The following is a 140,218-nucleotide window of genomic DNA, read 5'->3' as shown; positions in this document are numbered from 1 at the left end:
ATGTGTATATGCATATGTATGTGGAACCTTCAATAGCACAAATCAATAACTGTCCTTCTAGCTCATTAGAGGTGAAGGCTGAGGTGGACAATCATTAAAAATCTGATTAAGACTGAATGATAAACACGGGGAACAGAGGAAGGCTCACTTTATGACCTGCATATACACTTGATCTGAATCTGGTGGAGACAATGTAAAAATATCTTTTACACATGAGAGGTGAATAATCTACTTTTTAAACCTGACAGTAAAGCAGTATATTAACCACATAGTCCTACCCTTTGCATTTGTTTTTATTTATCTTTGTCTCTTGTAAAAGTACACCCATCTTGTTTTTATTTTTAATATGCAACACGACCTGTGACTGTAGGTTGGTGGGATTCAAAAAGGACAGTCAGCAAAAGGCAAGGAAACATCTGCCATTTCGGAATGTCAAGCATAATATGTGTGGTGAAAACAGGAAGGAGAGATCCCTCTGTGTGTCCTTGAAATGATCAGATTTGTCTCTAAAGTTGACTACATTTTGTGAAATAGAGGCTACGTAAGTTAGTTTAAGCAAACAAGCAGGTTGACATAATAACTAATAGAAGGTTTGGAAGCTAACACTGCAGTTGCTTGTGTGGCCACTAGAGGCTTGCTCCAAAAGCTAGTCAATCTGCCTTAGAGCTGATTTTAAAATTCCCAATTTACAGCAGATATGCCGCCCAAGGATTACAGTGCAAGACTCCTGATGTTTGATCACTTGTTTTATTCACCAAACCTTGTTTGTAGAATAAGACACCGTGGAACTACCGAACATAGAAATCAATTTTCAGTTCGTACATTCATTCCCTCATTAACAGCTTACATGACTTGCAATATAAATTAGCTAGCTTAATACAAACAATAGCAAAAGGATAATTAACGTTACCACTTTTGCCTGCTTGCGACAACCAGACCAACTAGCACTTTTCATCTCCACCTGTGCGCTGTACATTCCTGCCTTAGTTAACGGCAATAAACAACGTTACTTCCGGCTTCAAAATAAAAGCTCAAATAAAGCACCAATTTACAAACGATGCTGACAGGGATGGCTGCTCTTACAGCACAATTAAACATGTTTACAGCCTGGTACAAAACACCATCAAGGTCTTTAAAGCTAGTTTTATATTCATGACAACAGTATGGGGGTTGAATTTTTCTATATGTAACTAACTCCTTTAATAATCCCTTTAATTTCTATTATGGTTTGAAGATATGCATAATTAGGGCGTGGCTTCTTAGAGTGACAGGTGGATTACCTCAGGTAATTCAGTCAGTTTGTGTTGGTGAATTTTAGATGTTTTTTTCATGCAAATGGACGGACAAATAATATGGCTCGCTGCGCCAGGTTCCAGAAAGTAGGCAAAGCTAAATTTAGCATGATATCTTTTGACTTTTCCTTTAGAGAGAGGCTCATAAGTTGGAGCTGTACATCAGTCAAACACGATGGTTAACTAGCTCATTCGCCAGGTAATTAATTAGCCATGTGTGTTTAGCTTTTATAACTTTAAATTACCATCCCCTCGTTTGTCCACATGTGGCATTTTAGCTCCAGAAAACCAACATGGCTACGGACAAAATGCCAAACTCAAGGTTTAAAAAGGACAGTATGCGAACCAATTGGGGACTTCATGGTGGCTACATCCATGCATACAGTCTATGATTTGACGCAAAGTCTGGGAAAACAACTCCTAATAATTAATTGCAGCGACAAAACGTGTCTCAGCAATGTTTATGAATATCTCAGTTATAGCCTCATATTAACAAATCTTACTCTGTTTGGTTTTAGATAAATATTGTCATAACTGGCTGCTTTAATTCATGATCAATAATTCATTGGATGCTTGCAGCTATGTGTTCTGCTAGAAGACATAATCTCTCCTAATCCAACAAGGGAAAACGTGTACGAGTGAGAACACTTCCCGCAGATTCTAATAGCACATGATCATGCATGAGACTGCCCGACAAATTTACAAAACACTCGCAAGAAAATAATTCATCAGCACATGTTGTGTTTTGCAGTCGCTGCTCGTGTGCTGAATGCCTCTGAACCTGTTACATGTAATCAGTGGAGAGCTGGGGAGGGGAGAGGGATGTGTGCAGTGTGTCCCCATGCAGGAAAGGGGAGTTTGGGGAAAGTCTTAGTGACACACAGTCGATCTGTGGTTTGAGCCTTCTGTAACTTCATCAGAATTCAGCACACAGCCTGCAGAAAGGAGCAAATGGGCTCTTCGTTGGAGTGACAGCTCTGGGTCCACTGCCACACAGAGCTTCAATTAGCCTGCCCGAGCAAGACAGCTCCCAGGAGCTTTCTCTTCATCCACATATTCCACGTTTCCTGTCCACCACCTTTTATTTTTCCCCCTGAATCATTCATCTGACACAGACGTCACTGTTTTCCACTCTTTGGACCCCAGCATACACCCTGCCTCACTTTCCTACAAGCATCCTCCTCCTCAGCACTCCCATGCCGCCATTCACACGTGAGACGCCTGGTGGAAAAACGGACAGTCAAAAAGGACAGTCAGCAAAAGGCAAGGAAACATCTGCCATTTCGGAATGTCAAGCATAATATGTGTGGTGAAAACAGGAAGGAGAGATCCCTCTGTGTGTCCTTGAAATGATCAGATTTGTCTCTAAAGTTGACTACATTTTGTGAAATAGAGGCTACGTAAGTTAGTTTAAGCAAACAAGCAGGTTGACATAATAACTAATAGAAGGTTTGGAAAGGTTTGGAAGCTAACACTGCAGTTGCTTGTGTGGCCACTAGAGGCTTGCCCAAAAGCTAGTCAATCTGCCTGAGATCTGATTTTAAAATTCCCAATTTACAGCAGATATGCCGCCCAAGGATTACAGTGCAAGACTCCCGATGTTTAATCACTTCTTTTATTCACCAAACCTTGTTTGTAGAATAAGACACCGTGGAACTACCGAACATAGAAATCAATTTTCAGTTCGTATATTCATTCCCTCATTAACAGCTTGCATGACTTGCACTGTAAATTAGCTAGCTTAATACAACCAATAGCAAAAGGCTAATTAACGTTACCACTTTTGCCTGCTTGTGACCGTTTGCGGGGGTAACTTGGGTCTTCTTGGAGGTCTTCAAATACTTGCTTAGACACAGTTCTTGTTGTCTTATTTTATCTTAAACTTAGTATGCACGTGACAACCAGACCAACTAGCACTTTTCATCTCCACCTGTGCGCTGTACATTCCTGCCTTAGTTAACGGCAATAAACAATGTTACTTCCGGTTTCAAAATAAAAGCTCAAATAAAGCACCAATTTACAAACGATGCTGACAGGGATGGCTGCTCTTACAGCACAATTAAACATGTTTACAGCCTGGTACAAAACACCATCAAGGTCTTTAAAGCTAGTTTTATATTCATGACAACAGTATGGGGGTTGAATTTTTCTACATGTACAAAAGCTAGTCAATCTGCCTGAGATCTAATTTTAAAATTCCCAATTTACAGCAGATATGCCGCCCAAGGATTACAGTGCAAGACGCAAGACAAAATGCCAAACTCAAGGTTTAAAAAGGACAGTATGCGAACCAATTGGGGACGTCACGGTGGCTACATCCATGCATACAGTCTATGATTTGACGCAAAGTCTGGGAAAACAACTCCTAATAATTAATTGCAGCGACAAAACGTGTCTCAGCAATGTGTATGAATATCTCAGTTATAGCCTCATATTAACAAATCTTACTCTGTTCGGTTTTAGATAAATATTGTCATAACTGGCTGCTTTAATTCATGATCAATAATTCATTGGATGCTTGCAGCTATGTGTTCTGCTAGAAGACATAATCTCTCCTAATCCAACAAGGGAAAACGTGTACGAGTGAGAACACTTCCCGCAGATTCTAATAGCACATGATCATGCATCCTTCATCTGACACAGACGTCACTGTTTTCCACTCTTTGGACCCCAGCATACGACCTGCCTTACTTTCCTAAAAGCATCCTCCTCCTCAGCACTCCCATGCTGCCATTCACACGTGAGACGCCTGGTGGAAAAACCTGTAGCGTGCTAATGGACACAGATGTCAAAGAAGCGTCAGAACAGTGAAGGCAACTGATGCAGAAAGGAGGAAAGGACGTGAGGAAAGAGGATGTAGAAGTCTACTCAGCTTGTCTCTCTGGAGCACAAGAATTCAGGCCTCTTTTGTGTCCGTGCTGCTGCTGTGAAGATCTAAATCAATAGATAATTAGATCAGGACAGAGACAATATAGCTACATAGATGAACTGATGTTTAATATTTTGGATCATTTATAATATACATATAACTCTATGTTCAGAGGTGCAGATGTGAAGAAGGACACAGTTGATTTTACACTCTGAATATGCTGGGAAGATTTCTAAAAGGGTGCTCATTAATGCTGATTGCCAGTAGAGACATGGCAATATTACATATGACAATAATCCAAGTTGTCATTGGGCGAGAGGCATGTCTACACCATTCAATCACAGGGCTGACACACAGAGACAGACAACCATTCACACTCACATCCACACCTATGGGTAATTTATGATTCACCAGGTAATCTAATAAGCATGTCTTTGGACTGTGGAAGGAAGCCGGAGTATACGCAGAGAACCCACGCATGCACGGGGAGAACCTACAAACTCCACACAGAAAGGCCCCCTAAATCAAACCGGGATTCGAACCAAAAACCTGCTAGCTGTGAGGAGGCAGCGCTAACCACTGCAACAACATGCAGCCCAACAAAAATTCAACTGAATTAAAATGATTACATGATAGGGACGGATTTCTGTCAAACTAACCTAATCTCTACAAATCTCGTCAAAAATCAACGTCAAAAACTGACTTAAAAAATGGTCATAAAAAAACTAAAAAAAACGGCCTCAAAAATTGACGTTAAAAACGCCAACACTGACGTTGAAAAGTGATGTCAAAAAACAGCTTCAAAAATTGACCTCAAAAACTGACGTCATAAATTGACCTCAAAAACGGACACTGGAAAACTGCCGGCACTGACGTCGAAAATCGATTGAACATAATTGTAATGTTAAATAATAATGGTTGAATTGGAAACGTTGGCAGAGGTCGGATTCAAACCTGGGTCTGAACATACGATTTGATACACGGTTTGGGTACTCTATTCATTTATCCATCTGATTGCCCTGTCAAACACCACCGGGAGTGAGGTCAAAAACTGTCGTCAAACACCGCCACCCTTACGTCAAAAATCAACGACAAAAACTGCTGCCACTGATGTCGAAAGTCGACCTTAAAAAACCTACGTCAAAAACTGGGTTCAAGGGGCGCTGGTTTGGCTCAGTTGGTAGAGCAGGCGCCCCATATACAGAGGCTACAGTCCTCGTTGCACTGATCGCAGGTTCGACTCCCGGTCTGCCGATCATTTGGTGCATGTCGTCCCCTGCTCTCTCCTCCCAGCATTATCTGTCTATCTTCAGCTGTCCTGTCAATTAAAGGCAAAAAAGCCCAAAAAATAATCTTTAAAAAAAAAAAAAAAAAAAACTGGGTTCAAAAATTGACGTCAAAAACTTTCAGCACTGGGGTGCTGGTTGGTAGAGCAGGTGCCCAATGTACAGAGGCTACAGTCTTCATCGCACTGATCGCAGGTTCAACTCCCGGTCTGCCGATCCATTCGGTGCATGTCATACTCCACTCTCTCCTCCCCACATTTCCTGTCTCTCTTCAGTTGTCCTATAAAATAAAGGCAAAAACATAAAAAATAATCTTAAAAAAAAAAGTCAAAAGTCAACCTCAAAAATCTACATCAAAAATGTACGTCAAAAATCGACCTCAAAAACTGTCGTCACACCCCGCTGGCACTGACGTCAAAAATTGCCATCAAACACCGGCTTCAAAAGTCGAAGTCAAAACATACGTTAAACACCTCTGGCACTGACAAACATAATAATATGTTAAATTTCTAATTGAGAAGTAATTTATTTCAATTATTCATAATAATCTTCATGTCGGCTATAAATATAATAACATTAGATTTTTCCTAATTTAATTTCACCAAATTATTGGGACTAAATGGCACCAAAAACTGTAATCACAGGGCTCCGCTTAGAAAATGATGTTGTGCTCCGTCTGTGATTACATCTGTGCCCTGTCAGCAAAATTAAATCACATCTGCAGTGAGCCGTTATGTGGGTGTAAAGGTTCTTAAAATAAGGCAATAAAGAAAGAGAGAGAGGGGGAGAGAGAGAAAGACACACACACACACACACACACACACACACACACACACACACACACACAGCGAGTAGAGAGAGGACGGTTTGAGAAGGACAGAGGTGTGTGTGTCAAGGGCAACATGACGCTTTGACTCAAGGACATGTGAGGCTGACAGCCAAAGCCCCTCCTCATGAGGTCCTCAGTGAGAACAGAGCCAAAGGATTATCAGTAAATCTACGTCTGTCAATTACCGTTATGCTGCGGTGAAACCACAGCGCTCCATAAACAAACAGGGCAAGCACGTAAAAGCAGGTCGGCCCTGAGCGTAATGAAGAGTGAGGGTGAACGAGGGCGTCCTGACATGCACAGCTCAGTGACAGTAAAGACAGTAGATAAAGATATATTTGACCTCCAGATCTGAACAAATCACACAAATTCTGAATCATCAAATTGTTGACAGTCGTATTAAATTGAATTGATCAAACTTTTTCATATATTTTATACTAACTGGGAATAGGCTGTATACTCCACTAACACTGGAAGTACCATTAATCCTCACCACAAACCAAGCTCTGATAGAACATGTGACCAAAGGTCTGATGGAGTTTTCACAGCTAAGATTCTGACATTGCAATTTGCTTTTGGTGAAGGGAGATCTCTGATCCATAATTCAAGTAAAAGTACCAAAAATAAATAAATAAATACTTGATTACATTGAAAATTCATGCATTCAGAATCCAACTTAAAGGAGCAGTGCAAAGGATTTGGGGTCAGCTAGCGTTGAGGTAGCAGATTGCAGCCAAATGATATCAATAAGTCTTACTTACTGTCTCTTGTGTAAAAGTACAGCGGTATTATCAGCTAAATTTACATGATGTTTTAAAAGGTACTAAAAAAATAGACCTGCATCAATTTGTAAGCAACATGTAACTGTAACATGTCAAGATGGAACTAATGTATACACATTACATACACATATATAATGTTAGGTCATTCTGTCCAGCGGTGCTCAAACAAGATAAGGGGAGGGGTGGGCTCATGAAATGCTAATTGGGAGAAGAAATAAGAAAAAGTTCTGCTGTACAAATTTCAATACAATTTTCATTTTGCTTTTCATTCATACTGGAATATTTTATTTTGTGGTTTAAACATAAATTATTGGGCCTTTATTTACAGGACAACTGAGAGGCAGGAAATATTGGGAATATTGTGGCAGAAGAAGATCTGGAAGCTCGGTTGGAAAACAAAACCATATATGGTGGTCTGGGAACAGTACGCTCGGGTGATAATGTTGATAAACCCTTTGAGTGTTTATCTGGAAACCGTACACTTGTGGAACGAGGTTGAAAACACATTAAGCGAGAGATCATGCCAGGATGACCTGGCACGAACTCAGTGCTTCCAGTACAGATAGTATCAATAGCCAAAAGTGTCCAATCACACGCTCACAGAAGTTGACGTCAAATGAAGGGCTATAACTAGATGAGGAAATTAAGGGTCAGTCTGATGATGCGAGAGACGTGAGGTGCTTGAACTGTGTATTGCATCTTCAATAAACCCGCAAAGGCTGCAGTTACGATCCTGTGTTAAGTCTCGTTTATCATCATTTTTCATTGAGAAAATCTTCTACACAACATGCAGTAAAATGCCAAGGACGGGAGTCAAAGCTGCGGCCGCTACGTCGAGGACTGTAGCCTCTGTATATGGTGCGCCTGCTCCACCAACTGAGCTACACCAGCGCCCCTACCTTGAAGTTTTGAGGCGCATTGTCTTTTTTTAATAAAACCGCTAACAACTGAAACGTGACAAGTCCCTTCGACACACTTTTTTTCAGGTGGCAAAACCCAAAAAGGTTCGGAGCAACTAGTTTAATCTTAAACCACGCGTTGCATTTCATCAGATTTCTTTTGTGTATTATTTTAATCTAAAAAGTAAAGTTCCCCTCTCGCTATAGGAATTAAGCAGAATACAATATATCAGACGTATGCAGCAGAACTATAGTAACAAAGTAAATTAAATACATGCACTGTAAACTGCTGGAGTAAATTAATTAGCTGCATTCTGGAGGCTGCTGAATTACATAATGTATACCATAAATGATGTTTGTTTCCTGATCCCTGATCCTCATCAAACATGCGAGACTATGACTAAGCCTGCAGGGACAGTGAAGCAATCCAGTCCCACAGGCCTGCCGACAGCAGGCTGGTCCTCACACTCAGCCGCAGCACAGCGAGTGTCGCTGACTGCTTTTCCCCGCCGGCTCAGCGTGACCTTTCCAAAATGCTATACAAGCCGAGCTAAATGACTAACACACCGACTGACATTTACAGAAGAGAAAGAAACATCAAAATGCTAATGTTGCTTGTACCCAAAAGGCACCACGAGAAGGGACAGGAAAGAAGATATGTCTGAGACAAACTACAACAAACTTTTTCAGTTGGTATTCTAAACATAGTTAGGGTTTGCCTGGTCAAAACAAACACATTTAAATGAGTGAAACATCTATGCTTCAAATTAAAGGCCTGCCTGATGTGTCTGAAGCTGTGGAAAGGCCATGAAGATTGATGAGGGAGTGGTAGGTGTGCCTCTTCTGTAATACATCATTTCTATTTTGGCAGGACTGTCAGCCGGATTGGATTTACATCAGCGGGCAGACAAGTGATGCAATGATGTCAACACCCAGCAACACACCTCTTCCCGAAAACACGGCTCTGAGGTCACACGAGTCAACTGATGTGATTACAAAGCTTCCACCCAAGATCCTGTCAGGATGCACGTACCCTGAGTCTACCTGAGAGCCATCCGCCTGCATCCTGATTATCCCTGTATGACGGAGCAGGGCAGCAGAGTAACGGCCATTAAAGAAAGGGTCAAAGGACCCGAATGATGGCCACGTAAATTGCTCCCATTTCAGTGTGTGCATTACTGAGGGGAAGACGGCTGTTCGGAGTGCTGTTTGGTTTTCATTCATCAGTCATAGCTTCTATGCAACCTTGGAAAACACCATTTATCATGTGTAGTAAGAAATTAATGGCATCAGCCAGGGGTCCATCGGAGGGTTAAAGACTTACATTAGCTTCATATCGACCGAGCTGAGCAAAGGCACGGCCGGCTAACGCGATATTGTGCATTCAAGGTACTTAATTTGCATTTCTAAAATCAGATAAGCACGCGGAATAGAGAAGTTAACCCTTGAACCCTTTTTGTGTGGGACAATGATATGATCTTTATTGACCAGGAAGTCATTCAGCAGGTTGTCATGAGCATCAGCTAGAGCTGAGCCGATACAAGACAAGCTAGACAATAGCCGACACCGCTGGAACAGCTTCATTGTGAAGCAGCGGCAGCGGCAGCATATCTTTATTCAGAGGTGATTGTGAGGTTACACGTTTAGCTGAGTTGGGAATAGCTTTAAATCTGTCGGACACGGTCTCCTCCAGCTGCAGAGTACAGATACAGGCCCCTGCACGGCACTTCAAACAGAGCAGCCCTGCCCAACCTGCACGCCAGGCGAGGGGCTGAGGCGCTCCCCGCGTCCCCACTCCGTCCTTATCAGAGAACAACAGGAGAGCGAAGTAAACAACTGAGGAATTAGCAGTAAATTAGCCGGAGAAGTGCCGTCTCGAGGATGCTAAACGTAGAATCATGGAGTGCTTCGTGCAGGGTTTAGTCAAAGCAATTCCCGGGAAATGCCTCAGAGCTAAGTTAGAAATGCTTGTCGCCAGATGATGTATTATAAATCTGATTAAAATGTTTCAGCACTGATAAACACATGCTCTGGGCTCTTCCAAACAACAGCCATCAGAACCTTGGCTCATGATGACCCTCAGTGTTCAAGGTCTCTAAAGCTAACAGCTCTTGTATTTAGACTCTGTCTGCACCGCCCACATTCATGATCTCCCCCTCCCACACTTGCTTGATTTGCTCGCTTTTCTTCCTGCTTTTGTCTGTCAAGGCCAGCCCTTCTGCCTACATTCAGTCAAAGACTTGCATATACAGAGCAGCTTCCAATGTCTGTTGGACTTGTTGATTACATTATCTACAGAATGTCTTAGGCAAACGTAAGAATGGAAAATCAATCTGTGTCTGCATTCGAGCAGAGACACAACACGGCAAGGCGTAGCATGAAGGCGTAGATGAGAAAATAGAGAAGCCAGACAGTCAAGGTTGGAGACATAATATAAGAAGAATATTTTCCACTTACAGAAAGCTTTTATACGTCTTAGTTAGAGCAGCTCAAACAGCCAGCTTCAACCTAAACTCTATTACTACTATTTTCTTGATTGGGAAACATATGTTTGAACATTAGGATGAATTTGCAACACTTGGAGAAGTCAGAATAGATGATCACAGTCCCCACCTCAGATTGACAAAACAAAGCCACTAGATGTCACTGTGGCCCCATTCCATCTCTCGTCAGCTGATCGAATAGTAACCTCTGTGTTAGTGCTGAGAGATGGCCTCTGCTGTGTCTAAAATGCACAGCTGCAATGTGTGGCAAGAGTCTGTAAAGCTATTACTATTCCGGAGCAGTTCCACATTTCCCGTCCGTTCTGTCTGCAATACTCGGAAAAACACAGGAGTGCCCGGCGGCAGGGGGCTCGGAAATTACTGTACACCGCAGCTCTGCTGGAGAGGAACTGCATACATTATGCTGCATGTGAACCCGGGGTCCTGCCTGTAGGGAGAAGCACAGACCTGCCAATAAAAAATACATAAAGCATTTCACACTTGTTTACTGTTATTACTGAATATCTGCAGCAGTGATGATGATCGGAGATCAGTTTGACAATCAAATACACGACAATGCAGCTCCAATTATGACTGTAAGGTTCATTTAAGAGATAAGATTTATAGCAGAATATTTAGACTGAAAAAACACCCACATTTTGAATACTTCCTGTCTTATCGCCTCTCTTTCCTTCCCTCCTTTATATTCCTATCTACACCATTATACATCACAAACAGGCAAGGTGGACGACAGCAGATCTACCTGACTGCTGCTATCAAGCTTCTGTTTGTTCTGACTGATGGGGGGTGAAAAAGTAATCAGATTCTTTTCAGGGCAGCCATCGCACAAAATCAATACTACGTAAGGAGGCCTGATGAATTTGAAATCTGTACTCAGAGTGGATATTGATCAGTCTCAGTCAAAAGTCTTTTGAAAGCCCATGTAGATTTACAATCGATGCGTAGTTTAAAACACATAACTCGACTATTATAAATCTAAGTGTGGGAGAGAATGCATTTGAGGAACAGGAACAGTGATGTATTCATTGTGTAGAAAGAGCAGATACAATTTGGACACATTGCTTTGATATTCTTGCAGCAGGACTTGCAGAGAGCCGGGCTGGGCGTGGTGCTCTCTCCTGCAGGACGGGGCTATCTGAGCGAAGGACCCCTCCTCCTGGTTTGCCTGAAGCAGGAGAGATCGGACAGTCACTGGGAGCAGTCAATAGAGATTCTGGATGCCTAATACCACCACACAGTCTCTACATTAACCCCTGCATTAGTGCTAACAGCATTTTCAATAATGAAGTTAGCGAAATCCAGACGTGATTAAGAAATTAAAATCCCACGTTAGTTGCAGTTTATATGTTTCCTGAGGAGGTTTGAAATGAAGCCTCACAGAGCCTGACCTGACATGGCAGGGCCTGTATCGTGTGTGATTAGAAATTATCTCCGTCCAGTCTTCCTCTGGCTCGTTAAAATAAGAGCTGTGCGATTGGAAGGTAGTCTCCAGACTCCTATCTAATATCATTAGGGGCGGATACATGTTGCATGAACTAATCCAGCTGTTCTCCACAATTACATTTTAGCCTCTTAGACATGTCCGACTTAAGTTCATTGCAATGATTTTTTCCGGGCCCGATTTTATGATTGAGTTACGGGCTGGAGAGGCTGTCCTGTAAAAATACTTATGGGCCTAATTCCCATCCGACTGATTTACAAATTGTCAACCTTTACATGGAGTGCCCGCATATGTAACAAAAATAAAAGACAATAAAAGAAGTAAAACCAGCACGAGTCAGATCAAAGTAAAAGAAAAAGGAGGCATGTCTACATTTCTTGAATCAGCTCAGCCAGCAGGATGAGGCTGCACACATCTCAGAGACAGACTCTATCCGGACTCTGCTCTGCATCTAGCAATTTGAATGTTGGCTCCCAAACGGATCCTTCATTAACCCGGCATCTGGAGGCCATCTAATAAGCAGACTTTTCCCCGAAGCACGGCTCCAATCCATCTCTCTGAAATGAGGGCGCTGAACTGCGGTGAGCACTGAGGACATGAGGTCTGTGTCTGTTTGAGGAAGAAGAGAGATGGTCGCAGAGGAAATACAAGGCGGTAAGCTATGCGCAGTCACACAGTCCTGTCTTTGTCTGCCTAACATGTATTTGTTCTGCTTGTCTGAGCCACCTGCACACTGACACATGAATTATCCTGCAGGGATGTTACTCTCTGTCCTATCAAATACTGATTTAACGGGCTATTGAACCTTTTCGATCTTTCTGGTTTGGCCGGCTCCCTCTTTCCTAACGCTGGACTGGTAATTTATGGTGTTGTTGGGTCTAACACACCAATTTTCTGCCTCAGCACAAGAGGTTAGAGAGAACAGCTGCCGAGAAGATGTGCCCCACCATCCAGCAGCAGGCAACCAGTTGCAGCGGAGCCCCCTGGCGCTGTCCATGGTGCTGGAGAGAACAAAAGCATCAAAGCTGGAGCTCTCCTCCTTCGCTGCTCTCGTACGGGGAGGGGCCGAGCAGTGAAGGGGGAGGCACCATGTGTACTTGATTCAATTAGGCAGTCTGTGAGGCCTCCCCTGGGAGAAGTGCTGCAAAGAAGAAGGGGGCTGCGGGCCTGTCTGACAAAGACGTTCAACCCAACCCTTTGCCCCGGCTGAATCCACCTCATTAGTCAGCCGAGTGAGTGCTGATCATCTCAAACAGTGTCCTCGGCACACAACAGTGTGAGGAGGAGCAGATCTGTTCTGACTCTCTGACAGGCGACGCAACATAAGAGATAAAATAACGCACCCTTGTTAGGATTTTCATTGCACTGGTGAGTATTTGCACTACAGAGGCTAACAAACCGAGGAGGAATAACAGACATTTTTGTGCATCTGTTGAAAAATACTGTACATCTTTCTGTATGTGAGCGCATACAAGTGGTTGGGAAGTTTTATATGCTTCTGTCCGTAGTATTTGCTCCACTGCAGGAATTCAGAACGAGAAAATAAACCAGCAGCAGAAATATCTGTCTAAGCTGTGTGTGCGAGAGCATCAGCAGGAATCCTATCTTTCAGCAAACATCTGTCACATCCACTATCTGACTCACACCACTGAAAGTCCTGCATCTTTCAAAGTTTCCTCTGTATCACAGAGGATGAGCCGAGCATTTATCTGCTTTGAATGTCAGACCGATAAATAGGGTCCAGCAACATTAGTATTCATTTTCCGTTCCGCCGATCCTTTCAAACGCAGCAGATGTCTGTGTTTCTGCGTTTGCACGTTGTCAGAGTCGCTTAGAAGCAACGTTGGAAAAAGAGGAAAAAATGGAAACATCTGTTTGGTCTGCTTTAATCCGAGCCACGTTCTATCTGTCAACACCAATCTGTGCTCAGGATCATTATACAGAGATGTGAATCGTGGCGAGCTGGAAAAACATGTTAACGTGAAGAATGATGGTATAGGAGCGGGTTTAGGTTGAGGCTGAAGGTGTTTAATGTGATATATCGTGTTTGATCCCTTGGGAGACTTAATGTTGATGGCTACATTAGCCACAATGCAATAAAAAAATCTTTTCTTTTAATCCAATTATTTCTGTTTACCCTTCCAGTGTGTTCTTGTCATCAAAGAAGAAGAATAAAACAACCTCAGCTCCGGTGCGTTCAGTGTCAGCCATCCCACCTGCTCATGTGCGCTCACATCCAGCGACAGGCCCACCAACCTGCAGCCTGACAGTCACACCTGCTGTGCTCTGGGACCACTCGGCAGTTTCAGCAATCATTGCCATCATAGGAACCGGAGATAATTGCGCAGCTTCCACCCACCCGGCTGGCCGGCTCCGCTAAAAACCGTATTGCTCCAGTGCAGCAATAACACTTGTCTAAATGAATGCACGGCACTTTACTGCACGACTGACAGCCCCCATTTATTCTGCCGTCCAACTGGAAAGAAAAAACAAATTAATTTGGCACTTAAGGCCCCCACCCCTGTGAATAATGTATCACTGCTCCCTCAAACGGCAACCCCCACCCCCCAAAAATCACCACCATTATTCAACCCTCTTTTTATGATTGTAGGTAACCGGACTGTTCCATCAAACCCTTTTACATTTATACAGAAAGATGAATCACTGATCGTTGATCTCATCAGCATTTATCTCGAATCAATAATACATTTCTATAAAACAAGCATTTATTCGGAGTCTCCCCATTAAACACAGCGGAAAATGTCCATCTGTCAATCTAAAGGAAATGAACACATCGCGCTGGCAGCTTAATAGATCTACACATTTCTAAAGAGTACTAAAAGCTTCATCTTCCCATTGAGTCACGATCAGGTTCATGGCGCATTTGTCTCTTTGTTCACTAGACTAGTTTATGGTCTGGGCGTCAGAATAACAGCTCTCCAACAATTATCACTCGTGCACCCAGATCTCAGTCACACCTCTCCTCCTCCCCTCGGGGAGGACAGACGTTGGGCTTTACACTCTCTTGTGCCCCATTATATTTATGCAAATGAGACTAAAATCAGGGGAAATCAGGGGCCATCCTTTCCTGTTAGTGCTAATTAGCTATGAATGCTATATTGTATACATTATGCATGAAGTCCCCCTCTATGCACATATATACATTGTGACCTTGAGCACAAGGCCAAGAACTCTTATATCCTCAAGTCTAACAAAATCAGGGGACAAATTCTGCACAGATCTGCATTTGTTTGCATTACAAAGTTGAAGTGACAGACTGAGAGACACCTTTTTGAAAATCATTGTCCAGGAACATAAAACCTACGAGCAGAACACACAAGAGAGCCATCCTGCAAAGACGTCTATTAATATCATACGGCTACAGCTTGCCAATGAATCAGGCCTCACAAAGGAGCCGCACAGCAGGACGGAGACAGACAGGCTCACAGGTGGTGAGACACATCACATCCGAGATTGCTCCTCTGCTCCCGAGGGCTGTTAAATGGTATTTTCTCAGATGCAATAAAAGAGGGCTGCATTAAGATAAAAATGTTGAAAAGCAATTATTAAAGAGCAATAAAGTATGTTTAGTACCCTCTCCAGGCATGTGGAGCACATATCTTTTTAGTAACTGAGCTGAGACGTCAGGCCTGTGGCCTCTCGACTACCAGGAGGCCGCATGTGAAAGGAGTTTAAGGAAATTGACTTTTGACATAATGTAATAGTTGTATATTTCAGAAAGCAGATCTAATTTTTAAATTGGATACGAAGTTAATGATTAGGCTAAACAGCATTGTGGATTGTAACATTAAAACACTGAAAACGGGGATAAAATGAGCCCTTAAATTGGCCAATTTGAAGTTTAACTTCTGAAGTTTTAATGTAGGAAAATAGTGTGGATTAAATCTACTTTGCCCAGATGATAAAAATCTTTATCATATCAGCAAGAAAAATGGGGTGTAAAACAATGCAGGGAAAATGAGAGGCTGCTCCCTACAGAGTGATTAGTTCAGGAGTTGCAGTATACAGTATAGTGTCTCCTCTAATCACTTTTATATAAAGTACAAACTATCAGTGACAAGCTTAAACGATATCACAGTGTTTTGACAGGTGGTGACGGCACTCAGCTGTCATCACTTTGTCTCATTAAGGCAGAGCTAAGTTGTGAAGTGTCTTGAGAGAATAATTAACAATCCACACTTCCTGCACTTATCTCTACAAGTCCAACAAGAAACACAAAGAATGGCTGTTGTCATGACAATGTATGTCGTTCCTGTTTTAACATCACATGTTGTACCATCTAATGAAATAAAGCTGTACACAAGTATAGCAAAGTAAAGCACAAGCAAAAGAGTCCCTCACTCACCCTTAGAGGGAGCTTTGCCTCTCATAACTGGAGCTCCTGGAGGAGGAGCAAAGTGATCGAATGAGTTATCTGTAAACACAACAACAACAACAACAACACAGCAGTGTAGAAACACTTGGCTTTGATGGAAAGATTCAGGGCGCATTGAAAACTGTGTAAACATTCTTGATTTAGCGAGAGTGTAGTTCCACTTTTTTTCCCCGTACATGTTTGACTTTACTAGTCCAACATCAGAGCAGCAGCTCCAGTAAACATGGCAGCGCAGCCTGGTTCAGGAAACGAATGCTGTGCTTCCACACTGGCTGCATCTCGAGGGAAACAACCTGGGAGACCTGCAGCAAACACAGAGGAGGATCACAGCAACGCACAACAAAGACTCAACGTGGCTTCAGGAAATTATCTGCATTCATCAAAAATTAAAAACAAGCTCTGAATCCATCTTTAGTCTCCGGTAAATCTATATTAAGCACAGCTTGTCCCTGGGCTTATAATGAGTCTCTGGGCGGGGGTGAGAGGACGAGATAATCAACAGTTGGCACAGCGCGGCTGATCCCAGCATGCAGTGCTGTTGTGGCATAGCTGGGGTGAGAGCGTGGCCGGCACCTGGCTGGTGCCCTGAGGGGAGCTGGCAGATGGTAGTGACGCTACAGTGTGTGTCCACATTAACTGAGTATGACTAAGCCTACAACCTGGGTGAGACGCAGAGATGGAGGGCTGCTCCAGGCGGGGACAGGAAGCAGTGCCAAAGAGCGGGGGGGATTGGGCAAAGAGACTCTGATGGACTGGGCTGGAGAGGTGCTGGAGGGGTCACAATGTGCCTCGGGCAGACAGATGTTTCAGCTCATTAGGGCTCATAAAGAGGTTTGCATACCAACAACTGAATTATGTATGCCTGCATCTTTTCCTAACCTGTCTCCCCTGCAGAAATGCATGGGCGCAGTATATGCCGCAAAAAAGAACACACTCCAGACTGCTTTCGGTGCATCTATATGTTCTGCCAGGCTGAGCACTGTTTAGAAACACAGAGGCTGCCAAGAGTGTCATTTACACACTGCCTGGTGAGTGCTCATCCATGGGGACCTTTAAGCCTAAAATGTCATTGGCTGAGGCTCCTCTGAGCGCACGCAAAGGTCACCAGTGACACCGGCTCCAGAGCGCCTTATTGATTCCCAATCTACCACCATTATGCCTGGCAATTAGAGACGGAACTGAAATTCTAATCATGGAAATACATTCAGTTTGAGGATGTATCTGGAATTGTAATGCGGTGTCAATACATGCATAATTCAACCTAAGGTGAGGGGTTGCTCTGTGTGTTTCCCACCGGTGCATCAACATATGTTTCGACTCTATGTCTCTCTCTATGTGTCTGTATGGAGAGGGTGAGTGTGTATGAAGTGGCCTGTTGCCTGCCTGAGCACAGATGGTGGCAGAGCAGGATGTACCAACCTGTACTTTTGCCCACATGCACGTGCACAGACACACACATTCACACGCATACATTCAGAGCAATCACATATGCATGGATGCATATGTAAATACTGCCCTCATACATACACACCCACACACAAGTGCCAAGTTAAGAGCTCATTCTCCGGCACAGGAAGGGACTGCTGATAGACAGACTGGCCATTTAAGAAGGTTGTCACGCTTGTTTTACAAAGATCAGGAGTCAAAGTCCGACATACTCTGAATTCTGTAATCAAAACAGTCGCTTTCCTTTTTTTTTTACGGTAACGTAGGACTTGCAGACATGTCGATCAAAGGCTGGCTGCGGCTCGCACAGAAATCCAAGGCCAAGCAGGATAATTAGTGCACTGGAACGATCAATACTCCTCGTGTGGGGGGTTGAATGCACAGGAAAAAAGCAATCTAAGGAAGAGTTGGGAGAGATCTGCAAGGGGAAGCAAAATTCAAACGTGCAGCATGCATTACAAAGTGAGACATTTACAACAGAGGGAGGGATCCCACTCAATGTATGTAAAGGGTGCAGGATGTGCAGCTTTTGGGATCCATTTTAAAACCCACTAATATTCATTATTTATATTCTAAACAGAGAGGAACACATCATATTGATTACCAACAAAAGCTATTGAGATACACATAGACAAGTGGTAAAGACTGGAGACGAATGGCAGGGCGTAAAGACAGGAAGACGGATAGATAGGTAGATGAATGAAGGCGAAGGTTCAGCAGATCGATCGAGAGAGGAAGAGGAGAAGTCCCTCGGGGAGTCGGGTCTTTTTAGCACCGTGTGAGGAGAGGAGGATGACATGTTTCCCTTTTGAGGTGCTGTGAGTGTGAGGGCGGGTTTAGCCATCACGGCCAGGATGGAAAGATGCACTAGAGGAGATTGTGTGTCCGCGGCGCTCTGTGGCGTGACAGACGGTGATAGCGAGCAACAAACAGAGCGCTCTGAGAGAGGAGAGGAAGACATACTGGTTCTCCAGATTCCAGCTCCCCGCCATGACTCTGGGATGTCAGCCATGCCCTGCCCACCCTCACTCAGTCACAGCCATCAAGAGAAAACACAGAGCTTTTCTGATTAGATCTGGAGGATTTTTTTGATACATCCTCCCGTCGTCTTCCTGGAAGTATTTCAGGGGAAAACCCAATTAAAAAAGGGCCAAAAAGAGCAGGACAAGCATACCTGAAGTCAGCCCTGTGCAGTGAGGTGTGGAGGGAGGAGGGTTGAAAATAGAGCCGATACTTCTGCTTGTGGACTGGAAGGACCACGATGTCCTTTAAAGCCAAATGACACATAAAAAACATGTTAATTACACAATTCTAAGTGGATATTTGTGAATTCAAGAATCCAAATATTTTTTTAATCAAAAAAAAAAAAAAAATCCAAAAAGCTAAGATAATGTTCAGCTGTCACTATATGTATAAAAAAAAAAGCCATTTACATTAAATTGATGGCTTCCCTGGGAATAGGAGAGAATTGCTGCCCGATCTCCAGAATAATAACAATATGTAATGGCTCCCCCCCCCCACTCACCGAAGGCATAAATGAAAACATTATGTGGGTGTCGACCGCCATCCCTGCTACAGATTAAGGTTCTGACACTCGGCTGAGAAATCCATTTGAGCGAACAAAATAAATAAAACATTGACTTGCACCATTTGCACCTCGGCAACAGCTCTACTATTATTAGAGGAGCTGAAGGTGCAGGAGAAATTGTGTCCAGACAGGCCAGACTCACACATTACCCTGTCTGTGTTTGATACTGTGATACCTGAGATTCGATACAGGACTCACACGTCATACAAAATTAGTATTATTTCAAATCAAAGATTAAACAGATTTTAATAAATTGATGTGGACTGAAGGGTCGATATTGTGATATCTGTACACTTAAAATGAAGCTACAGCTAGCAGCTTGTTAGCTTAGCCTAGCACAAAACCTGTGCGGACAGTAACAGAGTAAATTTACTTGAGTATCTGTACTTTACTTGAGTATTATTTCTTGGGGAAACTTATTTATTTTGCTCCACTACATTTGAGAGACAATTATGGTACTTCTGACTCCTCTACATTTCTATGAATGTTCTCGTTACTCGCTACTTTTGCTCTGAAGTCAGCTGATGAATTTTCTTTTCTTTTTCTAAAATCCAAAAGACAATAAACTGCGTTCATGTAGTTCACTGTGTGGTTTGTCTAAGAGGTGTTGCCGTACCTGTACCTCGCGTGTCTCCATGGTTGAACGTAGAGCAAACATCACTCAGATCAGGCGGTTCATTTAATGGTGGTAATGATGGCTACGGCAGAGAAGGATTTCATGTATTCTTGACTGCACTCATTGTAAAAATACATTTTGAGATTTTATACTTTGAATACTTAAGTATTTTTAAAAGCAAGTACTCCAGACTTTAAAGACACAATCTCAAAGATTTAAATTTTTATGCTCTTGAGCGCCTCCCACTGGCAATAATCGGTAATTATGAGAGCACTCTTCCCAATTTAACCAGACATCTACGGCTGGCTCCCTTTGTCCTTTTCCTCGCTTTCCTTTTCAGACTGTTTGCCTTCATCTGAGCGTCCAATTTGTTTCTTTTTCTTTGGATTTTCACTTATTTTTGAAGTTGTACCTGAACTCCTCAATCTTTTCTGTGTTTGTTCAGTCAAAGTAGATTACTGTTTACTCACAACACTTGCAGAGAACGGAAAAGCAGCCGCTTAGCTCCGCCTACCCTCTCTGGCAGACCAACCACTGCTGGGTGATGGAAAACGTGTCACTAACTGGGCGCTGATTGGGATTTTTTCCACGAATGTCGCCACAGACACCCAGTCTGTAATAATTCTCTATACTGCAAATGTAAAGGCTTTCATCAGTTACCTCATTCGCTGATAGATAGTGACTTAACAGACATTTATTTACATGAAAAAGTTTGAGCTTGTCACTTTAACTCAAGTAATAATTTGACTGAGCAACTTTCACTTGTATTGGCGTGATATTTGACCAGGAGTCAGTCAAATAATGAAGTTGTGTACTTTGCCCATCACTGGTTGGAAGCTAACAAAATCCACCTACAGCTAGCTCAAGTTATTTTTTCTGTTTAAAAGTTGTTATTTTATGTGGTGTTATGAACTGAATTATTTTTTGGCTGGGAGCAGTGACTTCATGGAGTCTTGTTGACTGTTAATGCTAAGCTTAGCTAAACAGCAGCAAGCTGTAGCTTATTTATTTGTAGATCATTTTTTGGGCTTTTTGCCATTTTTTTGACAGGACAGCTGAAGAGAGATAGGAAATGTGGCGAGTAGAGAGTTGGGATGACATGCGCCAAATGATCGACAGAGTGGGAGTCGAGGCTGCGATCAGTGCGTTGAGGACTGTAGCCTCTGGGCTCCTGCTCTACCAACTGAGCTAAGCAGCACCCCGAGCTGTAGCTGATTATTTAGCATACAGATATGTGGGTGGACAAGTCCGGTCATCTCCTTGTAGAAATGTTTGGATATCCAAAAATGTCACTCTATTCCTTTCAAAATGTGATGAAAAATAAAACTACAATTACAGGGTGGACCTTTGTAACAAAATATCATTTCAGCAGACGTCTAATCGGTAATGGCAGTTCCTTTCACCACGGACACGCCCACATCTGCTTCACACATTCAACCTTTTTAGCCTGCACTGCACAGGACAGTTGTCCATTGTCTCTCTTAATTGATGTCAGAGCCCTGAGGTGCATTAGTGTGTTGCAGGATGTGCCCATGCTGGTGTGCATTTGCCCTCACTGTAAGAAGCACCCTGCCTCGCCCACCAGCTGCACAACACAGCCACAGCATATTGATTATACTGCTCATGGAGGCAGAATAAAAGCATGGGGGTGATTTTTTCTGACTGACCTGTTTGAGTAGAATTAAGTGACAATAACAGGCAGAGGGCCCACTGCAGAGGCTTCTTCTTTGGGCTTTTCCACAGCCTCCAGGAGCGCCTAAAAGCAAGACTGATTTATTGAACAGGAGAGAAAAGGGAGGGAGGCGGAGAGCATGCTCACCACAAATCTCTCACACTGTCCAATCTGCAATCACGGCACATCTCCACTGGTCAGTTTAAGTTATGCAGGATCACATGCAGGCGTTTAAAGTCATGCTATTCAATACTACCTGGTGGGCAGAAGATCAATGGAGAGATTCAGCTAATATCAAACTCTCACTTTGCTTGATTGAGTTAGCATCTTCTTTCATCTCGCCGGCACAGCGCTGAGAAAAAAAGAGAAGAGAGATATCTTATCAGATATTCCAAGATCTAATTATAGCAAAATGATTTGTCGACTTTATAATTGCTTGAATCCAGAGCCTCCACCAGAGGATTTAACCCTTTACTGGCCAAATGGAGGGGGAAAAAAATATGAAGTAGCTCATGTTGGATTTGGAAAATTGGGCTCACCTTAAACTCAGCGGAGGAGCCATGAGGCTGCTGAGGTAGGTCTTTTCTGATCACAAGAGAGGTCAGCTGAAACGAAGTGGTTAAAGGAAGGAAAACGTGGCTCTTGGGCACAGCAATATAACTGCCACAGTGGGGCAGTAGTCCATTAAGCTATAATCCAACCCTGTAGTATAAAATCTCCTCACTGCATAATTCACCTGGCAAGAAATAGTGTTGCTGGTTAGTAAAGCTAGCATCTGTCGTTGGGAAAAAAAACCTAGAACCACAGGACTCCACAAACAGTGATTATAGCTCAGAGCTCTCAAGAGGGTCCTCCATTAACAGCACTGCACAAATCAATGTTTATGACCATCATAAAAAAACTGCAAACCAGAAAGCCCCCAAAGCCCGATTCATCCATAAAGTGTGTTCTTCACACGTCGTATTCAGACGGCTTCGGGCTGATTTAACCCGAGAGCAGTCGGCTACAGGCCTTCATCCGCCCGCAGTAACTGACCTTCAGTTTAATCCCAAGAACCACAATTTCCTACTGGTAATTTTTCCTACTGTGACCCTGACGTCGATTTAGATCTCAACAACTACGACTGTTGGGAGGAGGTGTATAGAGGAGAGAGGCGGAACCTGTGTGAACCAATGAACCATGTAAACAAGCGTACAGGATGATTTCTATCCTTCCTTCCATGCTGTTCATCTTTACTATAGTACAAGTATAGTATAAGTATTGTATTATATGTACACTCACCAGCCACTTCATTAGGTACACCTGCACAATCTAATGCAGTTCAATACAGCAGCACTGCCATGGATTCTGCTTTTATGAAGCTTTTGTTGACTTTTGTTTTGAGAGTCTGAAGTGTGTAAATTCAATGATGTTTATTATGAGGCCGTAGTTAAAGGTGCTGTTGTAGTGAACTCAATTTTGAGATGTATCTCTAATTTTCTGTCCTCCCTATTTACATACATGAGGGGGCCAGAGTATTAGAAACCCCTCTGAATATAATGCAGCTCATTACAGCCCCGCCACCACTTATGACTTAGAAAAAAGCCTGTACATTACAGGCAACATCAAAGCAAATCTTATGTCTGAGCTGGTGTATTGGATTACATTAGATGTTTCAGGTGTACCTAATGAAGTGGCCGGTGGGTGTTTATCCAGGTTGCATGTGTTCATGAAGTGATGAGGTGTACTATAAATATTCATACAGTTTGGTACATTATAAAGAAAGGTTTCCCACAAAAACCAGTCCTGCAGATCAACCTCAGGAAAATCATCTTATAATATAGATAATGCAATATTTTATCCTGGCTGAACGACCTTGACCTATACTTCCTTTAAATATAATTATATTTATAAAATTCATTATTTTTTCCAATAGAACGCTATTTACTGTGCAAGTCAAGAAACACTTGACTGATACGGAAAAAATATTGAACAAAAATTACATTTTTTTCTATCAGTGATATTATGTTTGATAAGATAAGCGTTATTGATCTCCTATAGGGGACATTTACTCGTTACAGCAGCTCACAAAACAGGCAAATTAATTAAAGTACTCAAGCAACAAAAAATAACAAAAAGTACAGGTGGCAGTAGAAAGATAAAAAATATGATAATATAAATAATAAAAGTAGCAAAATAATTAAAAACTATTCACAATATGTACACATGTCTCCTTGTCCAAAGTGGTGCAGGGGTTATTTTTCTGCACAGAACATTTTTAAAAATCAAAACACACATGGTGTGTAGTATTAAAACCACAAAAATATGACTGTAACATTGCACAGAATCACTGCATAGCATGATGAACTATGTATGGGAAGGAGAATACGTATAACTGTAGTATGAATGTTGGCTGATAGTTACAGTATAGTTATTACTCTATAATGAGGTGTTATAAAAAAGGGATCAGCACTAGTATTAGACTTAAATTACTCACATCTTTATATTTCTTTAACAGGCCATATATCCCAAAAGCTATAGATTAACAGATCAAATGAGATCTTAAATGAAAAATATATCAGACAGACAACATTTCTGTTTCTTTTTGTCTTTTCTTTTAAGGTTGTTAAACAAAAGATAATAAAAAAGAAATGTTTCATACAAACACGGCGGTTAGATATTTGAAGAAAAGGCAATAGAGAATGTAATGGGATACGCATAGTAAGACAGGAAAGGGTAAAGAAAGCATGGATTATTCATGTCTATTCCCACGGTGCGAGCAGCTTCTTTTTGATGGATTGTGCCCGGGGCGCTGCTCCCTGCTCAATACCAACAGTCCCAGGCAGCCCAGCTTCGTGCTGCTCCTCACAGCCGCGATGATGAGCTCCCCCAGAATCACAGACAGGCCCAGCGGCTCTCAGCTCTTCTCTACAGTCAGACATAATGATGGTGTGTGGTCTGAGGTGAACCTAAATTTAAAACTAGAGTATCAGGAGGAGGGTAGTAGAGCAGACAGAGCGCTGACGGCGTTTGACTGAGCTTATTTTGGTTTAACTGAAGGAGAGGACGTAACACGAGGGAGAACAAGGGGCTGTCAAAATAATCTAATGACAGGTGGAGGTGAGAGGTGGTGAAAGGTGTGTGGAAACAGTGTCACCTTCAGAGCAGTTCAGTAACATGTACTGAACATATTATAAAGATGCTTTGGAACGTGTTCGTGTGGACGCGTGAGCTCACCTGGACCCGCTCCAAATGGGAGCAGTGGAAAAGCTGCAGGGGTGTTAACGCAGGAAGGAGGTGTTGCTCTGACTCTCAGCCACAAGAAGCACCATCTCTGCAGATACATAGAAAGCTATATTATAAACGTGTATGATTAATAATACTTTCTTGACATTACACATCATTATATGTCAATTAAAAGGCATTTAAGTAAAGAAAACAAAGAGATGTAATAGAAGAAAAACCCCTCTTATCCTATTAGTTCTGGGAAATACAGAAATTCAGAGACTGAAAATTGAACCCACACAGACTCTAAGTGAAGACATGAGATAACCGGGCTTACAGGAAGCTCCTCTGACTCCTGCGCTCAGTGATGAGCTCAGTCTGCAGCGCTGAAATAGCTTTCCCTCTCCCCGAGCTCTGAACTGAGGGTGAACCTGAGCTTTCTATTTAAAAAAGAGGCCTATCTGTAGACAGCAGGAGCCTTTGCCAAATTTCTCTTGGCAGACGATTTAAAAAGACGTTCGATGTAAAGAAATCCAACACGGTGCGGGTCAAATCTTAGTAACAAATGTTGCCTGAAGCCACCAACACAACACCCCAGACAAGCGAGTGATAGCGCAGACTGTCTGGGCCTCTGATGAGAAACTGAGTAATCCTGAGATTTCACACTTTCAACACATTCCTCCCATCTCCCGGCATTCAGCAGGTGAAGATGGAAAGCAAAATGAACCCTTAATGGTCAAACCGTTGGAAACACCTTAGCAACAGTTAGAATCCGTCACGCTGCAGACCTGAGCGTCAACCCGTGACTCTGCGTTCCTCCAATGAGCTTGCCTCGCCGCAGAGAGGAGGAGGCAGCCGTGGGCAAATAAAGCAGGGACTCGAACAAAGGGAGGAGGCTTCAGAAACACTGCGTTGACCATCAGTATTCCCTCCACATGCACTGCCATCACTCCACATGCTCATTGAGAGCCCAATTTAGCCTGGTGTGTAATTATTCTGTCACTTAACAGGCAGACAACAGGCTCTGTGAGCGAGCAGGCTTGTGCTTTGCAATTATCAGAACTGAAGTCTTTTCCTGGACCGGTGAGCAGACCAAGGAAATTTAACACAGATACACATTATTATTGCAATATTTCCTTTTAAGCACAAAGGCGGAATATGTTGCATTAAGTTTCAGAGAGAGGTCGGTCACGTGCAACAGTTTCACAGACGCAGAAGCCAAATTTTTTAACCTCCTACTTATTGCTCTTCCTCAAAGGCAGGAAGACTTCAGAGACGTTTGAATACTTTTTATTTCTCTTCATGTCTGAACTTAAAAGGATTGCTTTACTGGAGAAGGCAGTGATGGGATTTTAAGAAGCAAATCATATCCGAAGACAAATTTGCATCCTCACACACAAACAGAACTTTGTGTTTTAGTTTGAGTCAGTTAGTGTGGCAATGAAAAATAACTCCACAAGAAGCTTTCAAGGTAGTAAATTCATGCGGTCGTGTGGTAGCTCTGCAAACGGCTAAATAATTGAACACCAGCTATGATCTCAATCAACCATGGTGTCACATATTATACACATATCACATTGGGGCGGCTGTGGCACAGCGGTACAGTCAGTTGTCGACAGTCCACATGTTGACGAGTCCTTTTGGCAAGACACTGAATCCAAACTGCTCTCTAAGGCCCGGCCCTCACTTAAAGATCTTTCAAATCTTAACAGATGTTGAAAATGTGTCACAAAACAACAGTTTTGTTCCTATAGTGTGTTGAGAGCAACAACATGACCCAAACAGCACACCACGCAGCGACAGATTCATTCACCAACAACCAGAGTCCGACTCTCAAAACTGGAAATATCGCAAATCAAGTCAAACGAGACTTTAGAGTAAACAAACACGGTGGACAACGGGCAGGAAGAAAAAAGAACAAACTGTGGATGAAGTGGTGGAGACGGCGTGAACACGGGCTGTACATGTTACTTTATGATTCACGTTCGCTTTTGTCGCCATGGCTGCGGTTGTTATGCTTCCTTCTTGAACATGTTTAATGTTCACGCTTTGAAACCGGTGCGGCTGCGACGGCCTTCCAAGCAGATCTGGGGAAATAAAATTCCTCTTAACATCTCACCTCAGGAACATCTGACAAGATAATATTTAGAACCATAAAAACATTTCGACCTTGCTTACGATTGTTGAAAGGGGGGAATCTTGTGTACCCTGCTTAAGGCACAGCCATCAGGTATGAATGTGCAAAGATGCTGATAGGAGATTAGCACTTGGACCTTTGCCATCAGTGTGTGAAGGGTGAAGTACAGTTACCTTTTACCATTTACAAATCAGATGTAAATCATCTGAAGATATAAATAAGTCATATCTTCCCTTTTTCAACATGTTTATTCTCCAGCTGCATTAACATCTTGTAGGCATGCTAACAATGCTACGCTCCAGAGGTCTCCATTTAGGAATGCATCTTTGGGTATAAACACAGTCGGCCCTCCTCCCTCATGCTTTTCTTAGATACAGAAGGATTGCCTTAAACTTTGTCTTTTAGCGTTACAAATACTTCTTTAAAAGTAAAATTAGCTGAATATCATCTTACTGAAATGAAGTGGTAAAACTTGACCCAGGCTTATCATACACTGTACTTAGTTCTTTGTACGGTAATGTACAATCTGAAGGCGATCCCACACAACATTACCCGATAACTTCATCCTATTTGGCGGTGCTGCACTCTTTGGCTCCTCAGCCTCCCTGCAGGCCTGCAGCTCCGGGATCTCAATGGAGAGTCTCTTCTCCCGGGAGAGGCTGAGTGTGGGCTGTGTGGGTGCAGCGGCTCACCTCCTGACTCCTCCACCCACCAGAATCATCCACTCCACTCTGCCTGCAAACGCAGAGATGCAAACATATGCAATATGTGGAGGAGAAAAAGCCAGTCAGTTTTTGGACTTTACGTAACACAACAGCGATTTATGTTGTTGCGCTTGTTGTGTTTGAACTTTGGGGCCACCATACATTACAGGTTATGACACATTATAACATAACATAAGGTTCTTCCAAAGAACACCTCATTTAAAGCTACTGATGTTTAAACTACCTCTATAAAAATGGATTCCCTGCTTACACCACCTACTTGCTACTTAACAAATTGTCTTACATTGTGCGCACATGCAGCAGAGCATGACCAGCTTTTTTACATTCCACAGGAGGCAGAGAGCTGGGCGGCCCTCTCCACTGAACTAACACTGTTGTCTTTCACAAGATGTTATAAAACAGACTTCCACAGAAAATCAGGAGTCCAGCTCAAAATGCCTGGCCGATCACATGACCAGGCCTCCATCCTCCCGCACCTTTGAACAGGCTAATCAAATACGCTCCCTCTCCCTTCAGAGGCCTAATCCCTCTTAGCGAGGATGTAAGAAACGTGCCACCTGCTTCCATTCATACGGCTCGAGGCCTGACTGCCCTTGTGACACCAAGCTACTCTTAATCTCATGAACAAATGCATAGCTTCATCTGGATTCCACTACTGGACGACAGCATGCATACATACAGCGTTTCCCCATCACTCACCAAACTCACAACCCTTTTAACTGGCTTTGAAGCTGGAATTGATGGACTTTAACCCAGGATATCCATTAGAAATGACTAAACACACGTGTGGTTTTCTCATTTGGGCCGAATGCTTGAGGTGAAGTAAGGATGGGTTCATAAAGTCTGTCTGTCAGATGCTCATATCATGATTTTTGCTTGCTTTAATCATCCCTCCTGTTCATACTATTTATTAAGACAGCTCTTCCTGACGCACCTCCAATGTAAGTGGTGAGAATTCAAAATGTGTGAGCTTGTGTTCGGGCTTTAACAGACCGACAGAGACGAGTCAAGTGAGCATCGTCCAAATTAAAGTTTGTTTTTTTTACTGTATAAATTCCTTCTTTGTGCTACTATCTCTCTATACAGCACAGCATGGTAACACTATCTTAGAAAACAATGGTAATGTTTAATGTTGTTTAAGGACAAACTGCCTTTACTTTACATCAGCTCTGTCGAGCAGTATTAACCCTTCACTACACTTTTTATATTTGGTCATATTTGTGTTCCAGTGGACAGAAATAACTTTGGGAGCAGTGGTGGATAAACTTGTATCTCACCAAAAAAAAAAAAAGTCCTCAACACTAGGGGTGGGACAAAATATCGATATATGGTCATCAAAAATATCGACAGGCTGGCGCCAAATATCTATATCTTAATTTACAAATATAAGGCGCACTAAACAGATTTCCCTGCGATTTTGACTTCATAACTTCGCGTGGTGGAGCTTATTTCATGATTGGCGGTCACGGAAATTAATTGGCCGAAGAAGAATTTGACATCAGGGAAGAAGAAGAAGAAGAAGAAGCGGGAAATTGTCGGACAGCGGTAAAAATAAGTTACGAGTTGTGCCAGCCACTTTCATATCCAAAGTTCCAAAAGATCCAAAAAGTACAATCTTTGTCAAGTTTGTGTCAAATTCTGTGAAACACCAAATTGCACTGAATAAATACATTAATCCTTAAACTATTTTAGAGGCATTTTGAATTCTTCCGTTAGTCAGATATCTTGATGCATCATATCAATATATATATTTATATATCAATTATCGCAGAATCGTGATATTATCTTTATCGCAGGCCACGTATCGCATCGTATCGCGAGTTAGCCTGCGCTTCTAATGCCTACTCAACACAAAAGATGTGATAGTAAAGCGTGAGGTGAAAACTGAACTGGAAACACATTCACTTGTGACAATGGCACCAAATATGTTGAGGAGACGCCTCAAGACAAAATAAAATGGGGTGATGCCTGCGAGCTAGTTCAGGCAGACAACTCGAGCTGCACTGATTTAATAATTGATATACGTCACTTCCAAATCACCTGACAAACACTTCCTCCCAATTGGCGGTCTATTTAAGCTGCAAGATTTCCTGTCTCTCCCTCTGCTCTGTCATTGCCATCGCTGCCCTGCACCATTACTGCGCTCCTACTTTCAGCCCCACCACCACCCCAGCATCCACCTGTAGGCTCCGAATAGAGGGTTTAAGATATTATCTCATCACTCCTCAATTTCTGCATGTAAAATAAATCAGCGAGGAGTGATGAGGTCGGAGCCTAGATGCCAGACAAGCTATGTTCTGCTGCAATAAACATTTCAAACTAAAACAACGTGAGTTGTCTGACTGAACTCTCTTTAGCTAGTGAAGACAATGAAAACGTCATGTGTTTCTTGTTCTTCAAACCTGAACTGTAAGTGTATCTTGCGTTTCAACAGAAGGAAAGAAATTGACTAAACCAACTAGCACACTTTGTTTTTATTGCATGTAAAAGAGAAGTCAACAGAAAGAGGTGCTGTGGCCTGCGGGCTGCTTAGACCTAGCTGGTCACGGAAACTGAGATTATGTCACTCATTGTCTACTGCTTTAGAAGAAGGCATGATAAGATGTACTGAGCATCTCGGTGTGTCACTGCTCGCAGTCGAGAAAAATGACGTGTATGTGAAATATATGAGAATGAATTTTGCATGAAGCATCAAACTACACCGAATTATACTTGACGTGTTAAATTCTCTGCAGTATCCAGAAACTGAATACATAACAACACGATTAAACATTAAATGAGCGTTAAAATCAATCCAATATTTTGTGTTAAAAGCAGCACAGTGCTCTCATCTTCCACAGACTGCCCACACATTATGTTCAAATGCAGCCAGGCTGGGATCTGAGAGTCCTGAAAAGTAGAGCAGTAGTGCTCAGTTGTAGCTTTGTATTAAAGTTGCCTTTCATTTGCTGTTGCAGTAGCCCACTCAGGATAACATGGGGTTGTTTAAACAAGGATGGAGACGTCAGGCCGCATTAGCATCCAGACAGACTCTGCACCCAGAGGACTGAGCAGTGCCGGGAAAATCAGTCATTAAATTTGCAGGCGCTCCGCGGAGCTCCCGTGTCTGCTTATGGGAAGAGGGACAGAGTTTTATGGGCAGGATGCATTTTACGACAGCCACGGTTCATATTTCTGATTCACCTTACAGATAATGAACGGCCTGTAAGGTACGACACAAAGGCCCAGGATGGTTTATGTGAAGTTTAGTTGTAAAATGTCAGAATTTTGAAAGAGAGAGTGCTATCTTTGAATGGCAGACCCTTTAAAGTGCCCATTCAATATTTACAGAATACTAATGAGACACCGGCTATGGAGACAAGTCTGCTAAAAATACACACGACCCTGAAGTTCATGCTCAGTCCATTCTTGTATATGTGTTTTATAATTGTCAAAAAGCGGGTTTTATTAAGTGGGTTTTAAGAAATGTTGAAGTGATAATCTAAAAGATTTTCATTTAAATAAACGTCTGTTAAGTAACAATCTATCGCCGAATGAGGTAACACAATGGTGATTGCGCCTATGGCCCACTGATGAAAGCCTTTGCATTTGCAGTATTATAGACTGGGTGTCTGGTGAGACTTTGGTGGAAAAAAATCACAAGCGGCGCCCAGTTAGTGACGTGTTTTCCATCAGCCAGCAGTGGTTGGTCTGCCAGAGAGGGTAGGTGGAGCTAAGTGGCTGCTTTTCCGGTCTCTGCAAGTGTTGCAAGTAAACAGTAATCTACTATGGCTGAACAAACAAAGAAAATATCGTGACTACAGATACAACTTCAAAAAAAAGTGAACATCCAAAGAAAAAGAAACAAATTCGACGCTCAGATGAAGGCAAACAGTCTAACAAGGAAAGCGACCGTCAGCGAGGAAAATCAAGACTTACACCCGGAGCCAACCGTGAACGTCACACATGCGACACTGTTTGGATATCTGGGATGTGTGCTCCTGTAATTACTGTTTATCGCCATAGGTGCCGCCAAAGAGAACAAAACTGAGACCTTCAAGATTACACTTAAACGTGCATAATATTTGCATTTCAAAATAAAAGCTGAGTACCATTGTTAGGATTACTTTTGTGAGAATTACTTAATGAATATCACTGAACTGCTTTGTCAAAATTCAGTAGTCATCTAATAATACAATACAATGCTACTCCTTTATTTTTAAAGCCTATTGTGTTTTTGTTTTCAAATATCCTGCCTCAAACGTCAATATTAAGAACCCCTCTCTTTATAATATAGTCCAGAACAACACCTTAAACAAAGACCTTACAAAAAACATGTATGTTAGAATCAGTGGCAGGGCTCTTGTATTGACTTGCATAAGATTGCATATGTGTATAAAATAAAGTGGCCATGGGCTGTATCTGACAGCGACTAATGTTATATATACCAAAGGTAAAAGCATATAATTTCAAACGTGTATTATCCCTCATAGTAAGAGCAGCGACAAAGAAAAGATGATTCCAAAACAAACTGCAACTTGCAATTAACAGATCTATTCAGGGTTGTTGTTGTGGCAGCCATTTTTGAAGGCATACAGTATTCGCAATTGTTGCTCCTCCATTATGTGTCTGATTGCTGCTGTGATGTTTGCCACTCTGCTGGCAGATTTTCTCAGCTAAACATTGACTTTGTTCAGAGCTCTTTGTTCATCTATTGTAAACAAAGGATTTTTGTTGTTTCTCATTTGGAGTGCCCTTCCCCCGTCTACCTTTTGTCTCTGAAAGCTCGGGTTTGTTGTTAGAAGCCGGCCTGCCCCCTCTCCTGCCTCAAAGCCGGCTGCAGATGAAAAATTTATGACTGTATGCCTTGAAAACCTCGCATTCCATTTGAAGTGCTGCTGCAGCTCCTCTGATGCTGCCCCCACTGATGGCGGCTGCGTCTGCCGCCTCCGTTCGACCGGCTCTTTTCCTCACAGTGGGAGTCAAATCAGGGAGAGAGGGCGGGGCCGTGTCCGCTGCTTTACACTGCTTCACTTCTATTCACTAATCAAGGACAGATTTTTCTCTGCTGTGTGCAATAATAAGACATTGATTAGCTGCTGACTGTTAACTCGCCCCCACACAGACCTCACAGAACAACATGTCTGCATTATTTCTAGCTTTTTGTCTTACTTTTGATAATATCATACAAAAGATTAATTACCAACTGTTTCTATATTTTAAGTCCTGGACAACACCTGGGATGTTGCTATGATACCCTCAGTTGTAAAGGTCATGGACACTTATTACTGATTAATTTGAGTTGGATATTATTATCACTATACAGTTGTTAAATGTGCCTAGCATACTCGATACCCTCTTTGGGATGAACTGGCATTTTATTGACGTTCCATACATTTTATACTATCACACATTATTCTGAAGGCAGAGCCCTGCCAAATGGTTATTTTTATAGGTATAAGCCACATAATGTTTCCATATATCCATGTAAATCTGACTTTAAAGCTCCTGTGAGGAACTTTTAACATTCAAACGATCACTTGCTCTGAATCTTAATCTTTATCTCTTACCCCTCGGCAGTGGTTACAGGCATCAAAAATAACTATAAAGATATAATCAGTCGTGTTGCTGATGGTCTGGTTTGCTTTTGTTGCTCATGTAGAGGCATCAGTATTAATTTCAGTCTGTTTCATAACAAGCTTAAAACTCCTCACAGGAGCTTTAAATAATGGCAGGATTTGTGCAACAGACGCACTAACTATACTTAAATCTTACATCATAAGAAAATAGACAAAATGTTTTAAAAACTCAGGTAAAGCTTTGTCTGTTTCGAGTCTCTTCTGAAGAAAGTTTCCCAACAAAATGTCGTAGCCACATTACAAAAAGCAAAACGTTGTTTAAACCTAAAAATTGCAGGCCCCATTCATTTTTTCGGAATATTCACACATCTATAAATGTTGCACTTTTTGCTCAAACTTTGCATAACTGCTGAACAAAAATGTAACTTACAAGACGAAGTAAACCCGCACTCTTCTCACACTGGCTAATGGTGGTTGGTCAGTCAGTCCATCATGTTTGCTCATACGGCTCCACAATGATGGTTGGAGCTTCTTATTGTTATCACAACAGCAGACACATTATACAGCTTCAATTGCAGGGTGAAAAACCACTTACTGAACCTTGGTCAATAACTATAGAATAAAATAACTTAATCTCTTATTGTTTCCATTAGCAGCACTTGAAGCAGTTCAGCTAACATATGTTCTTATGATTCCTGCAATTCCGGGTTTAATGTCCTACTGATAAAACGCTGTCGGACAAGTATTGTTCATTACTGGGATAGAGTTATCTTCTAATATGCATGACACTTTGGATATGACACTCATACTATGTAACATAGCTGAGAAGCATGTCTTTATGCAGCGGGGGATGATTTTATCACCACAGTGACAATGACGACCCGTTGCAGGGCGAAACATGTGGGCGTCATTTCCCGACACCTCTGCATCCCTCAGTTACCTCTATAGGATGTTTCTTTCACACATCCCAGCTGAGAAATGTAATTAGCGGAAACAATAAAAACATTATGCTAAGGAGTGAATGAGAAACACCATATACACTGATCATGGCGTTATCTTTCACAACCATCATGCAGTGTTAGAAAAACAAGAGAATGATCCTGTTTTAAGAGTTACAGAGCACTAAGGTTGTTTCAAAATGTTTAAGATGAAGATAAAAGGTTAGTTTGCTTTACACTGTAACATAAACAGATCATAGAATATATTAATATAGATTTAATTTGACTTAAAATGTGATTGTAGAAGAATTGTGGCGTTCAAAGACCTTGGCAAAACCTCCTCTCATGCATCAAGTCACATCCGTTCCTAGGCAACAGGTAATTTCACAACACTCCTGTTCATGCAGCGGCAGCAGCTTTTCATAAAAGTCACATCAGACGGCAACCTTGAGCCACTCAATACTGTTCAAGCCTCTGTTCAAAGCCGGGCCTGATGTCACACTCGTCACAGGAATAATTAGTTCAGGACAATGAGGCACAAAGAAGCTGCATTCATCTTCAGCAGCAAGGTCTCCTCCGGCACCGCATGAACCGACATTCCCCTGCACCATCTGTGGTTTCCAGGCACAGAGTCTGAAATGTTATGATGAAAACCAACACATCACAAGATCCCCAGCAGCTTTCAGAGATATTCAAATATTCAGGAAGTGGTTCGTTTCAACTGTAATATAATAAAGTGCATGTGGAGACTATTTAATGTTTGGTTTGGATGTAATAGAGTTAATATGACGTTAAGTTTGAGGAAAAAACATATTGCATGAATTTTGATGATGAGGTGAAGCCTGTCAATTTAGAATTCAATGATGAGTCATTATAAACATGATTTTTTAAGAGCATTTGCATTAAATACAGACATGAAAATAGCCTTTAAATTTGGAATTATGCTGAAGGACGAGTCTGGTGACTTTCTAAAGTGCTTTCAAAAATCATTAGATAAGGTACGGAAGCCCTAAGAGGACATAAATCCATACATTTTATTTACTCTGTTTTCCTGTGATAACGAGTCATTTCTGGTTGTTTTTCACAAGATAACAAAGCTTTCATCCTCGTGATAACGGGATAATTTTCTGGACTTCTTGAAAACAAAACAACAGACTGGTCACTGTGATATTACAGACATGCCATGCTGCCATCGCCCACACTAATGAGGTAAGTTATTAGCTATTATTAGAGTTATTAGCCTAGTTCTATGTTTGTTTCGTGCTTTTGCCACTCTGGGGATACAAGTTGTGATCATATGACGTTACGGTGATCTCGAGAAAAACAACTGGAAATTACTCGGGAAACAGAGTAAATTAAATGTATGGATGCATGTCCGCTTAAGGCTTCTGTAATAAGGTAAAAAAGATAAAAATAAACATTGTATTTCTCAGTATTTTATCTGCAGAACTCGCTGATAATCCTAATCTGTTTCCTGCAATGGATTGACCTTAAAGTGCAAGTTTTTGACACCCAAAAGTCGATCAATACTAAGAATGAGAGAAACATGAATTTGGACTGCCATTACCATCAAAGGGGCCGTGTCTTTTAAATGGATGTTCTCATATTCTGCATGTTTGGGGTGTTTATTGTTCACAGTGAAAAAGTGAAAACTGCATATTTCCGTGTTTTCATCAGAATGACACGTTTAAAAATGTAGCCTCTGAAATGGGCCGTTCAGAGCAGCTGCAGGTTTCTACGTAGAACCTTGCTTTGACTGAAATCGACCAATCGTCATTCACCGTCATTCACCTCAGGCTGCCAACTTACCTTTCCGATACCTCCTGGGGAACTCCTGGCGCTTGCTCAGGCGTATCGTCCTCCCACTCAGGGTCCGATTGTGGAACGGTCACTCCAAATACTGTCGTGGCTAATCGTGGCTAAGGTCTGACCTTTGAATGGTGAAACGGCTTGTTGGTTGCAGGAGGAAGGAGAGGCTCTGAAAAATAATTAAATAAAAATATGTTTACAATTTTCAAAACAAAACCAACTTAACCAACATTACAAACACATTAGAATAATAATTGATTGCATAGCTAAAATATGTCCCTTTAAGACATGCATCATACCCAAAATAAACACACCTGTGACTAATTACACTGATAAAGGCTTCATTCTATAGCACAGCAGTGCCACACCTAAATGAATGCAGACATCGTTAATGAAATTAGTTAGTACAATAACAATAACAATAACTTTATTGATCCCCAAAGGATCAATAAATAAATAAATAAATAATCAAGGCGAAAACATACAGATGAATCGATGTTTGCATATGAAGCAAAGCATTTTATGGAGATATTTCTTTCAGTATCCAATTCAAACACTAAAAATGTATTTATTCATACTCTATTTCCTGCCTGTCAGCACAGAATGTAGCTGTTACAAGAAGGCGGGAAGAGAAAGCTCACCTCTACCTCTACCTCACATCCTGAACAGGATAAATCTGCCATGTTTTCATTTTTCTGTGAGATTCAACTAAAAAAAAAGCGCACTGCCAAAGCTGATGGACAACAACACACCACTCACTCAGTCTCACGGGACTCCGGACTCGTCAATAATTCAGAGCAAACGAGATATTTCATAAGAAAGCAGAAAGACAGTGGACAGTAGGAGAGGAGAAAAAAAGAGTAGATATGGCGGTGTGTGAAGGCTTACTCCTGCTCGCCTCTTTCTGACCCAGAGCAATAACATGTCAGCCGAGGCTTTCAGGGATTCCAGCTGTCAGTCAACGAAACACTCAGGGAATGGTCAATACGGAGTCCAGGAAAATAACTCTTTTCTGCGGAAGAGAAATACACGTTATGTGATATAAAATGTGAGGGAATTGGGTCTGAGGAGAAAGAGGTGCAGACAATAGGCGGTGGAGCATTGATCGGTGTCAGCAGTGCAAATGCAAATCACTGCAGAGAATATTTGCATGAGTTGGCGTTGGCATGAGTGATGATGAGAGATATTAAACTGGCCAGTAGTATGTGTACTGATGACACGCAGCCTGACTAATGATTCAGATAAAGATCTACAAAAACAAATTCAACACAGCGTACAGAGACGTGTATCCGCAGAGGATTCGCTTTATGAAGTGGAAAAACCTCGGCTAAATAAAATATTATTAAATGAGGTAAATCCTTGTTCCAATTAAGATCTTATAAGTTTAGGATACATGTTTTTATTCTAACTGTTACAGGAACATTTATTGAAACACCTGGTCGATAAATCACTCTAATGTTGCTGTTATGTACCCTGTTTTTTCTGCTTGAATTCACAGCTTTAGAAACACTCAAACATCACACACGTTTCATGTCGCAGTCACAGTCTAATAACTTACAAAGCCACTACCTGATACCACAGAATAGATGTTGAATTAATGTTAGAACAAAGTGGCGTCTCTGCAGCAGAGACGGCTTTTCGACTTTAAAGCAAACAGCCAAAGGCGTGTCACGTCTTAATGTTGCTGCTGCTAAATAAAAGGCGGAGTCTCGCAGCGCCGCGCGGGCTCCGTTCTCCAGAGGAACAAACTCCCAGCAGGTGCGAGGCGGGTCTTTTGTCGGGATCAGGGAACACTTTGAAAAATAATGACGCTTTGTAGAGTTTTCTTAGCTGGTGTGCGTGTAAAAAAAAGGCACAGCGATGGTGAACAGGGTGGAATTCAAAGACTATATCGTGCAAACACATACATTACATTGGAAAAAATGTACAATGCACGACTGATAGAAAGAATATAAGACACAAAAATGTTTCCTTTTTTTCCTGCACAACAAATTTCATTTTAAAAGGAAATTAGGCTCAATAAATGCAGCATTATAATTAGCTACAATAACAGCACTTCTGAGTTGATGGTACCTTCAGGGTCTGTTAAGCAAACTGGCCCTGAAGTGCCACCATCCTCCCCCCATACAGTATGTACGCCACCTCCCATCTACTCACAGGGGCACGTACATGCAAATGACAATCTGCTGCCGTACTAATTAAGGTCTAGGTCACGTGAAAGAGAGCGCTGCGACTCCTCCAGCTCAGAGAGGCGTTTTCATGATCCGATCACACTGTGAGCAGCCTACTGAGGAAAAAGGTGGGGAGTGTGATGTTATGAAAAAAGGTGTCAGGAATCATCTTCGGAGCGACGTTTCAAAAAAAATAAAAAGAGGAAAGACGCGACATGCCCTGCCCATGCTATGCCCACAGGGGTTTCCTTACTGGCTTATCTTCAAACCTCTCCGGGAAACATGACTCAGTCCTCCACGGGGAATCAATACCATGATGTCACTGCGACAGCAGGTGGATATCAAAACCAATACCGGGAATGCATCAGGGAAACTATAATCCCAAATTCAGTAACATAATACCGAGCAGACGCCCCTAAACACGCATGCATTGTAACTGCAATATTTCAGCTTTCTGTGTGAATGATTCAGGTTGTCTTCACACTAAATGACAGCGCTCACAGTTCAAACACAGTAGCAGGAGGTGACACAAATGTTGCTTTGAAAATCAGCTCCTATCTTGCAGAATCACGGCTCTCTTTTATCATCCAAACCCGACTGTAAAACACGTCAGTTCACATTATCTAAAAGTCATGTCATTACAGGTTTGTTTCAAGTCTAACACTTCAATCGAGTACTACAAACACTCCAGTTTAAGCGTGACACAACATTGTACTTTCTACATCACACAAGCTTTTTCTTGTGTCAGACTTTGTTTACCAAATCCTTATTTATGACTTTTAGCATTCCTCCTCTAGAGTCGGATGAATACGTGTGTCTTTGTTCAGGCAGCAACACATGGAAAGCAGCCTTTTGCTAATGGAGTCTGGTGTGAGTGATCTTTGCAGGAGACCTGCCTGGAGTGACGGCTCCAACGGTCTCAGTGGGATTTCCGTCAGCTTCAAAAAACACCCAGATTCCCGGTCGCCTGGCCATTTGTGCCGAAGTGACTTTTACAAATCATCGTGCTGACCGCTTCCCGGTCTTCAAAGCGGTCTCTGCAACCCATTACCAGAAAGTAAAGTGATGAGAAACTCTACACAAAACTTAACTCTTCACTGTGGAAATCAATGTATAATCCACACGTATTATAAAGCTATTTAGACATGATGTAAGGAGGTTATGCATGTACATTGTAAGTGTAACATTCTCTTATCTCGTTAGTCCGCCTTGTTTAAGTAACCGGTTATTTATCTCACTTTCAGTAACACACCTCAAAATAGGAACGTTTTATTACTGCAGGTCAAAATCCTTCTGCTGAGGGGAGACCAGGCAGAACAAACACTTGGGTTGATAAGAAACCATCTTTTCTGTGCTGCAATATTTTTTGTTATGAAAGGGAAACAGATTGCTCTTGCGCCTCGAGGAAGGAAATTTGATCCTTAATATTGATCCAGTTCAGATAAAACTCAATCGTCCCCGACTCCAGGAAAATGGTTGTAGCAGAAAACATGATAAAGAAGTCAGTTTCGCTCATTCTGTAAGACAAAAGCTTTGATGTCATATCTCACGTTCGATCTGCTAACGAACAATATTGTGCTTTGAGACCCATGCATTTCCAGTATGTCCAATGGACTGTAAAAGTACTCAAAGAAAAAGAAATAAGTAGGATAGACCGATCGGCCGGGCCGATATTCAGAATTTTGGCGCATATCGGCCATTTTTATTTATTTATTTTTTTTATCCGACGGCCGATAAGAGTTCATTTCTTTGCAAATTTTATTTAACTTTGTTTTATTTACTTTATAAAACTTCAGGAAGTTATTTATTTATTTAAATTTTCAGTTAACTTTATAAGAGATGCTGCTGACCCTAGGAACTCCCTGCGCTTTTTGTTTGTTTGTTTAATAAACATATGCTTAAAGGCATTTAAACAAAGTTAAGTGTTGGAGTTTGTATTTTTCAAAGTTTTGACGCCAATATTTTCACTTTTACTGCAAATGAATATCGGCTCCAAAGAATATTGTGTCTTCTGTTGCATATTATACACAGCTTAATAAATATTGTCCATCTATTTGCCATGTCAATGCAAAATTCATACTATTTATTAAAATCTGGCCTTGAAAAACTATATTTAAAAGTGGGGACAAATCTAGCTATCAGCCATAGTTCGACTTGTATATGTAGGTGTTCATACAGTCTCCATATTGCTGCTTTAAGCCCTAAAAAAAACATCCAAACATTGCAGAAATGTTCTCCCTGTCTTTTTGGATAGCAGGATATTCCCCACAGCTGTTGATAACCGAGACAAGCTCTTGATTCAGCCTCATTCCAGCAGAGACGTGTGAAAGTCAAGCATCTCTGAACACACAGTGAGACGCGTCTGCAGCTTCAGACCGTGAATACATTATTCATCGAGAAAAATCTAACGCTTTGCAGACCGGGAGGCATCGTCTCTTATGAAGACTGGCCAGGCTCGGGCCCTGTGGCACGGATGATGCTCTGCTGAAAGGCATGCTGAATAACCAGACTTTACATTTACAAACCTCATAGTGGAGTCGATTAATGTAAAATTACATAAAATACATAAAGCTTAATATTTTGCTCTTTTAGAAACATATGTTAGATTAATGTTTTAACACCTGATGATTAAAAATTCAAATTCATACTGCACACATTAAGTCGGACACAGACATTCGACTGTATTTATATATATATATATATATATATATATATATAGCACTGCATGGTAATTTCATAAAAACAACCTCTAAACAGAAACACTACACACACACACACGTACGAATAACAAAACCGTGTTTGCTCAGAGACTCAAACCTAAAGCCCTCATCGGTACCTGTCTGCCCTCAATCAGCTCTTTTGGGACAATTTGGCAAATCTCCCATTTTGATAGCAATTACGTGAGGCATGCTGGGGTGAAATTTCATTTCATAATTAAAAACTCTTGAGATGTGAGAAATGCAAATCCCCCTTCAGAGTGAGACAGGACATGTTGCTTTGTGGAGGACATTCATATTCATAGCACGTTTTTCTGGGATAAATTGTGCATCATTTGGGAGCCTTTCAATTTCCTCTCCAATACGAGACATTTGTTGTTGTGTTGCCCTGATTTAAAAGCCATGTTTAAAAAGGTAAGGCTAGTCAATTGGCCTCTTCCTCACACCTGAGTGATGAAATATCATTCTTAAAGAGCAAAAAACAAATAATGCTCCTGATTCCAGGAAAGAAAACAAGAATAAAAGGTCATGAAAACACATCAATATGATTGAACTTTCTAACCTCCAGTTTCACAGGTAATGAGATAAGACTGCAACATCTGAAATTCAACAACAAACCAATAATCTAACACACACATGACCCACATCAGCAAAGCCTTCAAATGTATGCTCACACAGACCACCCAAACAACACACGCGCGCACACACACAAACACACACACAGAATGACAAAATAGAGGCCACGGCAAGGACATCATCTATCACGCTGACATGTACAACACCCCAACTAAAACAGACATCAGCACACACATACACAAAAACACACACACACCATCTCAAAGAGCAATAAACACAAGATATCAATAACAGAGAGGATCCTTCTTCTGTTTTCTTTACAAACTCATCCTTTTTTATCTCACTGGGTCAGCTCACAACACAATATATGGTAATACAGAGACCTAGTCCAATACACCAATGCAATAAATCCAACCTTTGTTGATCTAAGCCAGAGATGTAATATTTTGTGCTCTATTTTATGACCAAAAATGGACATAAAGGTGTTCCTAATAAACTGGTAGGACAGTATAAGCAGGTATATACACACGGATTTGATGTCTATATATCCTGTAAAATATTAAATGTGAACATTTTGTTAAGATAAACAGATCATGAAACTCAAATTAAATTCTTAAGTGTGCGTTGTGTGTTTGCCAAGGTGTTCTCGGGGTTATATAAAGAGGATTATTACACAGCGGCTCAGGCACCACCCTGCCGCACAGCCATAAATTCAAGGCGCTTGTCAGGCCAATCGCGGCAGGAAGGTGACAAGCTGAGCGCCGCACACCGGCACGTCTGCGGTGCAGTGATCGCGACCACTTTAATAACTATCAGGAAGATTTGTACTTGTCACAGGCTCCTTAGATATAACATCCCATCCTCAGCGCTCATAAGCAGGGAAATAAATCTCTCACTGCCGGCCTACAACAATAACAGCGATATATCAGAACAGAATGAGCTGAACGACTCAAATTGATTTTTTTCTCTCCCTCGTGGTCGTTTACGTTCAATCAACTTTAGATACTGCAATGTGTAAACTCATCTACTACAAAAGTACATTATTAAAATACATTAATCAATCAGACGAATCATATTTGTAGTAATATCACATATTTAATTTTCCCAAATTGTACCCAAAAAAGAAATCTTAAGTTAAAATAAATTTCTGCCATAATAGATCCCTCTGCATTGGGGTTCCCCACTGGTTATTAATTTTTGCTCCAAACAGATACTGTTAGATAATGTGGGTACTGATAATTTAATTACTTTAATATCTTTGTAAGCAGGCACTACAATAGTCAACAGCCATACATGGATTTAACCAGCTTGTTTCTTAGTCCAATCTGTGATTAGAGCACACCTCATATTACTCTGTCCTTAGGTACAAGTCATCCCATCACATGGTAACATAAGGACTTCTGACCATACAGGAGTACACACTGTAGTTTCGACACTGGTTTTTTGCCATAACCACAACTGGGCCCCTTAAATAGAGACAGATAATCTTAATGACTCAGCAGGTGTTCAAATAAAACAACCAAAGGTGACTATCACTGCTAACATCAGGAAGCTAGCTAACTGGCTTGCTAGCTTAACTTAAAACTTTGCAGCACACCAGGACATCCAAAATGTTGTCTGTTGTAAAGGGCTAGATGTCTCACATCTCTAACAATACATAACTAATGCTATGTTTGTTGAAAAAAGGCGGGAAATGTCTTGTTTCATTGTTTATATGCTATAGAAACCAATAACTCCGGTCAGACAGTGGAGGAATACAGAGTTCACAGAGTCCTATCTTAAGCGTCTTTTACACAGCCAAATCAAGGCAGGATTTTTACGCCTCTGTTTTATGTTAAACGCACGGGGGGCGGAATGGTGGGGTGAAGTCGTTCCATCTCTGAGCCGGCATCGGAGGTAGTAACAGAGGCGTAATGGAGTGTAAACGGCAGAGCCAGCAAGGCGGAGTAGCGTTGTGTGTGTGTATGTGAAGCTTGCACTTTTTGTGTACATGGAGCGCACCTTTTGGTCCTGCAACGGTGAAACGCAATTTAAAAACAGGCGCACACGCGCTGGGGGAAGCTTTAGGCTGCTGTTGCTTGGTTCAACGTAAAATGGCAAAGGCAGAGTAACGACGGAGCTTCGTTACAGCGCTGTGGCGGAACCGCAGTATAAAAAAGAGCTTTAGTCCACTGCTGTCATTGAAAACGTTTGGACACGCGTCACAGTAATCTCACTGGTACTGTGGTTAAAGTTTTGGGTAACCTGGATCACTAAGAATAAAAACAGAAGAACGGGACATGTTAACACCTTATCCAGGTTTCGGAACACTCTTTGTTGGTACTAAAAATAGACAATAAGATGGTGAGAAAATCAAGACAGAACTGCACACAGAATCACATCTACAGGGACATGTAGACAATAACCTAAAAAGTTTTTCATGTTCAATGTAAACAAAATTTTCCGAGTAAGAACAAATCAGGATGAGGCTCAAAAGCTGGTCAGTTTTGCCATGGTATTCCAATTAAACAATACTGTGTACAACAATGTGAACAGTACATTTGGACTTACAAATGGATCATATTAAGCCTTGGCTGTGTGCCCAGATACATGGTTAATTAAACATTACAATAGAAATCCAAGCTGTTTTAACCAAGCCGAACTAGCAGCAGCTGGGTGTGGAGTGGGAGGGGGTGTGCTGGTACGCGCTTACACTGACTGAATTTTTCTGAAATTTACAATTGGCCGACCCAATTCAACTTCATCACAGCTGTCAACACAGATAAGCAGTTCTTTCAAGTCTGCTCAAATGTACATGTTTTTCCACCTCGAACACACACAAATCCAATTACGCTCTAATTGAGTGTTACAAGGCTCATTGATTATGACAGAGGCAGTGCAGCAGACTGAGCCGCAGAAATATATCCCCAGTAATTAGCCCTGCTGCACCCAGGAGGCCTTCAGGAGGTATGATTTAATACCGAGGCAATATTTCTCAATATTACTCAATTTGAATTGACTTTGCAATAATGAAAGTTTAATATTTATGGGGCACCAAATGCGGAATTAAAGAATAACCATACAGAGTTTCAAGGTAGACACAATTTGATTTGTTTTATTCAGCTGAGGAATCTTAAATCACAGTTACAGTCCAAAGTATTGTGTTATCTTCTAATCAATTTGCTATAAATTCTAATTTACTCTGTGTACCAGGACAGCCATGTTGCCTGTTTTTCAGAGTCAGCTGGTTAATTATTATGACGGTGTGCTTTTCCTCGTTATATGATCACTTTGCTTCTTCAAGAGTGATTCTGAGTCACTTCTAACGAAACAGAGTGACCTACCGGGAAACAGTAGTCACAGATGGGGTTGTACTCACTTGCTTTTATAGAAAGGTCATTGGAAGGTCATCTTTTCTTTGTGTCCATTTAAGTTCCTTTTGTCCAAGCTAGACAAGAAAACAAATTCCAAAGAGTTTTTGAATTAAAATAATGAACAGGAATTTAACAGTTTTGAAAATCCTGAAGATAAAATACTAAAACACAAATTACATTGTGGCTACAAATATCCATATGTCTTTATAAAAAGGTCAGAATCTAATTTCTGGAGGTCAATAAAGACAATCTCTGCAAACTCATTGTGTCTGTCGCTAGCGAGTCCGTGTCACTAACGTGGCGGTGCAGTGAACGACAGCGGAGTCCCCTGGCTAAGATGCATTGTAAACGGTACCTTCACAGTCTCAATATAATGATGCTCATAGTGTGAAGAAATGTACATGTATTAATTGGTATGTACTGCCGATGTGTAAATGGGATGCATTGTAATTAAAAAATGAGACCATTTCTGTTTTTCTCAGGAGCCTGTGGACTGATTTCTTTAAAAGGGACTTAGGATAGTTTTCCCGGGAAAATCTAGAGGTTGTGACATTCCTGCGCACTCCTGAATGCTTTGCTGCTCAGCAATTCCCCTATAATGCAAGGTAGTAACACTAGCTTACGATGGCTTACAGAGCCTGCCAACATCAACAAACGACCTGCAGCAACCACAACATACAGTCCAACACAAAGAACAAAAAAATAAATAAACATTTTATCTGGTAAAGCCTTTCTGGACAAGTGAGAATGTGACCAACATCGGTGGAAAACTAGGGTCTGTGTTAGCAAGGCATTCAACTTGTGGAAGGAGCTTTGTTTTGTTAGCTACTGTAACGGTAGCTTGATTGTTAATTAATTGCAATGGTGTCATAAATAACGATTGTCTGACTGAAAACTCCTCTCTAGACTCATTTAAACTAGATGTTTAAGTGAGGCCTTTTACAAGGCCTTTTACAAATTCTGGTAAAAACAATTCTGGAAGTTTCCGTCACCAGGCTGCAGAATGAGTAGGCTACTTCACATTCACAACCTCAATTTGGCACTTCTGTATTGTGACAAGACTACTGTACAATTTGAAATGTGTCAAAATACAGAATATACATAAACTGTTTATTATTTTGCAACTATGGCATCCGATGATGATTCCCTACTGGCCTGTAATTTCGATAGAGTGAAAGAACAAAAACTACAGGCTGTGACAAAAGGTCACTGAGTAAGTATAACACTAATGTTGAACTTGACCACATTATTCACCTCTAGGTTTCACAACAACTTTGCATGCAGCAGCAATTTTATGATGTTCTCACCACAACAAGATAGAGACAGGTCAAAGTCCCAGCCAGACATCACATGTGCGCTGTCCAGGATGAAGTAAAGTTGCTCTTGAGTTTGTCGTTTTGTTTGGATAATTATTGATCCATTCTAGGTGTTAGGTGGAAAGTGATGAAAACTCGGTCATTTAGGGTTCTCCATCAAGAGACAGACAGACAGCACAAGGACAACACGAGGTAAGAGCCTGATTTCAAAATAAAGTGCATGCATTTTGAGAGCTATGACCTGGAGAATAATCGGGGAAATTAAAGTGCAAAGGTGTAATGTAAAAGCTATTAAAAATATTTGCATTAATAGCGGTTGACAAAGCGGGCTGCAGTTTTGTTTTGACATTATTACCTCCCACTCCTCCCTGGCGCTGCAACACACCTGCACGCGAACGGTAAGTAAGCTAACATCAAAACGATTGACTCAACTGATTAGCCAGTGTGGCTGACATTAACTACAATAAAACAATCGTTTGTGGCGAAAATTTAGAGTCGGTCATAAATGTTTCCCCTTACAGAAGCGCACGTGGGTCAATTAATGCATAAAATTCGTAGATAGTATTTAACATGAGGACCAGAGGCACAGGTGGCTACATTACCTGTTGCTGCTCTCAGGCTGAACGTTTCTTTGTTGTCGGAAGATCAAGCTCGACTTCAAAGGCATGAAAAGTGTCCACAAAGTCTGAGTGAAACCGAACCCAGAGGATCCGACTGCAGCTGCCTCTGCTCACAAAACGAGACTAGCATGCTCTGATGTGGGATGTAGGCCAACAATGATGCCTACTTTATTGCTGTAATGTTTCTTAAAACAGTGCAACTTTCAAAATAAAGTCAGGCCAGTTAACTGGATTCTCTAACAGTTAAATGCTCATATGTTTCGTATGAAATAATTTCCCATGAATTGCTGAAACAGAAATAAATTAAATTTAAATTTGTAACAGTGTGGAAACAGTTGGGTTAGTTTTAAAGTCAGTATGAAAAGCTTCTTCCCTAAAGGGGCAGTGTTGTAAGAGCACTTGAAGTTAGAGAGCCAAGATCAGGATGAGTCAAGCTGTCTTAAAGGTACAGTCAGCATATTTTTTTCTTGTGAAGGATTGCATGAACATATTTTGTAGTCACTTTCTGTATCATGTTGAATATTCAGTGTATGGATGCTTGAGTTGTAGCCTCTGATGCTGTCTAAATATAAATGGATAACTTAATAAGTAATTCAAATGTTTGTTTTTACAAGGCTATATTAATATTTCCAACAAAAAAGGCTTTTGGGCTGACTCCCTAAACCTAATACAAGTGAACTGTCTGTCTCAATCAAACTGCCTCTCCGTGATGTAATTAAAACTGTTCAAAGCATTCTTTGTTCAGTGACCCCTTTATTTGCCGGGCTGCTTTGTCTTCGGGAGCACATTTGATTTGGTGGCTTATATGCTTGAGAAACCATGTTTTCTCAGGAGTGTTAGGGGGGAAATTTTGTTGCTTTTTAAAGAAGTGTGACTGTAATCCCGGCATAATGAGTGTATGCTGACACGGAGGCAGTGTTGCAAAACTGACTTGTGCAGGAATGCAGACATGTTGCACAAGATATACTGTATATGTGCAGTCTTTTGAGTATAAAGAAGTGCATGTAGAAATAAAAATATGAGTGCATTTATTGTTGCTTTGTTAAACTTGTTGCAGAAAGAAATAATTGGAGCTAGGGTGCTGGCATGACCCCTGACCTTCACCTGTCTGTGTAGCACTCACATGCTTGTGCTTTACTTGCACTGAAGGCTCTTTGTGAGCATTTCGCCCTCTGTAAAATGACGCAAAAAGACGCAGAAATATATGATATAAAAGCTATGATGAAGCGTGAATTAAAAGAAAGAGCAAAAAGAGAGAGAGGGGGACTCATAGGATTTAATATGTAACAGGGATTTGTCATGACTCAGGCCTCAGGACTCCACTGAGGCCAAGATCCAGCCTCGTGGAATTAGATGAGCCATGCAGGTTTTGCAACCAACAATTTTTAACTACTTGTAACTACACTTTTAATCAACTGATAAATCGATCAATATTATAGCAGAAAATACCAAACCATCGCAATTTTTATAAACTGAGGGTGACAAAGTGTGTGGTTTTGCTCAAAGCCCAAATATATCCAACTTACAGTGTTGTAAAACCTAAAAGGGCTTTTACTAAGCATCTGAATGTTTGGCCTTTGTTTGGTAAATTGTCAATGATTACTTTTGTAAACTAATGAATTATAAATTAATAATTTTGGCACTTATACTGACAAAAAAGTAGGAGAAACATGTAAAAAAAAAAGTGTGTTTATTGACCAAAAGTTAATGTTTTGTTTGATGGACAGCTGTGATAATTCTAATCTATTTTAAAGGTAAATTTAAGTTATTCTCTTACAGCTAATTTCTGATATTCTAAAATCTACTCTCCTTTGTTAGTCCACACAAAAGAGAGTAGTTCCTGTTTACTGTTGTCGCATATTATTTGTGACTCATGAGCTCACAAAGACACCATTGTTATAAACAAGGATGTTATTCCCTTCCTCGGGCAGGTCTGACTGTATTTCATTCACATATCATGTGCTCGAGAACTTGTTTCATTATGAGAACAGATTCATCCCTCTCTCGTTACAATTGTAGGATCTTTATCAGTAGTTTACAGGATGACATGTGTCTTGGAAACTACCTGTCGTCATTTCAGATCAACAATGTTGCTTTAAGAATCTCTTCTAAACAACATACTGAAATAAACTGAGATCAGTGTTAAAAGTAAAGATGACGGCGTCTGGTTTAGAAATCTATTTCCTCATGGATATGCCCTTGGACACTTTTATCTTAATGTATCTGCTGAAGACAAAGTACTGGGTTGAATGAACTGTTCCTTGATCCTTATCAGGCTGAAGGTGCAGAGTTATGTCGTTTTATCTGACTGGCTGTCTTTCCATCCGGCTCGATTTGTCTCCGTGTTTTTTTGCTCTGGTGATTTACCTAAACCTAGTTTTGGTGACCTTTCCCAATTGTAACTGATCTATGACTAATAGGGAATTTCCCTGTTATCAGCATGGAACTCCACACTGATGGAAAAGTCTCATCCCACACAATCCCAGCTGTAGTTTTATACCTCGGCACACCTGACCCCTTCATCCACCGGCCACAGGTCCAACAACACAACCCTAAAAGTAGATGTAATCCCAGTAAGCCGCAGGTGGCCTTCCACATTGGCTGCTCGGATCTCCACATTTTTCCCTCCTTTCACACACTGCCCCCCTCTCACTCTCTCCCCAGGCTCCCAGTGCAGTGGCAACCCTCAGCTGAAAAAGGGCCTTTTGCAGGGTGGAGGCAGCACGCACGCAGCAGCCAGGACCTGTCACATTACTCTCAGCTCCACAGCGGGACCAAGGCACCTGAATACAGGCTGTGAGGGAGGGAATCGCAGTGCTGACGCCTCTGCAGCAGCAACAGAGTCCAACGACGGACTTGGGAGAAACTTTTTCCTCTTGAGTGAAGGGGATTGCAGCTGTGTGTCGATAGAGATTGTGTTTAAAAGTTCTCCGGCTCCTTTCTAAGACTTTGGATCTGTTTGAAAAAGAGACGACACAATGGATCAGGATGCTCTGGTGGACTACGAGTACCCGGACCTTGGGTCCGTGCCATCCAAAATTGAAGCAGAGTAAGTACATTCTTAAAATACATTACTTAAGATGAGTTATTTTACACTTAAACATAACTTAGTTTAGTTTTTTATAGTTGTATTATTTCTGTAAAAATCACTGGAATAAAAGTGTTGATGAATATGTTCTGTAAGTTCTCCAAACTTTATAAGTCTGAGAAATGTAGCATTCACATGCAGCCCTCATTGAGATATTCAGTGACACACTTCTATGGTGCCAGCGTTAGTGTGTGGTCTTGTGTCAGATTAATTGTCATATTACTGTAGAGGCTGTCTCATTTTCATGCCTCGAGGAAGCAGCTCGAACAGGAAGCTTGGGCGTTTTGCCCATCTAACCTGCTGCATACTTTTATTACAGTATGAGCATAACAAAAGTGCATTTACTCTTAAATAACACGCAGTTTATTTAATTTTTCCAGCCAGAAAAAGCGAAGGTGTAGCAAAGTTACGCTCCCAAACTTACCCACAATGCAACAGGGCACATGCAGTATTTACAGTTAGTTCTTAACAGGGTGTTTTCCTTCGTCTTAACTGGTTTTCCATGTAAAAATGCTTCGTATAGACACTAGTGCAGGAGAAATGTAATATTCAATAACTCAGATGATCAACTTGACAGGAATACATTGGAAGTGTAATTTGTCACCAGCGAGCATGTTTACCTAATAGACTGACTGGTTGTTAGTTAAAGTCATACACTGTGTTGAGTTGTGGTCTGTAAACCTTTTGCTTTGCTCACTATTAGTCTTAGTGTCCTGGTTTGTATACACCTTAATCTGCTGCTGCATCTCCTCTGACTGTGCAAATGTTAATTTTAACACTGCCTTAATATAATTCATGTAAAATATTAATCTAAAAACAGTGTGCTCTCTGAGTACGGGTTACAAATCCACACATTGTTTGGACAGGTAAGAGACTGCTGTGAAAAATGTCAAAGCATCCATCTGGAAGCTGCCATCTCTCATGTTAACAGACCATAAAGTAAGTGCAGCAATTTCCTAAATAAGTCTCCCAAACCTAGAGTGCCTCATGTTTAAGGCCTTCTCTGAATGTCAGAGTTATAACCCCCCCGAGCATTCCTGCTCTTCTAGTGTACTGGAACGTGAACATAGGCATTTGTTGTTTCCCTGTGTCACGCTGATACCAATCCGGTTAAATGCAAATCTCTGCTGCAGGATTTCAGCTGCGAAGTTTCCAGCGACAAATGTTCCTCACAGTGACGTGTGAACGGTTTAGTGAGGTGCAGGACCGCTCAGCGACTCAAATCCCTGTGTCTTAAGTTTAACTTTGATTGTTTTGCTCATGTGTGAATGTTTTGTTCCTTTTTTAGAATAATCCCTCCATGTGACCCTACGGCTGACGACAGGCTCTACCATATATGCATCACTGCCATATCTGTAAGTCTGATTTCCTGTTGGATTGATGTGACCAAACATTACACCGTCCTGTCATTCACTGGGTGTGTAGTGTCACACCTTGTTGTCAGGCAGAAAGCATGTTTCATGATTTGCCACGCTGAGATATGAGGGTGTTCTTTCTAATGGAAAAGCCTGGTCTAGACTTTGCTCTTTGTTATATTAATTAGAGAGACTCAACATTAATCCTCCATGAGCAAGTACTTGGCAGCAGTGGAAAGGAAAAACTTCCTTTTAACAGGCAGAAACCTCGAGCAGAACCAGACTCATTTGTGGACAGCCATCTGCCGTGACCGGATGGGCCGAGAAAGAGGGATAGAGGGAGAGACGGATGTTATTAGCAGGATGAATCTATAATTGGTAACATGTCAGTTAAACAATATAAGATTCAGTAATGGCCACTTTCACTACCATGACGATTGGCTAATACTTTAGCATATTATTTGTGGTGTCTCCTGCCATGTTAACACGTCATCTCTTCTTTTGATGTCTGATTAATATGGTCTTGGTAGCTGATCCGGACTGACCCAATTCAGAGAAAACCACCCTTCCCATCCTTGTGTTTCCTAAACGTGTCACAGGTCACGACAGGTCATTGAACTCTCACTGGTCAGTGATCCTGACTGATGACAGTTCATTCAGACCGCATCCATGGGGAGCACTAATGAGACAGCGGTGTCGGCCTTTTGTGGCATCAACTCATTTTTAATCTGAGTGAGGCCTGAACGCTGAACCCGGGGGAATCCACAGCTGCAGACGACTTGATGCTAACTTGATGTATCTTCTCTTCCTAGTTTGTCATCATGCTGATCCTCGCAGTGTTAGCCAGGCGCACAAAGGAGGGCAACGGACAGAAAGGACTGCTAGGTTTACTCAGGTGAGGCTGGATTTCAGCTGTTTTATCTTCTCTTAGACGACATAACACCACGGTTAAATGTGAAATCAGATAGCTGCTTGCTTCGATAGCACCACAGTAGACGTTTGGCATTGTCTAATCTTTTGACTTGCACATAGTACACATCATATATAACCAATGTGTCGAATGCAAACCACAGGTTTAGGGATGTTTTCCTTTTTTAGTATGCATGTATTTGCTTCAGTACATTTCAGTATGGATTATTTCTAATGCGACACTTTGGTTTGGATTTGAAAGTCCATCATAGTGAACATTCATTACAAAAGATCACTTTAACAGAGGATTGATTAATAACTTAAACATCTGATTTAAGAGAAATGGACTGTCTATTTCATACTTTGCAATTTATAAAGGAAACGTTCTGTTAATTCTTAACTCAAAGATGTCTGACGTTTTCCAAAAGCACTCGAACACACCAGCAGGTTTCTGAAGGAGTATTTACTTGCAAAGTTTATATAATACCACAAATGTTATTGGCACTAATTTAATCTTTTGATTAGCTTAGGTACCCTTGAGCAATTAGTTCCCAAATCTGTACCAGTGTAGCCCTGTGGTGCTCAGTGGCCCAGAGATAAAACTGTGGTCATACAAGGTAACATGGGGCTGTTGGAGGTGGGAACTGATTCAAGCATTCATGCTCAGTAAACCTTCCCTGGAATTTAATGGCTGAAATATGTGATGGATTTTCTTACCTTCATGGTTAATGCTACACTGACATACATGGAAGCTAAGGTGTCTGATATACTTTATTGTCATTTTTGAAGCGTTTGATATTTCTGCTCTGAAAACCGTTTCATCCGAACGTGAGGATGGTAACACGTGGGCTCTAAATACCTGCCTCTTGATTCCACAGTCCGGTCAACTTCCTGGACCATACGCAGCACAAGGGCCTGGCAGTGGCTGTGTTTGGAGTGCTCCTGTGCAAACTGTGGGGCATGGTCATATCGCCAAACCCCCTCCCCTTCACAGAAGACCCAGAGAACAAACGTAAGGACATCATCTCATCTGCACTATTATCATCTACATTTACTTTTTACTCAGAACGTAAATCATCAGCTCATACGTGTTACTGCAACTCTTATGCACAAGCCTTCAAAATAAAAGTAGGTTGCATGAAATAGATCCACGTGTCTCCAAAATGTTATTTCCCTGTTATGTAATTGGATTGTTTTGGTTCCATGTGTCTCTGTTATTTTGGACTTAGGAATGTGATTGTAATCTCTGCAAGAAGCTTTTTTTTCTCTGAAATGAACTTGCATAAGAATTTACTTTGAGGAGTCGGTTCCTGATATTTTGACACAACCTGCGAACAGTGCATGGTGCAGCAGAGTACCGAGTGTAGTGGCACATCAGGTCATCTTAAATCCCTTCATCACATTCTGGGTTACCAAGCAGAATTTCACTCTTGTGTCGCACCATTCAGTGAATCTCAAATCAGCGTATTATGTTCCTTTTGGCACTCTGGGTCTTCACACACTTTTGTTGTATTTGCAGAATATTGGCTGCTCCTGGGAGTCTTCTTCTACCCCGCGCTATACTACCCTCTCCTGGCATGTGGCACTTTACATAACAAAGTTGGCTATGTCCTCGGTAGCCTCCTGTCATGGACGCACTTTGTTGTTCTGGTCTGGCAGAAAATTGATTGTCCGAAGGCGCCTCTGGTAAGCAAACGTTGCTTATATTACCGTTATAAGCTTTATTGCATCTTTAGCTGCTTTTACGAGGCAGAAATAGAATCAGATTGTCCAGGTGGTCATTGGATTAATTGTCACTTTCTTTGAATTGTGTCACCTGTCAGAGTTATAAGGATTATTTCAAAGACAAAGCTGATTTGTTCTGGTCTGAAATCCCATTGATAACCAAACAAAGCTGGTCTGTAGTGCATGTAAGAGAGGCAATTTGAAAAGAAGAATATCAGGATTTTCATGGACAAACGGTGGAGTTTTTACGAATGGCTACAACTCAAAAACATTGGTTCCGCTGTCTGTTGGTCTTAATCAAGAGGCTTTGTCACACTTAATCACTTTAGTGTCTGAGAGAGGGACACCCAGGTTTTGGATGGATTGTCTTCTTTTTTTATCGCAGCATGAGCTGGCACACACCAAACGCTGCAGGGAGCATTTGAGCTGAACTGCAAGAATGAGCTTAATCTCATGAAGACAATAGAATACATTTCACTGAATATTACATTTAATATAGTTTTATATATAAACAGGGAAAAATGCACTTTTAAATCCCAATAGTGGACTTAAACATTTAAAATAAGTTAGCATTTTTCTAGCGCCAAACATTAAAACTTGGTCAGTGCAGGTTTTACATGTTTGTGTTGTGTTCAGGGTCCCATTTGGCCAGTCTGCCGACTCCCACCACAACACAAAAGAGCCATTTGTGTCTCTTTTTTTGTGTCATTACAATGTAGTTTTAACATGTGTCACTTCAAAACTCCCAAAATAAGTTGCTAGGAGATTTAAAGTGTCTTTTATTCCTTTTTACAGATACACAAACACTACTCCCTTTTCTCCAGCCTGCCCCAGATAGCTTGCCTGGCATTCCTTAGTTTCCAGTATCCCCTGCTTCTATTCAAGGGCTTAAAGGGCACTGAAAAGAACAACGCCACCGAGGTAAGTTTTGATCTGAGTGTAGGTGCTCTGGCATGCCTGCTTTAGGATGGCTGTACAGACCCTACAGCTCTAATTGTTCGGCCTGCTTACATAACACTACATACGAGTGTTCAAGTTGATTAGTAGTCTTTGTAAACGTTAGCCTGAACTATTAAAAAACTCTCTGTGAGACGCACATTTCTTCTGAATCCGTGCACGTGAGGAACCTTTATAAGCTGCCTGCTTATTAAGGGGCTTACATGTGCTCATGCAGTCTAGGCTGAGGGGAAAATGTGAGGTCCAAAGCAGCGTGCGAGTTGCCTAATCATTTTAAGTAGATTTGACGTAATTGGTTTATGTTATGTTCGAGATCAGATTATGAAAAGGTTGCGTTGTTTTTTTTCCACGGAGGAGAGAGACAATGCTGTGTTTATTTGATGCTAATCTCAGCGCGGGTGTGACGAAGCTGGGGTGAGGCGATCGCACCCCCTCCCTCTTCTCTTCCCCTGATACAGGAAACTATAAAGATATTGAACATTTATAAGCATAAGGAGGCTTAATTTGTGAGCTTGTAATAACAGTTACAAAAGTTCAAAGTTGAAGAGTCGCTAATGCCACATTTTCCAAAGGAGTTAAGGAAGATAAAGGCCCATTTATGACCCCAAATTCAGCTTTGTCACACTATCCTATCCACTGCTATGGTTTTGTTCCTTACATGGTTGATGTCCATGTGTCTGTCAGGATCTCAGCAGCAGCTACTACAAAGACTATGTGAAGGAAATCCTCAAGAAGAAGCCAAACAAACTCGGGTAAGAATTGTAGCCTGTTAGCAGGGACACGTCTGATTTGCTGCATTGTTACATGTTTTGTTTGACCTTTGACATCTCTTCAGCCAAAGCACAGAGACACCAAAACTCCCTCAAAGAATCATTGATGCTGTGAAGGCCTACATTTATACACCAGAGGAAGGTAAAAATGGTCTTGGGTTTCGTCATAACTTCAAATGTTATCTCCTGATAAATTTTTATAACACTTTAATTTTGTATTTTTCAAACAGCTTTCCGTTTCCCTCTGAAGTTGGCCATCTCTGGTGTCGTGTCATTTATAGCCGTGTATCAGGTAACTACCATATATACTATTAGAGTGTAATATCACTTAATTTTATATGTGTACCTGTGCTTCAAACAGTCGCTCCAGGAAGTTGGGGAAAAAGCAAATTCAGCCAATCCCTGCAACTTTTTCACGACCATGCAATTTTAGCCAAACTCTGCAACTTTTCCACAAATTTCCCCCCACGGGCGTCGATGTTTACTGCACCAAATATTGATCTTCATAGGTCTGCAATGTTGTCTAAACATCTGTATCGTTTACTGTGCCTTTAATATCTCCAGAACGCTCCAATGCTAGAGACCTACTTTTTTTTTGCTGTGAAGCAGACAGCTGCGTGTTCTAACGAGGCTCCGGTGTGATCGTCTCTCTTTCATGAGCTACCTAATCTGACCTTGAGTCTTTAAGAAGGCTCTATACAGTGAATTCATAATAACAAATCCAATAATAAGTGTCTTTTTATGATTATTTATCCATGTTGAAAACCGTTACCCATTCACATAGCCACTTCCTGGTGCCTTTAACTTTCCACCAACCAGAGGCTCTGTTAGAAATATGAGTCGGTGTTGATCTCAAAGTGTGTTTGAACAGTGAGAAAGTAATCACTGTCTCTTTTCAGTGATTTTATTCAAGCATAGCACCCGAAATAAGAAGTAGAACAGCGTAAACTTAATAAATAATGTGTAGATTCTTCTTCAGGCAAATGGATAGCTTTGAAATAGGCACGCGCAGTGCAAATTAGTTTCATTCAATGTTTTACATTTTATTTTGCATCTCGTCACAGAAATTGACTGGAAGTGATAGCTTTATAGCAATGTTTTGCTCACAGTGGATGTGTAAAGTGTTACACACTAAAAAAGCCTGAAAGGACAACGCAAATTCTTTGCAACATTTTAAAAAATCTGCTGTGAAATCAGGAAGTTTAGGCCGCAACAATCACAGAAAAAGGCTGTGAAATCCTGGAGGGACTGTTTGGATCAAACATTTAATGCCTTATTAAATCAGTGCAGTGTCTATGGTATAGACACTGCATGGTCTACTGGTCATTGGTCTATACTCAAACAACTATTGGGTGAGAAAAAAGCAGATCTGCAACTGTGTAACTTAATAAAAACCCTGACTTTTCCCTTATAACTGCAGCCAAGACTCTGAATGTCCAGAGTCTGTGGAAGGTCCTAGTACACCAATTTCAGTTTCACATCTTTAAGAGTGATTGCATTACCATGCTGGACTAAGAGTGATTCCATTAATCAATACATGTCCGGCATTGTTGTGGTTCTTTTCAGATGGGTCTTCTGCTGATCTCCGGCGTGGTGCCAACACTCCAAACTGCCCGTTGGGGAGTCAATGAAGACGTCGCCAACCTTTTGGCCGGCTTTAAGATTAATCTGTCTCCACACAAACATGAAGTGGTCAGGATAGTGGTGTATTACATGTGGTGTGTGGAAGGTGAGCTAACATGAAGGCCGGTGCAAGCAAATGCAGAATATACATGTAAATCATAATTGTCTCTATTGTTTTAAATGAATGACATCCTCCCAGCGATAAATGCTATGTTCCCCTCTTCTTGCAGTGTGCTATATTTCTGCAATGACCCTGTCCGGCTTGGTCAACCTGGCCATGCTCATGCGCTCCATGGTTCTGCATCGGTACGTGTGAGAACAAAACAGTTATTTTTTGTTCTTTTTCTATTCTCTCCCCAAAGTTTCCAAGAATCGAGAGCGTGCTTTGCATTCTGCTTCTCCCATTATAATGTGGTGGCTCACAGAGGAGTTATTATAACATAATAGAGTACTAATCATCCAGACAGACAGAGAAGCATTCACTCTGTGTTAACTGCAGCCAGAATTGAAAATGGCTATTTAGATAAGAAATGAAATACTTTGCCATTACCATAAATTAAGTCGTCTCAAAAGAAATGGGGTTCTGTGTCGAGGATTGGATTGCATTCCGGTCGTAATCCGTGCTAAATGACCTCATCAACGAACTACAATTTAGTGATAAATCAGTGTATGTATTGCATTGTGCTGCATTGTCTTCACTGTGTGTTTGTTCACGTAGGTCAAACCTGAAGGGGCTGTACAGAGGAGACATCTATAACGTTTACAACTGCCAGAGGAGCATCAGGGCGTCCCGGCCAGCGCTCGTCTGCTGGATGGGATACACCAGCTTCACCGCAGCTCACATCTGCATCGGTACAGCCACAGATAAAACACAGCAGAAGGAATATAAAGATTATCCTGATTTTCAACATGCTTTCTATTGTTAATCTTCTGTATCAGTACGGTAACAGACCCCTAAGTAAGGGATATGATGGTGGCAATAAAAGTGATGTCACTTTAGCCTGAGTCAGCCTTCCATTGGAACATTTCATGCTATCTTTTTCAATGAAAGATGCATCTCAGTAAAGAAAAGATGCCCTGAAGCTCTGATCTCTCCCCCGCAGGCATGTTGATCCAGACCTTCGTGTTCTTCCTCTGCCTCCTGGTCGCTGTCTTCCTCATCATCATACCTGTCCTGCACAGAGAGAATCTGATCCTCTTCCAGATGCTGCTGAGCATGTGGTGAGCATCATCTCATCTCTCCCTCATTAAACGCTTCGGTCCTTAAACCTTTTTTAAAATGTTATTAGTTTTAATGTCGTACTAGATGGACTCAGAAATGCATGTCTGAAGCCTGTTTTTGCTGCCTTGCCTGCACACAGTGATGGCTTTAGCTCATACATTCTTTCTTGTGTCACTGTTTTACATGTCTGACTGTTGATTTCTGTCCTTCCAGGCCCTTCTGGCTGATGATCTTCTCGGCTGTGTTGATTCAACATATCACCAGCAGATTTTGCTTCATCAAAAAAACAGGAGGCACGCGAGACCTAGACAACAGGTGATCATCTATATCCGTAGCCATGCATTGTCTCATGTGTTCAACTGCTTTATTAGACAGATAATTGCAGCATGTATGTTTGATGCATCTTTCTGTGTTGCAGGGGTAATCTGTTCCTGCTGACCTACCTGCTGTTCCCTGTCAATGTTCTGATCGGGGTGCTGCTGGCCGTGTGGCGCATGATCATCACCGCCCTGTACAACATCGTCCACATGGGACGCATGGACATCAGTCTGCTTAACCGCAGCGTGGAGGCGTTCGACCCAGGTGAGGACAGATATTCTTCACCCTGCGCGGATGGTGATCAGCAGAGTTATATTGCAACAGTCTGGTGAAGTTCAGTGTCATCTGCATTATATATGATATCTTTATATAATGGATAGCTCGTGCATTTGCGCTCTTACCTGCAAAAAATAGCTCAGGGTCAATTATATATGTGTTTACATAAAAAACCTTCCTCAATTATATTTTACATTTTCCTTTTTTTTCTTCTATGTCTCAGACACACAATGTAAATATATTCACCAGTATTAACATCATGCTTTTACCTTTGTAGATGCCTCTGTGGGTTTTTTTCACTCTCGCTGTGAAAGCTTAAAGAGGAGCAATTTTCTATGAGCAAATGCACTTCTACTGATCCCACTTAGAGGCCAGAAATGGGTATGCTATCCACTTTAGCCTGCCAGCAGCTCACTGCAGCCCCTATTAGATCTGTATTCTGTGCAGAGCACGCGACTGTAATTGCACACCGATCTCTGAAACGGTTGCAGATTTAAGACATCTGTTGTCAGGAAAAAGCAGGTGGTTTAAAAAAAAAAAGGAGTGTGATTGTATGGCCATTATGTCTGATTGCCTCAAAGCCAACATGGGGTGTGGTCCTATGTGTTTATTGCTTCTGCCCAGTCAGAGTGACCCCCCCTCTTCTCCTCCTTCCCCCTCCCTCCCCCTCTCTCTGTGTCTGTCTGCAGCCTACCGCTGCTATGCTCATTATCTGAAGATTGAGGTGAGCCAGTCCCACCCGGTGATGAAGGCCTTCTGCGGGGTGCTGCTGCAGTCTGTGGGCGAGGAGAGCGACTCTGCACAGAGGTCACGGGACGCTGAAGAGGGTCGGTAGCTCAAAACTCACCTTTATAGTCCGCACATTTCAAAAGTGCTAAGGGTTCAGCAATGACTTGTTTCTGTCTGTTTATGCTATTTTCCTTTTGTTCAACAAATCCCATGAAAAGCCCAAAACCAGCACTTGAGGCACTTTTTCCTATCAAAGACACACATCTTTAAAAACAGGTCATAAATATATGATTTTATTATTTTCTTAAAAACACTGGGATCTGTAGTTTTAAGAGAACATTACTAATACAGAAGTAATCGTGCATTTTTGGGGAGCTATTTTCAGAAGCCGATTAATACGTCACACAGTGGAACAAAGCAGCTCACGGATGTTGTCTGTCATAGTTTCTAGACAACAGTGGAGAGTTTGTTTCTACGTGTTACAACACTGGAGTTTGTTCCCTTCTGTTTTGATCGTTTCTTGTGTTGTCTTAACTCTCAGATGAACGTCGCTTTGGACAAAAGCGTCTGCTAAATGAAATTGTAAGATCTATGGCCCCTATGAGTAGGCAATGTGAGGCTTTGCTACAGGAAATGCTAAATGGGATCAATTCAGTGTTGGTTTGGGTCGTTTCATGAAAATAATAAAAAATACAGAGACTCTCCGGCCTTTTCCTCTCAATATAAACAGCAGGTTCATATCTACATTAAAGTCAGCGGGACGTTTTTAATTTCTCCAGGGAGGTTTAGCATTCAGCAGCAGGTCACTGTAACACATAATCGGATCATAACACTGTCTTGCACGCTCAGGAGAAATGCGAGCTTGGCCGTTCTGATTTAATATGTCGGGAACAAATTGAGTCACACTGCGGAATAATTTACAAGCCCTGCTGCTGGTCTCAATCAAATCTGTCACAAACCAATCAGCTGTCCTTACGGCGTGCCCACACTCGCCCGAGCCCTCGGCCTCTGTTTCCCACAGTGCAGTCCTGTAGGTCTGTCAAAGTAATGTTATTTTAATACAAAACCAACAACGTCACAATTTGAACAGGTATTTTTAGGCTGTTTCATGGTCTGCCATGATGGTATTTACTCATGCAGGAGGTGAGTGATAGTCGCCCACACGAGAACAAACATTTTAGAGAGAAATCTGTTATCTTGTCCAGTTACAAATGTGCATGTACATGTTGCTTGTTTCCACCCAGATAGGAATGCATTATCTGGAATAATCTTTTGTATTACAAAGATCATCTCTTGAGTAGCTGATTACACAGATGAGCTATGCTAATTGCCTGTTTGGTATTCATGTAGCCCAAGGGGCTTAAGCTTTCAGTGTGTTAATGGCGAGCCCAATATGCTCATACCATGCTTAGAGGATTACAATATGATTGCTTTCTATTATTACTCTTTCGGTAGCTAACTGGTCCTGGGTGGCCTTTAAAGGAGTCTTTTCTCATTCCAGTTGAGATAACAAAAAAACATACCGACAGTGTTATCATGATGTCTTTGTGTCCTCAGGGATCCAGCTGGTCCAGCAGGAGAAGAAACAGCTCAAAGTGTCCACCGCCAAGAGAGCCCGCAGGCACTGGCAGCTCCTCTACACCCTGGTCAACAACCCCTCCCTGGTGGGCACCAGGAAGCACTTCCAGTGTCAGACAGCAGAGAGCTTTCTGAATGGAAGTCTGAACCGCAGCGCCAAGGAGGCAGGGACCAAGGAGACAGAGAACTCAGCCAGCAACTGAACATGGACGCGACCCTGGTTAAGGATCGGCTGCAGAGGCTCTTTCGGTTAGGGGAAAATTCTACAGTCATATATGTGTGTCCGTACCTGCTGTAGATGTGGTGAAATAAGTGCACTTATAGGTCAGTGCCACATGTAGAGATACTAACCGAGCCTTTCCTGTCTGGAGATTGTGAGTCCGCTTTGTGCTCTTTATGTCCCCCTGGTTGTTTCTATGTTTGGGCCACAGTCTGCAGCCTGATGAAAGCTTGAGTGGCACTGACCGCCCGTCCAAACACACTCATCATGTGTCCTTTTCAACACGTTGTAGGTTAATCACACATCTCTTCCGATTTGTTGGATTCATATTTGCAGGAATTGCAAATATGTAGTTTCCCAAACTAAACACAAGGATGTGCAATTCATTTAAAAGAGGATATTACAACTATTTCACTATTTATGAGTTCACAGAATGAGCCGTATTCATAGGCTGGGTAATAAATCTCTTTTTTCAGCTGCACACATTTTGAAATTAGCAATAACCTGTGGAATATATGATCTACCAGACAATTGAAACTGTTTGTATTTTCTGTTTTATTTGTAGATGTTTAAGACACAAAACCACTTGCTGCTGCCAGCGTTTTCTTATTGTTGTCAAAACTCTTTTCTGGTTTCTGATATTCACAGACATCGTTTGTCTTTGTATTTACATTTAAGTGAAAATATGAATATATAAATTTTCCTTCTGATCACTGTGAAAATAAAAGTAAAACAGAAGCTTTCTCTTTTTTCTTTAATTTATAACATCACATTTTAATTCTAGAGTAGAAGATGCTGTTTCAAATGAGCAGTGAGATGCTGTTGAATGAATTGAACTAAACCGGAAGATGAAGGGGAAGACAAAGGGAGGCTTTGTGATCTTTAAACGCTGCAGATTCTTCCATAACAGGTGAACGTAAAAACACAATATCCCAGAGTCGCGTGTTTTTGTTGTTTGTTTTTTTGTCTTTTTTAATGAAAAACTTTAGCACATCGACACAAAAAAGGCTTAAAAAGAAGAAAAACTAAATGTGACCGGCGCTTAATTTTTAAATCTGAATCATTTTAAATTTAATTAAATTGTTTTTATTAAATAATTTACTAATTACTTTCTTTTATTAGTTTAGGAAAAGTAATGAATGACGTCGCTTCATGATGAGTTTTATTTTATTCTAAAACATCTCAATCAGCGAGGTCAATAAAAACAGAAAACCCGGCTGTATATTTGATGTTTTATTAATTCCACTTACATAAAATAATATCAAAAAATCCTGAAAAGGTCACGGGGTTTCGTTTTACAACAGTTCACAAAAAAACTCACTATATGCATCAGATTACAAGACAGTGAAGCCGGACGCTCAGACGCGCCCCGTTTGTTGCGGCTTCATAGAAACTTACCGTCGTAAAAAAAGAATATTTTTTTAATTCACATGGCTTTACATCACATGTTGACAGTAACACCTACAGTCCTCTAGACTACACTAAGAAAACCCACACAAGGAAATACGTGTGACATGCCATGGACACGTTCATTGTAAAAAGCGAGAGTAGAGCAAGCACCCGTTGATAAAGAGGTTAAAGTCGCACATTTTTAAAGCCTTACAATAAGTCGAACAACATCTTGTTGGCAAATAACCTGGAATTTCCCGTCAAGCACAACACAGCTAAAAGAGAAATCTCCTTTTGGACGCACAGGACGGCGGGCAGGTAAGGCGAAAAACACCGGAACCAAATATCTGCGTTTAGTATCATTTTTATCAAATATCATCAGCCAAATCTGCGACTGCAGGTCCGTGAACGAGTCAGTTGTACGATTTTTTCCCTTAGACTCATTCACACCCCTGAAAAGACGCACACACATTAGAAAGAACTGGTCCCTGATGTCAAGGTGTTGAAAATGGCTTTAAAACATTTGGCACTTTATGATTGTTTTTTGTTCGTCTGTGTTTGTGCTCTGCAAAACGGTGCCCAATTTTCTTTATAATCTTTTTTTTCACTACAATTACGCGGAACTCCGGAGAGCTCCGCGTCTCGCCGTTCGCACTATTTATTTGCGCCCGTGCGTGCCCATCCGCGCCTGTCCTGCAGAGAGGGAACATGTTGCTGCTCTCCGGTCACTTTTGAGGTCTGATAAACTGTATAAAGCTGTGCTTGCACTGTAAACTTTATGTTGCTTATTTTAACCTTACAGTAGACTACAAATGTCACATGAATCAAGTCACAATCTCGAGTGATTGACGGTCTGAGGTAAAAAATTAAAAGATACACTTTGTCTTTATCAGAAGCCTTCACGTGTAGTAATGGTGGGTGAGTTACCTGCTTGAATGTAGGCTACTTCAAAGTAAAATATTTTACAATCTACCCGCAGACATCCGGGGATCTCAGCGGCTCGGCTGCTTGTAGTTTCCGTTGATCTCCTCGGAGATGTTGACCGCCTCAGCGCCCAGCGGTAACCTGTCACTGTACTCCGAGCCCATCTCGAACTCCTCCGGGTTGGTTTTGGATGAAGATCCGGGGATGGACTCTGTCACCACGCTCCCTTCAGCCTCTCCCTCTTCTCCCTCTCCCTCCTCTCCATCGGCCTCCCCCTCCCCCTCGCCTAACTCGCTGGGGTTGAAGGTTTTCTCGGACTCCACAAAAGATGCCCTGTGATCAAACTCCGCCATTTGTTTCTCCATCTGATCCGGATTCTGAGCCCTCATGATGAGCTTGTAGGTCTTCCCTTGGTACTTGTAAAGCAGGTGGCAGCAGGTTGCCCCCAGTAAGGGAACAGTGGCCAGACCCAGGAGGAAAATGCTAACGACCACGATGATGAGCAGGGAGGGGATCTTCTTCCGGGTTGTGAAGACGACTTGGACTTGGCAGTCCTGCCCCCCATAGGTGAGGCAGAGGGTGTAATTGGTGCCAGGCTGCAAACCATGAAACCTGTAGGCATTAACCCCCTCCTCTATGTTGGACCACTGCACCATTGAGTGTCCATTTCCTGTATTCACACAGAGGTAGAGCATGTCTAGTGTGGTTTTACTGTTTGAGGACTGGTAAAGACCCACAGGCTCTTTAATCACTGTCTCCTGGTTTTCAGCTTGACTCAGATGAAGGTTCGATTTGCTGCTGGGCAGCTGCAGCGGATTCAGCTGCACTTTGGCCTCCGTCTCCGACACTTCTAAGGCAATAACACCAAAATCAAATGTGTACTGCTTCAGGTCGTCCAGGCTCAGGTTAAAGGCGTGATTCGAGATGTATTCACTGCTGTCTCTCACGCCACACTTGCTCGCAAACGCGGGGTCCTTTGAGGAGCCCCCGGCCTGCTCTGTGCCCTCGCTTTTGCCTGATGAGCCTTCAGGACCGCCCTTTGTCTTCTCCTCAGGCTTGGTCCTGTTGATCACATTGTTTTTGGAGTTATTTGGATCTGAATTCTTTTTAACAGAAGGGCGGATCTTGTCGATTGTTGAACCCGGCATGGAGTCGCCGCCGTGTTTCTGAGTGGCAGCCATTGATACCTTAACGCTTCTCTCAGCCTTACCTAAATCATTCACCGCAGAGCAGCTGTAGTTTCCATCCTCCTTTTTACTTAAGCGAGGGATGATGAGAGAGCCGTTTCGGAAGATGAGGAATCGATTGTTGGTTGTTTTATCATTAATTGGAGCATCGTTTATCTCTCCTCCAGAGGGCAGGGGGAACAGATAATTCTGATTTCCTGCAGTGACCTCCCAGCTGACCTGCGGTTTTGGGCTTCCTGTTGTCTCACAGTTTAAGACGACCATGAATCCCTCGTAGAGCTCTGTGCTGTCAATGTCAGGCTCATAGGTTATTGTGACAAAAGGGGCCTGACACACCAGTGTGGGAATCTTTGTAACCAGTGTGCCGTTCAGGTGTTCAGGGCTGTCGCATAAAATTGAGTTTGGCTCAGGGACAGAGATCTTAGTCGTTCCAATCCAGTCCCTCAGCCACTCCAGGCTGCAGGAGCATGAGAAGGGGTTGTTAAAGATCTGCAGGTGGGACATGGAGGAGAGGGCAGTGAACGTTCCCTGCACGATGGTGGTGAACTTGTTGTTGTTGATACGCAGCGACCTCAGATCTTTCAGCGTGGAGAAAGCATCCTTTGGAAGGTTCACCATCTCGTTGTTGTTCATTTTCAGAAGCTGCAGGGCTGTGAGGTTGTGCAGATCCTCCCAGGGGAAGTTCACTATTTTGTTGTAGCTGATGTCCAGGTTTCGGAGCTGGATCAGAGGGGCCAGGGTGTCCGTCTCGATGGTGACAATCTCATTGTGGGCCAGCCAGAGAGAGGTGACCTGCGTGATGTTTACGAAGCTTTTGCTCTTCAGTAACTTGATCTTATTGGCAGAAAGGCTCACGGTGGTCACATTGGAGGGGAGACCCACAGGAACCACCAGTAGTTCTTTGTAAGCACAGTCGGCAAACTGGTGAGCAAATTTATCCTGGCAGCTGCAGAGCTCAGGGCAGCACTGCACAATGCCGATCACAGTAGTCCACAAGGCAACGAGCAGCAGCAGGCGTCCCGCCATTTTCTGCACCTGCAAGCATCCATAACCAGACATCAGCCAAAGGTTAAATCTCTATCAGACAGTCACATTACATCCATTATGTCCATTACCGCAGCGGAAATGTACTGTGGAAGCTTTTACATCTCATATCAATTTAAATGTCTTTCACTAAGTAGCTTTTATTGTTTGGTGGTGCATCAAAGCTCTTTCTCACAACTCAGAAATGCATCAAAAACTCATCAAAACAAAGAAACTCAAACAAAAAAACAGCAACATTTGAATACTGATGCTGTCCAACAGTGTGATTTAATACAACACGTGCAATGCACCAGAGCTCTGCACAAAACACACACATTTCTGCATCTATGCACTTTTTAAAAGTATACATGCACATAAGCTGTGCGTCATATTTGCAGTAATTTCAGGGTCAGTGGGTCTCTGCTGCTCTGAGCGCGTCTCCACTGTCCTGTGCGTAAAAATAGGCGCCGTCTATAGTGCTGAAACCTTAGCAGGTAATCCAATGCAATTTACTTTTAGCAAGAGCGATATTTCCATTAATAGTGATCAAATTAGATGGAGGCTATGTTCAGGAGTGCAGAATCATAGCTTTATGCACTCCTGAACAGATGCCCTTGTCATTCAGTTGCAGTCGACCTACAGGGCGATGTTTTCCAACCTTAAATCTGATCTGGAGCCTGTTTTTTTATATTTTACCGGCAATATCAACCTCAGTAACAACTATATGGTCTTACCTGTCCAATGTTAACTTCAAATTCCTGCGTCTTTTTAATCACTCCCGGAGTTTCCAATCCTCTGAAACAAGTTTAATGGTGAAAAAAACTCGAGTCCTCGTATGTCGTTGATCCTTTCACGTGAGTTTTGCAGAGATCATTAGCAGCGGTGATGAAGGGCGGCGGAGGGAACATTTTTGTCCCGGTGAGTCGCTCCTGCAGTCCGAAGGCGCTTTTTTCCTCTCCAGCGAACGGTGTGGGATCCACTGCGCGTCCCCGCCGCCACGGTGCGAGAAAAGGAGTCGTGAACGCGCAGCCTCTCCCATCTCTCTCCTCACTATTAAAGATACAGAAGCTCCGGGTCCTCCACCCTCAAAGAAAATTCATAATTTAGGATCCGATGATTTATTTATCACCCCGACCCGAGACTAATCTTTGACCTCATTCGGTTCAACTGAAGCCTTTGTCTCGAAATAAACCACTCTGGCAGGAGTTTACACACGCGCTGGCAGATTTTAAGTTTAGTTGTGATGCCAGTAGCAGCGTACAGACAGTTTCCAACACTTTTGGATCCTAAGAATTTATCTTTAATATTAAAAAACAAAACAAAAAGACGAAGGAGGGAAAAGACCCCAAATCAGATCCAGATCATTTGATGCTTTTTAATGGCAACAATGTGTCACGCCTGAATTGATTTGTACGCGTTAGCGAATACGTTGTTACCGGAAATGCAGGCTAATAAGAAGCTAATAGAAACCAATTTTAAGATAAATCACAAATTTGTTATTTCTTAACCTTCTTAAGGAGACTGTTTTTCAATCGTGCAAACTTGCATAGATCTACTTTTTTGTGGTAAAACGCGGATTTATTTTAAATGTTTGCAGTTGTCTGTGACTCTACTCGCTTATTATTTTAAAATCAACATTATAAGTCATTAAGAGTTGCTTAAATATTTGAGTCATTTGTATCAGTGTTAGTGTTTAAGGAGCCTTCTTTCCTGCTCCAATACTGCCACCGTCTGGTGTACTCCAGTATGAACTCTGTCTGCCCCTGCCAGTCCAAACAACGGACCACTTCCGCCTCAGCAATATGAAATATATGTGCACATTTCTCAGTGATTCATAACTCTAAACTCAGCTCTTCCTTTGACATCGTGGTTTTTTTTTTGAATACTTATTTTCATAAAGTGATTTGACCGGTATGTAACCTATTATTATTTCTGCTCCCCGGTGTGTGTGTGTGTGTGTGTGTGTGTGTGTGTGTGTGTGTGTGTGTGTGTGTGTGTGTGTGTGTGTGTGCGTGTGTGTGTGTGTGTGGACAAAGGCCTTGGGAATGAGAACATTGTCTCAAGTCTGTCAACAACAGTCAACAATAGCAGACTAATATGAACAGACCGGCATTGAATAGCCTGAATGGTCAGGAGTCAACACTGAAAGTTTTTGCCTGCTGGCTATAATAATAATAATTACCCACCGTCACAGCTCAGCATGGAAACAGTCGAGAAACACAAAGAGATAATTTCATTTCAAATAGACTTTAACTTCTTATAAAGGCTGCTAGATGGATTTCAAGCACAGTAACCCCCCTTAAGCATGCTTTAGTTCACTGGAGAGCATGTAGGCTATATTAGCTTATCAGGAGCCAATCAGATTCCTTGAGTGGAGAATTGTTTGTTTACTTTGTGTGTTAGTTCACACCAGAGAGTTTAATGTGTATTTTTGGAATAAAGGTTGTCCACCTGTCTGAACTGGAGATTATGTGAGTCCAGGAACCCTCCTGTCGTGTTCGTTTCTCCTCCCTTACTTTGGTGTTCCCGGTCAAATTCGACCGGCCTGTTTTAACTGCTCTTACATGAAAACAAAAACCACTAATCATCATTATCATCATTAAGCTGTAAACAATGTCTCAGACTAGTGGATGACATGAATAACTGCAGTGAATATACAGAGAATAGAAAATGTATTCCAAAAGCTATCGATGTTGTCTTCCATTTCTTAGACATCCTCCTCTATCTCTGGTTCAATTTCAGTCTCCTCTTCTTCTGGTTCAAAAAAATCGGTCCAGTTGTTCAGTCTGAAATGTGTGGTTCATGTGGGGGGATGTGTGTATGTGTGGGTGTGAATGGGGATGTTTTCCATCTTTCCATGAACACAATATTTATGATTAATGAAAGTTGTAAATTGGTCAGATTTGACGCGAACACGACATGAGGGTTAATACGTTACAGGCATTACATTTTATACCAATTAGTGTAAAAATATGAGAGATTGTTTCGTTTTATGAGTAAACTTGACTCGCTAACACACAGTAGGAGATATTTTCGGTCCTATTGTTTATTTGAGAATCTGAAAGTTAGTGTAAAAATAGCATTCTTAATCATGGTTTGGCTGTACAGTTCTATACGTATCAGTGTACCTGATGTTGTACTGACACCTTGTGGACAAAGTGTTAATTACCTAAATAGCTATGTCGTGCGTTATACAGCATCGCTGTTCATTATTGTCTGTTTTGACTGACTGTTTAACTGTACAGACTTCTGTTTAAGTACAAGAAACCTTACATGTCTTCTTCTGTGATCTTAAACCCATAACAAAAACTCTGGAAGGTTTTAATTTAATTTGATGATCTCAGCGTGATGAAGCCGCATCTTAAGGTAATGAGAATTTGAATTATTTTTTTATACTCATCTTGTTCTTTGTATTTTGAAGCCAACTGATTACGATTGTAGTCTGTTATGAAACTTTTAATCAAGCAATATCACACTCGAGGCCGTGACGTTGTACTGTATATCATCACAGCTGTGTTTATCGGCGGCCTCGTGCCTTCGACCGAATCACAGCTGTGATTATATTCAGTTCTACATACAAAGTGTTAGACAACATTTATACAAGCTGCAAATAGTAGCAAACAGTTACATTATGTTTTCCTCCACCAACTCAACTAGTTCCACAACTTAATTAATAAAGCAACCAGTGAAGTCTGCTGTATGATTCAGAGGTACCAGCCTGACATACACAGTCTGCTGTAATGTTAATTAACAGTATTCAGAACACCAGGCTGAGGCGGAGTGATACACAGAGTGAAAATTCCCAGTGATGTTGTAACTGTGATGACTGTTGTAAGAAGGCCAGTATGAATGCTAACAAGAACAGCTTAAATGTATAAATGTGTATTTGCATATTATTTGGATACAAAAATGTGAACATATCTTTTAAGATTTGGTTTCAGGGTTAAACTATTTAAATCCAGTTAAAGGTATGGGCTGAAATGAGTAGTTAATGTTCTTGTTGTGACGACCTCTGCTGATTAAACTCTGCAACTGGCACAGGGTGGGGTCATTTCAAGAACTATGACTTTGGTTTCCTTGCTTAGAAAAAAGTAATTGGTGTTTGTTTATTTTTACTACGACGTTTCCTGCACTTTGCCTATCTCTCTAACAAATTTGCCAGTAAAATAAGAACAGGAAATCTTTTGGCTGTAAATTGTCGCCCCCAAACCCCTCTGGGAGTCAAGGTCTCTGCGCTGACACCAGCGGAGCTCATGGTCACGATATCTCAGTTTAGACTGCAGGGTGGGTCATAACTCAGAGTTGAGGAAGAGATACTGAGAGTGCTTCTATTATAGGGGTGGATTGTAAATGCATATTTTTTCAGTATTGAATCAAATCAAAGGCTGCCATGAGACGACTTGTCATATTTCTGGTTTTTATCCTACAGCCTGAGCAGAGAGGGTCTGGATTTAATAAAACAGGGTGGCTCCTGATGACTCATGGGCACCACCACAAATGATGTTTACCACGAAGGCGTAGTTTAAATCTCCGCCTAAACTATGAGCAACCATTTCAGCAGCCAACATTCTACAGGGCAGGTGGAAACGTAACCACAGGGGACACTTTGCTGTCAGGCCATCGCGTCAGGCCATCGCGTCAGCTCCGGCTTAAAGCAGAGAGCTCAGGATGTTAATTAAAGAGGCCTTACAGCAATAAGAGTACAGTAGGTGTGTCGTCTGGATTCTTGCTGTGCCCTAACTGCAGGGGAAACAAAATAACTGTTTAAGACGGAACCTCAAAGGAAAACAACTAAAGAAATGTGTGCTATTTCTTTCCATATATCTTGTTAAGTCATTGTTGTGTTGAAAGAAAATACTTTCCGAAACTGAGGATGACAAGCAACCCACACAACCCAACATAATAACAATCAACAGGCCAAGATGACTGTGCTGTGTGTGATGTGATGGTTGGATCAGAAGGAGATCTCTCTTGGAGCTTTACTTAATCTCAAAGAAACTCTGATGAGAATCCAGGATTTCCCCTCGAGTGGTAGTAATGGGAAGACCAAAGATAGACAGAGTGCTTGTATTAGGATTACCTCTCCAGGTGTAAACACGATGTTCTTACTTTGCAGCCGATCCTGGAAGAAGATAAATTACAGTAAAGATCCTTACTGTGTCATCGGTAGGGCCGGTAAGACTGCACGTGATTTCCTCTGTGCCATTTCTGAAGAAGACGTGACCCACTACAGGAAAAGAAATGACAAATCCTACCTCCAACAGAGGTATGACTACAACGCCCTGTAGACAATGTTAGGGTTTTCTGCTTCCTTCTGTTATCCATCCATTCATTATCTTCACCGCTTATCCTGATCAGGTTTACGGTGGGTCCCCCAGCTATCATTGGGCGAGAGGCGGGGTACACCATGGACTGATCAATCACAGGGCTTCTCCTGTTATTTATTTTATTAAATAAAATATTCACTTACATACTCTAATAGAATTCAAGCTATTATTATAAAAAAAATATACATTTTTAGTATTAAGCATTAGTTAAGTATAAAAATCAACAGATAAGAAACATGATAGATTTTGAAATAAAATAAACAATACATTACGAAAATACAATTTCCAAAATAAATAACTTAAGATCATTTTTTAACAAAGCTTTGGAACTTTTGCAGGAAGAAATAAAAACAGTCTTTCTTTTGCAAAGAAAAAGCTGAATCAGTGGGAAAAACTGGATGTGATATGAGCTTCTGCCAGCTATTAGTTGCTACATGTTAGCTAATGTTAGCATCCTTCAAAAACTTAGTGTAGGAAGCCAGATTTTCTCGATAGTGGATGAAAGTTTTCTGACCTTTCTCAACCTTTGCTACTTTGCACTGTGTTTTAGCATTTGCTACTTTCTCTTAATGCTGAACCTCAACAAAAGTAACATTCACCGTCATACGTGTGCACACTGTAAATTCAGTTTATTACCACCAACAACGATACCAAAGCAGTTCTATGTCAAGTGCAATGTGGGACTGATGGATCACTGATAGTTGCTCACACTGAAGCTAGTTTTATCGAAGTTTTTGATCAAAGTGCTTAAAATCTTGAGGTTCAATATCGTCTGCTCTGCAGAAAACCTTTTCTTATTGCACATTTTCCAAACAGCTCTCTGACCTCTGGCTCTTCCAACATTTGAAGAGTTGAACAAAACAGGGAAATTGAGTGTGGGTCCCAGTCCTTCCCTAAACACTCTGTTATGTCATCAGTGCACTGGACTGAGGCACACAGGAAATTACACAGGAACTTTGCATTATCCTGACTTCCAGTGGACCAAAGAGCTCATATTGGGCCTTAACATGTCCACACCCTACTACCACACCACACAGCTACAACTACACTGACTGTGTGCTGTACTGTCTACGGCTCTCTGATCATTACATTTCAATTATGTGATTTGGTTTGAGACTTACAGTCTTACACAGACTGAACCCTTGTTCAAAGGAAGTCCTTCAGATTATTCACTTTATGCATCCATCTATGCATTCATCCATTTGTTTCCAATTATCCTGTGCTGGGTCGAGGCGGCAACAGGGTAAGGAAGTTGAGCCAGACACGCCTCTCCCCTGCAACGTTTTCCAGAGCCTCCTATGGGGATCCCGAAGTGTTCCCAGGTCAGATGTAAGATATAATCCTTTCAGCGAGCTCTGGGTCTGCCCTGGGGTCTCCAAAACCTCCAAAGGGAAGCACCCAGGAGGCACCTCAAGTGGCTCCTTTTGATGGGAAGGAGTTGCGGCTCTACTCCAAGATCCCTCCAGATGTCTTAGGTCCTTAAGATATCTCTAAGAGCCTGAGCCCAGCCACCCTTCGGAGGAAACTCATTTCAGCCGCTTGTATCCACAACCTCATTTTTTTGGTAACTACCAAGAGCTCATGACCATGGTTGGAACATAGATTGACTGGTCAATCGAAATCTTTGCCTTCAGGCTCAGCTCCCTCTTCACTGGGATGGTGCCGTACAACGTACACGTAACAAGCATTACTGCTGATGCTGCACCAACCCGTCTGTCAATATCACAATCCATTTAACCCTCACTCGTGAACAAGACCCGGAAATACTTGAACTCCTTCACTTGAGGCAGAGACTCACTCCCCACCTGGAGGGAGCAATCCACCGTTTACCAGCAGAGAACCATGGCCTCAGACTTGGAGGGGCTGACTCTCATCCCAACCGTTTCACACTCGCAACCGCCCCAAAGCCTGCTGGAGGTCCCAGCTTGATGAAGCCAACTGAACCACATCATCTGCAAAAAGCAGAGATGAAGGCCCCCAAACTGGCAGCCCCCCTCCCCCAGTCTGCGCCTTGAGATCCTGTCCATGAAAATCACAAACACAATCAGTGACAAGGCACAACCCTGGCGGAGTCCAACAAGTACTGGGAACATGTCTGACTTTGTGCTGGGGATGCGGCACTCACTCACTTTGGTCATACAGGGACCAAAGCACGTAGCAGCGGCCCTGGTACCCCATATTCCTGCAGCGCCCCCCACAGAACCCCCAAGGGGCACGATTGTAGGCCTTCTCCAAGTCCACAAAACACATGTAGACTGGATGAGGAAACTCCCATGACCCCCCAAGCAGCCCTGCAAGGGTAAAGAGTTGGTCCACTGTTCCACAGTCAGGCCGGAATGCACATTGTAGCTCAGGTTCGACGATCTGCTGGATCTCCCTTTCCAGCATGCTGCAATAAACTTTTCCCGGGAGGCTGAGTGGTGTGATACCGCGATAGATGGGGCACACCCTCCGGTCCCCCCTTTTAAAAACCCCAGTCCGCCATTCCACAGGTGCTGTCCCAGACCTTGATGCGACATTGAAGAGGCATGTCAGCCAAGACAGCCCAACAGTGTCCTTCAGGACGAACCTCATCTACACCTGGAGCCCTGCCACTGAGGAGCTTCTTGACTACCTCAGCAACCTCTGCCAAGGATATAGTTAAGGCAGAATCTGAAGATCCAGGGGAAGCCGTATCTATATATATCCTTTCTTTTATCCCTTATCTTAAAAGGGAGAGAAGTTCTTACTCAGTAAAACTTTGGCAATAGTTCAAACAGGATGCTGAAATCATCGACGATCCAAACAAACATCATTGGGCTCCATTGGGGCCCTTAACATCATTCAAACCATTTCTAATTCTGACTGATTGTGCTGCTTCCTCCCTTTTTCCATCCTTTCCCTTTTGGCTTCTCTTTTCAAAATAGTCTTAACCACAGCATCTTCCTGTAGGCTTGAAACCCCAACTTTTGTGCCAAACACAGCTATCTGACCACTTGCAAATAAGATTTAGATTCAAGATGGGAACGTTCCAACTTTGCAGGCCTCATTGGTGTTAGAGTTGATTTCCTTAAGTGCTGTCTGTGTTCTGGCAAGATAAGCAAATGCGTGGACAAAGGGCCTGAGAATATTCACACTCCATGCGCCAACACAAGGTTTTGTCTAACGGAAAGATAGTGTAATCAGAACATCCCAAACACTGCGACAGCCTGTCCAAGGGCGATCCAAACTATGAGTGGAACAAAAGCTGGTGCATGATTTCTGTCCCGAGGGGGTTCAGTCCTCTCTGTGATTATCTTTGTTACTACCATCTTTTGCTCTGCAAGCTGATAAATTTTCACCACTTTCATGTAGTCTTTTTCTTTAGAGACGCACTTATAGCTGCCATAGCTCTCCTGTTCCATGGAGGGGATGAGGTGAAGGCAGTTAGACCGCATTTGGAGACAGGGGCTGCTCTGGCCTCCGTGCTCCCAGGTGTAGACGGCGTGGTAAGAGTCTATAGGACAGGACAGGTAGAAGGGGACTCCCAAGGGGACCGAGTGATCCGTCCTCAGATCTGCTGGTGATGCTGAAACTGTTTCCCGTTTGGTCCTGTAACCTTGTCTTTTTTCTTAAAGAATAAGTGAAGATAAAATGAAGATGAGACCAATTTTTTAACCCGATAAAAGTGTGTAGTATGAATGACATTAGTTACCTTCTGTTGAAGGGCACACACTAGTTTCACCATCCTTGATATTCTGAATGCCTCCACTGTAAACAAAAATAAACAAATGTTACATTCATTCTATTGTGAGAGTAACTTTTACATCTGTTTTATTTTGAAAGATTTAGTTTCTACTTTTTTCTAGTATTATATGCTTTGCTACATGGTCTTGGTATTAAAACTGTCGAAGCTTACGCGACAGTCGGGCCGCATCCAGACTCTGTCCATGCGCAGTACGGGTCCCTGGCCAGGACACACTCTTGGCAGGACTTGTTGTACTCCTGACACCTCTGAAGGTCCACGGTAGAAATCTTCTCAGAAAAACCCACCACTAACTTTTTCTGCACAAAGAAAGACGGAAACAGGAGCTAAATTTAAACCTGCATTAGAATATTTTCGGTTCCCTTGGGTGCAGTGAAACAAGCTGTTAACTCAACACTGACATATCATCACCTTATAAAGTTGTTATAGGGAATGTGCAAGCTAATAATTAGCTATTATACACATCCAGCAGACATGAAGCAACATTAGCATTTGGAGTTCTGTTTCTGCAAGTCCAAATTCTATTTCCCATTGATCCAGTCAATATGGGAATACTTAGTCCAGTTTTAATCACTGCAGTGCACAATGGCCGACATTTAAAAAGGCATTTTGAGCGAGCTTTACCCTTTTGGAGTCAAGTTTCATTGATCGTATGGTTGAATTGCTGGAGAGTTGTGTCTCAGAGATGATGAAAGGTTCTGACCCGGCCTCTAACACTTTATGGATCTTTCCAGAATCTGTTGGAACAGCACACACGCAGCGATTTCAAACATTGTTATTTCTGGAGCGATACGGTAGGCTGTATTTTTAGCTCATTGTTCCAATCAGAGATTACAAACAATACATGATTACAAGCCAAATCAACAGGGGAACAAACAAGGAACACGTGGCAAAACAAAGTCTTTATGCTCAACAGTGTTTTTATTCCCCAAAAAGAACTCACCAGTGGCTAGAAGCAGGATGTTATACATGTTCTGGTCCGCTGCCTGGACTTGGTCTACAGATATCTTGGTGTAGTTGTTGTTGCTTATAAAAAACGGCGCTGTATTATGCACGGAGTGAACCCAGTCTGTCATTTCTGGGTAATCCTTCACCATAGTGACAGTGGCCAGTGGGAGGCTCCTGCTGTTTTTTACACACTGAAACACGCATAGAAGCAAACGGTTACTAGTTTAGATTAGTCTGCATGCAACAGGATACAGGAAGGTCTGTTGGATGCTCCGTTTTATTGTCTTGTACGATACTGAAGGAATCTTGTTTATAACCAAATGAGAGACAAACATTTACTCACGCCATTAACTAAATTTATGGATATGGCAACAAGTCAAGTAAACTGTTTCCTACAATAAGAGGAACATCTGCAAGGCTATGTTTAGGCCTCCCTTTAGTTCCCCAACAACAGGGCGAAATAGACTTGATGTTAAAAAAATAACTACAGACGGAAACACTGAACCACACTTAACAGGGATAGGCAGTGCAGACATATTTTCCTCTTTCCACCCAATTACGTCAAGTGCCTGTTTATACTCAGGGACATGTGATATACAGCAACCATATTAAATGCATTAAAGGGCTGGAAACAAAAATAAAAGCCTAAGAGGAAGTGCTGTGTCTCGTGCAGACATAGCAACAAAATTAGCATTCTTACCGTCCCCGGCCGTGGTGTCGGGATGTCTTTGTCGTAGCCTTTGAAAGTTGAGTTCTGAAATATCTCTTCAATCATTCCTACAGTGTAGATACAAACGGCTGTGGCGTTCCTAGAAGAGAGATAACTGCAGTTAGCTGAAATGTACTGTTTAATCTCTGTATGACTTATTGCCTCAACCTTGGTGAAAGTGAAAGACTTTTTTGGCAGCTTCTGAATTGGGTGTGTTACTCCCAGCATGACCTTTTGTCATGACCTCAGCCAGATCCTAATATTTATTAAGTTACCGCCTCTGTTTTCTCTGTAGAACTATTTCTCTCTGTTATGGCAAATCAGGCAACTCCCTCCTGCTCTTCTGAAACCACTTCCCAGCTATCCAACCACCTGCTCCACATTTCCCTGATTAGTCTACGCCTCTCATGCCTATCATTCCATCCTACATTCTGCCTGTCTGAGCCACAGCCCCACACAGTTTGTGATTCTCTGCCGAGCACATTATTGGATTTGTTTCTCTGATCGGCCTCTGTTTGAGCCTTGCATGGCTTTTGTCCAAAGTAAAGTAGGACTTGAATCTTAACCTACCTGTCTGTACGTCCTGCCTTTGGGGTTAAGCTCTATTACCTGGCTGTTACACTCGTAACACCTTCATGCAACCCAAACCATCAAGTCTTATTTATCTGAATCAGCAAACTCTACGTTACTCTTATAAAGTGATAATCAGTCTCCATTCAGACATAAGAGCCCTGCATCTTTTACAGAAGCTTGGTTGAGTGGTTAAAAGGAAGCTCCATTGGCCAAACTGCATGCTTTTGTAGTTCCTTTATTGTGTAGAAATGCAATACTACATTTAAAGTCTTGGCTGGGCGGTGACGAGGATTTTTAGAGAACGCTGACCCTCCATGACCTTTGCTACAATATTTCTAGGTCCTGGCAGGCTGGGACGGCCTTGGCTTCTATCTTGGGTGTTTTGCCACAAGCAGTCCTGAATTGTGACATCTGAGTGAAAAGCTTATTTTCCAGAAAAACAAGGTCAGAGAGGTTCAGAGGACTATAGTCGCCTGCCGCCAGAGCTAGTTACGAAATGCTGTTGATGAAAATGGTCAGCAAAAAATCCTGTCTTAAGGTAATTGGGTTGCTAACTGATGGAAATTCTAACTTTTGTACACACTTAGAGTTTGCGACTGTGACCAGAATCGGGCAGAGAAAACGTTGCTGTTTGACGTGGCAGTTCTCCTTGGGCATGCGTCTATAAATGCTTATCTGTAACTCAATGATGTTACCTGAGCCAGTGCAGTTTTGCCTCTATAGGCGGAAACGTTTCAAAATGCTGAGCTTGGGGCGCTGGTTTAGCTCAGTCGGTAGAGCAGGCGCCCCATATACAGAGGCTACAGTCCTCGTCGCACTGATCGCAGGCTCGACTCCCGGTCTGCCAATCATTTGTGCATGTCAGCCCCCATGCTCTACTCCCCACACTTCCTGTCTCTCTTCAGCTTTCCTATCGAATAAAGGCAAAAAGCCAAAAAAAGAATCTTTCAAAAAAAAAAAAAAAAAAAATGCTGAGCTTTTCATTTCAAGCGAGCACTGAGTCACCCAGTCAGCGTGGCGCTAATGTTGTTGCTAAGCAGTGACAATAAAGGAAGAGAAAGTGCCTCACCAGCTGCTCGTGAAAAGGCCATACACTCTGGTGTCCTGCCAGTCCTCGGCGTGCATCACGTAAATATCTTGGAGACGGTTGAAATAAAGAGACTCTTCTGGAAAACCGCAGACAAGCCGGGCCTTGAGGAAGGAGGTCCATATGTTCTGGAAGAATCTTTTGGATCCGCCTTCATCTACCTGCAGAATGACACCAATGAATTACACAAGGACGACGTTGTTTCAGAAAGTGAAATACATCACGGGTTATTTGATAGGACCATGATACTTGAAACAAAACACCTGACCACATTTAGGACAAGTCTAAGTCTGTTTAAAAGACTGTGTTTCACCACAATAAGAACAGGCCTGGTTACTTGAATAGAAGAAAAGCCTTATTCAAGACCACCAAGCTGCAGATGGTTGCATATTCATGTATAAAAATACTTGAGCTATCTTTATGCCTTGTCAAAGCCGAGCATTGTATTCACACGAATGCAGGATATCCCTCTGCCCGCTATATTTCCATCTCTCTTTGTTCTTTGTTCTGCAAATAAATCATAGTTAGCATATTACCCATGATGACAGCAGGCGCCCTCAGCATGAGCATATCACTATACTAAAAATCTATTTACATAATACATCTATAAATATTGGCTGACCGTAAACACTGTGTCTGGACAAGACAATGATTAAAGTCAACATCAAACAGAATTGGTTTGACAGCAGGTGGCCTTTCATCTCCTCTGCTCTACTCTTAGAGACATAAACTCCCCTAAAGTGTCCTACAACTCAACTTCTGTTTATTTTAATACAAACTAGAAGAAAGTAACTGAGAGAATATCATGTAAGTTTTAGTTTATACAACATTATAAAGCTAGGCAGTGTAGAGAACAGACTTTGTTCTGTCAGGGTTTTTCTGCTTCCTCAAAGCTCACTGACTTTGGAAACATCAGTCGACCAAATATTCCCACCTCATGGTCCATTTAGTACGTCTTCTTTTGCTTTAAGTCGTGCTGAAAAACCTTCACCAAGCAGTTTGTTCACTTTACTTTCGCATTCTAGTAAGATGAGAGCTTCCCAGACGTAAGCTGACCTTCCTCCAGTGTCCACCTGAGCGTACCTTACAAACCCTGGCCACCCTCGATATCCAGGGGTCAGCCTCTGGGTTGTGATCTGAGTTCTTCTCACGGAAAAAGATGTAAATCTTCTCGTTGTCCGGGTCTCTCACCCGCCTCACCCAGGAAGCGGAGATGAACGTGGGCTCTGTGAGAGGAAGTGTTTACCAAACTGTCTCAGTGTTTACAGTACAGAGCAGGGTAGGCAGACAATAAATGACGTGGGAGCTTGGAAAAACAAATGATTACAGTGCACGTCAGGGTGGACAAAACAATATGAATGAGGGCTGAGCAGCTTCCCGACAAACAGCCCTGAGTCATATTAAAGGTGCATGAATTACATGCATGTAATATTCATTCTTTCTGATTTTACTGACTTTAATTTGGTGCTTTCACATCACAATACTAATAGATATGAGTGTATTGTAACATCCTATGAACTGACTAAAGTCTTCTACCCACCTGAGACCCAGTTGTCATACATCCACACATGAGTTCTGCTTCCAGCTTTCCTCCTGAACTGCAATAAACTTCCATCCATATCCAAAGGCGCTGCTGAATATAGATCCCCCTCTAAAAATAGCAGAGAGACATCACATGAAAATGGTAATTTATTTAATTCATTTATGTAGAAATGCACTCGCACACTCTGCTGTCACACATGACTGGATCCAGTTATATAAGCCTGCAGTCGTGTGTCACATGTTCAAACCTTCAAAATGATGGTCCTTGTGGAAGAAGCTATATTTAACATACCTACAGTGAGGGACAGGTAGTTTTGTGTGTATGCGAAGGGAGAGATGCCAGTCCCCTCGTAGCTCTCGACTATCTCATAAGACTGATTGTTGACTGAAGAAAACTGCAAAACAGGAGGTCAACAGAACATTGAGAGGGGTTAGTGTGATGGAAAAATACACCCAACACCCAGCACCCTATTGAAATTACAGACAGGGGGCTGATTAAAGTTTAATTAGAGCTATAGCCATTTCACCACAATGCTGCATGCTTTAATCAGCTTTGCTCTGCTGTTTCCAGTAAATTAAACAAACCACACAAACTGCAATATGTGGAACATACGTTCAGACTTCTATATACAAGTACTCACAAGCTTCCAGCACTGCGGCCTGTTTCCATTTGTCCCGCACACAAACAGGCTATCTTGAAACTTCTCAATGACGGTGATAACATTCTCACAGGGGCCCTGCAACACAGACTATGTTACTGACAACTCATCACACAGAATTTTGTGTATTTAAACTCTTTGATCGCATATATCATCGTTCTCTTGTTACTGACCTCTTGGCACTGTTGTCGCCCTGTTGCTTCCAGAGGATATTTCTGCAGGGGAAATCAGTCGGAAGAGACATTAGGAAAAGAAAAACGAGTTCTTATCAACTACGAATGGCAGAAAAATGTTTCACTTATGCCTTTGGCAAAAAAACGAGTTTTTCTGGCGACTGCATACTATTCTAAATAGCTGGATAATAGATAAAAATGTCTGAAAACCATCTGATGTCCCCTCCCCCCCCCCAGCTTGTTTCACTCAAGATAATGTCTTCTGCTTTAGCTGCTCCTATCCATTAGTAGAATGAGATCCATCGATAAGTCTGCCTACCAAAGGAGATCTATGTCTGTTTAATGGTCTATTCAGAACTGCAGAAGCCCTGAGAGGCAAGTGAAAAAAGAAGCTGTTGGGTTGGGTTTGGTAAATGACTCAAGAACAGGAAAAAAACATAAAAACAATTGTCAGGATAATCTTTCCTTACTTTATTATTTTTAAATGGTGAAACAGGTGGGGAAAAAGTTTTGCAAGGTGAAAATATGTCGTTTTTCCACGATTATATAAGTTTCCAGCCAAGTTTTTAATATCTTCATTTGCTCTAATAAAAAAGTAAATTCTGTATATTGTCTGTTTGCAAGTGATGTCACATTACCGTCATGTTTTTCCCTTTTCCTTTGACTGCATTTCAACCCCAGAAAAAGACATGATGGTCGAACAAACTTGAAAGCTTTTATTGTTATGCAGTCCAAGTCTTAGCCTCTTGTGGCCAAAATGAAAGATGATTTTAACCAGTTTTCACTGGTTAATAAAAAAGGTAGCTGAGAAAGATTATTCTAGAAAAACTTTATTTTACCAACTTTTTTTTTTTGCCTTTCAGGGCTACCATACAGCACAGAACCAACACTGCATTAGCTACACCCTTTTGGAAAAACAACCAACATTCATCAGTCCTTGAGAAATTACTAACTCAAGTTGTATGCCTGGTTATGGCTGCATTATCTATATTACAGAAACTTAGTTTGCCATCAAGCCTTGAAACAACATATCAGCTGGCTTTAGAGGGCTGTCAGTGGTAGCTGCCAGACAGTTTAACAATGGGTCTTCCATGGCCATCTGTTACAGTAGCATCTAATTATCTCCCCAGCTTTCAGCACAAAGTGCCACCCTTATGAACACAGACATCAAGCTGGGAGCCCATCAATAATACATCAGACAACTTTATATACAGTAGACAGTACATGCAAATACATGTACTGCAGGCAGTAAAATAAGAAAATCAAACGTCAAAGTAGTGTAATAAGTTCAGACACACCCACCTCTATAATATGATAGTCATCCATATCCAGTTTTAGCACAAAATTCGTCCCTCCAACGTACATCTCCTCATAGTCCTTCTGATAGAAAAACACGCTGTGGTTCTGGGATACATTGTAAACAAATCCACCACTGACTATATCTGAGGGGAGAAGACGGTTCATATTATTATATTTTGCACCTGACTGCATGCGGAACAAGTTGCAGATCTAAAATGAGACTCTAGCGGGCTTAAAAAGGATTTGAAGACAGGATTAAGGACGTGCTTTTTTTAAGGTGTATTTGAGACAGTGAACGCATCTGAAACATCGCAGCCTATTTTCAATCAGATCAAAACGGTGAAGAAGTAACAAGTGAACGTTACCTTTGCTCAGAAGTCTGGGATTGTTATTTTTAGATCCAAGAATCGGAGTGTCCTTCAAACCAATACTGAGGACGAGCTGAAAATCTCCAGCGAACCAAATATATATCAGAACAAACCTCTTCATGTTGGGCGTCGGACGGTTAGCGTTAATGTCACTTCTATGATGGAAACTATCGTCTGACCCTGAGCTTCTCTGTGACAGTCTGTGATAGCGACCGAAGTAACCTCCCGCCTAGACTCCTCCCTTAAACTGTTCAGTTCAGATCTCCAGCCAGCTTATTGTCGTCTGTAGTGCAGAATAGAATAAACGGAATGATGAATATAATTCAAAATATACAATTTAGAACCGACAAGTTAAGTGATCGGAGTTTAAATTATAGTAAAACTTCTGTGGTCTGTGATTAATATCTGCATAGTGTTTTGCGCATGCCTACATACAGCGAGTATATGCGCTTTTAAGCCAGCCAAAGTATGACGAATGCAACACCAGACAGAAGCACCGCGGGTAATATAACAGACTGCAAGATTATGATTAGTGTCGTTAAAAGATGATGTTACAAACCTACCCGAGTAAATGCTTTACATAGAACAAATATGGCGGCTAATAAGCGCATATGACAGAATAAACTTTAAAACTATGAAGACATGAGTGCTTCCACTGCATTAGGCTATTGTAGTTACAATTAAAGAAAAATAAACAATGTTGTATTAGGAGGGAGACACTATACAAAAATGCCTGATATGATGGATAAAGAAAATATGTTTTATATTTATTCATAACAAAAATATCTAAACAACATCTCCAACAGCCTTATTCATATCAGACCTGATTTCTCCCTTGATATAAAGAGGATACAGCTCAGTTGCAGTAATGTATGTTGGTCCTGTCTGCACATAAAGCCTACAGCATTACCTAAAGTGCTTTTTTAAAAGATATGGAACGAATGGAGCTTCCTGACTCGGAAACCAGAACCTTTTTTTTTGATCTGCTGTCTCATCTGATCCAACGTGTTTCCAATGGCATTGATGTTTTTACTTTCCACTGTACAAACATTTCCTCCAGATGATTTTCCAACAGATATATATAAACGTTGGCACAAAGTTACCGGTGCAACACACTTTTTTTCCTGTGCAAAGTTGTTCAAAGAAAAAATGTTTTTATCAGTCTCAAACTTGCCACGAATCAAACTAAAACAGGCATCATGAAAGCTAGATAAGAGTGCCAATAACCCTCCAAGCCACAAGCTATAAAGTACACTTTCAAGTTGTACACAGAACCTGTCTATATGCCAATCTTTCCTCTGTCATTATACAGAGGTATCCCAATCCTTCAACCTTCTACTGTCGTTTACCGCGTCATGATAATAAGCGGTTTTGTTTGGAAATATGACACTAAAAGCACACATCCATTACCAGGCTAAGAAATCAATGTTATTCAGCATACTATCTGATGTACAGCATACTATCCCTGTTAGTCTTCCTGTGAGCAAGTTGTTCACCAACACCCCCATAACAAACTAGATAAAGCATGTAGAAATCTTTAGTATTCAGCCCTGTTTTACCCCAAACACAAGTAATGTAATTTTTCTGCACCAGACTTCTAAACAGTATCAGTTAAGTCATATATGTTAGCAATGCTAACAAAAAAATGGGAAGATTCATGAAGTATTTAGGTGATAAAACGAAGCAAAAGTAGGCCTTTGTTTTTAAGCTGTTAAAAAAGGACAAATGGCACATTATGCCAGCATCAGGACCATCAAGTGTGCCGAAAAAATGGGGCCCGCCCCCTTCTCCATCGTCCAATCAGATGCGAGGACGGAGTACTTCCTGTTCAGATCTCAGTGCAACTGCTCAGCTGACCGACAGCCATGGTAAACACTCTTTATTATCGTCTTATTTAACCACAGTTTGCTTATTTAGGTGGCTATTTATTCAATGGACAATTTAGCCACATGTTGTATTAATGTCTTAAGTAATTATTTATACCAACACTATCTATGTTTAGTCCGGCTTTCTGGTAGCGAGCAGGCTAAGCTAGTTAGTAGCTTTTGATGATGGATAGCCAGTGAAGGCTTAATGCACACATTGCAAGGATTAAGGGTTAACTTCATGTTACAGCACAATAAACAATATATATGTGATGTCTTGTGTGTTGTAGCGGTTCCGTTTTTGTGGAGACTTGGACTGCCCCGATTGGGTACTTGCTGAAATTAGCACATTAGCGAAGATTGTGAGTAGCTATAAAAGGTCCAACACTTTAACATCACAAACATAACGTTGTTATATTGTTCGTCTAATACGTGTGTTTTCCGCCTCACTACTGCAACAGTCAAGTGTGAAAATGAAACTCCTCTGTGCTCAAGTGCTGAAGGATTTGCTGGGAGAGGGCATTGATGTAAGAGTTTAACTTATTTCAGAATCATATTATATCATATTATATTATATAGAAATACTGATTCTGATTCTGATTACTTCTACATCACTGTTATTGTCGTTATATATGCAACTTACTCCCACTGATCAGTGCTGTCCTCTCTTTTTCAGTATGACAAGGTCTCAAAGCTCACTGCAGATGCAAAGTTTGGTAAGTGCTTGTATTGGTTTATAATGATGAAGATATTGTATATATAATATTTTATTATTTTACTAAAGTTAAAGCAGCCACACCACTGTATTACAATATTCTATTACAAATAAAGTTTTACTTAAAAGTAAAGCATCTAGTAGTAGCAGAAAAATATATGTAGAAAGTATCAAAAGGAAAACTACTGGTCATGCAGGAAAACATTCCCCTGTAACTTCATTATGACTATATAATAGCAAACCAATAATGATTATTATTATGCTTTTGTTTTCAGGCAGCATTTAAATGTTTTAGCTGGCCAAGGGGAATCAACTTTAAATACTGTTTAGTTGAGATTAATTGCCTCTGCAGTGTAGTGGTGTATAGGTATAATGTAGGGATTATTAGGGATTATTGGCCGGGCCGATTATCGGCGCCGATATTCGGCATTTTGACACATATCGGCATTGGCCTTTTTTTTTTTTATCCGATGGCCGATAAGAGATCAATTTAAAACTGGGTTATTTTGGCTCTGATGCATACGCTTAAAGGCATTTAAACTAAGTTAAGTGTTGGAGTTTGTATTATTCAAAATTTTGACGCCAATATTTTCACTTTTACTGCAAATGAATATCGGCTTCAAATATCGGTTATCGGCCTCCTTGACTACTAATAATCGGTGTCGGTATCGGCCCTGAAAAAACCATATCGGTCTATCTCTAGTATAATGACACATAAAAATCCCACTTCTGCTGATGCTGCATTTAAATCAACCCAAATACTTACACACATGCCTATAAACCTGTCATTGCTGCATCATGTTTCTTTTTAATGACATGCATTCATGACATAAATCCCTGTTACAGAGAGCGGAGACATCAAAGCTAGTGTGGCAGTGCTCAGCTTCATTTTGTCCAGTGCAGCCAAGCATGATGTGGACAGTGAATCTCTGTCCAGTGAGCTGCAGCAGCTCGGCCTGCCTAAAGGTAAGTCCACTGTGGTTCCCCGTGTTTGGTATGAAAATGGCGCACTCACACATGCACGGACTCTTTCCATACTTCAATTTGCAAACTGGTTGTTGAAGCAGACCATAAGTGGAGGGACATCATCTGAATATTTTTTACTACTACTTGTAATGTTTCATTGCAGTGCTTACAAAGTATTTGAGAACTATATATTTGTACTGCGCCTTTTATGTCAAGTTGCTCAGAATATGAAGGACAAGGGCACAAAGGATGACTCATGGCATGAACGATTGCCGCATTTCCAAATATATAAAGGTCCCAATTCAAAACCTATTGTGTTATTATTGAAGCGTATAGCCTTGTATTATTGTCTATTATGTAACTAAAGTATGAAAAAACCCTGTGCTCAGCTGGCACTTAAGGGGACACAGCAAGTGAACAATGTACATTGGGAACAATGCTGCTAGATGGTGTGGGTGGAGTGGTGCATTGCGACTCTGGTGCTTTCATAGAATAAAAACCACAGTTGACTCTGCCAGGTTGAGATTATATTCTTTTTTTAAGATGTTGTATTGGTCAGTAAATGCTGTATTTATTTTGTAATACTTTTTTGAAACACTTCTAATAAGTTATACTGACTTAAGAAGACACATCTTTTCTTATAGAACACACAACAGGGCTCTGCAAATCATATGAAGACAAGCACTCTGCACTGCAAGACAAACTAAGAGAAACAAGCCTGAGATGTAAGTATTTCTGTCTGTCTTGCCTTTTTCAAAGAGGACAGCAAATATAATTGCTGACTGAACACTGACTGAGGGGTGCTGTCTGCTATGTAATGAATTTCAGTGGGGAGACTGGAGGCGGTCTCCTGGCGTGTGGACTATACTCTGAGCTCCAGTGAGCTGAGAGAGGTCAATGCACCAATGATTCAGCTTAAACTGCAGGCACAAGGCGCCGAGTCAGGCTCTGCAGAGACGACTGTCGTCTCTGTTTCTGCTGACAAGTTCAGAGTCTTACTTGCAGGTTAGTTCCGCATCTTGTCAAATCACAGTGCTATATTCTTCAGTTTCAAATAATTTTAATTTTATTTTGATTGTTTGTGTACTTGTTTGTTTCTGCAGAGCTCAAACAAGCCCAGGCTATGATGAACGCACTACAGTAAAGACCAACGAAAACAAGTGACCGGATAGGCTGCCAAAAGTGCCATACTTACATTTTGTACAGTGTTATACTTTGTATGAATTAAGTCATTTCAATGGTCATGTGAATGTCGCATTTCTTTTTCTTTTTCTTTTTTGCATTGAATTATATTAGGTTGTATTTTTCTACCAAATTAGTTAGTTGAAATGTTTCCTGGGTGATTTATCTCTGAAACAAGAATAATGAATGGACCATTTTTGTACAGTAATGTATATTAATTCACACATTTGTATCTGAATTATGTTAATTGTTTTCTGCTTTCATATGCTTAATAATAATTAAAATGAACGTGAAACACAATATTTGTATCCTGAAGCGCCTACATATCCCAGCAAGCCCTGGGCTGACTGTCAGCTCATGTTGTCTTTCTAGCTGCTGTCTATGTTTGTGTGCTTGCAAGAAAAACAGCGTTATATTTCGCTGTTTCCAAGAATTATTGAAGAACATTTCAAAACCAGCAACACAGGAAAAAGGAATACATGACAAAAGCGGATTGCTGAGCGAGCGTGGGAACCCGCAGATCTCGCGAGATTTGCGAGTGAATGAATGCCCCACGGTGATGTTACACAAGTTGTTCGGTAACATGCATGTTGTGAAAGAATTTAGTGTGTGGCATGCCATTCCTTTGCATCGTGGCAGCACTGCAGATAGTAAGGAGCCCAATAAAGTCCGTAGCAAGGGACTAGTTTATCAGCGGTGAGGTCTATTTCCTGGTTCGGGTAAGTTTAATTCGTCGCAGCTCAATGGGACTTTTACATTTTCAGTCCATCGTGTATTCAGTAGGTTACTGACCTCTTGGTTCCCCTTGCTATAACCTGTGCAATGTAATGTTAAGACTTGGTTACATGGTTCACAAAAATACACTCACTACACGTGTATGTGTGTGTAGGTGTAAGCTAGATGTCTCATTGTGTAGTCTGTGGCAGGATGTGTTATAATGTTGTCATGCTGGCGCTTTGATGCATCATGTGGTTTGGTGAGGTCTGGGTGTATGTGTTTTTTGGGGGGGCTATGCATGCTTTGTTTTGTGTCTGGGCTTGATATTTCAAAGACATAAGCCATAATAACGGAAAAACCTGTTGTCACCCTGAACAAAAATCCCCTTTTGAAAGAAATGAATCGTTGAAAAGTTGTATCATTTAATATTATGTTTATCCAATTAACTGCATGATTATAATTTACAGTTTCCTGATACAAGGGCCTAAATTCTGTGTCAAAGCAGTTTCACGTTTGTGGAATATCATTCCTGAATCTGAATTGTATTTTGTTTGTCTAAAAGTAGTCAAATGTAAGAATAGTAAGTGTTCAGATACTGGAATATGTTACTAAAATACCAACCATGTGAATGTTTTTAATTGTAGACTAACTCTTCCTAAGTTGCTAAAACAGAGTTACACATCCTCAGTGTCCTTGCATTGCCCTGGATGTTTGCTTGTTTTTTTGCACTGCAATCTTGGCTCAGCAACTTTATTTTCTGCATTTGCATCACAGTTTCATCTGTTCCAACAAAATGCCCGAGGGACCTGAGCTCCACCTAGCCAGCCTTTATGTGAACAGAATGTGTGAGGGAGTAGTGTTTGCTGGACCAGTCAGAAAATCTGAAGTCAGCAAGAGTCCTGATGTGCCCTTCACCTGTGAGGCCTATCGCATCACAGCCACTTCCAGAGGGAAGGAAGTGAAGCTCACACTGACACCCATGAAGAGTGATGAACCAAAAAAGAGAGTGAAGGAAGGACAGGCCGACCAGCCGATGGACATTGTCGTTCGCTTCGGGATGTCAGGTTTTTTCCGCTTTACCACAGAGGACGAGCTGCCCAAACATTCTCACCTGCGTTTTTATTCCAAAGAGACGCCCTGCAGAGTGCTGAGCTTTGTGGATGCACGCAGGTTTGGCGGCTGGCAGCCGGGCGGGACTTGGCAGCCTGACAGAGGGCCCTGCATCATGTTTGAATACAAAAGCTTCAGGTTAGTATTGTTCAGTGTCACCTGCTCAACTAAATCATCACCGTCAGACTGACCTTTTATTATTTTGCAGGGAGAATGTAGTGTCACGTCTGGCTGACCACGCCTTCGACAGACCCATCTGTGAAGCTCTGCTCAATCAGAAGTACTTCAACGGTATCGGGAACTACCTGAGGGCTGAAATCCTTTTCAGGTGACACTTATTCAAATGACTTTATACAGCATAGTCAGTTAAGGTTAAGGTATTGTAATGAGTTTAAGCAGAGACAAAGATAGATCAGAGCATCCATTGTCACTATTCCCGTATTTACTCCTTAAAAAGGAGGCAGCACATATTTCCTTCGGAGGTCATCAGGCGTCAGATAGACTACGCACAGTACCAGCATTGTTGAGTGTCAAGGTCTGTTTGATATCAAATGAAAGGCTTTCTTTCATGGCTAGGTTTCTCACTTCCCATTGGGAGGCACAATGATTCAGACTCACTTCAAAAACAATAGAGCCTTCTTGTTTTAGAAAAGAAAGCGTCTTGAGTCGTCTATCTTTTTTTTAGGTTGAACATCCCACCCTTTGTGCCCGCCAGGACCGTCCTGGAAGGCCTTGAGTCAGACGATTTATGTGAAAACAAGAAGCTTGTGAAAACTGAGAACACAGACAAAAAGGTGATAGAACCATGACATGCACATTATTTTGACTCCCCGGACTCTCAGCTGTAATCGCCGTTCATGGGTAACTTAACTTCTCTTTCATGTGTGCTGCAGGCCTCAGACAGAGCTAAACAGAAGAAGGTGAAAGGGGAAACGGGTGACCTGCTCAGACTGTGTCATACAGTACCGCTGGAGGTGGTGCATCTGGGTGGGTTTCCATGTAATCACCATGTGGTTAGGGATCATACCACACAGTAAAATTAAATGCTTCCTGTTTTTTGGTATTTAGGTGGAAAGGGCTACGATCCCGAGAAGCGAGACTACTCAGACTTTGAGGCTTGGCTGCAGTGTTATTACGTGGATGGAATGAAATCTATCCGGGACCACAATGGAAGAACTATGTGGTTCAAAGTGAGTTTAAAGAAAAGCCTATATTTTAAACGTACAGGATTTATCAGCTCAACGAGCAAGAGAGAGAGCAGCTGTTGTCGAGCTGAGTGATGAGTTCCTACGTGTTTTTGGAAGTTGTACTCATTGTACCTTGATCTTACCTCTGGCTTAAGGATTTGATACTAATACCTACTATTCAATTGTAGGGAGATCCAGGGCCCATGGTGCCGAAAGGTATGCAATACTTTGACTACATTAACTGAGCACATAATCTGATATTTATGAGAACACTCACTGCATCTGACCAAACTCATGTCCTTCTCACACAACAGATGTAAAGTCACCCAAGAAAAAAGGTAGAGCAAAGAAAGAAGATGACCATGATTATACAGCTAAGAAAAAGGTATAACCGGTGCCCCTTTTTTGTTTATCGAACACTACACTTTTAAGACGCAACTGTTAATACCAGTCTGATTTCATTAGGTTACCAAGAGTCGCTCTGGAAGCACATCTAAAAGAAAGGCTGTCAAACAGGAAACTGTAACAAAAACCCTGCAAAAAGAAAAGGATGTAGAGAAGGAAGCCGGATCCAAGAGAAGAAAGACTGAAAAGACCGGAGAAGTAAACACACCTCAGCATAAAAGGGCTTCAACTGCACGTAGGAGGAAGGGCAGCAGTGCAGAGCCAACAATTCCAGGTACTCTTGCAGTAGTCATAGGTGGTCTCTCAGAAGGAAACATTTTTTTCTACAAGGCCATGTTTTGATGGAAGCTCTGAGGCGCATGTGAGGAAAATAATTCCGGCGATTCATTTTCATTTTCATTTTCGTTTTCGTGATTTTTCGTTATCGTGACTTTGGAACAGGTGAAAAAAGGTTTTGCCAGAATTATATTTCTAACTTTCTTTAACTTTTTTATTAATCTGTAAAAAGGTGGGGAAGTTTTGCCATGTGAGAAAAAACTGAGCATCATCTTTTTTCAGTAGATAAGTAAGTCTCTGCAAGTGTTGCGAGTAAACAGTAATCTACTATGGCTGAACAAACAAAGAAAAGATCGATGACTACAGATACAACTTCAAAAATAAGTGAAAATTCAAAGAAAAAGAAACAAATTCGACGCTCAGATGAAGGCAAACAGTCTAAAAAGGAAAGCGACCGTCAGCGAGGAAAATCAAGAGTTATACAACCGTGACAAAGGGAGCCAACCGTGCACGTCTGGTTATCTAGGACGTATGTGCCCTCGATGTCTTTTTTTTGCCAGTAGGTGCACCAAAGAGCACGAAACTGAAATCTGAGATTATATCTAACTTCTCCTTTTACTCTAAACATTTAGTAAACACAGTACATTTTGTGTTAACTTTTTATTTAGTGTTGTGTTGACTTAGATTATCCTGGCAGAACTTGTATTTCTACTGATCTATTGTCATGGAGTGGTAGGGAGAACTAGACCACCAGATTTTTATCTCTTATGCCTCTCAGGGCTTCTGTACTTTTGAAAGAATTTTGAACCTTATTTGAATCTCCTAATTGTCCTTGTTGCAGGTGCACAGACTCGAAGTGGAAGAGTGACCAGACAGAGCAGCAGATAGAAACAAAAGGGAGAAACCACTACAGGGAACTGTTTTTACATTTTTATAAAATTTTTAATAAACATTTTTACAAAAGGTCTGCAAATGTTTTTTGATTTGATGCCAAGTAAAACGTTTTTAGTTATAATAAAAATATGAAAAAAAAAAACCTTCATTTGAAGTTTTTGAACCTGTCAAAAGATCAGCACTGGATGCTACATTTATTAGCTTTGATAAGTTTCCACCAATAGGACAAAAGTGCTGTATTAATAATTCAAATATAATTACCCTGGGTCTTGGTAAATTACCACTAAATTTACAAGATGAGGAGAAGTGACACAATTTGAAACGGATTAAAGTTGAGGGTGATTCCCTCTGACGTCATGTGTGCCGGCTGGGCGGAGTCTGGTCTCTCCAGCAGATCACAACTAAAAGTTGGGGGGAAAAAAAGTTTTGTTCTTAGAAGACAATGCCGCATTAAAGATGCCAGACAGAAATAAAAACTATAAAAAGATACTCACTGCCACGCTTCTCTGACTGGAAGGGAAGTGCAGAGAGTTGTAGTCACGCGACTTCCATGTGACTCATAGAGACGGACTACAAGTGCCCTCTTCCTGTCCTCGGCCTGTGGTAAATGGAGTATACTGCCATTAATGGGCTGAGTGGGTCAAAGGGCAACTTTCAACCTCAGTCCTATGATACTATTATGTGGCGCTAATGCCATTATGGTACAACAAAAATACAATTTCGCTCTGTGCCTTTGGAGGACATTATCCGCTTCTCTGGAAAACCTCCACCAGACTACGTAAAACGCGCCATCTAGCGGACACCGGGGAGCTCACTAAACTACACTTACTCAATCCAAGACGCCCGCCCCCTTTGATCGCCTGCAGCAAGTATTATAAGGGCTGTCAGAGTTTCCAGTGATCATGACGACAATTCCACCTTATGTGTGAGCAAACCTTGGCACACGGGCACACTTTGTCCACATGTCCGGAGCCGTTACGCAGGATGGGGACTATTATATGGATGGACTATATACGCTGCTGTTGCGCGCTCGTTTTTAAAACATACAGCTGCGTTACAGAGAGTAATACTAGTAAACACCTGTAGAATCTGGACTTTACGGTAAGCTGTTCAAAGATCTGCCCCCTCCTCTCCCGTCTCCTCGTCGATCTGTGCATGCAGTTGAGGTCCATCAGTGTGCGCGCAGCTGAGAGTGCAGCACCGCACAGCAGAGAGTGGAGCTGCAGACAGCTTCTCTCCACAGTCAGACACAAAACGAGAGAGAGGCGCAGTGCACACTGGGTGTTGTAGGAATGTAGAATGGGTGAAACCACAAGCTGCTTGTACAACTTTCTCCACAGCTATGGCGCCAATTTCAAATATTATTGCTTCTATCGATTGTAGAGAACCCCAGCTTTGACTGACAGTAGCTTTTTCCAGGGGTGAATTTGTCCTTTAAGTGAATATAGGTCAAGCTCTGTGTTTAATGGTTCACCTGTTTGATGGTCTCGAGGATCACTGCTGCAGAGCTGACGGAAAAGGCGCTCCAGGGCTCGGCGTCAAGAGGGCACTGTAGTGACCTCAAGGGGAAGTTGAGGTTGTAGGCGCTCTGGATGACGGAAGCATCTTGGAAGGATCCTTTTTTCAAACAGGTTATAATAGTACAAGTTCAGAGGTCAGACTCTTAAAGTTGAATGACATTTTATTCTGAAAAACAATTAAATGCTACCTGTGTGTGGCATGATTGCATAGGTAAAATGATGAGTCCCCATGTCAGCGTTGGCATCAGGGGCCTTCGGTGCTCTCAGTCTAAGACAAACACATTCACAGTTAGATGTTAGGACTACTTACATTAAAGTGAACTGTATTGTACTGTTTGTGTAGCAGTGAACAGCGTGGAGCCTCACAGGGACAGTGTCATGGTGTTCTTGTGGACTGAATAGCCGTATTTGCAGTCATTCAGTAGTGAAACCCCAAAGTTGTGCTCTGACAGATCGGCCCATTTGTGACCCCAAACCTGAGGACGAAAACAGCAAAGACAACACAAAGCATTTTACTTTCTTTATGACATCATCACTGATATCAGTTCTCCTACATTTTACATGTGCAGGGTATAAACAGGACGGTTGTAGGTGGTGGTTTCATTAAGACGAAATTACAGATAGTTTTAAGCTGCTTTTCCCCCCCACAGAAACTTTCCTCAGGGACTTCAGACTTTTGGAGGTACTTTGTGCTCTTCCACTGTAGGGACCAGCATCTACAAAAAAGTCCAAGGGACTTTATGTTACCTCACAAAAGTCCCTGCTCCAGGGACTGTACTTTCTGAAAGTACAGTGACTTGCAGCACTTAACATTTGTGCTTGACTGAGTACTTTCATCTGTCAGAAGACGTCATAGTCCTAGAGAAACAATCTTTTAGGGTGGGTTCACACAAGCCTTGTTTAGTCTGATTGAACCAAACCCTGGAGCGCTTGTCTCCTCGGTGAGGTTCATTTAGGTTGGTGTGAACGCCGGAAACAAACTCTGGTGCAGACCAAACAACCGGACCATGGTCCACTCGAAAAAAGACAGTTCTCGGCCCGTTTCCAAACGACCCACGGTCCGGTTTGATTCTGGTGTGAATATAAACTGAGTTAGCGTAGGACATGTTCAGTGAGAAACTGAAGGAGACTGAAACTGAATAATGTGTGGAACAATGTCGGTTTAAGTAAAAAGAAACCTGAGGCTGTGCTCTCTCTCTCTGTTTACTGCAGGGAGTTTCCCATATGGAAATTCTGAACAATCAGAAAGCAGTTTCCTCGTACATGAAAACTTTTGGTCCGTTGGTAAAAGCTGCCGTGTGACAACAAACCAAACTTGAGGCAAAATGCAGCATTGTAATAATTTAGTCTTTTCGGACGAAACAAACTTTTGGTGTGAATGCGACCTAAGTTTCACTATGTACTTGTATATGGTTGAAATGACAAAGAAAACTTGACTTCACTTTCACGTATGCAGCAGATGAATTCCCCTGATATTCACAGGCCTTTAGATCGCTGTGTTAACAGTGGGCTGGAGAAACCCTTTAGTCCCCTGTGAAATAGCCCTTAGAACTCAACTCCTGGGAACTTTTGGTGGTGTTCATTCGATGGTGTCTTACCTCAAATCTGGCCCAGTCCCATGACGTGTTCCTGTGTGTGGGTCTCTGCAGATGACCAAACTGGATCTCGTAGGTGGCGTTGGGGCTGTGTACCCGCACGGGGAATTCCACCTTAAGAAACTTGTGTGACTCTGCCCATTTCACCTTAAAAACAAGGGGGATACAACACAAGGTGTTACCCTCTGGTGGTGAATCATTGGTAAGCTGCTGGATAAGTGATTCTGCAGATAAGTACCTCTGTGTTGAACTTGATGTACGGACACATGGCGTCCATGACGATCTCCTGTGTGATGGTGCTCTTATCGCTGATCCTGAGGGTGACGCTGACTCTGCCTCGGAGCCGGTCTGAGGACGCCACATGAACAGGCTCCACCACCTCCAGCACTGGCTTCCTATGGGGTCAGTTCAGCAGAGTCAACACCTGCACATAATGTTATGTGTATTGATAGATAAATAGATAGATGTAACAGTAATGACAGACACCTTGTCTGCAGGTGGTAGTCCATTACATCCCAAGCATCCCAGTACAGAGGGACATCATCAAACATGACAAACTGGTTCCCATGGCATCCATCAGAAATGGCTTCTCTGAAACCAACAGGGTGGTGATGCTGATGTTAAAGCATTAATGTGGATGCTGTAGAAGATAACACAGGTGGCCACGTGTTCTTACAGTACCTGTTTGCATTGATCAAACACAATGACGCCAAGGTGCCATCTTTGTTTATGACAACCTGTAAAATCCCGTTCTCCATGACGACAGTGCCGTCACCCTGTGTGATTACACAACGTCTCGATTAGCCAAATTAAATTACATCATGGCTAAATGAATTAAATGCACTCCAGATATCATACACACTTGCTCAGTGACAGAGACTGGAAACACCGGCTGTGTGTCTTTGGCAGGAGACACACCGATGCTGGGAACTTTCACCAGAGCTACCACAGAGGAAGAGATACCAGAGTCAGATGTGTTGTTGTAGCTTAGAAGGAAAATATATGTGGTAAATATCAAACATACCCAGACCGGGTTTACCAGCGCCATCTTGGATCTGGATGACCTCCTGGCGCTCCCATGGCAGAGAGTTGAACACACCAGTGGAGCTTCCTTTTGACCCCAGGACTCCACAGGCTTCATGCAGCAGTGAAGCACCATCACTTCGGATATCTATAATATGATTGCATGCTTTGTATTTTGCAAAACAACAGATCAATATGACTCTAATGGACAGCTACTTGAAACTGTACCTTCATAATACCTGAGTGCATCCTCCACAACCAGCTCTATACAGCTGCCAGGAATCACATCGTGGAACTGGTTTAGGAGAAGCAGCCTGGAGGGAAAAATCGAAAACAGAAACCATTTTCAGTCTGTAACAATAGGAGGGATATTTATTTATTCATTCTCATCTTGAAACTATGACCTCCAGAGCTCCCGCAGTTTTTCCATAGGATACTGAAATGTTCTGTCCCGCCACAGCGCGAGGCTGCTGGCTATCTCAACGTCATGAAGCAGCGTCTCACAATGGCGGTTTCCACGTTTTATCTGGAAACAATAAAGCAACAATCACTACCAACACTTTCAATTTCACTTCACTTCAATCCCTAATTCATCTGCACTGGTTTTCACACTTTGCAATATCTGTTTCTTGCACAAGAATGACCCTTGCATCTTATTTGTGCTTATTTGTTGTGTTTTGTGCGACTTATTATTTCATAGGGCATTATTGGTAAATGTTCCTACTTCCTGCTTATAAATGTATTAATTATATGTAAAATAAAGATTGGGAATTTTGCATGTAAATAATCCTGCAAAGTGAAGCTGAGTTTCATGCTGCACAACCAGAGCCTGTTTACAACTCTAAAACATGTACAAACTATATCATGCATGCTCATGTTATATCTCCTTTGTGTACTTCTTTCATTCTCTCAGAGATCAGGTTTGATTGCCTCCAATAATGAGCGCTCCGAACAGATTTTTATTCTACCTGCGCCTCTGTGGTGTAGGTGCCGTTGTGCAGCTCTAGAAAAAGCTCTCCGGTCCAGGTGCAGAGCAGAGCTGAGTCAGCTTGAAGCTGAGAGAAAAGCTTGTCGGGACTGGACGTCTGAACCCTGGGAAACAGGAAATAGAGATGGAAGTGTCCACTGACGTTACGCCTGTTATTCATTCAGACTTACATGTGGCTCTTTTGACCATCAATGTAAAATGACATCAGCAGACATCACTCATATCCTTTTACTATGAAACAAGCCTGGAGGAGACTACTGCCTACATGCTGACACACCCCATGAAGCCGTATTAAATCCCACACCACAGGAAAAGTGACCACCATGAGTAAGGTTTGGGTTGGACGTGTTTCTGCCTTTGTTTTGGCTTGGCTGCTGTTTCTGACGGGTGCTGGGTTACGTGTGTGTGTGTGTGGGACAGGAACTGACTTGGGAAGTCCATCTGTGTCCTGGACCCGGTGCAGTCTGTCCAGCATGAGCTGTGTAGGCCCGCCCCCACCATCGCCAAAACCAAACAGCACTGCACTGTGGTTGGCCCTGCCTTTGTCTTTATTGTTCTTCACAGTTTTCACCAGCTGTGGACACAGGCAACCCAGATTAATGCAAACTTGGTGAGGATTGTAAATATTTCTCTTACGCAGATTCAATATTACGATGCGTGCACTAAAAACCAAACTCACGTCTTCAACCTTGCCCTTCATTTCGTAGGAATTTCCTGGTGGGAAGTGAGTTAAAACCTTGGAGCCGTCCAGACCTTCCCAGTAGAACGTGTTGTGCTTTTGGAAAGAGAAAGAAAAACTGAAAATCAACACTCTTTAAACAAGTTATTTATTTTATCAACTCCAAAGGGACTTTACTCACAGGAAAGTTGTTGACCAGGTTCCAGCTGAGCTTCTGTGTCAAGAAATTGGAAATGCCACTCCTCTGCATTATTTGAGGAAGCTGGGCTGAGTAGCCAAACGTATCTGGAAGCCAGAACTGAAGAGATCAAAGAAACACTCCTTATACAACAAATTGGAGAGGAATATGATGCCACAAATGTACAGCAGCAGACATCAGGTAGTCACACAGGTTGTGAAAACATGTTTTACAAATCCCTACCTCTTTGCAAATCATCCCAAACTCGTGGTTAAAGAAACGCTGGCCCTCCAGGAACTGCCGCACCATGGACTCACCTGAGGGCAGATTACCATCCTGACAGGCACACATGTAAAAGCACATTTACTTAGTCTAATCATGCAGTTGGTACAATTAGAGCATTGAATTATGATGCATTTGCAGGATAAGGCTCACCATTTCCACCCACGTTCCTCCGACTGGAAGGAACTGGCCTCTCTTGACGTAACGCTGAATCTGGGAGAACAGTCCTGGGTACCAGCTCTTCACCCACTGGAACTGCTGGGCCTGGACAACAAGGGCAAAATTGAAGAGGACTGCTCAGATTTGTCAGATCTGTATGGCTGACACAGAACTGTGTTAAATGGGAATTACCTGAGAGCAAGTAAAAACAAAGTCAGGGTTCTTCTCCATCAGACGGATCACTGTCACCCAGCTTCGGCCACATTTGCGGATGGTCTCTTCATAGGGCCACAGCCAAGCTGCAGACAGAGACATAAATATCATCATGCATTTTACAAAAATAGAGATATTACAAGATTTTATGTGCATATTCTATTAGTTCTGTACTTCTTAATTAGGGCAGAATATCGTTTAAATCATTTTGTTGCTATACAAATATAGAAATGATTTCCATAGTTTGACTCACTTTTGGATTGATCTCTTTTCAACAATAAAAATGTAATATATACCCGAGTCTATGTGGCAGTGACCCATGGCATGAGCCGTGTGCTGGCTTTCTCCGTTCCTCTGGCTGAAGAAGTTGTGAGCCAGGCTGCGTGCTTTGGAGAAGGAGCCGGGATCAGAGGTGTCGCAGAGATTCACCATCTCATTGACAGTGAAGAGCGCCTGGTAGCCTCGTTGCTCTCCCTCTCCCAGCTCCTGTGAAGGAAAAGAAAAGTGACAGGGGAGGTTAACGTACTCATTAAACTTTGTTTTTAAGTTATGCAGTTTAACATCATGTACTTTTTTGCGTCACTGTACCTTTATGATGTCAATCAGCATCTCAAAGTCAGTCAGCAGCTCCCGTACATCCCGGTTAAAAACCACCAGCTCAGCCTTCTGTACAGAGAACTTCCTGTTTGGATCTGGTGCTGCAATCATGGACCCCTGACCAGCTCCAAAAAGCCCATTACAGGCCATCTCTACATAAAGTGTGACACTAAAGAACAAGAGAAAATAGGATCCGTGAAATTGAGAGGGCGACAAGTTCAAGTTGGTTACAGAAGCAGCCATTAAGTTGTATTTAACAGACCTGTGTGGCTCATTGTCTTTCAAACAGTCAGACAGGATGTAACTCGTCTTTTCTCCCTCTTTAGTCAGGCCCTATGAGAGACATAAGATATGATTTCTGCTCTTTTATCTAGTCTGACTTGCATTAAACTGCTGCTACTGTACCTGAACTGGCTGATCATCTCTCCAAACCATTGCCTCTCCATCACTCTCCCACAGAAGATGAACCTCTTTCCCTCTCCATGACTCGGGGATTTTCAGGGTAACCTTAAACCAGCAGGTCCACCACCTTCAACAAGCATCAAAAAGCTTGAGTTGTTGCCAAGATTTAAGAGTAACAAAAGATCAGAGGGCAATAAAAATCTGACAATATTACTTACGTGGGTCCAAAGGTATCACCCACTTTATGAGGTGCAAAGGTCTGCTGGGATGCTTCAGTGAAAGTGATCCGCTTAGAGGACAAGAAGGAGGCGATGGACTCCAGCGGGCATGAGTCTCCATAGAGTCTGCAGAGGGGAAATTATGATGAAAATCAAGTCAAACTCATTATTATAACCCAGAATCTGTAGTCACAGTCTCAGTTTGCCTGGTGGGGTACAGCTATAGGCTACAGACTTAAGCCCTAAATTCAGATAAGGGAAAAGTTAAGGCCCAAACACATTCACATTGTTTATGATGTTCTGAACAGATGTAATTTATGTGCTGTTTTAAATTACATACAAAAAACAAACATGAAGTGGACCTTTATTTAGAGACCAAGCTCTAAATGCATAAAGTATAAAGAGGTCTGTAATATTGGGTACGATTCCTTTTTAATAAACACTTTAAAACAGACTGGTATCTAACAAGAAATGAGCATTCAGTGTAAATCACGTCACAGACAGCAACAGCACGTCACCATTCAAGTAATTCAGTCACACAGTGCAGTGTGCACTTAAGACGTCTTACCGTCCTCTAAGGTTGCAGTCGGTGAAATAAATATCAGAGATGAATTTCTCTGCTCTTTCGAGTAGAGTGCGCCTGTTTTTCAGCACAGGCTGATGATACATGACGAAAACTTCACACAAATACCTGCAGGTTCCCACAACAACGACAACTCAAATCACGGAAGCTAAACCTGGAAGACCCGGAAGTAAAAGTATGTTGTTGCACTTAAATTAATTAGCCGTTAGAGGGCGGTCGAGCTCAACACCTCGCCACAGCGAAAGGGTTTACTTTCAGGCTTCAGGAAGGGCAAGTGTACTGTGTGATGTATCAAAAACGTGTACTGTGTCATTACTGGGCATATTTTACCTTTTAACGGGTCAAACTGGTGAAATTATGTCAAGCAGCCTCAATGTTTTGTGAAGTATTCAAGGTAAAAATAGGTCTTTTAGGTCAAAATATGACTTGAAATATGACACAAAACTTGCCTGGGACAGTTATAAATGTAATAATAATGACAGTTAGCTTAAAAACACAAACATATTTTATTTTCAATTCAGAGACATCAGTAATTTACACTTTCTATACACAAAAGTAACAGCTAAAACACCTAGCTAATATATTACAAAACAATGATCTACTGTTTAACACATTAAATGGCACATATTTTTTTTAAAGTATGGCAACAGCACAACAAGGCCACAAGCAGTGCTGACATGGCAAAATAATCTTCTGCAGGAGGTCTGGTAAATGTCATGGAGGATGGTTTGCTCTGCTATTATACTTTATTGTGGAGAAACGTTCATCCTGCTTCCCATTACTGTGTCATTTCCTCATTTTACCAGCTTATTTAATCAGTCCTAAGTATCTAAGGTCTGGTCTTACAGTAAACGTGTCAACTTCTATCCCCTAAGCATGCAAATACTGTACACTGAACCTATGTCAGGATAATCTAAAATGATCCGAAAGAAATGCATGGATGTAAGAAAAGCAGCAGAGACGTTCAAATGGCTGAGGGAAACCCTGCGAGGATGATGTAATCGCTCTCCAGCGGTCCTGTGGTGAAACTGTGCAGGCTACAGGCTCTCAGAAGTGCTGGGGAGTGAGTCTTGTGATCAGGCTGGCAGAGGTTAAAGGTCAGCCCACGTGCAGCCTGAAAACAAAAAACCCTTTTTTTCCCCCTCAGCATTATTCACATGCACAGAGCTGTGTGTTTCTGTGTTTGTCTGCTGCTATGCGCCCTTTTATTATAAAATCCATAGAGCAGCTCTAAGTACAGGGTTGGTGGAAATGCGGTATAGCCCATCCCTCTCAGGCCACCCTACCATCAGGGATGTCTGTCGACTCCTATCCCCCTATTGTTTGGACTGTGGTTGAGCTTTCCACCACAACCAGGGCAGCCGAAGGGAACGGGTGCCATGATCGGACTTGACCTGACGTTCTCACCATTTCAGCTCTGGCCTGACTGTGTTTGCCTGGAAGCTTCAGTGTGGGGCTCTCCTTAAGAAACTCACCACATCACGTCGGATAAATAAAGGGGGATTAGAGACGACAGCTGTTCTTCTTGCTCTAAGGAAGCAGTAAAACAGCATGAAACACTCTCCAGCAGGGACGCCTACCATGTTCTGCCTACCACAACACAGCACAGAAGTCCAGACTGTGGCTTGAGAAAAAAAAGTGCTTCCAAAAAACCTCAGAGCTGCATGCAAACTTTACCATGAAGACAGAATGAGTGATGCTAAAGGAGAACGGTGTCAGGGTCGAGTTCAAGTTTTATCGAGGTGCTTGGAAGTGAGGTCCAAAACGATGCGCTATACTCTTGAGCCATACTCATCTTTTTCTCCGATGTTGTATCCAGCTTTGTTCTTGTCCTGTTGAGCACCAGCTCTGAAGAATAAAGGCAAGAATGCATTCAGATTTGGATTATATCGTACATGCAGTTTGCAGTCTGTGAAGGGAATCTAAAGTGAGAGCCATCTTTTTTTTACATCACATTACAGTTGCCCATTTCCCTTAATTGAAGAGGCTAGCCTTGTATTAAAGTTTCTGCTGATTTTGGGGGGTTAAGGACGCATTAAATAATATCTTTGTCAGCTTAAAAGAAGGAACTAAGAGTGCATATTTAAAGATGAGATGAACGTTTGACACTATTTCATGCAGAAAGCCAGCCACCACCCTACACTGTCACGTAGTCTGTCACCTCTAAAAGCGGATTGTGCATCATTAGCATAAAGACATGAGCAGGAAGGAGAGATAGCTGGTGATGAGGAGACAGCTACAGAGGACGTTTTACCTCTGCGGTGCTTCTTATTTACATATTATATCTCCTTCTCCTCAGATATATTCCTTAAAGCCGAAAGTCTTGTTGAAATTTACACACTTATGATGTGTTTAAGAGAGATTTGTACATTTTATGAGTATCCTTGAATCCAATATCCATCATCATTCTAAGCTTTTAACTTTCAAATTCAGTTTCTGACATGCCTAAAAATCTCTATCGAGTCGAAGAAATGCGAAGCCAAAAACTGTATTCTCCAGGGTCCTACTGTTGTTTTATAGAAAACAACGACTGTACAAAGTGGGCTCATAATTTATGTCATGTGACAGTGGTGTACTCAGGCTGTTTGAGGGGCAGGGGCAAAGAAAAGGGGGCACCAGCGCGCAGAAAGACTATCATTTATTCACTGGAAGGACATTTTTTATCAACGACAGGGGCATCCATGAGGGCATTTTCACTGCGATTTTTCAGACATGGGGGCACCAAGGAGGGGGGGGCGATTGCCGCTTGAGTACACCACTGTCATGTGACACTGTGGAGGGTGACTGAGAGCGGCACAAGTGAATGCACATTCCCAAAATTCCAACTAATGAGGACACAACCCTTATAAAGTCCTTCATCCTGTTTTTAAATGCAGACCCCAGATGTCTGAGTCAGTTAAGGTTAACCATTCTCTTAAAATATCCACTTTATATACGTATACATACAGACTGGTGTCAATTAAAGGAAAGTCCTGAATGCTTGACCTCTACAATAAGGCTAATCTTTTGTTGTTTTTGTCCCTAGCTTACCTTTTTTGTCTTACTAGACAGCATATCAAAGAGAAAATGAGAACTATTCCCAGCGCAGAGCCCACCAGTATGGGAACCAGCAAACCTGCAGAGCATGAAGCGACAGAAGCAGAAAGGATTATATGATACTTAAGGTCTGATTATTCAGAGTTTCATTTGGTGTATGGGATAAAATGTGCGCATATGTGTGTAATTTAAGGCGTAATTAAAGTGATAATCTCGAAGTTTTTACTTTCGTTCTATTTGGCGGCACCTTTTGGCGATAAAAGGCAGTTGTGGGCGCACACGTCCCAGATAACCAGACGTCTATGTTTGGTTCCCTTAGTCACGCTTGTAACTCTTGATTTTCCTCGCTGACGGTCGCTTTCCTTGTTTTCCTAGACTGTTTGCTTCATCTGAGCGTCAAATTTGTTTCTTTTTCTTTGGATTTTCACTTATTTTTGAAGCTGTATCTGTAGTCATCCATCTTTTCTTCGTTTGTTCAGCCATAGTAGATTACTGTTTACTCGCAGCACTTGCAGAGACCGGAAAAGCAGCCGTTTAGCTCCGCCCACCCTCTCTGGCAGACCAACCACTGCTGGGTGATGGAAAACGCGTCACTAACTGCAAATGTAAAGGCTTTCATCAGTGGGCCATATGCTCAATCACCATTGTGTGACCTCATTTGGTGATAGACAGAGACTTAACAGACATTTAATTACATGAAAATCTTCGAGATTATCACTTTAGACATTTCAAAATGGAAATAAATTGTCTACATAAAAACCAACAAAACTTTGACCTAAATAATGAAACCTTTCACTTGTTAAAGCAAAGTTAAAGCATTTTACTGTATGTCTTATTAGTACGTTTAGGCCTTGATTTTTGACGTAGAAACAGTCCTTTTTCTTTATTTCCTTGTTAACTGTTCTATAAGAGAAAAAGTCATTTCAACTCTTGTCCTGCTTTTATCTTAAATCCTCATACGAGATGTTAGTGGCCTACAAAGTGCTGCGTATAAAACTGAAGACAGCATGCAGCAGGGAGAAAGGAAGCACAGAAAATACTGTAGAAAGGCAACATACCGGTGTTTATCCAAGAATCGTCAGCTGAGCAGCGGAGAGAAAGAGAGAGAAGAAGGTGAAAATGAAATTCATCAGGGCAGAGAAGAGCTCAGATATGGTGCCAAACAAGGAAAAGGAGAGTTTATGGCAGACACAAACAAAGAAAACAAATTATAACTTCAATAACTTCTTAAATTCTAACTAATTAAATTCTTTTCAATTCTGTTGGTGTTGAAGGAAAGTTGACATCTTGTGGTCGATCTCTGCGTTACAGGATATCAGTCAGATCAGCTCGTAGCCAGTGACAGGACACACCTGGATCGGTATTGTTGTATTGTTTGACACTTCCAAAGACAGAAAGTCCCAGTCGGTTGAACTTGTATTGAACATATTCTAACTAAAGAAGGACTTTACAGACCGGTGGTTGGGTCGTCTTGGGTCGTTTAGTACCAGACAGCGAAACCCAATAGGTGTCTGTGACATTCCAAACACACAGAGTCAGAACCGTCGCATGGGCTGTGCGAAGTGTGCAACCGCACAGGGTCTCGCGCCTGCAGCAACACTTCAAAAGTATAACCTAATTCCGCAGGAAAACTGCAGACCTGGCAACCCTGGCTTCACATCCCATGATGAAACTTTGTTTGATCATGAAGCCTGATGCTCCTCTACAGCTCTGTGTTCATCAGTGAAATATATGAACTACACAGCATATGGACATATGGCAGCATGTGGAGACGAAGTTTATACTTTAACTGTGCGCGGAAATACGGACAGATCGCAACGTTATTGAGACAGGTAGGCTACAGAGCATCAAAACACACACACATCTGTCATATCTGCTCCTCTCCAAACGTCTGTCTCCTCCCCGCGTTGCATGCTAACTCTGATAAACTACACCTGGATCACCTCCGGCTCACCTCATTCACAGCATGTGAAGAGGTATGTCATGCTTTATAAAGGTTGCTCACAAAAATACAGGACAGGTCGTGACCCTGTTAAGTCAGGGCAGAGCCTGAGAATAACACACAGATCGGTGTCATCACTGCGCTGCATGATTATAAACTGCTCACTGCTGGATCACATCATTATAAATGTGCTCATAGATCACACTCTGGATCATCTCGTTCTGAGCAGCGCCGTTCCCGTACGGAATAAATACAGACACGATCTGTCAGCACTTCTGTGTGTGTGACCATGATTTGTGCGCATGCATGTCGATGAGCAGAACGGATTCCCAAGGATCGGGAAGAATACCCAGAACTGAACAGAATAAAAACTACAATGGTTGTTAAAACAGAGTTAAAGCAAAGGCCATCTTTTCTCCTGCCACTTGCACAGATCAATGTCTCTTCTATACTTCTACCTGTTGTCTTTAGATATCTCACAGAACATGTCCTAAGGCTATATCATGATGATGTTTGATTGACATCCAAACTCCAGCCCAAGTAATAATTCTAGTTATTAATAACACGAGTCATGTAAGTTCATAGTGAAGGATGCAAACATTTTCTGTATGTTTCATGTAAAATGCTTTTATTGAAAATAGAACCTTATATACAGTTGCTGCTTCCTCTCTTATTGTAAATGGCATTTTGAACAGAAGAACAAACTGTAAGAGACGACAGGAAGTTGTAAAGTGAAGCACTGAGGAAATACTTTTGGTTTAGCTGCATTTCTATATTGTGACAATAATTACAAGTATATCTCCACAATAACCGTTCTTTATAACTCAAGTTGTCGAACACTATAACAATATAAATATCCTCAGCCAGACATTGTGCGTACTAAATATAACTTGATGCATATGGATGTCCAAGCATGAAATATGCGCTTTATAGGCGTTTATTTTAAAGCACAGTATGGAAGGGCTAAATTATGCAGGGACTGAGAGTCCATCGGAAAAAGTAAATGTTTCTGTTTACAGTACTGAGACAGCCACTGGTTATGCATAGGCGTATGTTTGCAAAAGCAATAACTACAGTAAATTAACTCATGCAGCAGCCCTTTTCTTATAGAAACCAGATCATAAATATGTGCACATCCTAGAAAGAATAATTTAATATTAAATACGTTTGGTTGTTTTGGAAGACACATCTGACGTCTGCAACAAAAAGTGACCTAATGTGAGTCTTAACTATGTCTGGAATCTCTCTAGTCTTCCCTCTCCATTGGCAAGAGCCAAGGATGTGGATAACCCTGGCTGTGTGGTTTCCTGGGAACAGGGGAGGGGCCGCCATAGTTTGTCACACTTTTCTTGACGACTGTGGAAGTCTTCCCCTGACCCATCCAGGCTTTTGTCAGAGAGCGATCCAACTCAAACGCCTCGTCTGTTGGCCGTCCACGGAGAATATTTCTGATAGTGGGGAGGGCTAAGTCTGACCTACAGCCCAGGTAGCTCTTGAGGTTGAGCTCAGGGAAAACTGCGTCTCTGAGAGCCTGAACCAGCTGGTTCTCAGCGTGGGACTGTTTGAGCTGTTGGAAAACTCTCTGCTCCAGGGAGACGTAGTTCAGCGTGTCTTCAGCCAGGACGAACTTTCCCACAGAGTGGCTGGTCTGGCTCTTCTTCCGCAGGGATGCGTTCAGCGTTTGTTGTTTGGATTTGGCCAGAGACTCACTCTGCTTGTCCTTGAGGTCTTTCGTCTTGCCAGCGTGGAGCTGCTCTGTGCCACTGGGTAGAAGCTGATAGAGCCCTTCATCCGCCAGGTCGGCGAGGTCACCAATCAGCAGCTTCTGGACGATTCGCTTCCTCACGAGTGGAGATGTGACTGTAAGAGTACCTTGCAATCCTCTGCCTGCATCAGACACACAGCCAATCACAGCTTGTTAAACACCCCAGCCCGTGGGAGACTCCTTGGAACGGCTGTTACACCCAGCATGCAAAAGCAATGCCTGAAGTGGGGAACTAAAAGCACAAGCCATCTTGCTAGCTGCCTGCTAAATGCTGCACATGATAGCAGACGATTCCACACTGCCATGTCCAAACACATTCGCCATTAGAAAAGCAAAGCTCTGAGAGGAAAGCTTTGAAGTGAGGAAAACATGCACAGTCATACCACACTGTATGGATCTAACGCAGTGTGGTAAACCAGTCAACCACATAAAAGTAGGCCTTTATAGACAAATTTAAGGGCTGCAGACATTCTCTGTATGTCAGAGGGATGGTTAATTTGTTCTGTCTTAGAAGATGGCCTACTTTCCTCCAAGCTCATCAAAGTCAATCAACTTAAAGATGATTAAGAAAGACATCAGCATGAAAGCTCACGCCACAAACAGGTGATGCCGTACGAGTGTGACAGCAAAGAGAAAATGCCCGTACATCATTCAAGCGTGTCCTTAAAGCAGCACAGTGACCCCGTCATTCACGTGACCTTTGCACTCATGCGCCAACGCTAAAGCAAGCCCATTTTGAAGACCATACTTACCCTCCTTAAAAGATACCAGCACGACTCGGCTGTCAGCGGACTGTGGTTTCCTGAAGTTGCCATTCAGAGGCAGAGGCACAGAGTCCTGGGCATGGGAGGAGTAGAGGGATGTTGCCAGGGCCAGAAACTGGGAAAAGACAACAAAACAAAACAAAGAGATTATTTCAGAGCAATTAGGAGTTATTATAAGGAGCTCACATGTTATTAAAATGTATAAAAACTTAATTAAACATCACAAAAACACTGACAGAGTACCTGTTTGTGAGATATTGTTACATGATTCTTGAACACTGTCCACAGGACGCTGGGATAGCACGGGGGAGTCGTCAGTGAGCCGTCGTATCGGTAATACTCATCCAAACGTGCGGGCAGCAGCTCTCTGATGTCGAAGCCGGGTACCTGCACTCTCTGATCTGCCCGTTGGAATTAAAACAGAGTGTCAAAGGAAAGAAATGAACCAAAGCTCTTATCTCCTGCTAATATTGTTCGCTTCTCATACAAAAATTCTGCTAAAAGGAAATCATCACTTTAGACTCACCTCTGTATTTGACACCACTGATGAACTTCAGAAACTGTTCGTATGCCGGATTGAACTCCCCAACCTGTACGACAAACCGAGTTTAATGATTCTGCTCCACAGAAAATCAAACACAAGTGTCCAAACCAGCAGATGTCTCACCTCTATCAGGACACCAAGCACAGCCAGGCCGTCAGACTTGTCCACAGCCATCGACATGTTGGGATACTTGTCTGAATTGAAGTGTACTACGTGCAGCTGTAAGAGAAGAACAGCATTTATTTGTCAAAAGACGTGAGATGATTGGTTGAAAAGAAACATTTTAGGAAGGTTATTTTTTTCCTCTCAGAAACACAGGTGTTATTTGGAGTGGAAATAGCTGGTTGTTGTAGTTCAGCAGCCAGTTACAGCACACAAATACTGTCAGTTATCTTTGTGACGTTATTGTGTTTGATTACTTTAAAACGACATGCTGGGTCCAAATATGCCGAAATACGTCATTTGAACTTTGCTCATGCTTGGGAACTAAGGTGGACATTTGCACAATTTCAGGGAAATGTTCAATTTCCCATCATCCCATCCCTTTGAAACAACATGTCATAAAAGAACTGTGGTTCTGGCGTCTGGAGAGACTTGAAAAGATGCATGTTCACGACGTGTCCACTCAGAAACCCAGGTCAAACCACAGCACCTTATTTGTGGCCGAGCTGCAGCGCGAGCACGGTCACTTAAAAGCTCACAGGTTGTAACCATTTCAGCTTCCACCCACTGTAACTCAAATGAAACAACAAAAAAGAGGTCTCCTATACTTGTTTATATCATGAAAGAAGCTCTGAATTTTAAACTGTCTGCTGTATTCCAAGTAACAAAGTAAATAAAGCGAACTAGTGTGTGAAAAGTGCTTGCAGGGCTTGACACATTAAAGCACAGACAGCCACTCCTTTCCAGAGGTGGTTGAAAACCAAAGCGTATAATAGTCTGGTACTCTAATCCCCTAAAACCCTGCAGAAAGAAGACACACTGTCATACCGTACATACTGAGGCTGACTGTAAGTATGTTTTTACCTTTCAGTGAGTGCACATAAGCAATAAAACATGCTCATTTGAAAGGTATGAAGACTTATGTAAAAGAAAAAACAACTCTGCCCTTAAATGTCCTCTCTTTAAATTTCACTACTGGATTTAAAAGACTCACAACTTCTTTATTGTCACAAGTCTTTTGCATTAAAATGTTTTTTTACAAGCCTTAAATTGTATTTGAGTGAAGAACACAATAAAATGAAAGATGCCCAGAAAGTGTTTTCTGAAACTGTCTAACCGCTGAGCGGATGTCAACTTAACGTCTGCCACGGTGTCAAGAAGTTGAAGCGAATATGCAGATGCAGTGTGTGCAGAGTTTCTGCAGCTTGGGAAGAGCCTGTGCGTCTTGAAAGGTGTCAGTGCCTCAGACTTCTCTGCCAGTCAAATGTCAGACGATTAAGTCATAAAGTATAAAGTCAATCGTCTGCTGCCGGAGATGATGTCGCCTGATGCTGCAGATAGGTGAAACCGCTGTTTAGATGAATGAACTGAGCTGACCTCAGTCGCTGAAAACAACTTTTTTAAAGCGATAATCTCAAAGATTTAATTCACTATCTATCACCAAATGACGTAACACAATGGTGATTGAGCCTATGGCCCACTGATGAATATGCTTTAGGTATAAGAGAATCAAAGTACTCCATTCAGTGTCATGTGTATCATACTATACTCAAGTTTTTAATACCTCACACACTGTTGGGTGGTTTATTCTTTTACAATGCATCATATTGTATAAGCCAAAACTGGATAACTCAGGTAAAGTACCTTAAAGTGCATAAAGTACCTGAGTATTTTAACACAGTATTAAGTTACTTTCCTTGCCTTTAGCATCAATACTTGGTAGTTAGAAGTGTTGTTTGCTTTGTTTACCTCTGCCGCATACTGCCGACTCTCCACCAAGTGCTCGGAGCCTGCAGGTTTGCTGGAGGAGCCCCAGTGGAAATGGAGCTGGGCTGCAGTGTAACGATGAGGCAGGCCGGAGATGTACATCTTATGGGGCAGTGATAATTGCACTGTGGATCAAGACACACAACACCCCACCACACGAAACAGAGCGGGGTGGGGGTTTCTTAAGTGAACATCAGCCGGATCAAGAAACATCATCTTTAAGTTGATCTTAAGTGAGGAAGGCAGTGCTGCCCACTCTGCGCTGTCAGAGTCCTTTTGCAAAGGCTATGTAGACATATTTAAGATAGATTATGGGTGGGTGACGCAGGGCTCCTTCCACATGTCCTTCAGTGTGTGACGAATGTTTGCGAGTGAAAAGGCCTCTGTCAGCTTATTCCAGACACACGTCACGCTGATGATGCCGCGCAGCCTGTGGCGTTGAGGCCCGTGAGGCATGCACACATAAGCACTTGTTTGGTCTTTGCACTCAGCCTGTGGTTAACAGTTTCCTTACATTGATATTACAGCAAGTGAATCGTCAACAACACGGGGTAGACATTACATCCATGTTTGGCTATACTGAGTCCGTCAAAAATATAATAGCTATTTCTACTCCATGCTTAAAGTAACAAACACATGACATCAGACCGGCAGCGTACCGTTCAGTGTCACAGCTTTCTGTCTGGGGATGTTGGCTATCCTCGAACTAAGCAGAACGTGACGGAATAATCATATTCATCTTGGTTGTCTATGTTCTGATTGCTATATTTTGCAATTAAATTTAAGACAGAAAAATTAAAGGGAGCTGGTTTCTTTTGTTACGGTGCATCAGACCAAGAGGAGGCAGCGCAGATGACTAATCTTGCAACTCATATTTTCCTCGACGAAACGTGGAGCTCTTTCTTTGGGTGAAAGGACAGCTAAGATAATAAGAGAGTGATTATGGAAAATTGCTGTGGCAGATGTAGCGAGAAGATCCACGTATCATTATCTTTAAGTTGACCCAGAAGTTTGGAATCTACAGGAAGGACAAGCTGCTGCATGTTTATGTGGGAACATTCCTAATGAATACTTCTTGTGCGTCACTTATATAAAGAAATTCTACATCCCAAGAGAAACAAAACTTGACACTGGTAATTTACACTCACAGGAATGTCCATTGTTTCCAAGAGTTAGCTGCTCTTCAGGCGACAGGTCGTAGTCTTGAACCTCAATCGGACCCAAAGTTGGGTCGAACCTCAGCAGCTCTGACTCGATGTCTATCGGAGACTGGAAAGATCCTCCACAGTATGGATAATGCTTGGACCAGTACTGCTGTCCTTCTTGCCCTGCAACAGCATCAATGCAAATTATTACAAACAAAACACCTTTTGCAGGTGGCTGCAACTTTCTGTACCCCAAATATAATGTTTATACTATTCTAACAGAATACAGAAAGATGAAAAATTGTATTTCATTTCAACGATCCCTCGCATGCTTTTCTAAATGTTAGAAGTTAAATAGGAAATGGCTCCAAAGAGGGCTTGGCTTTCTGAACATTTATCTGCACTCAAAGTGAAGTATTATTATCTATGCACAGGGCGGCCTGGGAGAGGCTCATTGCAATGCTCTTGGCTCTTGCTGCAGCACTGAGAGTGAGAACCAGGCTGTTGTTTGCGGGAAGAGCCAGTGAGAACGCTGTCTCTCTCCAAATGAGAGGTTTCTTTTAAGCACAGGACACTGAAAACGGCCACATTTGCAGATCAAGCCCTGCTGCTCTCAGAAGGACGTCAGCTGCAGGAGGTTGTCTCTCAATATTGTGTCTGCAGAAGCAATGAGGCAAACTGGCCTAATAAATAATACAGTAGAGAAAAAAGGGAAATCAGGAAGCTCTTGATTTCATTCAGTGTGTTGACTGAAGTGTAAGGATGCACACTGAGCTTTTCAGACATCAATAGAAGTGAATGGACGCTATCAAATCTGAAGTTATGATTGTCGGGGTAAAGAAAGCGCCATGATAGACCCTGAATGTACAGTGCTCTCATCACTCAAGCGTACTTTACACTGAGTCAATATCTGTCCACAATTCATGTAAAAATCCACCATTCACCATGTGCCAGATGACCATGGTTAAATATGAATGATGCAGCGTGAGGCCTGCCCCCACCCCAAGTGTCTGATCCCGAACGAATGTGGATTGATTGCACAAGACATTGCCAACAGGCATCCAGTGAAGCTGTGGGGTCACTGACTACTTGTTTGAAGCGAAACTCAAAGTTCAATCGAGGCAAACCCTCCCTTTCATAAGAAAGGAAGCCACTCTTATGGCTATTATTACTGTGTCCACTTCATTTGCTGTTTTAATTAGACCCAGTCTGCCCTTTAATAAAGGCCTCCAGCGGCCTTTGGTGGCCCCTTGGCAGTCCGAACATGACTGCTGGTAATTCAGAAAAATAAATTCTAGCTTATTCAACATCATTGCTCGGCGTATAAAAATAATAACAGAGTGAGAGAAAAACAACAGTCAACATTGACATATTTTATTTTAATCCCATGTTAAGATTGTCTGTTTTGTCCTCTGTGAGAGGGTGGAGTGTTGAGGTGGAGTTAAATCGCATGACTCAGCGATGCCCCCGTCAACAGAAAGCGCTACCAGCCTTCCACTCTACTGACAAGTCGTCTTAAGGGTTGACTGTAACTGAGGATGAAATCCACCACGCTCAGCCCAGAGGGGTTTTATATATAAGATCTTTCTCAGAGGTCATCACAAATCTTTCCACTCTGACCTTCTTATTTGTCGTTAAAATATCAGAGATTTATGATGTTTGATTATCATCTTTATTAAGTATAATGCCTGAATTCATTTTTGGAGAGTAAAAATGTACACAAATATATGAGTACAGATCATATTGTAGTGGACCACCACACACTGCGTTGTGTTGATTTAGGAATGAGTTCAACATGACCTGGGATGGTCTTTGTGCAATTTATGTGCGGTCGTCAACAGCCACTGCAATCATGAAGAGAAACACATTTTTACAGGGCTGCTGCTGCCTAAATGCTCCCGCGCCTTCCCAGGAGAACATCCAAACTAAAAGAGGAAGTAAAGCTCTCAAGAGCGCCGAAAGTACAATTTCAAAATAAAACATCAAATAATACTTCCTGCTAGAAACCAGAATATCTCCTGTTTATACGGTTGAGCAGCCTTTCATAAAACTACATTGAATCTCATAACGCATTACTCTGTGGACATATTAGCAAAATACTTAGAAACATAACAGAATTTAAAAATATAAACCCGGGAATGTAAACGTATTCCCTTCAAAATAAAAGTCGATTTTACAATAATATTAAATGCACTGTTCACAGTATAGCGCAGCAACATACTACCACTAAGTGACTAACTGACGAGACAAGTTTCTCTTTTTATTGGGGAAGAACTAGTTCATAAAAAAAGATGATTGAGACAGTGAATGAATGAATGAATTCTAGGACTCAAAGTCGTGTTTAATATTAATCAAAAAATATTTTCGTTAATATCACCTGCCTACTTATTGCTTTTAACACTTAAACTCCCTTAACACAACCGACTGAGTGTGATGTCGTAGCACAATGACAAGAGTTCACGCTCTGAGCAGTTTACGTAAGAAATAGTCACGGCTCAAGAAGTCTCAGCCCAGAGTCCTCAAGGCAGGAGACAAAGTCACTCAGCTTTGTCAGCCCATGAAATGCTGTGATCGCAGAGTCTCTAATGAACTTTGCAATTACATGAGGTGATGGGGGGGACGTCAGTAGGCTACTGGCTGTCTTTGGAGGTCAAAGAAGGGTTGCTAATTTTTGCTAAGTTAAATTGTTAAACTTTATGGCACTGTCAGTTCAAAGCATTGCTGTGGGGGTAGAAATACAATAATAGACCCTCAGACTGAGTTATTTACTGTCAGAGAGTTGCATCAAATTCTAACAGGGATTTTGTTAATGTTGGTTTAAGGGTAGAGTATGACTGTGAGTTATCAAGACATGCTATTTCACATGGACTAAGACTGCAAATGCACTAAGGGAAAAGTTAGGCTTTAAATGATATTTCTATCAAACTCTGTGTGATCTAAAGTTGAAATAACGTGAGGAAAGTGTTTTAAGACTTACCGTTGTATGTCCATTTGGCACCTACAACAGACAGGAAAAACTTTTTTTCATCCAGAAAATAATTTTTCACAAATTTAAAGATAGGCCTATTGCAATGAACTGACATACAATAGCACACGTTCAATGATGCAGCATTAAATTTCATAAATAAAACACTTTAGAACAGACATCAATAATCAATCTCAGAGTAAAGCAGCCGTATTTATGACACTTAAAGGGCACGCGCAGGTGGATGGAGACACCTGCCATGAAGAAAGTGCTAGAAGTTTTAAATATTTTTCCTCTTTTTCTACTTAACATAAATGTAACAGCCCTTCCGAGTTATTTGCATCCTTATTGTCTACTTTTTACCCCCTCAAAGACCTTACCTTGCAGTACAGAGAGGAAGGTCAATTGTAGCAGCAGGATGGGTGTGAAGCTCAGAAAGTGCATCTTGATCCCCTGAGCCCTCCCTCGTGTGGTAGTCTGACGTTAAACCGGTACACAGCACGAGCTTGAAGCGCCAGCCTTCAAACCGGCTTTTATACCCATGTTGCCAGCTTCATTGTAGCTCGCACTGACGTCAGAGCAACAACAAAACCAGCCTCCGGAGTCATCTGGTCACCGGAGAGTGACAGCTCAACAGCGGCGACCGCATCCAAGCCAAGTCACTCATTTAGGGCTCGAGCTGCCAACGGACGAAGGATGCGGGGAAAGCTGACAGGGGGGAGTGTGCACGTGCGCCGGTGTAGCAGAAATCTGTGACCCATCAGATTCTGTGATGCCGGAGGTTCAGAGGAAAGACTAATGAACAGGTGAGGTCTTGAAGCTCAGACAGACAGACCTTTTCATCTGTTAGTCATGTCATTTTATAAATAAAACTATGGGGTCACCATTTCTGATAAAAGCTTGGCTGTCAAAATACAACATGACGTAAATGTGCACTAAGAGACTCTAAAGACCACAAATACGTGTGGTTTTCCTTTACCCCACCTGTCTGCAAAATCACAGGTTTTTAAATTGCTCTGGTGCCAACCATGCACGTGTCATGAGGATACAAAGCTAAGTGTAAAGAAATAGTTAAAATATGCCTTCAATTTGACGACCTGGGATGAGATACACTCCATTATAAACACTTCAAAATAATAACCTTTGCCTTGTAGTCGTTATATTTAAATTATTGTGTAACGTATCTCTTAAAACCCCACCTACCCCAATAAAATGTGACGTCACTTAGATGTTTGACCTTAACTCTTCAGAATTATGTGTGTGTGTGTGAGTTTGACTCTCGAAGGCTAATGTGTGCTGTGAAAACTTAAAATCCCCAGGGAGAGACAGACACACACACACACACACACACACACACATACACACACACACACACACACACACACACACACACACACATTGAGTATGGACTTATAAAATAAAGTATTTTTAATCGAAAGGCAAAACACTTCGTCTGTGCCAGTTATTTTTGAGTTTCTTAACACATCAAGGGGATCTATGAACGTTTCTAATTTTCCTCCTTGATTAACCATCCACCCATCCATTATTTATACCGCTTATCCTGTTCAGGGTCGCAGGGGGGGGCTGGAGCCTATCCCAGCTGTCATTGGGCGAGAGGCGGGATACACGCTAGGCTGACTGCCAGTCAATCACAGGGCCTCCATTATTATTTAAGAGACAAATATTTATCTGTTTATCAACCTATCTTGCCATGTGAAATCTGTTTTTTTTCTATAACCTTGGTTCATGACGTTGATTATCACAAATTAAAGAGGAAGTCTTGCGCTGTGAGAATGAGAAGGTGACAGCCAGAATGACAAAATAAGAGGATAGAGTGTCTCCTTGACGTAACTGTGACAGACAGATTTTAACTTAGTAAAAATGCACTCTAATCAAGCCTTCTGCTAAAGGATAGGTTGCATTTGCAGTCAGGTAAACTCTGTTTTGGTGCATAGAAAAACAAAATAAATGGCCAGTGAAACATATGCTGACCTATGCTTCAGTCTGCTTGTGTAAGTTGCTTCTGTGAAGCAGGTTTCATGTTTAAGAGGAGACTGATGTCCAGATGAAAACTCCGCCCTTGCTGGAATTTAAATTATAGCACTATTAGGTGTTTCAAACTTAGCCACCAACAAAAGAAATAAGATCACACGCTATAGATCGCTGCATATGGAGCTGTACTTAAATCTGCTAACGCCCTAATATACAAAACAGCAACCTTTGACCTCCTCCTCTATAATAAAAGGTAGAAAAAGAGGAAGATGTCCGTCCCTGCTGTAAACTTTTGTTTCGATTGAAGGTGTCACCATTAGGGAAGTGTCGGTCCAAAGGTCAGTAATAACCCACTCCCACTGTAGTTTACAACCCTCGCTCACTTCGTGACGGACAGCACACAGACCAGCAGCAAGATGAAGCACCTGCTGTTTTTGGGGATTGCTTTTGCTGCATTCCACGTCAGCCAATCAAATCCAGGTACAAAAAACTGTTTATTTCTTTTCTTTGTGTTTAATTTAAATTGGCGACCAAAAATCTGTTTATGGACCGAACGATGACTTTTCAGAATATGCCTGGTATGGGCCCATCCTTAGTGGCTAGTTATGAAGCGTTAGCCTTGTGTATTCTTGTTTTTTTTTACACTAATTGTAAAAAAATATATGATTTACATATCTTTTATGTGATTGTAAATGTTTTTCATTTACATGTAGTGCGCCAGTTTCACTGAAACTGAATCGAGGAGATAAAGCGTCACCTTTAGTCCTGACGGAGCAACATGGCGGCTAGATTGGCGGGTGAATAAACTATAGGCTGAATCATGCACCGTAAAAGAGCTGCGGCTGCATTTTTATACATGGTAATATCATTAAGTTTAACCACAAATCAATAAACTTGATTGGTAAACATATTTCCAACTCATACAAGTCTAGACTGCATCTCTCAGCAGGCTATAATTGTATTTTACCTTTTTGACTGACTTCATGTTCGTGTTGTAACCTGCAACTGCAGCCAACAATGATCGCCTCCAGCCGTCAACAAAAAAGAAAAGATGGTATTTAATGTACATTTACCCTCTTGGAAATGTTATTTACACACTTGTAATGAGTGTCCTAACCTGACGGGATATTTCCTTCCTCTATAATTCCAAACTTTAAACAGTGAGATCATTTCTGTCTGTGTCTGAGCACCATGAAGTAAAACTATATCAGCCTTCATCACACCTCAGAACTGTGCAAACGACTGGGGAGGCCCAAGTCGGAGCCTCCAGGGATAGAGAGCAAGGGAGTTAGGCCGAGTTTCCCTCTAAAATCAAGAGCATTTGAGGTAAAAAGCTTGATCCTAAAAGAACCGTTGGACACCATTTCCCTTCCGTCAAATCTATGAAGGGCGGGACGACTGAAAATGCACCATAAATTACACTTTATTGCCGCCATAAAAAGCGGGAGTGGGTCTCTGGTGATGGCGTTAGTTAAACATTAGTGATTACAGGTATCTGCTTATGTTTTCACCTATCACATAGTTACTGTGAAATCAGACTGGTTTTCTCTGCAGACAAATATACTGGGGGCTTGAAAACCAGAGCATCACCTCATGCAAATAATATATATTTTCATCATCCAACAGAATTCTGTAACGAGCCTGAAGATGAAGGCACAGGGCCCAGCTTTATCTTTTCTCTGTATTATGATCCTGCCAACGGTCGGTGCAGTCCTTTCCTATACAAGGGCGAAGGAGGAAATGGCAACCGCTTTGCAAATGAAAGAGAGTGCATAAGAAACTGCTCCGCTGATGCAGAGAGAATCTACCCCATGGATGGTAAGACGATTTTATGAACTTATAGTGTCAGAGGATTAATATAATCATGTGTTTTTGTTGTACAAAATGTCTAAGGTATCCTTAAAAACGGCCTAAAAGTAGGTGACCGTTGTCTAAAACACCTGTCATTCTGTCAGTCGTTTTCTGTGGACTTTGGAACATGAACTCTCATGAGGTGGAGTTTTATGACCTTAAGACCATGAAGGAAACACCTCATCGTCATCAAGCCTCCCTGATCACCACTGAAAGAGACAAAGGGGACAGATCCCTGTTTTCTGTCTAATGAGGAACATGTTTATTACATGAAAATGTATTGAAATTGAACTCTTTACTTGTACATAATTATTTTCCAAGCATTATTACTTATTTCTTCAGAGGCTGAAGGGCAGACAGTTAAGAATTGAGTATAAGCAATACGCCACCAAGTGGTGACAGATCAGTACTACTCATTACAGATGACACTGAATGAATTCACCTGCTGCTTTAAAACACTGTTTGATAATGTTTTAATCATCTAATACTCCGCAAAAATAGTCAGTATGTTTTTTTCATATTAGTATAATAACTAGACTAACAGCCACTGCTGAGAGGATTTGTAATGATGACCATGAGGATAATGTTTTCTCTTCACAGCCACTAAGGCCTGCCACTTCAAAAAGGAGCTGGGTGGTTGCAGTGGTCAGTATTTGAGATACTACTACGATTCTGTTCACGACAAGTGCAAAAAATTCCTCTGGACTGGATGCTTCGGAAACGGAAACAGGTTTTTCGACCAGGCCAGCTGTAACGCCACCTGTGAGGGCATCCACGGTGAGCACAAATCTCTCTCTGTCTTGTGTACGTGGTTTCTGATAAATATACATGCTAATATAGCAGAATGTCAATGTTTGTTTTTAAAGTGGTGAGTCAATAATGATACTATAAAAAAATGTTGCACAATGATATCATGCTTTTTAACATGTGGACGTTTTGGTTCTCAGATGATGGGGACGAAGAGGAGGAGTATGAGCCAGACACTCCCATTGGTCAGTAGGCACACAAAGATCAAAACAGTTTTTTCTTCTTTTAATAAAAATGTAATCTCTTTGTATGAATCCTACTCACTGTTGTCATCCTTTACAGCAATCATCTGTGGAGTTTTGCTCGCTGTCATTGTTGTCGCTATCTTTGCAACTGTGATCGCCTTGACCGTCTCGTCAAAGTAAGAACATTTTTCTTTAACTTTAAATAAGGAAAAAAAAGCAAAACGTTTAATGGCTACTCAATTTTAATAATCTAAATTTGTATCTGCCTTCTTTAGGAAAAAGGCCGCCAAGAAGTCAGGAGGGAAAAGCAAAGAGACCGCGTCTGAGTTACCTCTTCAGGACCAAAGGATTGAAGTGTCATAGAAAAGCTTGTCACTTAAATACCAACATGTGGAGTTTCTACCAGCTTGGTTTTGTATTATAACTCCACTAGTCTTGATACTGAACATGTCAAATGATTCTAACATTTAAATTAGATTTTGTACTGACACTTGTAGATTAATTTTCTGTCTAATTTTGTATTTGGTTTCAGCTCTGCGACATGTGTAAAGTGAAACTTTAGTTGTGTTTTTTTCCTTGGAGATTTATCATCTGCTGTCTTTCAACAATCCAAAATAACGATGACTATTAAAAGTGTAATGAAGAGAAACCAGAGCTGAAACAATAAGTCAACTGATTGATTAGTAGATGGGCGGAAAACTCATCAGCATTTTTGATTCATTGTTGAAATATTTTTTTTATAGTAACAACTACAATTCCCTTTCCTCAGCTTTTTACTTGTGAGCATTTCCTGCTTTTCTTTGTCTTGAGTGATAGTAGACTGAATGTATTTTGGCTTTGGACTGTTTGTCGGAGAAAAAAATAGCAATTTGGATCCATGAATTATCCTTTATAGTGCAAACAATCAATCCAGGAAAACATGGTGCATTTATTATTAATGGAACTGATTTGGCAGAACTACATCATTTCAGAAACTCATCTGCACATGCACAATTACCTAAAATGTTTTTAGTAACGTGATCTCATGATCGTTTCACTGTTTCCAAAATATACCTGCATCATCACCTGGCTCGACAATGTGCTAATAACTGTCTGAAGTCTTCTACAGACACTGACATTCAAAACTCAACACATATATTTAGAGCTGTTTTTTGTAAAGTGTTGCCCAGCGCACTCTCTCTGGTATTATGTTTTCCTGCTCAGCATTTGTGAAACTCTTGTTTTAGGCTGTAAAGATCTCAATATGAAAGTGTTCAAAACTTCCTTTCACATTTACTCACATTTGTCTTTGAATGTTTGACTGTAATCTCATGCTCATGCTTTGTTTTTGAGATACAAAATTATTAAAAAGAAACAACTTTTGTTCAGAATTCACTGAAGATTGAATGTGTTTTAGTGCTGAAAACATTCTCACACATTTGTGTTTAACAATATACATGGTTTAGCCTTGTTTTCAATGTTCTTGTATACTGTTTACAGTTTCAAAAGGGTTTCTACATGATTTTACATGAGTTCAGACTTTTCATAACATTGTGCAAACCTTGACAGTAACAAACTACATTTATTTCAAAATAGTTAAAAATAAGGCACATATTATCATGGATTTTATGCTGATCAAACAAATGTCTTACCTTCGAGGTCCAGATCCCATGCGTTGGAAGATGGGGTTGAATTAAGCACAGGGTCTGTTTGACACATCAGTTACACTACCATTTGTCATATTCAAAGTCAATTCGGCCCACGTTGCTTTGCCTCAATAGTTGAAGGGTTTACACGTGGATCACGCGATTTAAGCAGATATAGTTTTTATTTGTTGTCTAATTTAGTCAGCTGTACACATTTTCATCCCAACATTTAACGCTGACATGTAAATCGGAGAAGGTAATAAGCGATGTACTTTAGTGATGATGGGCATGCTTTATAAATTAATAGCTTTAACATAAGATAAATCAAATGCATATTATGGCCGTAGGAAGGTGAAATAAAGACTTGGGCTTTACTGTTTTGGCTTGCAATTAACATTATAATTTAAAGCTGCTGTGAGGAACTTTCAGTTTGTGTTGATTTTGGCGCCCCCTGTGGACAAAGCCATACCTCTTATCTGCAGATTTTGTCCTGTACATGCTTAAGTGGTGTTTTTTTTTTTACAAAAATATCATCCTGCTTCCTTTAACAGTCATATTTATAACTCACTTTTAAATTTTTCTCTGGAAAACTTAAATAAAAGCAGCATGCAGTTCATCGATTCATCTGACACCTATACCCTGCCAACGGTTTCAGGCATTAAAAATAACTATATAGAAATAATCAAACTTGTCACTGATGGTCTGGTTTGCTTTTGTAGGTCATATAGAGACTATTAACTCAGAATTAATTTCAGTCTGTTTCATAACCACAAAAAAACTCCTCACAGGAGTTTTGAAAGTGAATAGGCTATGCCCAATGGCACCGCTTTCCCATGGAAACTTTAATCGGAACCGGTCTGTGATTAGTGCCTTGCCACTGCGCATGCGTGCCACGGTGACAGTTATATGGTAAAGACAACATGGTTTTTAATGAAGCTACATTTTAGAGATTTCACATTTCGGTAAGATAAATACAATACAAAACATACAGTACACAAAGTGCCTCTAAAAGGTCAGGAGAACGTAAACAAAAGCGGAAGTAGTTCAACGTACTACTCGTAGCTTTTTCATCTTTGTTTTGTAGTTGCGGCCGAGCCGGCAGACCTACGTCACTTCCTCAAGTTATTTCCATTTGTTTGTGAGAAACGCCAGCGGTTATCTGGTACCCCTTTACACCAAAGAAAGCGTTACTATTTTAACTTGCAGCATGTCAGAGTGGAGTCAGTGTTGGGTGTATTTTCTGTAATTAGGGTACCCGTAAACTATGCAAGAAGCGTAGTAGCGACCAAACGTGTTAGCGTTAGCAAAGACAGGAAAACGTGCGTTTGCAGAAGTAGTAGACCAGCTAACGATAGCTAGTTAGCTGGTTTAGGTTAATTGGCTAACTATTGTTTGCTGCACTGTTCCTGGTACCGTTGGTGGTTTTTGTTGGCTAGCGTTAACTTATCTGACAAGTGTAAACTGATGGAGTGCCCTCATCTGAACTCAAACGTGAGTCCTGTCGATGCCTCCCGGTTCCCTAACGGTGCTCCGTCCTCCTGGTGTTGCAACGGTAAGAAAAGTGTTAGTCACTCTTTCATTTAACGTTAGTAAATTGACGTCAATGGAAGCAAAAATTACAGGTGTTGTGTCCCATCCTCTGCTGCCACTGATACCGCCGCATTTGTGTAAGCCAGATAGAAAATGTAGCTACAAGGACAGATCACAATTGTGTTTTAAAACTTCATATCCCTTTGGCTTAAAGAAACAGGCCATTCAAAAGCAAAGCACAACAAAACATTGTCTCATTAATTTTACACCAGATCTAAAACTGCTTTATGCTTTATCTTCAGTTTGCAGGTCTAATAAAAGTCCATGGATTTGCCTTACCTGTCTGATGGTCCATTGTGGAAGGTAAGTAGTAGTGTTATAGCAGACATACAGCACTAGTAACTGAAGTAATATTCTGGTGTGTCTCGGTACTTTTGGTGATCATTTTGACTTCTGCACAGAAACGTTTATTATAAAACCATGTCAGGGCTGCAATGCATAATTTAAGATTTTAAGTGTACAAAATTAAGTGTATAGCTGTGTATAACCATGGCCCTCTAGACCTCATATTAACAAAATGAATTAAGTATATGACTAAAAAGTGGTTGTATTAGGATAGCTATAGGACTGGCAGTATTGTACTTTCATTCCCGTGTTAGTGCTAAACATCTGTATATTTATTCTTTGAAAAGCACAGGTCATTAAACAACATTCAACACTGTTTTAGAAGTGTTTTCAGATATTCAGAGACTAATCATGTTGATTAAAGAACTTAAGTTTAAACTTGAATTTGATATTACAGTAGAAAGAAATTACACATTACTTTGCTTGTTTGTTTGTTTTTTTACAACACAAGAACAGATTGTTGCAAATATACGTTTTAAATAATGTAAAGGTGCATGGCTTATATCCTCCAAATTAATTAAATGCCAAAATTGCTAAATGGGTTTAAAATCATTTACTATCAAGCAGCACGCAGAATATGTTTCTATACAGATTTGGGAAATGTATCGGGAAATAAATAGAACAATTCTTTGACATAAACAGATGCTGTGGTTGATGAAGAGCGCCATTATTCTCAAGATAAAAACGGCAACATGTTTTTCTTGGGTAGATTCTTTAATAACACTTGTGAGCATATCTTAGGCCAATATCTGCTACTGTTTATATTACACTGTTTACAAGTAGTTTCAGATAATGTCTGTTATAAATGTATCACTTCCTTTATAGATATGTCAATGGACATGCAAAGAAACACTTTGAAGACAGCCAAGTCATTGGTATTGCTCAAAAGAAGGGCGAGAAAGAGAAATCGCATCATTCTGTCTGCATGGACTGCAGCAGCTACAGTGTTTTTTGGTGAGTGTCCTTCTTCACCAACCTTTGTATGTCTACTGTCTGTGTCTCACTGTGGGGCCCTGCAAAAGTATAGTCATAAAAGCTGTCTTTTTTTCCTCACTATACTGTCAAAGGATCAGTATGGTGTTGTCATAGGAACCAGTGTTAATTATAAGACAAACACGTGAACCAAAATTAAAAGTATTGGTGAAAGTGTCTGGAATGTGTTGCATGCTACCACAGTGAAACATGTGATATTGTAGTGATGCAACACGTCTTATGCTAACTTTTAATAGGTCCAAATCATAAGAAGTTTATTTTGTTTCCAAATGTTTGTGTCTTGACTGATGTGGATTTTATAGTTACAGATGTGACGACTTTGTTGTCAATGACACCAAACTCGGGCAGGTGCAGAAGGTGAGGGAACATCTTCAGAGTTTAGAAAAGTAAGTTCAAATCTCAACAATCCAGTCTTTTAATGTTGTTTGTGTCTCATTGTTTACTCAGCATTAACCTTGCAAAGTTATGTACATAACAAGTTTAGTTTGACAGTGTTTGATATCAAAGCCAAATTATGTTGTCCCTCTTACAGCTCAGCACTGATGGGTGACAGACAGAGGAAAAGGAAACTTCAGGAAAGCGCAGCTCAAGACAGCAAGTTGTTAAAAGAAAATGTAAGTGCCTGGAAACATTCTGATATTGTTAATATTTTGTCTATGTATATATATAAACACGCACATAATGCATTTCCCTTGTCCCTGTCAGGATGGGGCGGCTTTAGGTGCTACAGGCCTGAGGAACTTGGGCAACACGTGCTTCATGAATGCCATTCTGCAGTCCCTCAGGTAAGGCTCTGCAATAAAGATGAGGTATGTAGGTGGTAAACGGGGTTTGCTGCATGGTTCAGTAGCTCTGCCCCTGTAGACCCAGGGCCTCATGACCAGTCATCCTTTATTAATACAGTCTGGGGCACAGTCAGGGGAATTACTCAGGCTGCTTGGAAACAAGACACAGCCAAAGCCCAGGTTTTCCAGCTAATGCATACAGGCCCTGCAGGTGCCTACAGGAGTATACTGGTGTGTTTTCCAACTTACTTAATAACATGTACATTATATTACTGCTGACCATTTACCATGGTCATGCCAAAGATTTTAGTAATTCTTTAAGTTAGTTTTCCTTTTTCTATCAGCCTGTAGTTTGCATTAATTTCAGTTTGGTGTTAAAATGAACATGCACAATCTTCAACTGTCTGTCAGATTGTGTATAATATATGTAGTTGTTGCATTCATATTATGTTTGCATGGCAACCCTTTAAGTCATTGAACAGTTAACACGTCACTCTGTCACTGCCAGTATAAAAATGCAGCTTAAAAGCTTAAGCAAGCTGCGCCTTGTAAGCTCAAGGAAATAATATGTTTATGGCTACGTTAATCATCATGTCCTTGGTCACGGCTAATAAACACGTTTGCACAGATTCAAATGATTTAACTTTTTCAAAATATATTTGATTGTTATTTGTACATGGAGGCTATGAAATATGTAGGGAGCAGTAAAATCGTGTTATTTATTCAATATTCTAGGGAACTGATACAAGTAGGTTGCATCGGTTAGTTTAGCTCCTCTTTGGGCTGAGACGTTTGGCAGGAGGAACATCATCCAACTTTGTGCGTAGGTATGTGGACTAAGCAGCCACAGTGGGTAATGCCAGTTTTCTGAGGGCAGGCTTGATAATCAAAAAGAAGAGCCTGGCACAATAATAGCACACACAGTCAGAATGTAAAAGTTTGATTTTAAAACCATTATTTTATATAATAAACATCTATCTATTTGCACTCTGATGTCAAACATAGTCTGAAAAATCTATTGAGAAGACTAAACATTTGAAATGTGGAATTAAAAAACCTGCTCTTATCTCAAAAATCCAAGATTATGATGATATTTGAATATCCTAACACCATCAAAGTAAAATGATTACGTATTATATTAAGTGTATATCTGTTGTACAATTCTCCCATCTGTGCAGACTCAAAAAGGAAATGCATTGATATACTTTAATTTGTTGTACAGTTGATAAAGAGAGATCCATAATGTACAGCCAAATGAAGCCAAAACTCAGATGAAGCTTGGGGCAGCTTCAAAACTGAAGCATTGAAGATTTAACCTGAATTGTTGTTATTTGTTGGTGAGAAGCTGTAAGATTTAAGGTGGCAGGTGAAAAGTCTGGGTCTGTTGCCACATAATGATATCTGTGTAGCCATACCCATAACAAGAATGACACAGTTCGGCTAGCTTCTTCCATGTAAATGTTTGTTTTTTAAGTGAACAGTTACTAATGTCTGCCTCCATGTCTGGAAAACATTCAAGGCAGAGAAACAAGTCATCTATTTTTAAATGTAGTCTGTTCCTTTCTAACACAAGGTGCTTAAAGCACTGGCATAGTTGATTATGGGTGTTCCTGACTTTTACACTGTTTGCTTACTTGGTAAATCTCGAATGTCAAACATGTTTAATTTGTGTTTCCTTGACAGCAACATCAAGCAGTTCAGCTGTTATTTCAAGGAGTTGCCAGCAGTGGCTCTGCGCAGTGGTAAGACGGCAGGAAGAAGGATGTACCACACCCGCAGCCAAGGGGACACCAGTGTGTAAGGTCCACTTCTGGAGGGGGGAGGATTAATGGGCTGAGTGGATTGATCTGAAATTAATTTTAGTATGCTGTTGATAAATTGTTGCCTTTTGAAATGATGATTTACCATAAAAATAAAAACCATTTACACTGTAATTAAGTCAACACAGGTGTTGGTATGTGTTTGTATTCTTAAATCAGTAGAGTATTAGACCGCTCACATTGTGCAGTTATGTAACATGGTTGCTTTATGTTGAACAGGTCTTTGGTGGAAGAGTTCAGAAAAACCCTTTGCTCCCTGTGGCAGGGAAGCCAGACCGCTTTCAGTCCAGACTCCTTGTTTTATGCTATTTGGAAAATCATGCCAAGTTTCAGGTAGGCCAACACCTTTCAAAACAACCATAAACACTTTCCTTTCCCACTATTGTCTGTCAATGTTTGAATGTGTAGCACGTTCTAGCTAAGATTCTGTCAAAGTAGCAGCATGCATCACATCCGGTTATAATCTATTGTGTGTTATAATTCATCTCATTCAATGCTGTGTGTTTGTGCGCAGGGGCTATCAGCAGCAGGATGCCCATGAGTTCATGCGTTACCTGCTGGACCACCTCCACAGGGAGCTCCAGTACAGTCGCAACGGGGCGTCTCACCCGGTCTCGCCTCAGGACGGGGTCAGACTCTCCGCTGCAGAGGGCAAATGCTGCATGTAAGCACATCTAACTTTACAATTATGCTGTTTGTGTGTGTGTTTTTATGTTTCTGTTTACCAGTTAAATATAGTTGCTGTCTTCTATCCATTACAAGATTTAGGAACATTTTGTTATTAAAGTAGTATAGTAGCACTTTTAATCTCAGCCTTAAAGGGCCAGTTCGCCGATTTTCAACCTTAGTCCTATCATGCTATTATGTGGAGCTAATGCCATTATGGTAGGAAAAACAATGCAATTTTTGGAGGACGCTATCCGCTTCTCCAATGGGCCCTGGAAAACCTCCGCCAGACTACGTAAAATGTGTCATCTGGCGGAGGCCAGGGAGCTCACCCGCTTCCAATGTCTTGTCATCAGGTTTGAAATGTAGACTGCAGACCTGAAGATTTTTTAGATGATCCACCGGTATATTCTCGCCGTATTTTGCATTCTGTACCGCTCTGAGCCATTGCTTGCAGGAAAAAACTGTAGTATTTCACTCCAGCGTCTCTCGCTGGGCCGTTCCTTTCAGAGGGAGGGGCGCAATGCACGCTGGGTGTTGTAGGAATATATAATGGGCGAAACCACAAGCTCCAACTTTCTCCACAGCTATGGCGGCAGTTTAAAATATCATTGCTTCTATTGATAACACCAGCGTTGACTGACAGTAGCTTTTTCCAGGGCCAATTGCTCCTTTAAGAAGTTTTAATTATCACTTGAAATGAGCTTCATAAAATGCTTATTTTATAACATTGACTTGTCAGCAAACATTCAGTGGTCCACATGTAGAATGATATATGTAATGACCTAAAACCACGTGTTTTAAATGTTAATAATTAAAACTGCTCTACGTTTGCCTTTTGATTCTTTAAAGAAATGGGACTGCCAGCGTTGTCACATCCATTTTTGGGGGCATACTTCAGAATGAAGTGAACTGTCTGATATGCGGGACAGAGTCTCGGAAGTTTGATCCATTCCTCGGTAAGAAAACTGCAACATTTGTTACTGACTAACCACATACAGCAAGAAGAAAGGCTCAGTTATTTTGTGATTTTGGAAAAGAGTTTCAAACTTTTTTTAGCAACATGTAAACACAATGTCATATATATTTAAATGTTGGTTTTTAGGATTTACCAAGGCATAAAAAAGGGTTGAACTGCTCTATATTTTATAGTTAATGAAAGAATGTAACACAATAACTTGAGAAGTGTATAATCAGATAAACAATAGACGCTGATGATTTATGACATCAGAGGATTTATTTGATCTCTTTTTCACTCAGATCTGTCTTTGGACATTCCCAGCCAGTTCAGACAAAAGAGAAGTAAGGACCAGGAGCCGGGGCCGACGTGCACCTTACGTGGTAAGTTTTCAGCTGACAGCGCTATAAGACTTTCTTATCGCAGTATTCGTGCCTTATTGTGTACTGCAGTGATTATAGAGAGCGTTTAATTTTTTGTGCTGCTTTCTTTTAGACTGCTTACGTAGCTTCACTGACCTGGAAGAACTTGATGAAACAGAGCTGTACTACTGCCATAAGTGCAAAAAGCGACAGAAATCCACTAAGAAGTTCTGGGTCCAGAAGCTTCCAAAGGTCAGAGACGGAGATTCTCAGTTCTTTTATTGCATTTGTCTAAATTGACTGTTTATTTTATAAAAGCATCTTAGCGGGGAGAATAGTTTTGTTTTGGTGTAATGTGAGGTTTTATTCCAAATATAGGTTTTGTGTCTGCACCTGAAAAGGTTCCACTGGACAGCCTTTTTGAGAAACAAGGTGGATACCTATGTGGAGTTTCCCCTGAGAGGACTGGACATGAGGGGCTACTTACTTGAGGTGAGCTCAAAACAGAAGACCTGCTGATCATGGAAGTTCACAAAAAAGGCTTAAGATTGTTTCATGTCAGACAGGGCATATCAGCGAAGTGTGTTAATCCTTGGTAATTCAGGGACTTTCTCAAATTCATTTAAAATTAGTGTAAAAATGATGAACCATGTAATAATACATTTATACAAATGGAAGTTCTGCGCTTCAATCAGGAAACATTCATGGCTCGAAGGCCTCTCAAGCGCCACAGTAAGAACTGTGTCAAGTTAGAGGCCGACTGTGCTCTTTCCGTTCTGGCCTCTGTGAAACTTTGCTGTAATTCTTGTGGAAAAACACTGACAGTACTCATAACTCTGTAAGCATAAGCATAATAATAAACATCCTCAAAAATACTTGTGTTGATAAGCCACCCTGCTATTTTCAGGGTCGGCGTGTTGGACGATTCCAAGAGAAAAACAACACTGGTCAAGTTGTCAAACTCTTATTGGTATTACCTCATTTTACGATGAAATGTCAAAATACCACAATACATTCTTGTTCTTGTGCCGATTTAAAATCTTTGTAATGATGGGCTTGGAGTCGAGACGGAAGTCACACCACTGAAAGACCTTTGAAATATAAGGGTGAGCTGAAATTGCCTCATTGTAACTTCACAAACAAAGCTGACAACATGAAGAATAGACTTTTTGAAATGTAGTTATAGAAGGTGTAATTATAATCAAAATTTACAGTAGCTTCAAAGCCAAACTGGTGCTTTAGTCAAACTGAACTTTTCCTCCTAGACAGTCAGCTGATGGTGGATTTAAATCCACAGAGGAAAGACGTGCTTGTTAGTCGTCCATCAGGGAGATCACTGTTGTCCTCTGCTGGCCGAGCAGGGAAGCACTACGTCTGGAAAATGATGGGAATTGTCTTAAAATTGCGTTGCGCACATAATAATACTGCTGAAAACAATCACTAATTGACATAAGCAACTATTTTGATAATCATTGTTAGGTCATTTATTTATTAAAAATGCTTGTCATATGGACAAATGGTTGTCATAGTTTTTCTATGATAATAAACTGATTGGACTGTTGTTGTTTTGTTTTGTTTTTCAAAACAATTTTCATATCGTACAAAACAAGAACACCAACATACAGCACACTTGAAATTACATAGTACAAACGCCTAAAGATAAGCAACAAGGAACAAACTGTCCACTGTCCACAACAGTGACAAAACCTGGACTGTTGGTTAAACGTACAAAGACATCCACTATGAGAAATTGTGTTGGGAACATATCACCATTTTATAGACTAAAGGACTAATGGAAGAAATAGTTGACAGTAGTAAACATAAATGTTGAATGTAATAACTTTAAAGAAAAAGAAAAGCAGCAAATGTTAAATAAAAGATGTGATGCTGCACTCCCATCTGTACTACATTTATTATTAATTGAAGGAGCGGTCTACGATTGTGAAACTAGAGTTTCCCTTCCAATTATTCCTCTTCTGTTATTCTTAAAGTTGTATCATTGTTGACATTGTGAAGCCGCTTGTCCTTGTGTGAAACACCTCTGAGTTCATTGTTCTGACCCTGTTATCAGCAGGGTTTTTTTTAGCACTTTGAGTGCACCATAATTACCATATCCACATGCTTAATGATCTCCGAGGCAGGATGTGGGTGGATTGAGAGCCCAGAAAAGAAATCCCCATTTTTATGTTATTGTTTTATTTTTTTGCAGCCAGAGAACTCATTACCAGAAAGCTGCCTGTATGACCTCGCTGCTGTTGTCGTTCATCACGGATCTGGGTGAGTGGATGAAGTGTCGCAGTTTGAAAACGCTAATGGAGATGCTGAAATTGATATTTGCTCTTTTATTCATTAAATTTTAATTAGTCTTTTAACGGGCTCATGCATCATCTAGAGTTCTGCAGCATCTTGTTTAGATGTTGTTTGCTTTTTTTCACCAGGGTAGCAACAATTTATAACCTTAAATCCCTTAAACAGTCAACATGTGATCACAAGTCTATAAATTACCATTTGCCAACCGGCTCCTAGCGCAGGTGGCTGTCAATCACCCTGCAAAAACTAACGTGATCCAGTTTTGTCGTAAAGTGCAGTAGACAGCCGCATTTTAAAAATTCATGTCGCCACTCAAGGCTGAAAGGCACCAGGCTGAGAGACGTCTGTCCGTCAGAGTGCTGCTGTTTCACCCTCTGCCTCTAAGTGGCGATGTTGCACAGCTGCTGAATGTGTCCCTCTCACTTCAGCAGCATCAAAGTTAGACCTGTAAAAAGAAAGACGGCACAAAGTGAGATATGTCTGTGTTCACAGGGTTGGATCAGGCCATTACACAGCATACGGCAGCCACGAGGGCCGTTGGTACCACTTCAATGACAGCACAGTGACTCTGACCAATGAGGAGGCAGTGAGGAAGGCCAAGGCCTACATCCTCTTCTACGTGGAGAGGACTGACCAGGTGGCCTCTGACAGGGCGGCCACCAACAGCACAGCCACAGAAAAGCCTGCCGTGGACCCAGCGGCGAGGGACAGCGTTTCTTCAGTAGTGTCTCAGGAGAAGGCTGCAGCAGACGCAGCTCCGACAGACATGGTTCTGATGGATGTGGCAGCCTCACACATCAGTACTCTGGATGTACCAGCTCCAGATAATGCTGTGTTGGGAAATGTGGGTGAAGACGTGGCTGAACTGCACAAAGCTGACGCAGCTTTAATGGAGGCCGCAGCAGATAGGGATACCTCAGACGAGGCTGCAGCAGAGGAAGCCAGCCAAGCCGTACAAGTCGTTTCACAATGATTCTGTCAGACTGCCTCAGACCAGCTCGTTAACCCACTCGGGCCTCACCTCAATCACATTTTCCAGTGTTTGATTTCAAGAGTTATTTTCACCTTAAATGTATGTGCATCTTTTGTTTTTTTTATGACCTGCATGACGGCATTTGCTGCTTGATTTTTGTTTAGTATGACTTTTTGCATTTGTTTCCTTGATGTTGTATTCCTCAGTTGAAGCAGACTTCTTTGTATGTTGTAGATTCCAAAGGCGTTTAAAGGAAGTAAAGCTGTAGCCTCGGAAAACCTCACATGGTCCAATGTTTAGCCTAGAATGATGAGAGGGAATATGTCAAGACACTGTGTCCTTATAACAATATTTGAAGTTAATGTTGTTTTTTAAAATTCTTATTTTGTAATTTCCACCTCTTGAGAACCTCATAGATCTTATTTTCCAGTTCTTAGGGAAGATTTTAGCACCTAGAATGCAATGCGTTTACTGACTGACACAAGTGCTCATTAGGGCTTTAGAAAGTTATTTTAACTTCTTGATCGGAACCAATGTGAAAGAAATGATCGTTCTCAAATTGTTCTGTTCTGTTTTGACTTAAATGGACTCAGAAAAAAAGAAAATGAAAGTGAACATTACAAAAATACAACGAAGATCTTTTTGTTTTTCTTCTGTATCTTTGAAAAGAATCCTTAAAGTTCAACCTTTTCTGAACCCCTTTTGTATCGAGCCAGCAAATCCATTACCACAAGCCGACCACATGTAGCAGTTAAATCTAGGCAGGAAGACAAAATGTTTTATTCCTCTTATTAGTCTTTAAAGCAGTGGGAATCTTTTTATCCACTTGGTGCTAATTTTGGCTTTTATAATGCTTTGAGGTTTTTTTTTGTTCATTTTTAGTTGCAGAAGCGTCCATGAATCACTTTCTAAAGTCTCCAAGTAAATGCTTGCCTCCATAATCGTTTCAGAGGGCAACATTTTCCTACATTTAGGGTCAGAGATATTTGCGATTGCCAGTTTTTAATGCATTAATTTCTTTAATTATCTGTATTAAACAGTTTACTGAAAAAAGTTGAATTCTTTGATGATGAAAGTAATCTTAACAGACCGGTTTGTCGATTTTTAACCTCAGTCCTATCATGCTATCATGGGGAGCTAATGCCATTATGGTTGAAAAGAAAGCAATTTGGCTCTGTGCCTTTGGAGGACGCTATCCGCTTCTTCAATGGGCCCTGGAAAACCAGGGAGCTCGCTTAACTACACTTCCTCAATCTCGGACGCCCGCCTCCGATGTCATGTCTCGTTCAAAATCATCAGGTTTGAAATGTAGACTGCAGACCTGAAGATTTTTTAGATGATCCACCGGTATATTCTCCTCGAAACAGTAGTATTTCACTCCAGCGTCTCTCGCTACGTCGTTCCTTTCAGAGGGAGAGGCGCAATGCATGCTGGGTGTTGTAGGAATGTAGAATGGGCGAAACCACGAGCTGTTTGTACAACTTTGTCCACAGCTATGACACTAAATTCAAATAATATTGCTTCTATCGATTACAGCGAACACCAGCTTTGACTGACGGTGGCTTTTTACAGGGGCGAACTGCTCCTTTAAGTTGCGGCACAAACTTATCTCGTATTCTTGTATAATTTTCTGGAGGTTTCTGTCCTTTAAAGCACTTTAATAGCTAATTGTATACGCATTATTTGCACCATATGTAGACGGTTTATTGTACACATAAGGAGCTGTTCTTTTATATGTTTTGTCTCTTGAGTGCCTCAGCTGGACTGATGCACACCAGACATTACTGTCGTGTTTATATGTCCAATGAAACCATCCCAGCACCCGTATTATGGCTCATAATTCAAAACAGCCTTTGATCTATCAAAGTAAGACCTTACAGGAGAGAGACCAACTCTTAAGCAAGCATTCAATTTGTGTGTTTTTCTCTTCTCGCTTCCCCCCCCCCCCCCCCCCCCACACACACACACACACACACTCGCGCTCACACATAAGAGCCCCCCTCGGGACACGTGCCAGCCAGTCAGCCTCCTCGCTCAGGCAGGGACAAGCACTCCTGTATGATGATGAACAGCTGCTCTCCCTCGCCTGCTCACAGGTGGCCGTGAGCTTGCTACTCTGTCCCCACTAATGACACAAGTGGCCTTTTTTCTTTCCCTCTCGGAGGCTAGATCACAGCTGCTAATAATAAGCTCACATTGCATTGTGTTTGTCAGCTCTGAGGTCTGGTTAAGAACATCATGACACAGTGAGTCACAGTATGTTCTGTAATCAGCCTCCCAACGGCGGCATTTCCCAACGTCTTCCATTTTCTGCAAATTGGTGGGAAAGAACATGACTGGTAACGCCGGGTGGTGTGATGACATACCGTACACATAATGACGTTTTGCATTTTTGCCATTCAGGATGTCCTCTGAACTCTGGATTGAGCAATCTCTAACGTGCAGGCTGAGTCATAGTTCAGAATGTTCTTTGAGCAAGGTCGTACGTGAGGTAGTTTGTTCCTGTGGCTTTCACTTACCGGAAGGGTTGCCAGGTGGAGGTTAAAGATAATTAGGGCCTGTAATTATTTTGAACATGACACGTGAAAGTCCTTAAAGTGGGTCAGTTAGGTTGTATTGTTTGCCCTTCATTTAAAACAGTACAACTTAATCTGTCAATACAACCTTTTTAAAACCTGTTAGTTGTTGATTCTTTGCACAGTGGTTAAATATAATGTGATGACTGTTTTAGTTCACCCCCCCTTTATGAAGAAGACAAAATATCAGTATCAGTACCTCCATCTTTAAAAATGAGTCATAATGGCACACAAACAACCGTACTCCAGATATGTTCAAAGACATTTAAAATCCTCTGCCTCACATTATAATTTGTGTCTGATGCTTTTTTCCTACACAGTTTAATTATCTGGTTAAAGATCCTTAAAAATACATTTCTTCTTTTCCTGCATTTCAAAATAATGAATGAGAAGACAGGCGTGAAGTGTCAAACAGCAACAGTAAAGGTCAAACATCTAACGAGCTAAACAAAAATACAAAACACATTTTTGATTGACTTTGCGTCTCCATAACAGGTGGAAATGTAAACTTGCGTAGTTTGTAATGCAAGGCTGCTGTGTTGCCGTACATTGTGGAGGTGTTTCTCTTCAGTGTGTATCTGTATCTGAGAACTAGGCCAGGCTTGAGTAAACATCTGGCTCAGTCCAGAGCTCGCTGCCTGTTGAGATCCATGACAGATGGAAAGGGAGCGTATGGCTCAAACACTTCCATCTTTGACTCTACTGGCAGTTGTCTTCCCAAAATAGCCTGCGCTCCACGGCCTTATATGTGCAGGCCTGCAGCATGTGCCTGAGGAGGCATCATGTATCTAGGCCACACAATACGGGCTGCAGGCTCATTGTTGCTGCTTACCAGCAGGCCTACCACCCCCTCAGGGACGAGGCCTCTCTTTCTGTCTCCTGACGACTTGCCATGCATCTCACTGAGCTCAACCGCGAGTGTCTCCTCCACCTTTTCTCCTTTCTGGACAAAGACAGCCGGAGGAGCTTGTCCCTTACCTGTCATCGGCTACGCGAGGTCTTCCTGGACCCCCGTCTCTGGAATCTACTTCACTTCATCTCCCCGTGTCAGCTGAGGAGGGACAACTTTGTGCTGGGAGCCTCACTGCGCTACTTGACTGTTTGTTGGTACTCCAGCAGGGTCCTGCAGGTGTGCAACATAGAGGACTGGTTGAAGAGCTCGTTTCAGAAGGACATCTGCAGTAAACATGAACACCTGGTCAGCACTTTCCTGGCCCAGGTCCGCCTCATGTGAGTGTCTGTGTGTGGTTCTCGTCTGTTGTGTATTTCGGAATGACACCTGGCAATTTTTCTTATGATGGTCTGTAATGAAATAGACCAACAGGGGGTGGACAAAACAACACTCGCACTTTACTTGTTCTCAAGTTGACAATTACTTAAGTGAGCTAATATTTTTGCCCCTTTCTTAGATTAAGCGGGCAAAATATCAGTACCTTTCATCACCTTTAAAATCCGTCATACAATTGAGATGCAACACAAAAGTAAGATTATATTATAATTTACATCTAAAAAGGTTTAAAAAGTCTGAAAAATGAAGGAAAACTTAACGTGACAGTAATATTTTTATCTGCTTTAATCTTAGCTCTATTCCTGCCCTATCACATTCATCTTGTGAGCCACTGTGGGGGTCATGACCCCTAGATTGTCAACAGTACAACCACAACCTCAAATATGACCATAGAGCTAAACCACAGCAACACATCCTGAATAAAACAAACCAGGAGCAGCAAGTTATTTTGGATGGACTGTATTTAGTATAATTTTGTCCATCTCTGCAGCTGCTTTTCACAAGAGGTTGCTAAAATCTTGTAAGGCAGCCTGATGTTTCACAGTTTTGTTACACATAAGCATTCAAACTTTCATTTGAAATGCGTTCATCCTTGTCTGATGTTGTTTTGAGTATGATCACGTGATTTGCGTTATATTTTTGTCCTTCACACCCACCACAAGAAACTAAAGTGGTTTTATATAGAGGCACATGGCTCACCGAAGCTGCAATGTTTAGCTATAGGCAGCAGCAGGGGAAGAAAATCATTAGAAACAGATGGCGTATCAGAAGCTGGCCATACAGACAGAAAAATGACACATCTGTGGGACATAAGACTGATTCTATTAAGTAACATAACTGTGGTCACATATCAAATTAAACTTATTGAATGATGTGACAGTTGGATTAGATAGGTCACTGAATTGGCTTTTGGCCTTGTGTGCGTGGCTGACTGCATGCAGGACTCAGCCTGGAGAGGCGTAATGAGGTCTCTGGATAATTTCTTCAAGGCAGCCTTTAATAACCGTTGATGTGAGGGAGCCTGGCCGCCGCAGCTGGCCGGGACAAGAGGAGGGAAGAGGGGCTGGCTCGTTGGCTCGGTTTAGGACCCTGTGAGGATTTCCTGTATTGTGAAATTTGAGACGCAAGAAATGAGAGCTGCAAAACCAGTCAAAAAAAACTAGAACCACCTACTTTGTCTGGGCCGTGTATCTCAACGCCCTTAAGGCACACTCGTTGCATACTGATGATAAACCCTCCCAAATCGTCTAAGAGAGAAGAAAGCAAGAAGCGCACGTGACAAAGTGGGAGGGGAAGCAGAGGAGCTGTGGGGGTGATAAAGAGTGATTTTAGCCACAGACCCTCCCAGTCAGCTGCAGACTGGAGATTTACGCAGGCAGGTGGAGCCTACAATTGGCTCTTTGTTGCTGTCAGAGGAATGAACATGTGCGTCTGTCTCTGCCTGCCTCTTCCTGGAGAAGACTACACGCAAACTCTGACGCCAAGCTCATGTCTCTTTTCCTTTTTTTCTTTCATGGAAAAACTATAAAACATAGCATGTCTTTGGGCCTCTTCATAGTGTAGTTTCTAGTGTAATGCTTCTCTGATGCCAGATGATGTTGTATAATTCACAGTATTTGAATTATACAACATTCATTCACATGCTCAACATGCCATGTGTGGGTGGCACAGTGGGTGGCACAAAAAGCTTTTGTATGAGGGTTGTATGGTTAAATATTTCATTCCAATATTCGATATGCAACACTGATGCTTTCTTTTTTCAAAACCAGTTCAAGCTCATCTCGGGTTACTATTTTAGAGATAAGTTAAGACATGAACTGGGCTACTAAACTTACATGGTAAAAGAAGTCAAAGTCTGCGTTTGAAATGAACTCCTCTATTTAAGAGGCCAAAGCAGCTGAACGTTAAGTGTACGTCTCAGTTCCTTTTAGAGTTCACTGGGTAATTTGACCAGACAAAATAACCGTTAGCAAACCAAACAGGTCATTAGAGAGATGATTACACGTTAGCCGTGCGGTGTTCTGCTTGTGCTCAGCTCAGACCAGACTCCATTCTGCGCTGTTGGTTTTAATATGAACTTAAAGAAGGAAACGCTACAGACATTTTAAAGCTAGATAGACAGATAGGTTATTAAAAAATAATTGCCACCATGACGTCAAATATTAGCGTCTAGTTTTGGATTTGAGCCCCTTGATATGTTGGGTTTTTGGAAAATTAACATATTTGGACGAGAGGGTGGCGCTGGAGAGGACCGAGCGGTTAGCTAACGCTTAATCTTCAGCTAACACTAGCGCTAGCGAGGTACATCAGTAATTCACTGTAACTGATATTCAATGGGAATAGTTTGGCTAGCCAAAAACAGGCTCTAAAATGTACTTACTAAAAATTAGAAACTGTCTCCTCATGTGTCTTTAAATACAACCAAAAAAAACCAACAACATAGTTTTATGTCGCTGTAGTAGCAACTTGTCAATCATGCTTAATCAAGTTAGCCGTGCTAAACGCTAGCCTGCTTTCGGTCTATTTTACTCTGAATAGATAGATAGATAGATTTGTTTACATTTTTTCTCATCTTCCAAAGACATTTAACTATACAAGAAACAGTACAGCATTAGACATCAACTTGCTGCAGGGGAAAAACATCAGACAGTTCACAAACAAACCTGGCCTGATGACAAATTCCTTCCCGCATACTGTAGCTGTTTATCTGTGTGGTTTGTGCTGGCTGCTTCTCTGGTAACTTGCACTTAAAATGGATCAACATGTATAATGTTTTAATGTGGTTTCGGGTGCATATCTGTTGTTAGTTAAAACTTGGAAATGTGAATGGAAAACAATTTTGCCAATGGAAAATTGTCCACACAACACTGGTTACTTTACCACCACAAGAGGTGCTATGAGTCAATCCCCTAGTGCCTAAAAAGAAACATTTACCGAATCTGTGTGTCATCCTGTGGGCAACTGTGTGTGAGAAAGAAAGGCATTTTAAAACAGGGTGGATTAAGAGAAGGTTGCATGCAGATAGTTAGAAAACATACACAAAGAGAAAGAGTGGATTATGTAACAAAGGTTATGAAGTTTTAATGCTTACATACTTTCTTTTCCTTCATGTTCCTGAATCTGTAAATACCACCAGCTTTGAGCTTTTATAGCACAGCCCCGGTTCCTCTTTTTTCTTGGGGGTTAATTTCAATGCCGTGCAATTATATCTGCTGATAAATCCCCACATTGGCCTCATGCAACAAAGCAACAAGCACGTGGATCGACTGCTATATCCCATGTTCAGAGGTTACTGGGACAGCGCGCTTAACACTTGCAGGCAACTGGAATATGTTTAGCTCACATGTGGTAAAGTGGTAAGATTATGTAAGTCTTTATGTAATCTGCATCAGTGAACGTGAATGACATCCTCGATCCGTTGCCATCAGAGTGTCTGTCTGCCAGCTCTGTGCTGCCAGCCTGCCAGTAGGCTGCAGTGCACTCCTGATACATGGTGGAAACACGAAGCAAACACATGCCTTCCATTGCAACAATTCATGTTCATTTTTAGAATTACTCCAGGAAAGTTTAGCATGAGAGAAATGCATTTTTGTCATGCTTTAATTCATCTAACATCCTGTAATTGTTCTGTGCAATAGCGCCATATTCTTTTATTTACAAAAGCTTTTTGAGAGAGCGGAAACATGAATGCCCAGTGGGACAGTGTGTTAAGAAAAGATAGCCTGGTCCAGGTATTAAACAGCTCTGTCCTGTAACAGATCATGTTGCTGCCTCTCTGTGGTGTCACTTACTCCTCATTCACACATGGCTCTTATCAGACAGCCCAATCTATATGATCTCCCCTGTTATCTGATACTTTTCAAGGGACCTGAGGAAATTGTGAAAATAAGAACACACGCCAAACAGCATTGCTTACTTAAGGCTAGTCCTTCTACAAACAAGCTAATCCCTCCGTGCTACACATAATGTCCTAAGGTGTGATGAGTGAAGATGACACAGGACAGGTCTTGTACTTGTTGTACTTCAACACGTGTCATTGAATAATAATGTGTCTGTGCTTCAGGTGTCCAAACCTGCTCTCCCTGACCCTGTCCGGCTGTGGACACATCACTGACCGGGATGTGATCTCCGTGCTGCAGAGCTGCAGGAAGCTGCGCCGCCTCCACCTGGAGAACTGCGTCCGCATCACTGACTGCTGCCTGGAGGGTGTGGCGGCTCATGGAGCGAGTCTGGAGGAGGTAAAGATTGACTTCTGCAGGAACATCTCTCAGGCAGGGCTGAAGGCTGTCGGAGAGAGGAGGCCGGGCATCCAGCTGAGTGCAGAGAGGAGCGCTGACATGATCCCTGACAGCAAGCCTGAGGAGAGGGTGCCGCTCAGGAGGACTCTGCAGAAGGTCCTGCTGTTCTCCTGATGGACATCCTCTCGCACAGACCAAAAGGACGAGCATTCCTGCAACTTGCAAGGACTTCACTGTGATGTTTTTGTGCTGATTTGTAAATTAATTGGAAGTGTTTCTGCACCTACTTTTTATACATTTTTATACAACACGTTGACCATGAGTCCTCCTGTCCCTATACCATGTTATCCTAATTCCCAATACACTCTCAATACGATCCCATTCTTAAAGTTATCTCTTGTAATTTCAAGAGACAACCCATTGACCCAAACACTTTCTTTACAATAAATACCATCATGCCTAGAAGCAAATATGAAGCTCCAGCCAGAAGCTGGAGAAGCTGGAGAAGCCAGCTAAGCTAAGCTAAGCTAAGCTTAGCACAAAGACTAGAGGCAGGTAGAAACA

At 41.6% G+C, this 140,218-nt stretch overlaps 10 protein-coding genes across 12 annotated transcripts; 6 read left to right on the top strand and 4 right to left on the bottom strand.

Moving 5' to 3' along the window:
* The first annotated feature begins 49,722 nt into the window (after window positions 1–49,722).
* stra6 (signaling receptor and transporter of retinol STRA6) lies at window positions 49,723–61,497 on the top strand. The gene is given in 17 exon segments (XM_069686973.1): window positions 49,723–49,793; window positions 51,121–51,187; window positions 52,000–52,082; window positions 52,975–53,108; window positions 53,616–53,782; window positions 54,617–54,742; window positions 55,463–55,539; window positions 55,620–55,690; window positions 55,779–55,840; window positions 57,115–57,277; window positions 57,402–57,477; window positions 57,890–58,023; window positions 58,275–58,392; window positions 58,607–58,708; window positions 58,812–58,975; window positions 59,677–59,814; window positions 61,274–61,497. Coding segments are annotated over 17 exon segments (1,977 nt in total).
* Window positions 61,498–62,734: 1,237 nt separating this feature from the next.
* islr2 (immunoglobulin superfamily containing leucine-rich repeat 2) lies at window positions 62,735–66,983 on the bottom strand. The gene is made up of 2 exons (XM_069687233.1): window positions 66,772–66,983; window positions 62,735–66,049 (listed from the first exon to the last, which is right to left on the bottom strand). Exon 2 carries the CDS (start codon window positions 66,038–66,040, stop codon window positions 63,896–63,898), a length of 2,145 nt encoding a protein of 714 aa, XP_069543334.1. The 5' UTR covers window positions 66,041–66,049; window positions 66,772–66,983; the 3' UTR covers window positions 62,735–63,895.
* Window positions 66,984–71,486: 4,503 nt separating this feature from the next.
* On the bottom strand, window positions 71,487–82,567 carry sema7a (semaphorin 7A (JohnMiltonHagen blood group)). Its single transcript, XM_069686326.1, has 14 exons — window positions 82,444–82,567; window positions 82,082–82,221; window positions 80,780–80,821; window positions 80,589–80,684; window positions 80,240–80,342; window positions 79,946–80,056; window positions 79,489–79,631; window positions 78,388–78,566; window positions 76,737–76,845; window positions 76,032–76,227; window positions 75,713–75,825; window positions 75,242–75,387; window positions 75,038–75,093; window positions 71,487–74,953 (listed from the first exon to the last, which is right to left on the bottom strand). The coding sequence occupies exons 1-14, from the start codon at window positions 82,565–82,567 to the stop codon at window positions 74,526–74,528; spliced, it is 1,986 nt and encodes a 661-aa protein (XP_069542427.1). The 3' UTR covers window positions 71,487–74,525.
* Window positions 82,568–84,276: 1,709 nt separating this feature from the next.
* On the top strand, window positions 84,277–87,436 carry commd4 (COMM domain containing 4). The gene is made up of 8 exons (XM_069686796.1): window positions 84,277–84,314; window positions 84,602–84,673; window positions 84,773–84,838; window positions 84,988–85,027; window positions 85,873–85,992; window positions 86,637–86,717; window positions 86,821–86,997; window positions 87,096–87,436. The coding sequence occupies exons 1-8, from the start codon at window positions 84,312–84,314 to the stop codon at window positions 87,134–87,136; spliced, it is 600 nt and encodes a 199-aa protein (XP_069542897.1). The 5' UTR covers window positions 84,277–84,311; the 3' UTR covers window positions 87,137–87,436.
* A 288-nt stretch (window positions 87,437–87,724) lies between these two features.
* Window positions 87,725–91,883, top strand: neil1 (nei-like DNA glycosylase 1). The gene is made up of 10 exons (XM_069686569.1): window positions 87,725–87,893; window positions 88,666–89,139; window positions 89,210–89,329; window positions 89,687–89,795; window positions 89,895–89,988; window positions 90,070–90,191; window positions 90,377–90,404; window positions 90,503–90,573; window positions 90,654–90,867; window positions 91,711–91,883. Exons 2-10 carry the CDS (start codon window positions 88,685–88,687, stop codon window positions 91,755–91,757), a joined length of 1,260 nt encoding a protein of 419 aa, XP_069542670.1. The 5' UTR covers window positions 87,725–87,893; window positions 88,666–88,684; the 3' UTR covers window positions 91,758–91,883.
* man2c1 (mannosidase, alpha, class 2C, member 1) lies at window positions 91,795–100,315 on the bottom strand. Of its 2 annotated transcripts, XM_069686568.1 has the most exons (26): window positions 100,186–100,315; window positions 99,618–99,743; window positions 99,403–99,526; window positions 99,260–99,330; window positions 98,989–99,166; window positions 98,697–98,886; window positions 98,380–98,486; window positions 98,182–98,292; window positions 97,990–98,082; window positions 97,750–97,866; window positions 97,569–97,664; window positions 97,318–97,463; window positions 96,870–96,993; window positions 96,306–96,427; window positions 96,130–96,215; window positions 95,903–96,049; window positions 95,741–95,820; window positions 95,560–95,654; window positions 95,365–95,469; window positions 95,117–95,273; window positions 94,882–95,025; window positions 93,650–93,759; window positions 93,472–93,551; window positions 93,238–93,380; window positions 92,258–92,361; window positions 91,795–92,164 (listed from the first exon to the last, which is right to left on the bottom strand). In XM_069686568.1, exons 1-26 carry the CDS (start codon window positions 100,284–100,286, stop codon window positions 92,053–92,055), a joined length of 3,069 nt encoding a protein of 1,022 aa, XP_069542669.1. In that variant the 5' UTR covers window positions 100,287–100,315; the 3' UTR covers window positions 91,795–92,052. The 2 variants fall into 2 exon arrangements, with proteins under 2 accessions (XP_069542669.1, XP_069542668.1); XM_069686567.1 differs by having other exon boundaries at window positions 98,989–99,330.
* A 6,109-nt stretch (window positions 100,316–106,424) lies between these two features.
* ca12 (carbonic anhydrase XII) lies at window positions 106,425–114,734 on the bottom strand. Its single transcript, XM_069686050.1, has 9 exons — window positions 114,671–114,734; window positions 114,303–114,323; window positions 111,329–111,508; window positions 110,163–110,305; window positions 108,375–108,470; window positions 108,234–108,297; window positions 107,951–108,108; window positions 107,692–107,822; window positions 106,425–107,061 (listed from the first exon to the last, which is right to left on the bottom strand). The coding sequence occupies exons 1-9, from the start codon at window positions 114,732–114,734 to the stop codon at window positions 106,425–106,427; spliced, it is 1,494 nt and encodes a 497-aa protein (XP_069542151.1).
* A 2,326-nt stretch (window positions 114,735–117,060) lies between these two features.
* LOC138612672 (inter-alpha-trypsin inhibitor) lies at window positions 117,061–119,488 on the top strand. The gene is made up of 6 exons (XM_069686049.1): window positions 117,061–117,079; window positions 117,909–118,100; window positions 118,734–118,910; window positions 119,081–119,125; window positions 119,223–119,301; window positions 119,401–119,488. Exons 1-6 carry the CDS (start codon window positions 117,061–117,063, stop codon window positions 119,486–119,488), a joined length of 600 nt encoding a protein of 199 aa, XP_069542150.1.
* Window positions 119,489–121,908: 2,420 nt separating this feature from the next.
* usp3 (ubiquitin specific peptidase 3) lies at window positions 121,909–132,307 on the top strand. 2 transcript variants are annotated; one of them, XM_069686499.1, is made up of 15 exons: window positions 121,909–122,302; window positions 122,583–122,643; window positions 123,511–123,639; window positions 123,981–124,064; window positions 124,211–124,292; window positions 124,384–124,463; window positions 126,147–126,260; window positions 126,503–126,616; window positions 126,798–126,947; window positions 127,802–127,908; window positions 128,210–128,290; window positions 128,403–128,521; window positions 128,648–128,761; window positions 130,479–130,546; window positions 131,072–132,307. In XM_069686499.1, the coding sequence occupies exons 1-15, from the start codon at window positions 122,215–122,217 to the stop codon at window positions 131,550–131,552; spliced, it is 1,872 nt and encodes a 623-aa protein (XP_069542600.1). In that variant the 5' UTR covers window positions 121,909–122,214; the 3' UTR covers window positions 131,553–132,307. The 2 variants fall into 2 exon arrangements, with proteins under 2 accessions (XP_069542600.1, XP_069542601.1); XM_069686500.1 differs by having other exon boundaries at window positions 122,250–122,302; window positions 122,590–122,643.
* A 2,713-nt stretch (window positions 132,308–135,020) lies between these two features.
* fbxl22 (F-box and leucine-rich repeat protein 22) lies at window positions 135,021–139,828 on the top strand. Its single transcript, XM_069687286.1, has 2 exons — window positions 135,021–135,358; window positions 139,480–139,828. Exons 1-2 carry the CDS (start codon window positions 135,021–135,023, stop codon window positions 139,826–139,828), a joined length of 687 nt encoding a protein of 228 aa, XP_069543387.1.
* Window positions 139,829–140,218: the final 390 nt, after the last annotated feature.

This window comes from Semicossyphus pulcher, unplaced genomic scaffold (assembly GCF_022749685.1).
Source record: "Semicossyphus pulcher isolate SPU_LCO1_2020_fin unplaced genomic scaffold, fSemPul1.0.p SCAF_8, whole genome shotgun sequence".
Lineage (NCBI taxonomy): Eukaryota > Metazoa > Chordata > Actinopteri > Labriformes > Labridae > Semicossyphus > Semicossyphus pulcher.
Note: the sequence above shows the minus strand (reverse complement) of the source record. Positions and strands in the feature narration are given on the sequence as shown.

Excerpts from the sequence above, each read along its gene's own strand:
- usp3 (XM_069686499.1), top strand. The coding sequence starts at position 122,215 with ATGGAGTGCCCTCATCTGAACTCAAACGTGAGTCCTGTCGATGCCTCC. Across the intron at positions 124,464-126,146 it reads GCCATTCTGCAGTCCCTCAG|CAACATCAAGCAGTTCAGCT; the intron begins GTAAGGCTCTGC and ends TTTCCTTGACAG. Across the intron at positions 126,261-126,502 it reads AGCCAAGGGGACACCAGTGT|GTCTTTGGTGGAAGAGTTCA; the intron begins GTAAGGTCCACT and ends TATGTTGAACAG.
- neil1 (XM_069686569.1), top strand. The coding sequence starts at position 88,685 with ATGCCCGAGGGACCTGAGCTCCACCTAGCCAGCCTTTATGTGAACAGA. Across the intron at positions 90,574-90,653 it reads ATTATACAGCTAAGAAAAAG|GTTACCAAGAGTCGCTCTGG; the intron begins GTATAACCGGTG and ends TGATTTCATTAG. Across the intron at positions 90,868-91,710 it reads TGCAGAGCCAACAATTCCAG|GTGCACAGACTCGAAGTGGA; the intron begins GTACTCTTGCAG and ends TCCTTGTTGCAG.
- commd4 (XM_069686796.1), top strand. Across the intron at positions 84,839-84,987 it reads TGCTGGGAGAGGGCATTGAT|TATGACAAGGTCTCAAAGCT; the intron begins GTAAGAGTTTAA and ends TCTCTTTTTCAG. Across the intron at positions 85,993-86,636 it reads GCAGCTCGGCCTGCCTAAAG|AACACACAACAGGGCTCTGC; the intron begins GTAAGTCCACTG and ends CTTTTCTTATAG.
- fbxl22 (XM_069687286.1), top strand. The coding sequence starts at position 135,021 with ATGCATCTCACTGAGCTCAACCGCGAGTGTCTCCTCCACCTTTTCTCC. Across the intron at positions 135,359-139,479 it reads CTGGCCCAGGTCCGCCTCAT|GTGTCCAAACCTGCTCTCCC; the intron begins GTGAGTGTCTGT and ends TCTGTGCTTCAG.
- islr2 (XM_069687233.1), bottom strand. The coding sequence starts at position 66,040 with ATGGCGGGACGCCTGCTGCTGCTCGTTGCCTTGTGGACTACTGTGATC.
- LOC138612672 (XM_069686049.1), top strand. Across the intron at positions 118,101-118,733 it reads GAGAATCTACCCCATGGATG|CCACTAAGGCCTGCCACTTC; the intron begins GTAAGACGATTT and ends TTCTCTTCACAG. Across the intron at positions 119,302-119,400 it reads GCCTTGACCGTCTCGTCAAA|GAAAAAGGCCGCCAAGAAGT; the intron begins GTAAGAACATTT and ends TGCCTTCTTTAG.
- man2c1 (XM_069686567.1), bottom strand. The coding sequence starts at position 100,286 with ATGTATCATCAGCCTGTGCTGAAAAACAGGCGCACTCTACTCGAAAGA. Across the intron at positions 99,744-100,185 it reads GACTGCAACCTTAGAGGACG|ACTCTATGGAGACTCATGCC; the intron begins GTAAGACGTCTT and ends TCCCCTCTGCAG. Across the intron at positions 96,994-97,317 it reads GACACAGATGGACTTCCCAA|GGTTCAGACGTCCAGTCCCG; the intron begins GTCAGTTCCTGT and ends CCTGTTTCCCAG.
- sema7a (XM_069686326.1), bottom strand. The coding sequence starts at position 82,567 with ATGAAGAGGTTTGTTCTGATATATATTTGGTTCGCTGGAGATTTTCAG. Across the intron at positions 80,822-82,081 it reads ATGACTATCATATTATAGAG|AAATATCCTCTGGAAGCAAC; the intron begins GTGGGTGTGTCT and ends TTTCCCCTGCAG. Across the intron at positions 76,846-78,387 it reads GGCCTTTTCACGAGCAGCTG|GAACGCCACAGCCGTTTGTA; the intron begins GTGAGGCACTTT and ends TCTCTCTTCTAG.
- ca12 (XM_069686050.1), bottom strand. The coding sequence starts at position 114,734 with ATGCACTTTCTGAGCTTCACACCCATCCTGCTGCTACAATTGACCTTC. Across the intron at positions 108,298-108,374 it reads TGCTTGGTGTCCTGATAGAG|GTTGGGGAGTTCAATCCGGC; the intron begins GTGAGACATCTG and ends TTTGTCGTACAG. Across the intron at positions 107,823-107,950 it reads TAACAATATCTCACAAACAG|TTTCTGGCCCTGGCAACATC; the intron begins GTACTCTGTCAG and ends GTCTTTTCCCAG.